The sequence below is a fragment of the Schistocerca gregaria genome, chromosome 3 (assembly GCF_023897955.1).
Source record: "Schistocerca gregaria isolate iqSchGreg1 chromosome 3, iqSchGreg1.2, whole genome shotgun sequence".
NCBI lineage: Eukaryota > Metazoa > Arthropoda > Insecta > Orthoptera > Acrididae > Schistocerca > Schistocerca gregaria.
Genome location: NC_064922.1, coordinates 322251987 through 322396165, shown reverse-complemented (window position 1 = coordinate 322396165; position 144179 = coordinate 322251987).

Genomic DNA, 144179 nt, shown 5'->3' with positions numbered 1-144179 from the left:
GCGGTCGCACGGTTCCAGGCTCTAGCGCACGAACCGCTCGGCCATCACGGCCGGCAGTAAGTAAATAACTGGTCCACCACCAACCCGATCCCGATCCATCGATTTTGCATCCCGGTAGCAGTCGTGGGGGAGAGATTCATCGAGCGAGAACAGGCTCCCCTGCAGCGCCTGGCTTCCCTGCAAGATCGACCGACGTCACCCAACTTCTCTGCAGTAGCTAATTCTGATGAAACTGAACAAGGAGATTGTAATTTAAATTCAGAAATTTCAGTCAAGTATAACATGAACAAAAAATGAAATGATCATGTGGCATCTTTGGCTGGGAGGAACCATCAGGGGAAGTTCGCCCGCCAAGTGCAAGTCTTATTTCTGTCGACGCCACATTGGGCGCCTTGCACACCGGTGATGACGCTGAAATGGTGATGAGCACAACACGATACCCAGTCCCTGAGAGGAGAAAATCTCCAACTCAGCCGGGCATCGAAACCGGACCCGCTTGCACGGGAGGCGAGCACGTTACCACCCAGCTAAGCACGCTGACATTATGATGAACAACACTTACTTGATGAAAAGATTCATGATCAGACCGATGTTTTATAGTGATACATACACAGTCCAGTCATGTTAATGTGACCACCACTTATGTACGATGACAACGTGCAATGACCACTCGCAGATGGTAGATGTTTGTTGTTGCGGTCTTCAGTCCTGATACAGTACCAGAAATGGAGGGTACATAAATTGAGTCGGGGGGGGGGGGGGGGGGGGGGACGCGGATAACAACCCTGTCGTTGTCATGCGGAAAAGGGGCGATTTATCTGACGTCCAAAACGCCATGATCAGTGGCTTTCGGGCCAAGGGTGGAAGCTTTTTCGAGACGGTTAAATCTGTAAACTTGCCACGTGCCGTCGTGGTTAAAGTATTCCGTGCACGGCAAAGCGGCGCTATACAAAAGCGGCGCCGAGGCAACTATGGTATGCCACGTGGCATAGATGAAAGGATGAACGATGGCTGCGGAGAAGTCTAAGGACGAACAGACGTGCAATTGTTGATTGCCTAGGTGAACCTAGGAACTACCAACACTGTCACCTCAACGACCATTCAACGAACGTCCCTGCTTTTGGGTCTCTGCAGCAGGCGCCTCATAGATACACCCATGTGGACAGTCGTTCATCAGCAAATGAAGGCTTGAATTAGCACGGCAGTAATGCAACTGGACGCCCACTGAATGGCGAAAAGTGGCCTTTATGTCCCCTGAGACAGATGGCCGTTGGCAATTTCGACGTGAACGTCTGAATCCAAACATACTGCGTCAGAAGGGCCAGGCCGGAGGGCGTTCCCTGGGTGATCTCATTGGCGCAACGGATCAAGACGACCACGTATCTGTCCTAGGGGACCATGTTCACCCCTACAAGCAGTTTGTTTTTCTTCGGAACGATGACCTCTACGGGCAGGATCATGCAACGTTTGATACAGCTCGCGTGGTTTGAAGAGCACCAAGATGAGTCTGGGGTATTCCCGTAGCCACCAGACTCCCCGGCTTCAAAAACAACCCAGAATCTGTGCGACACCTAGATCGGACTGTTCACGCCATGGATCCTCAACTGAGAAGCCTAACACTGCTGGTCACTGCGCTGGGTCCAGCAAGTCTCTACATCCCTGTTGGTACCTTCCAGAATTTCATCGACTCTCTTCTTGCACATCTCGCAGCGGTCCTCCCTGCAGATTGTGGTTATTCAGGCTTTTAACAAGTGGTCATATTAATGTGGCTGGAACAATGTGTATTAAAATGCTGGATGGAAACATAGCAACCAATGTGTGTTCTTCTGTCTTTAATGTTTTATTACAGCGCCAATTGTTTCATTCTTCGTACATAGGGGGCACTCTTATCACTTCTGGCCACAATTTGCGTCTATTTAAAGTACTGATCTCCACGGCGTATACAGAGTGGTCCATTGATAGTGACCGGGCCAAATATCTCACGAAATAAGCATCAAACGAAAAAACTACAAAGAACGAAACTTGTCTAGCTTGAAGGGGAAAACCAGATGACACTATGTTTGGCCCGCTAGATGGCGCTGCAGTAGGTCAAGCGTAAATCAACTGCGTTTATTTTAAATAGGAACCCCCATTTCTTATTACATATTTGTGTAGTACGCAAAGAAATATGAATGTTTTAGTTGGACCACTTACTTCGCTTTGTGGCAGATGGCGCTGAAATAGTCACAAACGTATAAGTACGTGTTATCACGCAACATTCCGCCAGTGCGGACGGTATTTGCTTCGTGATACATTACCCGTGTTAAAACGAACCGTTTACCAAGTGCGGAAAAGGTCGATATCGTGTTGATGTATGGCTATTGTGATCAAAATGCCCAAAGGCGTGTGCTATATGTGCTGCTCGGTATCCTGGACGACATCATCCAAGTTTCCGGACCGTTCGCCAGCTAGTTACGTTATTTAAGGAAACAGGAAGTGTTCAGCCACATGTGAAACGTCAACCACAACCTGCAACAAATGATGATGCCCAAGTAGGTGTTTTAGCTGCTGTCGCGGCTAATCCGCACATCAGTCGCAGACAAATTGCGCGGGAATCGGGAATCTCAGAAACGTCGGCGTTGACAATGCTACGTCAACATCGATTGCACCCGTACCATATTTCTATGCACCAGGAACTGCATGGCGACGACTTTGAACGTCGTGTACAGCTTTGCCACTGGGCACAAAAGAAATTACGGGACGATGACAGATTTTTTGAACGCATTGTATTTAGCGACGAAGCGTCACTGACCAACAGCGGTAACGTAAACCGGCATAATATGCACTACTGGGAAACAGAAAATCCACGATGGCTGCGACAAGTGGAACATCAGCGACCTTGGCGGGTTAATGTGTGGTGCGACATTATGGCCCCCATTTTACCGATGGCAATCTAAATGGTGCAATGTATACTGATTTCCTACGTAATGTTCTACCGATATTACTACAAGATGTTTCACTGCATTACAGAATGGCGATGTACTTTCAACATGATGGATGCCCGGCACATAGCTCGCGTGCGGTAGGAGCAGTATTGAATAGCATATTTCATGACACATGGATTGGTCGTCTAAGCACCATACCACGGCCCGCACGTTCACCGGATCTGACGTCCCCTGATTTCTTTCTGTGGAGAAAGGATATTTGCTATCGTGATCCACCGACAACGCCTGACAACATGCGTCAGCGCATTGTCAATGCATATGCGAAAATTACGGAAGGCGAACTGCTCGCTGTTGAGAGGAATGTCGTTACACATGCATTGGGGTTGACGGACATCATTTTGAGCATTTCTTGCATTAATGTGGTATTTACAGGTAATGGCGGGGTATAGCATGCGTTCTCAGAAACGATAAGTTCACAAAGGTACATGTACCACATTAGAACAACCGAAATAAATTGTTCAAACGCACCTACGTTCTGCATTTTAATTTAAAAAACCCACCTGTTACCAACTGTTTGTATAAAATTGTGAGCCATATGTTTGTGACTATTACAGCGCCATCTATCACAAAGCGAAAAAAATGGTCCAACTAAAACATTCATGTTTCTTTACGTACCACATGGGTATGTAATAAGAAATTGGGGTTCCTATTTTTAAAAAAAGCCGCAGTCGATATCCGTTTGACCTATGGCAGCGCTATCTAGCGGGCCAACCGTAGCGCCATCTGGTTTCCCTCTTCAAGCTAGAAAAGTTTCGCTCTTCGTAGTTTTTTGTTTGACGCTTATTTCGTGAGATATTTGGCCCGGTCAGTGGACCACACTGTAGAAATTCATATGAGCACGATATACAGTTTGCATGTGGTCTGAGCCACGGACTGTATCGGGAAGTCTCGGCTGTATAAAGTCCTTCTCAGAACTACAGCACGAGTTTTCATTTAGCAGTGCATTTGGTGCGGCATTTCGCGGTCGGCAGGACGTCCATCATTTACGCAGAATCGCCACGTCAGCGTTGATTAAATTTATTCATGGTGGAAAGAAAGTTCATAGATCCAGTGGTTGTTTGTAGAAACATGGCTGTTAATATACTTTCCGGGATGTGAGGTCGTGGTCCAAGAACTTTTCTGCTCCTTACGTTTCGTCCAGGACTGCGCTGGACTTGCTCAGAGGCGCTGCTCCGCTGAGTCTTGACGACTGACTGGACGGGTGTCTGAGAGCGACTTATATATTGTGGCGTGGTTCAGGTGACACGTGATGAGCAGTGATAATCCATAGCAAAGATAAGGTTGACTATCAATTACCACCTTGTCAAAGATAAAAATTGTTAGCAATTTTGTAGAGCCACTGTCCATATATCGCTAAGTTTCATAGCCTCCTCTTTCCTATTAAAATTATCGTGATGTTTATAAATTTCAATAGCTTCTCTGTACAGCCGTGGATAGTAATTTAAATTGTAGATAAAACTTCGGTATCCGAAAACTTAACTTGGTGGTTGCCTTGTTGAAGAGCATGTTCCGCTACAGCTGATTTTTCTATTTTTCCAAGTCGACAAGACTTTTATGCTCTTTCAGTCGCGTATTTACGCTTCTTTTGGTAGTACCAATATAAACTTTACCACAGGTACATGGAATTTTATACACACCACATGTCGACAGGGGAGTACTTGACTTATTTTCTTTATTGGTTTAAAGACCGTAAAATCTTACCGATCCGATCTGTTACTGTTTTAATAAAAGGGAGAACTACTGTATTTTTCTGTCGTTGTGGTTCATTCTTATCTTTTGGTCTTCTGTTCCTTGGACGCAAAATTCTATTTATCTCTTTTTTTGAGTAGCCGTTTTTTTCAAAAGCCTGCTTCAGATGTTTCACTTCAGCATCCAAATGTTCAGGTGTACATGTCCGTTCCGCTCGATCGACAAGACTTTTTATGACACCCCTTTTTTGTTGTGGATGATGATTAGAATTTTTATGTAAATTTGTAGAAACAGATGCAGTTCACCAATGTGTCATCCCTACTTTTAAAAATGTATGGAAATCACAGCAGGGCAGGATGAGAATTACCAATACCTATTATGCAGTCGTATAACCCACAGGTATGTGTTTGTTATGGAATGGCGTTACAGTATCACGCAGAAAGAATTTTAAGATATAGTTAATGATGAAACAGCAGAAAATTTAACGATCGACAATCGATATGTATGGGATTCAACCGATGCGTTGTCCCGTACGTCAAGAAGAACCTGATACTAAATTTAGCAAGCATCGAGCACTTCATGAAACTGGTGGAACGAATAATAAATTTTCCGAAGTCTCGCGCATAATTTGACCGTCGATAACATCAGTTTTTGATGAAACTGAACGAAGAGTGTGGTGACGATACACACTGAGGTGACAAAAGCCATGGGATGCACACATACACAGACGGCGGCAGTACCACATACACAAGGTACTGAAGGGCAGTGCATTGGTGGAGCTGTCATTTACACTCAGGTGGTCCATGTGAAAAGGCGTCCGATGTGATTATGGCCGCATGACGGGATGTACCAGACATAGAACGCAAAATTGTTGTTGGAGATAGACGCATGGGACATAATTTCGGAAATCGTAAGGGAATTTAATAGTCCGACGTCCACAAACCATCAGTGTGCCGAAGAAACCAAATGTGAGGCAGTATATTCACCACGGACAACGTGGTGGCCGATAGACTTCACTTAACGATCGACAGCAGCGGTGTTTGCGTAGAGTTGTCAGTGCCAACAGTCAAGCAACACTGCGTGAAATAGACGCAAAAATCAACGTGGGACGTGCGACGAACGTATCCGTAAGGACAGTGCAGCGAAATCTGGTGTTAACTGACTGTGGCAGCAGACAACCGACGCGAATGCTTCAGCTAACAGCACTACATCGCCTGCAGCGCCTCTCGTCGGCCCGTGACGATATGGGTTAGATCCTAAGATCCTACACAACTGGAGAACCGTGTTCTGGACACATGAATCCCGATTTCAGTTGGTAATAACTGATCACAGGGGTTCGAGTTTGGCGCAGACACCACGAAGCCATGAACCCAAGTTGTCAATGCTGTGGACTGTGGTTACATGGAATGGGGTGCGTCCTATGGTCCAACTGAATCAATCATAAACTGGATAAGGTTATGATCGTCTACTTGGGGAGCATCTGCAGCCATGCCTGGACTTCATGCTTCCAAACAACGATGATATGACAGGGGGCCACAGCTGTTCGCGACTCGTTTGAAGAACATTCTGGACAATTCGAGGAAAAGATATGGTCACCCATACAGCCGGACTTGAATCCCGTCGAACATTTATGGGTCATAATTGAGAAGTCAGCTCGTTTACAAGATTCTTCACCTGCAACACTTTCGCAATTATAAATATCAAGAATGGACGGAAAACCTCACACTTTAAATGGAATTCTCTGCTCACTACCTACGGTTATACGTTCCAAGGCGAGAAACAACTTATTTATGATTTGTTGGGAATGCATTTAAATACAAAGGTCTCAAAAATAGGACCATTTACCTGAGCTCACTGGCGTCAAAGAAAACGCAAATTTGTTTAATTCACCGTGGCGTTGAAAGAAGTGCAGGAATAGTTTTGTAAACTTTTTTGGGGCACTCCCAATCTTTGGTCTGTTTTCGAGCTGTTTCAGTTGGAAGAGCCCCTGTACATGTGCTGAAGGAACAAAACGATCTGTAGTGCGGTCCCCATTCAAAAGACAGTCTACGTTTCCTCAGGAAGAGTTTCCAAGACTCCATAACGAGGCTGAAAACATAATACAATGATTCAGTCAAGATACGTTGAGAGAACAGTTTTCCGATATTAAAGCAGATGATTCACGATTACGTGGTGACCCGAGTGACAAAATTCTGAGAAGTTGTCTGTATCCGTCCATATTCCGACAGTTTGTACAAGATATTAATTTAATGATGTCCGATTTTTTTTGTGACCTATGTTATTACGAAATATGAAATCAACCTGTAAGCAACACGTTAAGTGTTCCTTACGCGATTGTAGCGCCAACTAAATTTGGCGCGTTTGTAGTTTCCTTTTCTCTCCTTGTTCCTCTCAGACAGCGTGGCATTATAGCGGGAGAAATGTGCTTCCAAGTGACAGAACTCCGTACAGAAGCGAGAGTACTACATACATGCAGAATTCTTGACTGCCTCTGATTTAAAGCATAGAATTTAGTTTGAGAGATGGGGCAGAGTTTCTCAAACTTTTCCTCTGATGGAAAACTTCGAGAATTCTGGTACTTTGATAAAGCACCTCGTTTATTTTAAAGGTTAATATAGTTGTAATAAATGAAAACATGTTTCATTCAGTGGTTACATCAACGTTAAATCATAAATGAAAAAAATGATTGCTAGTTTGGCAGTTGATACAAGTCAGACTTTTAGAATACATTATGATGCATTCCAGTGGATGACGTCATTGCTGCACTTGGAGACATGGCCAAATGCGAATAAAATAAGGTGTGGGAGACTGAAGATCTGTACAAGGGCACCTGATGGAAACAAACGCACTCACCTTTACCGAGAGTGCAATGGCATGTTGAAAAATAGCCCAAAACATAAGTCAACTGGCATAGGGAACGAAAGGCATTTTCTAAGATTTCCAGGTTGAGCCGGCCGGAGTGGCCGAGCGGTTCTAGGCGCTACAGTCTGGAACCGCGCGACCACTACGGTCGCAGGTTCGAATCCTGCCTCGGCATGGGTGTGTTTGATGTCCTTAGGTTAGTTAGGTTTAAGTAGTTCTAAGTTCTAGGGGACTGATGACCTCAGAAGTTAAGTGCCATAGTGCTCAGAGGCATTTGAACCGGTTTTTTTTCAGGTTGAAATCCAGCTATGGCTGCTACCGTCAACACTTCCATAGCCGTTAAATCATACCATAGCCGTATTACGACTATGGGAAAATGCAGAATGTCAATCACATCTGTGCTGGCTGCCGTCGATACAGAGGGAAATCTGTCTGGCCGCTTACAAAGCTGGTCCAAAGGCATAAAGAATTCCCTTGGAATTTGTTTTCGCTCTTGATAATAATGAGTATAGACCTTTATAAATTACTTGTGGAAATCGTGTAAACAGTTGGGATTACAATGTAACGGTTAAGTTGTGTGTGTGTGTGTGTGTGTGTGTGTGTGTTTTATATCGCATTTACCTTATTATCATACACGTGTATTGAGGATACTGATAGTTTGGACAACAAGTAGAATAGTTTACAAGAGAAAAAGCATAATATCTGAAGAAAAACTTTACTTGTCTTTCAGTAGCGATCTGTGCCAGGGTTTCTTCCTTTGTTTCGCCGTATTCTATAGAAAGATTTGATTTTGCGCTCGTATCAACGATAGAAGCTATAACTTTGTGTCGGTGTTGTCCATCTTCTTTTAATTTTATTTGCTTGAAACACAGCGTGTAATCACCTAAAGAAACACTTCAAAAACACGACATTACAGAACTAGCTTCTGCCAACAAAGGACTTGAGTCATCCGAGAGAGCCCTGCCACGCTAAACAATCTGATGCCGCATCATAATTACTAAAACAAATAGATGTTTGGCAGTCAAAAATATCCAGTAATACCGACATATGACAAATATTTACACTGCTGGCCATTAAAATTGCTAGACCAAGAAGAAATGCAGATGATAAATGGGTATTCATTGGACAAATATATTATACTAGAACTGACATGTGTGTACATTTTCACGCAATTTGGGTCCATAGATCCTGAGAAATCAGTACCCAGAACAACCACCTCTGGCTGTAATAACGGCCTTGATACGCCTGGGCATTAAGTCAAACAGAGCTTGGATAGTGTGTACACGTAAGTTGCCCACGCAGCTTCAACACGATACCACAGTTCATCAAGAATAGTGACTCGCGTATTGTGACGAGCCAGTTGCTCGGCCACCATTTACCAGACGTTTTCAATTGGTGAGAAATCTGGAGAATGTGCTGGCCAGGACAGCAGTCGAACATTTTCTGTATCCAGAAAGGCCCGTACAGGACCTGCAACATGCGGCCGTGCATTATCCTGCTGAAATGTAGGGTTTCCCAGGGATCGAATGAAGGGTAGAGCCACGGGGCGTAACATCTACATCTACATCTACATGACTACTCTGCAATTCACATTTAAGTGCTTGGCAGAGGGTTCATCGAACCACAATCATACTATCTCTCTACTATTCCACTCCCGAACAGCGAGCGGGAAAAACGAACACCTAAACCTTTCTGTTCGAGCTCTGATTTCTCTTATTTTATTTTGATGATCATTCCTACCTATGTAGGTTGGGCTCAACAAAATATTTTCGCATTCGGAAGAGAAAGTTGGTGACTGAAATTTCGTAAAAAGGTCTCGCCGCGACGAAAAACGTCTATGCTGTAATGACTTCCATCCCAACTCGTGTATCATATCTGCCACACTCTCTCCCCTATAACGCGAAAATACAAAACGAGCTGCCCTTTTTTGCACCCTCTCGATGTCCTCCGTCAATCCCACCTGGTAAGGATCCCACACCGCGCAGAAATATTCTAACAGAGGACGAACGAGTGTAGTGTAAGCTGTCTCTTTAGTGGACTTGTTGCATCTTCTAAGTGTCCTGCCAATGAAACGCAACCTTTGGCTCGCCTTCCCGACAATATTATCTATGTGGTCCTTCCAACTGAAGTTGTTTGTAATTTTAACACCCAGGTACTTAGTTGAATTGACAGCCTTGAGAATTGTACTATTTATCGAGTAATCGAATTCCAACGGATTTCTTTTGGAACTCATGTGGATCATCTCACACTTTTCGTTATTTAGCGTCAACTGCCACCTGACACACCATACAGCAATCTTTTCTAAATCGCTTTGCAGCTGATACTGGTCTTCGGATGACCTTACTAGACGGTAAATTACAGCATCATCTGCGAACAACCTAAGAGAACTGCTCAGATTGTCACCCAGGTCATTTATATAGATCAGGAACAGTAGAGGTCCCAGGACGCTTCCCTGGGGAACACCTGATATCACTTCAGTTTTACTCGATGATTTGCCGTCTATTACTACGAACTGCGACCTTCCTGACAGGAAATCACGAATCCAGTCGCACAACTGAGACGATACCCCATAGCTCCGCAGCTTGATTAGAAGTCGCTTGTGAGGAACGGTGTCAAAAGCTTTCCGGAAATCTAGAAATACGGAATCAACTTGAGATCCCCTGTCGATAGCGGCCATTACTTCGTGCGAATAAAGAGCTAGCTGCGTTGCACAAGAGCGATGTTTTCTGAAGCCATGCTGATTACGTGTCAATAGATCGTTCCCTTCGAGGTGATTCATAATGTTTGAATACAGTATATGCTCCAAAACCCTACTGCAAACCGACGTCAATGATATAGGTCTGTAGTTAAATGGATTACTCCTACTACCCTTCTTGAACACTGGTGCGACCTGCGCAATTTTCCAATCTGTAGGTACAGATCTATCGGTGAGCGAGCGGTTGTATATGAGTGCTAAGTAGGGAGCTATAGTATCAGCGTAATCTGAAAGGAACCTAATCGGTATACAATCTGGACCTGAAGACTTGCCCGTATCAAGCGATTTGAGTTGCTTCGCAACCCCTAAGGTATCTACTTCTAAGAAACTCATGCTAGCAGATGCTAACACATCTGAAACGTCCTCTGTACAAAGTGCCGTCAATGCGAACAAGAGGTGACCGAGACGTGTAACCAATGGCACCCCATGCGATCACGCCGGGTAATATGCCAGTATGGCGAAGACGAATACACGCTTTTAATGTGCGTTCACCACGATGTCACCAAACACGGATGCGACCATCATGATTCTGTAAACAGAACCTGGATTCATCTGAAAAAATGACGTTTTGCAATACGTGCACCCAGGTTCGTCGTTGAGTACACCATCGCAGGCACTCCTCTTTGTGATGCATCGTCAAGGGTAATCGTAGCCATGGTCTCAGAGCAGATAGTCCGTGCTGCCGCAAACGTCGTAGAACTGTTCGTGCAGATGGATGTTGTCTTGCAAACGTCCCCATCTGTTGATCGAGACGTGGCTGCACGATCCGTTACAGCCATGCGGATAAGATGCCTGTCATCTCGACTGCTAGTGATATGAGGCCGTTGGGATACAGAACGGCGCTCCATATTACCCTCCTGAACCCACCGATTCCATACTGTGTTAACAGTCATTGGATCTCGACCAACTCGAGCAGCAATGTCGCGACACGATAAACCGCAATCTCGATAGGCTACAATCCGACCTTTATCAAAGTCGGAAACGTGATGGTCGAGGAGGCATCTTAACAAAGTTTCACCAGGCAACGCCAGTCAACTGCTGTTTGCGTATGACAAATCGGTTGGAAACTTTCCTCATGTCAGCACGTTGTAAGTGTCGCCACCGGCGCCAACCTTGTGTGGATGCTCTGAAAAGCTATCATTTCCATATGACAGCATCTTCTTCCTATCGGTTAAATTTCGCGTGTGTAGCACGTCATCTTCGTTGTGTAGCAATTTTAATGGCCAGTAGTATAATTTAAATAGGAAAATTAAGTCTGCCCAAAATTTACATGGTATCGGACACTTCCATTGACGCCCGAAAGATCGAAAATACTATATTTATTACTGTGTGTAATTCAAATGGTTCAAATGGCTTTGAGCACTATAGGACTTAACATCTATGGTCATCAGTCCACAAGAACTTAGAACTACTTAAACCTAACTACACCACACAACACCCAGTCATCACGAGGCAGAGAAAATCCCTGACACCGCCGGGAATCGAACCCGGGAACCCGGGCGTGGGAAGCGAGAACGAGCTGCGGACTGTGTGTAGTTATTCGATTCCTAAGACATCTGTTGGTTAATTTAAGAGGCCACTGTATTTGAGCTATTCATGTGTTATTAATCATGTCAAAAAATTTATTTTAAATTTCACTGTAATTGTAGGCACAATAGACTGATGCCTTCAAAACAAATGCAGCACTGCAAGTCTGCACTGCCAGTGTTGATGCACACAAAAGCCAAAAAATTAGTAACTAAAGAACTAATGCAATATGTAGACCCAGAAACTGCAGTGCTTCCCATTTCCGATCAAGGCAATGGATAATGTAACACTAATTGTAGATGATTTACGTGGTACCGTGTTCTCGAACAGCCAGAAATTGTGCTCTTCGGCGAGAGAGAAGCGCGCCGTAAGCGAGTGTGGGCGGCGCAGAAGGGTTAGCGGGGGTGGGGTGGGCAGCCTTGGGGGCGCGGCCAGGGTCGGCGAGTCGCGGCACGTGGCCTTGGCCGATCGATGGTAGCGCGGGGGCGGCGGAGGCGGCGGCGGCGGCGGAGGCGGGCGGCGACCTCGGGGCGCCACGCGAGGCTCGGCCACGTGCTCGCCGCCCTGCGCCACCTCCGCACGGCAGACTCCTCTTCCCTCTGCGGCTGCCGGGCCCCTAATTACTACACGCGCTACTTCCAAACGCGTGTCCGGATTACATTATTGGGCGCTCAGAGCCTCAGAAATCATTACGCCATTCTGTTACTTGTCCATGTGTTCAATCCGTCTGGCTTCAGAGCTGAAGAACAAAAGGCAATCATAGATAGAAAAGCAGCTGTATTAGACAGAGGAAAAAAAAATTGTACACCTGGAAAGACGCCGACGATTTTCATCCGATGATGGCGCGTGCCACCTTGGACATCTACATCGATACTCTACAAATCACATTTAAGTGCCTGGCAGAGGGTTCATCGAACTACCTTCACAATTTTCTAGTATTCCAATCTTGTATAGCTCGCGGAAAGAATGAACACCTATACCTTTGTGTACGAGCTCTGATCTCCCTTATTTTATCGTGGTGATCGTTCTGCCCTATGCAGGTCGGTGTCAACAAAATGTTGAGAAAGTTGGTGATTGGAATTTCGTGAGAAGATTCTGTCGCAACGAAAAACGCCTTTCTTTTAATGATTTCCAGCCCAAATCCTGTATCATTTCTGTGACACTCTCTCCCATATTTCGCGATAATACAAAACGTGCCGCCTTTCTTTGAACGGGGTTAGCCGAACGGCCTTGGGCGCTGCGGTCTTGGACTGTGCGGCTGGTCCCGGCGGAGGTTCAAGTCCTCCCTCGGGCATGGGTGTGTGTGTTTGTCCTTAGGATAATTTAGGTTAAGTAGTGTGTAAGCTTCGGGACTGATGACCATAGCAGTTAAGTCCCATAAGATTTTATATCCATTTTTTTTTTCTTTGAACTTTTTCGATGTACTCCGTCAGTCCTGCCTGCTAACGATCCCACACCGCGCACCAGTATTCTAAAAGAGGACGGACGAGCGTAGTGTAGGCAGTCTCCTTAGTAGGTCTGTTACATTTTCTAAGTGTCCTGCCAATAAAACGCAGCCGTTGGTTACCTTCTCCACAACATTTTCTATGTATTCTTTCCAATTTAAGTTGTTCGTAATTCTAATACCTAGGTATTTAGTTGAATTTACGGCTTTTAGATTAGACTGATTTATCGTGTAACCGAAGTTTAACGAGAAATAGCAGATGTACCGGTAATGGTTTCAACGTCGTCCAACAAGAAGATAGCGTAGTGCCGTAGCTGCTAGTGCACCATCTGTGTCTGCCCTTTAATATCGAATTCTCACAACCTGAAGGTTCTGTGTGGTGCAGTTGTATGAAGGGAGTAGACAACCATGTCCCAGACACAGCAGCGCTTCCTACAGTCAACTGAGCGAGCTTGGAAAGGATCAAATTGTGACCATCCAAATGGTTGAAATGGCTCTGAGCGCTATGGGACATCTGTGGTCATCAGTCCCCTAGAACTTAGAACTACTTAAACCTAACTAACCTAAGGACATGATACACATCCAAGCCCGAGGCAGGATTGGAATCTGCGACCGTGGCGGTCACGCGCTTCCAGACTGAAGCGCCTAGAACCGCTCGGCCACACTGGCCGGCTCTGGCCCTCCGAGCGGCGGTATGCTTCTTTCGGCGAATTGGCACCCAAGTTCGACACGCTGTGTCAGCTCTGCAACGATGCTGGTAGCACTGGTCACGCGAACACTCTCACAACCGTAGACGAGATTCTGGACGTCTAGGCACCACAGACATCAGCCAGGATCGTCATACACTCCTGGAAACGGAAAAAAGAACACATTGACACCGGTGTGTCAGACCCACTATACTTGCTCCGGACACTGCGAGAGGGCTGTACAAGCAATGATCACACGCATGGCACAGCGAACACACCAGGCACCGCGGTCTTGGCCGTCGAATGCCGCTAGCTGCGCAGCATTTGTGCACCGCCGCCGTCAGTGTCGGCCAGTTTGCCGTGGCATACAGAGCTCCATCGCAGTCTTTAACACTGGTAGCATGCCGCGACAGCGTGGACGTGAACCGTATGTGCAGTTGACGGATTTTGAGCGAGGGCGTATAGTGGGCATGCGGGAGGCCGGGTGGACGTACGGCCGAATTGCTCAACACGTGGGGCGTGAGGTCTCCACAGTACATCGATGTTGTCGCCAGTGGTCGGCGGAAGGTGCACGTGCCCGTCGACCTGGGACCGGACCGCAGCGACGCACGGATGCACGCCAAGACCGTAGGATCCTACGCAGTGCCGTAGGGGACCGCACCGCCACTTCCCAGCAAATTAGGGACACTGTTGCTCCTGGGGTATCGGCGAGGACCATTCGAAGCCGTCTCCATGAAGCTGGGCTACGGTCCCGCTCACCGTTAGGCCGTCTTCCGCTCACGCCCCAACATCGTGCAGAAGGCCTCCAGTGGTGTCGCGACAGGCGTGAATGGAGGGACGAATGGAGACGTGTCGTCTTCAGCGATGAGAGTCTCTTCTGCCTTGGTGCCAATGATGGTCGTATGCGTGTTAGGCGCCGTGCAGGTGAGCGCCACAATCAGAACTGCATACGACCGAGGCACACAGGGCCAACACCCGGCATCATGGTGTGGGGAGCGATCTCCTACACTGGCCGTACACCTCTGGTGATCGTCGAGGGGACACTGAATAGTGCACGGTACATCCAAACCGTCATCGAACCCATCGTTCTACCATTCCTAGACCGGCAAGGGAACTTGCTGTTCCAACAGGACAATGCACGTCCGCGTGTATCCCGTGCCACCCAATGTGCTCTAGAAGGTGTAAGTCAACTACCCTGGCCAGCAAGATCTCCGGATCTGTCCCCCATTGAGCATGTTTGGGACTGGATGAAGCGTCGTCTCACGCGGTCTGCACGTCCAGCACGAACGCTGGTCCATCTGAGGCGCCAGGTGGAATTGGCATGGCAAGCCGTTCCACAGGACTACATCCAGCATCTCTACGATCGTCTCCATGGGAGAATAGCAGCCTGCATTGCTGCGAAAGGTGGATATACACTGTACTAGTGGCGACATTGTGCATGCTCTGTTGCCTGTGTCTATGTGCCTGTGGTTCTGTCAGTGTGATCATGTGATGTATCTGACCCCAGGAACATGTCAATAAAGTTTCCCCTTCCTAGGACAATGAATTAACGGTGTTCTTATTTCAATTTCCAGGAGTGTATTTAAAGGCAGCAGGTGCAGATCGTGCGGCACAGACGCGTCAACACCAACTGGACCGAATCGCTTATTAACAAAGGGACTACGGACACGCACAGCTCTTAGCCGTCCTCCACTTACGCCACAGCATTACGGGGCACAGCTCGACTGGTCCCGCCTGAGGGCCCCTTGGAAGATGGAATGGGGGGCCGCCGTCTTCAGCGACGAAATCAGACTCTGCCTGATGGTCGCTTGCGCAGTCGACGTGGACCAGGTGAGCACTGTCTCGTAGAGTGCGTTCGTCCAAGACGCACTGCCCCACCCCAGGCCTCATGGCCTGGGGTGCGATAAGCTGCAACTCTCGCTCACCTTAGGTGTTACGCTAACCAGCTCTCAGTCGTGGATAATGTTGTTAGACCCGTTCTTTTACCATCCTTGCAAACAAGAAGGTGATGTGTTGTTCCAAAAGGATACTGCTCGCCCACACTTATCGTGCTCTGCAAGATGTGCACCCGCTTCTCTGGCCAAAACGACCTACATCTACATCTACATACATACTCCGCAGTCCATCATACGGTGCGTGACGGAGGGTACCGCGTACCACAACTAGCATCTTCTCTCCCTGTTCCACACCAAAACAGAACGAGGCAAAAATGACTACCTAAATGCCTCTGTACGAGCCCTAATCTCTCTTATCTTATATTTGTGGTCTTTCCGCGAAATATAAGTTGGCGGCAGTAAAATTGTACTGCAATCAGCCTCAAATGCTGGTTCTCTAAATTTCCTCAGTAGCGATTCACGTAAAGAACGCCTCCTTTCTTCCTCATTCCGACCTGATAGGGATCCCCAATGCTCGAGCAGTACTCAAGAATAGGTCGTACAAGCGTTTCATAAGCGGTCTCCTTTACAGATGAACCACATCTTCCCAAAATTCTACCAATGAACCGAAGACGACTATCCGCCTTCCCCACGACTGTCATTACATGCTTGTTCCACTTCATATCGCTCTGCAGTGCTATGCCCAAATTATTTAATCGACGTGACTGTGTCAGGCGCTGCGCTACTAATGGAGTATTCAAACATTACGGGCTTCTTTTTCCTATTCATCTGCATTAATTTACATTTATCTATTGTACTCGTACTACCTCTATTAAATAATACACAAATGATCCGGAAAAATCATGCACACCAAGTGTAAAGAGTAAATAAAATGCAAACCCAGTGATGATGGCACAGTGGTGCTGACACATGTTTGGGTACTGAGAAAAAACGGTGTTCTGCATAACTGGCGGATCTCATACCCTACAATTTTGTTATAAGAAGTCGTACCGAAAACGATGTGCTTTTCATTCATCTCGTATGAGCCGATGACTTGTAAATGTGTTCGTATTTTCATATCAGTCAAGTAGTTATGAAAAAAACCTCAAATTGAGTTTTAGAATGACGTAATTCCACATCTCCTCAGTCCTGTCTAAGACGCTCAATTGACATGTCTTTACTTCACGTTCCACAGCACGTTTAGAAAATCTGATGTGCTTCATCTTCCACTTCATATATGGAAATGCTTCACATTCTGTATACTTCACATTACAACGTCTAACTTTTTGTTCTGGCCATGGCTCCAAGATGCCAGGGCAAACACTCTAGGATCGTTTTTGAGCAGTTACGAAAGATCCAGTAAATCGCTGATTTTTAAAGAAATCTATCTCCCATGTATAAAACAACTCCAGACATCTGATTTCTTTACAAGTGAGGCAATGAGTTAATTATTGACTTTAAACTTTTAAGAGAGAAAAAGTTTACCAAAGGCTCGAAATTTTGCTTAAAGTCTGTTGGAAGTCGTTAAGTACTCGCATTATGAAACACTGGATGAATACAGTTCGGATAATTTGCATGACATTTTAAACAGAAGCTAGTATTTCACGTTTATACATGTTTATGAGGTCATATCTCTTGGAATACGTGTCGTGCAATGATATAATTTTGCAGATAAATTCAGTGGTACGTGTGGACACTACCTGCAAACTGCGTTGCGATTAGAGTTGTTAGTAAAACGTTATGCCTGATGCTGCACTCTCTCTGCGTGTACAGCGAAACTGCAGTAAGCGATAAACTGTTTTCCTTTCGTCATTTTGTGGGGAATGTCAGCAAGAAAAGTTTTTGTAGGGTTTGGAAATTATGTGTAAAGTCCGTTGCTAATCACTAAGTGCGCTCATTTCCAAGTACGGGATGAGTTGAGTCTGTGTATTTTCGCGCGGTCAGTTACGTTACCTGAAGACAACCACAAACCACACTGTTTCTAACTGTATTACATGTCTCATTGTGTTAAACTTTTGACAAAAGATTATACCTCTTAACGAGTATATTATGACCCCAGTGTACGTTTTTAAATTCGGTCAATAATTACTCGGAATATTGGAAGTCACTTTGTACACGTAAAACATGAACTTAAAACCCTGTGTGAGGCGATAACGTAGTTTATAAAGTAGCGTAAAACGGAGAAATACGCTGTATTTTTGTGTGTCAGTTATTACCGGAAGTGCTATTAGGAACACCATGTTTAAGCACTGGAGCACATGTGAAACTGTTGTGCACGTAAAATCCATTCTGAGGTGTAAAATTAATTTTGCGTTACTTCAATTTTATTAACCAAAATATCAAAATTTTAATCACCCATACAGCTCTAATCATACGAGGACCATTTAGAAAACTCCAGAACATTCGTAATTTCGCACCGAAGCTGTGTTGGACCGAAATGCGGTTGGCATCTCTGCACACGCCTGTGTTTAATATGTAACTACCTGAACCTGTACGTCTGTTAGTTATTGTCCAGTGCTGTACTGAGCAGAACGTTGCGTCGCACAGTTCACGAATTTCGAGATGGTAGATTTAGAACACCAACGCGTATGCATTAAATTTTGAGTGAAACTCAAGAAAACCTTTAAGAGACGCACCAAATGGTGCAGGAAGCCCACGGTGATGAGTGCTTAAGCCGTACTCGATGTTACGAATGGCACTTCAGTCCGGAACCGCGCTGATGGTACTGTCGCAGGTTCGAATCCTGCCTCGGGCGTGGATGTGTGTGATGTCCTTGGGTTAGTTAGTCAGTTCTACGGGACTGATGACCTCAGATGTTAAGACCCATAGTGCTTAGAGCCATTTGAACCATTTTTGTTACGAATGGTTCACGCGTTTTAAAAATGGCCAGACGAAAGTTACAGATGACCCTCCCTCCTTCGACGTCCACCGAAGACGCGCATGTTAGGAACGTCAACGAAATTGTGCCTGCCAATCGAAGGCTGACTGTTCGAGAGAGTGCAGAAGAACATAACATTTCAGTTCTATCATGTCATGAAATCCCGACCCAGCATCTTGGAATGCATCATGGTGCAGCCAACTCCGTCCCATGGCTTATGAGTGAAGACTAGAAGGACTTTTGCTTCGTAATCTAAATCTACATCTACGTGATTACTCTGCTATTCACAATAATGTGCTGGCAGAGGGTTCAATGAACCACCTTCAAGCTGTCTCTCTACCGGAGAGCAGGAAAAACGAGCACTTAAAATTTTCTGTGCGAGCCCTGATTTCTCTCATTTTATCGTGATGGTCATTTCTCCCTGTGTAGGTGGGTGCCAACAGAATGTTTTCGCAATCGGAGGAGAAAACTAGTGATTGAAATTTCGTGAGAAGATCCCGTCGCAACGAAAAACGCCTTTGTTTTAATGACTGCCACTCCAATTCACGTATCATGTCAGTGACACTATCTCCCCTATTTCGCGATAATTCAAAAAGAGCTGCCCTTCTTGGTACTTTCTTGATGTCAGCCGTCAGTCCCACCTGATGCGGATCCCACACCGCACAGCAGAATGGGGCGGTCAAGCGTGGTGTAAGCAGTCTCTTTAGTAGACTTGTTGCACCTTCTAAGTGTTCTGCCAATGAATCGCAGTCTTTGGTTTGCTCTACCCACAATATTATCTATGTGATGGTTCCAATTTAGGTTATTTGTAATTTTAATCCATAAATATTTAGCTGAATTTACAGCATTCAGATTTGTGTAATCGAAATTTAGCTGATTTCTTTTAGTACTCATGTGAATGACTTCACACTTTTCTTTATTCAGGATCAATCGCTACTTTTCGCAACATACAGATATCTTATCTAAATCATTTTGCAAGTCGTTCTGTGAAGAGCTTCTGGAACGCGTAAATGAGAACGAGATGTTCCTTAAGAAAATCATAATTGGTGATGAAACGTGGGTCTACGATTATTATGTTGAGACGAAAGGTCAATCTTCACAATGAATCGGGATAGGTTCTCCCAAACGAAAAAAAGCTCTTCAGGTCAGGTCAAATGTCAAATCCACGCCGAGAGTTTCAGGGAGAAATGGTTAGTCGATGGCAATACCGGGGAAGTTTGCGACGCCTGAGAGAAAATGTAAGAAGGAATTGTGGCGAGGTAATTCACCGCTCTTGCATGACGACATCGCACTTTCCCATTCATTCCTGTTGGTGTGTGACTATTGCACAAAATGCGAAATCGCTGTGCTATCTCATCCTCCATACTTTCAAGACCTGACCGTGTAGCCATTTTGTTATTTCCAAAGTTGAAAATCCCACTGAAAGGACGAAGGTTTGCAACGATAGACGAAGTAAATAAATGTTCGCAAACAGCGTTTCGAGCGATCCAGCAAGAGGTGTACCAAGACTGCTTCCGGAAGTGGAAACGGCGTTTGGAGCGGTGTGTCAGTTGTGGAGGAGAATACGTCGAAGTAGGCCATGCACAATAAGTAAAAGGCAAACTCAGTAGAATTTTGCGGACAAAGTTCCGGAAATGTTTTGAACAGACCAATTCCGTGGAGAAATGACAGTGACAAGCTATAGCTTATCGTCAAGCCAGGAGATTAGTTATCTGACTCATACGGGTGTCATACTTCGACTGCCGGCTGCTGTGGCCGAGCGGTTCTAAGCGCTTCAGTCTGGAACCGCGCTGCTGCTACGGTCGCAGTTTCGAATCCTGCCTCGGGCTTGGATGTGTGCGATGTCCTTAGGTTAGTTAGGTTTAAGTAGTTTTAAGTCTAGGGGACTGATGACCTCAGTTGTTAAGTCCCATAGTGCTTAGAGCTATTTGAACCATTTGAACATTTCTGCACTTGTCTCGCTTTCTACCGCCCATGGAATTTCGTCTGCTCACAAGTGATAAATTTTAGTTATTGTTGTAACTGCTTCATTTAAATCCACATAAAAATATACCGCTTTATTGCTCTTCGTCTGAACTATTTTTTCGGATTCATAGCTGTGTAAACTCATTTTATTGCACTTTTTGATGATGCTGTTTCCCCAGGAAATTCAGCAGATAGTCATAAATTATCAAGGCACCATATGTCTTCGATAACGAGCTAATTGTAAGAAATATCAGAATTGCTACTTACCGCAGATCCAGCCACACGAATTGATCAAACGCGACATTCGTTGTTTAAAGAAATGAACGAGAAACCGGTGACGTCATGCTGGTATTGCCTGCATTACCTACGATAAATGGCATGAGATTTTTATCGGATTGTTCTTCCAGGTGCTGAGGCGGGATACGCAGCTCCTTCGAACTGTTGAACTATGACAGCTTCCTAGAGTTTCACACAGAATAAGTTAATTTGACGAACGTACGCAGATGCCCTTGCGTCATAGCACATTTTTATCTCTCATTCCTTGTGGTCGTTAGCGATAAGAGAATATCATACTCTCCCAACGGAACGGTGAGGTAATGGCGCCTTATGACCTTCCCTGTTTGGAATTCCCGCCACCGCCCACCAGATGTATGCGCTAGAAACATACACCCCACCCTCCGTAACTCTTGTGCACGCCATTTATGACTAAAGAAATTCGTCTCTATGGTGTGGTGCATATTCTGAAAACGAACATGGACGGTCGGACAGTTTTGATTCGTTAACACTCTGTGAGAACCTCATGAATCGAAAATTGTGATGTCTCTTGGCATATATTCCGAATAAAAAACTGCTACATTGTGGTCATTGTCGATGAGGTGTTTTTGAAGTTGACGTCATTGGGCAATGTATCGCGAGGGGAAGATTCGTAATCCACAACTGTGAATAAAATAATGTTGGAAGTTGGAAACTGGAAAGATAAGTTGTAAATCTTCACAGTGTTGATGCTTGATTCTTTTCCTCATAGGTAAGCCATGTGGCGTATCGAAAATCGCTCAGATGAACTACCTTCTTTGACGTGCGAGTGCGAGCCGCTGTAGTACTCTGACTTTCGTTCCGAGCCCACATATGAGTGGCTGCACGAGGTGCCTTGTCACGCGTCTTCCAGCAGCTGGTTGAGTTCACACGGCTCGACGTACGGACCTGCAGAATGCACTTTATTGCAAATATCGCAGCACAAGCTGATTTACTTAGTTCATTTTGTTGTTCCTAAGTGATCATAACAGCCAGTTCTGTTTCATCAATGAAATGCGCCGAGAATGCCTGCTTATCCGTAAAGTAACAAATAACAATTTCACATGATTTGTGTTGAATACTGATATTTTTCTGGGTTTATTTTGACGCATTAGACACATTTCACGTCATATTTCTTGTAAGTAACAAACTAATCGTTCGAACTATGTATAAATATGGCTGCTTTGAAACTTTATGCTTACATCCCGTATAATTCATTCATAATGAATATATAACATATTTTTCAATTGTTATACATACTACACCGAAAAAAAATATTTCCTGTAAAATCAGATACCACTTATAGTGTAATAAGCTAATAATTATCAGTTTTCATGACCGAATGTTATCGACATTTAAATTTTTCTATTTTTCGGAAACTAGTATTCCAATCGACACTATACAAAGTTTAAAAAATTATATTTTTTTTAAAAAAATTGTACAACATAACGTCATTAATACTCATTTAATGTACATTAACTGCCATTAATACGATGTAGTTGATATGCTAATGTATTTATAAATTATTCTAGAGAATGTTGTTATTAGCACCACTTAACTATAATTTATTTCGTATTTGTTTAATGTCAAAAATGGTTCAAATGGCTCTGAGCACTATGGGACTCAACATCTGTGGTCATCAGTCCCCTAGAACTTAGAACTACTTAAACCTAACTAACCTAAGGACATCACACACATCCATGCCCGAGGCAGGATTCGAACCTGCGATCGCAGCAGTCGCGCGGTTCCTGACTGAGCGCCTAGAACCGCTAGACCACCGCGGTCGGCTGTTTAATGTCACTTACATTAAAATTGTCTAATTGTAACAAGGAAAATACTAACTTACATGGGCCAAATTAATCTAATAATTACCACTGGTAGGGAATTACGGAATATTTATGTTGTAACACTTTTAAAAACACGAAAAGTCCCATCGTTAGCCCTAGACACACGCAATATAATTACTTCTGCGTCGGTTTTATTCCTCACTACGTGGAGATAAGGCGCCTAGGTCATACTGTATATACAATAAAACTGTGCGAAATAGATAGTGTTGGCCGGACGTGGTGGCCGAGCCGTTCTAGGCGCTTCAGTCCGGAACCGCGCGACAACTACGGTGGCAGGTTCGAATCCTGGTCGGGCATAGATATGTGTGACGTCCGTAGGTTAGTTAGGTTTAAGTAGTTCTAAGTCTACGGGACTGATGACCTCATATGTTAAGTCCCATAGTGCTAAGAGCCATTTGAACCATTTTTAGACAGTGTTGAACGTTGCGGAAACTGTTTCAAGAGAAATAAAATTCGTACAAATACGACAAACCTGAAAAATTTCGATTATATGAAGAAGTTATAACGTAAGAACCATACTAATCTTTTGCATTGTCCCCTAGAACATGGGAACCGTGACAATAACAAGTTTAGACGTAAGAACCAGATTGGTAGATGATTAGAAGGTTTGTCTCTTACCTTGATTAAGGACTTACCATCTGTTTTTGATCACCCCCACCTCAATAATTCATAAACTTTCATTGCAAAAAGTCACAAGTGTTAATTACTGTCTTTATACACAAACGCACTTTTCTAGGCCTGGCAATGCTAATGCACTGGAGCTAAAGCATTTGAAAAAGGAGGTGACATAGTAATCATCTGCTTTTTGGCTCCTGCTTGAAAATGCGGCTCAGTGAAAATATTAATTGGCATTTACATAGTATGTCTCAGGTTTAAATTTCAAACAAGAATACTGTATGCTTAAGATGCGTACATCCGTAAATTAATTGCCTACGTAAGAAAAATAGCAATTTTCATGTTTACACACTATCTTCAGAATAACGGCACGAAACATTCCAGAAGTTAAATTTCACTTCAAAAGATTTACGAAAGCAAATTTTTTCATCAATGTGTAATTACACTCGCAATTTTCGGAAACCAGAATCGTTTGAAACTAGTTCCAGGTATAAAATCTTGAAATACAACCATTCAGCACAGCATTATGCTCCAACTACCAACTTCTGTTTCTACCCGATACAACGAACAGCTTACTACTACCCTTTACAGCATGCCTGTTCCTTTTGGCGCGCACACTTCACGAAAGATATTTTTACATAACAAATTAGTTACAAACTGCTCTCAAAAAGATAAATTTGAATTGTGATTTACACTGGATTTCATCACAATAAAAACTTATATATTACCGTAAAATGCGATTTGCATAATTCTTCAAAATAATGTTTTTATTCACTTTTGTTTATAACTTATGCAAAAAAGTAAGAATGACTACCTTATTATAATAAACCTTATTCTCAAATTTAAATAAATGATGAAACCGTAGTAGCCGCAAAGTACTTTATCATATCAAATTTTTCCAGAAAAATCAAGTATCATACAATTACGGGCGGACGTGGCATAGAAATATTCAAATGAAAAAGTAGTATCGACAGATCCAGTTTAGATTAAACAGACAAACGTTGGTTCATTACGCGGCACAACAAGGACATATGAGTAGCCTGGCCGAAGACTGAAATTACCGCCGGACGTCTCTCAGGCAATGCACACGTGAAATGGTCGTACGGGAAAATTCCCACCTCATCGCTACCTCGGAGATGTTCGTGGGCCCACTACAGCACCATGTTCAAACTCACTCAAATCTTGATAACCTGCGACTGTATCAGCAATAACCTAACTAACAACTGCGCCAGACACTTGTTTATTTTTTGTCTTATGTAGGCGCTGCCGACCACAGCGCCCAATTCTGCCTGTTTCTGTGTCTCTGCACTTGAATGCGCATATCTACATCAGTTTCTTTGGCGCTTCAATGTGCTTTGGCCTTCAATGATTTATATCATTTTATTATTTTAACGTATTTTTATATAGTTTAAATACGGTTAATCTAAAATGTATACGGTTCGGAGATAATGGCAGTCCAAATATTCAGTTACCATAGCTACCGGAAGCAGATGTGATTTTTCTTCTTTTGTTACAGACGAATGTTTCTCGTCCTGTAGAAAGAAATCGTTATCTCACAATGTCATATTGTAAGCAGCTGAATACTCGAGCCTGCCGGGGTGACCATGCGGATCTAGGCGCTACAGACTGGAACCGCGCGACCGCTACGGTCGCAGATTCGAATCCTCCCTCGGTTATGGATGTATGTGATGTTCTTAGGTAGTTAGGTTTCAGTAGTTCTAAGTTATAGGGGACTGAAGACCTCAGTAGTCAAGTCCCATAGTGCTCAGAGCCATTTTTGAATACTCGAGTTGCTGAAAATTAACCCAAATTGAAAAAAACGACATGAACTACAAAATGGTTCAGTAGGCTCTAAGCACTATGGGACTTAACATCTGAGTTCATCAGTCCCCTAGAACTTGGAACTACTTAAACCTAACTAACCTAGGGGGCATCACACACATCCATGACCGAGGCAGGATTCGAACCTGCGGCAATAGCGCACGCGTAGTTCCGGACTGAAGCGCCTAGGTCCGCTCGGCCACCGCGGCCGGCCATGGACTACAGTCTTGGAGGGAGAAGCCACCACGCATAATGAGCAAATGACTCATTTCGGATGCTCCTGGGAACGCTGCTCTCTGGCTAAACCTTTCGCTCTATAAATATCGGAATGAGAATTTAACACAACATTGTCTGAATCCATAGCTGCAGATAACAGCAACAAATGAAATTTTAGTTGGCGTACCGATAACATGTTTCTCCCATTCCAAAAATAGTTCAAATGGCTCTGAGCGCTATGCGACTTAACTTCTGAGGTCATCAGTCGCCTAGAACGTAGAACTAATTAAACCTACCTAACCTGAGGACATCACACACATCCATGCCCGAGGCAGGATTTGAACCTACGACCGTAGTGGTCGCTCGACTCGACTGTAGCGCTGAGAACCGCAAGGCCACTCCTCTCCCATTCCTCAGCAGAAAGTTATTTGTCGGTTTTCTCCATGGACGGGAATCACAGTATCGTGAGCACGCCTTAAACTTTCATAAAAATAACTCGATTTGCTGTAACTCTGCTGGCGGTAGCAGGTGTTCGTCAGGGGGGGGGGGGGGGGGGGGGAGGGCAAACTCCGCGGCCTCCCAATCCATCGCAACGGGAGCGCCACGCAGAGGTCGAACGCATTAAACCCTTCACTGAGGTCGGGCGAATTACTGTGCTAACCTCGCCAGCCAATTTCACGCTCCTTTCCCCTTTTCCTGTCCGCTTCCCCACGTTGTGAAATAAGGGTTACATATCTGTTCAGGCCGCTGTGTTGGAGGTTAACGTGGCGATGAAGTGAGCCGAAAGCAGGAAATGGGAACCCAGTTTTGTTTTACAGTCGTCTAATCGCCAACTTGGGCTGTCACACTCCGTCAATTACCTTCTTGTTGAAAGCTTGTCTGCTCGAAATATCTCTTAAATGAAAGTGGGTAACCAGGCATAGAACTGAATACGTTGGAAAGCAGTAAAAATTGTTGTTTACTAGACCATCGTCCGTCTTACAGTAGGGCGCAGTTTCGAGTACACTGTCCTCATTTATTCCTCAAATCATCCAAAACACACACACACACACACACACACACACACACACACACACACACGGACATACTGTAATATCACTTTCTTTGAAAGCGTAGATGCAGATTTCTCTGAAAGCATAGATTCAAAGCTGAAATCGAGTTTCACAGTTTCCCCTCGCTGTTCTAGTAGCTGTTAAAGGACGTAATATAATCCCCCCCCGTCTTACAAATAAGGTGAGAAAGTATAATATAAAATTCGTGACAAATTCCAAGCACTTTACCTCATATCTCAGTTCACACTCAGAAATTCAATATTTACTCTTCAGATAACATTTATTAGATTTATAGAAGTAAGTGTACATATTTTGATAATTCTAGTCTTCATAGATTCTGAGAAAGAGGCAGATGAACTTTAAAAATCATAATTTTCGGGAAACGCAATTTAAAGTTCAACCTAACATTTTTTCTTACGTCACTTCTTCAGAAGGCCCCAGATTTGTACTCAGGGTCCTCTTTCACTTCAAGGCTTCTGTTCTGTTTGCTTGCTCTCTGCCCTCAGTCCTTTAGCAGGTCCTGTACTGACTTTTCAGCTGCAAAGAGGCGCTGTGAATCTATTTTTCTCAAGATGTCAAGAGTGAAACTTTCTATGTTAAAGCCCATTCTGCCTAATATCTTCATCCTACCTACGTTCCTATCATTAAAAACAAGAACTGCATCTTCAGTTGCAATGCCGACAACTTATGAGAACAAAACGTGGTTGTAGGGTATCGTTTCGATGTAAGTGAATTTAGAGACTCATTTGGATCTCGATTTTACAGTGAACACAATTTTTTAGTAGGTCAGCATAGGCCAGAGACCTGTAAGTGGGCTTAGCAACATCCAGGATACAATTGTGAAGGCTCTACTTGTGAATATGGTGGTTATTATTCTTTTGAGACTGTAGATATTTACACCAGCTAATGTGGCGCAGATGATGAATGGGAAGTTTATCTGTTGACACCATTTGGAAATACATACCACATACGCGCTTTTCATGTCACTTACACTGGACAGATTTTGTTTGATAGCCTTGCCATAATGCACTTGAAGAGTTTATATCATTTTCATTGTGCTTATGTTGTGTCCACCAATGCTTTTTCCATCTTGCAAGGAACGGAGTCACAGATTATCTATAAAACCAAAGAGTACCCACCAGAACAATGACTCGTGGCGAGAGGCGAAGTCTCTCCGCAGTGTTCACACTGACGTCACCGTAGAATTTAAATACACTCTAAAGCTTATTGACTGTACCGTAATACGAAGCTTGAAGAGTCGAAAGAAAACGGCATAGTACATTAAAAAATGTAAATATCGTGCGCTAATTGATTTTCCATATTTGAAGGGAAACAGCGCTGTTACAATCCACGTTGAGCTGGTATAACTGTTTGGCAGCAATACACAGTCATGTGGCTCAGACGTTGTCAATGTGGCCAAGCGACTTCGAATGAGGAAGACTCAAGTAGCAGACCAACTCTCTGCGAAGATCTGGGAATGGCGAGAGAAGTGGTCACCCTGATGACCGAAAAGAGAGAGGAAATAGTCATGGAGCACTTTTCAACGTCTTGCATGGCAAATGTCACCGCCCTCTGGATTCCGCAGTTGCTCTTGGTAGTTTATGTTCGTGTGATTCAAAGTTGGAGATGAGGAAACTGGGCCCTGTATCGGACCTTCGTTAATTAATCACACCGCCCCAAGATAATGAATCAGGAATTAAATGATTACTAAATAAGACAACAATAACAATTAGTTGACTCATTCCATGAAAAGAAAAATACGAGGGGCGTTCAATACGTAATACAACACCTTTTTTCTAGAAGAAGCTTGGTTTTATTCAGTGTTACAAACCCCTACTTTTCAACGTTAGTTCCGTTCAATGTGCCGGCTTACGCTACCTTACTGGGAGGGACTGTATGTCCACAAGGTACCACTCTACATTTCGACGTCGGAGCAAACGCGTTGCTTCATTAATAACATCTTCATCATTCACGTACCCACACTGTGTATCTTCATCAGTCCAAACAGACGGAAAGTGCGAGAGGCCTTGCGTTGTCATGGAGAAGAAGAAGTTTGTTTGTCGTCGATCAGCTGGAATGAGAGTGTCCACACGTCTCAAAATAACACGAGTCACAGATGTGTTTGGCTGGCCGGCACGCGGGAGATCAGACATATTTGCGGCACCTTGTGGCGATGATGACAGAGGCCTTGCACAATGACTCACCGTGCTTTTGTTCACTGCCAGGTTTCTGTAGACATTCTGCAAATGCTTGTGAATAGCTGCAACGCTCTGATTTTCTGCCGAAAGAAACGCACTGACACCTCTCTGCTTGGAACGCACCTCGGATAAACACGCTAATTTGAAGGGTATGTATAGGGCCGCCACCTATGAGAACTTCATGAAACTAAAGGGCTGAAGCTGGAATATCCACGATGTCCCTCAACAAATTCGGCATTTTTCAACCGAAATCGGCCCAGAAGAAAATGTGTAGCATTACTTATTGAATGCATTTCGCATTATTCTAATAAAATATTAACACATATCATAAAAGGATCCGCGATAAGATTCTAATAATCGCGTCAATGAAACAACTGCAATCGCGAAGTGCTACAGTGATTGTCGTGATGTTAGCACTAAAAAAAGGAGTGCGTTGAACCTGTGATCGGATTTCAAACAAGCTGGTCAGTGAATGAGAGTACAAGTATTCAGAGTGACGCTCGAAGTAATGAAGCTGTATGGAATAGCTTTAATGTAGCTGTGCATATCTCGCAGTTTCGGCTCGATCTCATTCGAAAGTAATAACAAGCCTCTGTCGAAAGAAGACGTAAGACGAAGCAACTTCGTACTGAATGTTCATCAAGGAAGACTTGCATTTTCGCGTTTCTCTGTTTACTCTATTCAGACTGGTTGGACTACGGATCTTTCGTGGGCTGGCCGGTAAAAATGTTCCTTAGAAAACGTTGCTCCACATCCCTGACTCGTTCTTTAGGAGGTGTACGAATAATACACGCCCTGCTTTTTAACACTGAAAAAGGCATCTCAGTCTCTTTCGATCGCTCTCTATGACCAGTGAGCTCCGTCATCATTGGCACAGTCAAATTACTCTCTCTAACCTCCAGTTAACTCATATTAGCAAATCCTGGCGTTGCATAAGCATTTGGTTTTTGTGAAGTGAATCTGGAGCGGCATCTCATGCCTTCACAGCGTCCCAAAACTGGGGTACCCACTCCTCTTTCGAGACAGCGTCTGTAGCACCCGGCACTTACCGGAGAAAGCACAGCTTTCTACGTTTTGTGCGCAAAAGTCTGTTCCTGGACTTCACTACAAACAGAGTTGCTTGTTATTCCACTTCTAGATTGTAAAAGCACTCACAGTGGGGGCCTTACACCACAGGAGTTCTTAACCGTGTTTATCTGCGATGCTTCGAGTACCTAACGGTGGCGTTACAAAAGATTGTCCGGTGGCCAGCAATCCTCTGACCTGTGGGCCTCCCCTCTTTCCCTTCCGAAAAAGTTTCCAAGGGTGGTGGCCTAGATGACTCTGCAGCTCTCTCGCCTCAACTTAATCTGATTTCGACGTCCTCTTATTTATTTAAGGCATGCAAATTCGAGTAAAACGGTAAACTAAGAGTAAATTAGATTAGTCACCTACTGAGAGTCAGTAGTTCTGTTGCGTACGTACGATGCTGGGGAACAGTGTAAATGCAAAGGCAATAATAGAAACCAGTACAAAGGACGTTACAAATATGTGTAGTACAGGAAAGACATATGGCTGTAACTATTTCTCCTGCAATTAATGATGATCAGTATAAATAGAGGCTTGTCTCATAACATACACAGGTCAAACTAAAGGTTGAAAGGCTGAATTGCCGCTCCCCCCCCCCCTCCACCCCCCCCGGCTAGCCGGGCGGAATGGCGAGCCGGATTAGTGTCGAGGTCCTGTGTGCCGGCCAGCCTGTGGATGGTTTTTAAGGCGGTTTTACATCTGCCTCTGCGAATGCGGTCAGGTTCCCCTTATTCTGCTTCAGTTACATTATGTCGGCGATTGCTGCGCAAACACTTTCCCCACGTACGCCTACACAAAAAATGGCTCTGAGCACTATGGGACTCAACTGCTGTGGTCATCAGTCCCCTAGAACTTAGAACTACTTAAACCTAACTAACCTAAGGACATCACACACATCCATGCCCGAGGCCGGATTCGAACCTGCGACCGTAGCAGTCGCACGGTTCCGGACTGCGCGCCTAGAACCGCGAGACCACCGCGGCCGGCTACGCCTACACAATAATTACTCTACCAAGAAAGTATTGGGGCTACACTCGTCTGGTGTGAGACGTTCCCAGGGTCGTCCACTGGGGGCCGAACAGAACAGTAACCCTGGGTTCGGTGTGGGGCGGCGGTGGGGTGAGTGGACTGCTGTGACCTGTTATGGGGTTGTGAACTACTGACGGCTACGGCTTGGACGAAGCCTCTCCGTTGTTTCTAGGTCGCCAGTTCAGTACAATGCAATACTATTATGTACCACATTCCTCGGTGTCAGTTAATTATTCCGATCCAATGGGTATTCGCATCATAATTTTACATAAGTGATAGGACTGTTGGAAATAAATTTTATTTTGAGACATACGAGTCTCAACTTTATCTATGATAATGATAGAAGTTGAAGAAATGAATTAAACTTTGTGCCATGGCCGGCACTTGAAGCTAGGTCCCTTGGTTATTACACAGAGGTGCTAGCTACTACAGCGCCGTAGCGGTATAATTAACACCACTGCACGGAGTGCTCTAGCCCGGTGCCCTCTCAAACACAAACATCAGTACACGCGTTCAGCCTGTTTTAAAAAGGGGAAAATAGGCTAAAAGCGGACTTGAAGGACATTGGCCTAGGGCAGTGGTTCCCAACAGGTGGTCCGTGGAACCCTTGGGGTCCGCAAGATGCTATTACAATAAAAAATATATTAAATATATTTCGTATGATAACAGATTTTTTTGTTTTGGCCGCTTCTTGCATGAGCAGAGGTTTAGCGAACTCTATCTTCTGCGTCTAGCGTCTTCCTAGAGCCAACGGACACTAGCACACTCTAGCGCAAAACTAGAATTAGATAGAGGCAAATAGCTCTGCTGTATGCCTTAGACTGCGCTCACTGCCTCTTTGCAGCTGACAACTGACAGTCACTTTACACAGAATTTCACATTTCAGGCGACAATCGACCATTATTTTTTTAAGGACTTCGTTATACTAAACACCCAGATTTGAAGGCAAAGATTTTGAGCAGTAATCAAAAATTTTAACAATAACAATGATGGCTAAATTGAAAAAGTTTTAAACTCAATATTTTTTCAGTAACGAATGTCAACATTTTTTCTAAGTACCAAAAATAGAAAACGTATAAAAAGACTCCTAATTTGGCTTTTTTAGGTACTTGATACTGTAATATGATATGGTACCAATCATGTTCGATGAGGGGGTCGTCGAGAAAATTTTGTTGTGAACCCCTGGACTAGGGTATCCGTACAGCACTGCTTACCTATTCTATTATGGTGGTGTAGTGGCTAGCACATCCGTCTGGTAAGTAGGGGACCTAGCTACAAGCCCGGCCACAGCACATATTTTAATTCATTTCTTCAACTTCTATCACTAGGGACTGATATAAAAAAAAAAGGTCTCGTAACATTGTCAAAAGTTCCAAAAATTTCGCGAACAAGCACAGAAGCAGAACTGTTACACTGACTTCTTTAACCTCCTAACCGCAGTGGAGGTGTCCTGGGCGTATCACTGTGACCGTAAGGCAAAGGCCCAAAGCAATCCAAGGAAATATGTGGATTCACCACTGTCAAAAATGCGAAGATCCAACCATCATGGGAAGGATGATGTCGAGTGTTTTTGGAACTTCCATCGTATGGTGCAGTCACATTATGCACTTAAGAGACAAACTATCAAGGGATCATATTATTGAAATTACCTGCTGAAGTTACTGGGAGACTGTTAAGAACGATGCATCGTGGGAAGCTGTCAGAGGGGTTGTTTCCCCTCCATGGCAATGCCCCAGGTCACTCTGCACAAGACGCAGTCATACATGCTGCTCCTCTGAGGCACCAAATTTTTTCTCCTCCCTGTATTTTCTCCTTACATGACACCAAAGGATTTTCTCCTCTCTTCCTGGATGAAGCAACCATTTCGAGGCAGGCATTTCCAGAACGATGACGAAGTCATTTTCTATGTGAGACGCTCCTTGAACAGCTGCAGTGCAGACTTCTACAATAAAGGTGTCCATCATGTCATCCACCACATTGAAAGGCAAATATGTAAAGATGTAATAGAATCGATCTCCACTGCCGTAGCTTGACTTTTTAAGAACTTTATGTCGATATCGACGACATGTTTTGTTCCTGTCAACACAACAGAAACTGTATTACTATGCACAGCCCTCATTATAGTCATTGAACTCTTAATGTTAAAAATCGTACTGAATATTTAGGCAAGTTGATGACGGACACCCCAGTAGGAAGGATTGGAACAGGAAATGAGGCGCAGAGAATGGTAAGTAATTAAGTACAGCTCTTTGTACAGGTCATAAGTGATAACTATCTGGGTGTAAAAATAAGGGTCACTTCAAAACCGACACACTCAGCCTTGAGTTGTCAAGAGCACTCGAGCGATATTTGCTTCAAGTGGACATAATTAGTTCGGTGTTACCAGTACTCCAGTACTTGACAGATTTTGCGTGTGGCATTTATCAAGGGTATATTCTCAAAAAGGTCAGTCGGCTTATCTGGAAGGAGATACTGAGCTAACACCACACCAGTAGCTCAGTGAATCTTTTCGTTAAGATCTGTTGCCAGTAGCTGCACCTATAATCGGCCGAAATGACCGGATGTTAGGGATAACTCTGTTGTCAGAAGTGGAAGTGAGAGGCAGAACACGAATCGTAATGGGCCTAGTTATGGAAGGCAAGGAGGCCGAGGAATGAGCTAATATTCCCTCGTTTTATAAGGAATTACCCCGGTCATAAATTCCGCAGAGAAAGGAAAACGAGCGAGCACAATCCCATACCACCGAAAACGTGCTTCTCAACACCAGGGAGCTGCGGAAGGCGAGGGATGCTTGGAATTTAATGTCCCGTCCACATGGTGGTCATTACAAAAAGAATGAAGATTGAGGTTTAACGTCCGGTCAACAAGGTTTATGTCTACATCTACATAGTTCGCTAGCTACTCTGTTCAGCGTATGGCGGAGAGTACCTTTACCAGTAATTCCTTTTTCTGTTTCAGTCGCTAACGGAGTAACAGAAAACTGACTGAGTTTAACAACTGTAAAAAAATCTTTGTCTTTAGACCGTTACGGAAGATGAGTGTTGGAGGCAGAAGAATCACTCTGAAGTCTGTCGTAAGTGCTGTTTCTCTACATTTCCTCAACATTGTGGTTGAATAAGATCGTCTTCTTCCCTTCAAGGATTTCCTTGTGAACCCACGGAGCATTTCCGTAAAACCTGCACTGATCGAACTGACCACTAATAAATCTAGCAGCACATCTCTTAAATGCTTCGATGTCTTCCTTCAACTTTACTTGCTGAGATGCCAAACACTCGAGTATTGCTCAAGAACGAGTCGCGTGCTCCCCGGAGTCTTCTTTATAGGTCTGCTACACTTTCCTAGGTCTTCCCAGCAAACACAACTACGCCATCCCCCTTCCTTACAGTTAATCAAATGCATCTGCTTCATTTCTCGATTCGCAACGATGTGATTGGATGTTTAACCGATGTGACTGTGTCGAGTAACAGCACGTTAACACTACGATAAGGTTCTTCCATCCACCCGTATTAACATTTAAAAGAAGCTGTCATTCACTGCGGCAAACACAGATTCTATCCAAGACATCTTGAGGCTCTCTATAGTCACTCATTACAGCTGGAACACAAATTCGGACTGGACAAGGATGACGAAAGAAATCGCTCGCGAAATCATTCACATGAAACTATTTTAAGAAGCCATTATAAATCTAAATCCAGATTACTTGGTGGGTATTTGAACACCGCTGCTGTTGACTGCACCTCCGTGCTCGATAGGTCATTAGCAGGTTCCGGATTTGAAAGTTTTAACCTTATAGAGCCTAAAAATGGCTAAATGTCACTTAAAGGACTAAAAGGGTGTAAATAGGACTTCAGAATAAAGAAGGGTTTAAAGTGGACCTTTTCAGCAGCACACTGTTTTTTTAAACAGATTTTCTGAATTAATACAGAGGATAATCAGTAATGTGGATTTTCATGTTTTAAGAAAGGACGTGCTTCAGTCCGGAACCGTTGCTGCTACGGTCACAGGTTCGAGTCCTGCCTCGGGCATGGATGTGTGTGATGTCCTTAGATTAGTTAGGTTTAAGTAGTTCTAAGTCTAGGGCACTGATGACCTCAGATGTTAAGTCCCTTAGCGCTTTGAGGCCACTTGAATCATCTGAAGAAAGGACTTAATAAATAAATTTATTCACAGCACTGAAATCAAGACAGTGTTAGGTACAACGTTGCTTGTCTTATAACCATTATGTGTCAGCATACTGCTGCATCGGTCAAACTTGAGGCTACTAATATTGTAGTTCGGAAGATGTAAGAGTGTAGTTCATGGTGTGGGTTCCTGTAGTCATGTCCTAGTTCATGAACCACGGGCAAAGTATGAGGGGCCAAGTAAGTGGTCCCGACAGTCGGGATACCAGTTACTTTGGAATAAGGCTGGGCATCTCGGACATACACTCCTGGAAATGGAAAAAAGAACACATTGACACCGGTGTGTCAGACCCACCTTACTTGCTCCGGACACTGCGAAAGGGCTGTACAAGCAATGATCACACGCACGGCACAGCGGACACACCAGGAACCGCGGTGTTGGCCGTCGAATGGCGCTAGCTGCGCAGCATTTGTGCACCGCCGCCGTCAGTGTCAGCCAGTTTGCCGTGGCATACGGAGCTCCATCGCAGTCTTTAACACTGGTAGCATGCCGCGACAGCGTGGACGTGAACCGTATGTGCAGTTGACGGACTTTGAGCGAGGGCGTATAGTGGGCATGCGGGAGGCCGGGTGGACGTACCGCCGAATTGCTCAACACGTGGGGCGTGAGGTCTCCACAGTACATCGATGTTGTCGCCAGTGGTCGGCGGAAGGTGCACGTGCCCGTCGACCTGGGACCGGACCGCAGCGCCGCACGGATGCACGCCAAGACCGTAGGATCCTACGCAGTGCCGTAGGGGACCGCACCGCCACTTCCCAGCAAATTAGGGACACTGTTGCTCCTGGGGTATCGGCGAGGACCATTCGCAACCGTCTCCATGAAGCTGGGCTACGGTCCCGCACGCCGTTAGGCCGTCTTCCGCTCACGCCCCAACATCGTGCAGCCCGCCTCCAGTGGTATCGCGACAGGCGTGAATGGAGGGACGAATGGAGACGTGTCGTCTTCAGCGATGAGAGTCTCTTCTGCCTTGGTGCCAATGATGGTCGTATGCGTGTTTGGCGCCGTGCAGGTGAGCGCCACAATCAGGACTGCATACCACCGAGGCACACAGGCCCAACACCCTGCATCATGGTGTGGGGAGCGATCTCCTACACTGGCCGTACACCTCTGGTGATCGTCGAGGGGATACTGAATAGTGCACGGTACATCCAAACCGTCATCGAACCCATCGTTCTACCATTCCAAGACCGGCAAGGGAACTTGTTGTTCCAACAGGACAATGCACGTCCGCATGTATCCCGTGCCACCCAACGTGCTCTAGAAGGTGTAAGTCAACTACCCTGGCCAGCAAGATCTCCGGATCTGTCCCCCATTGAGCATGTTTGGGACTGGATGAAGCGTCGTCTCACGCGGTCTGCACGTCCAGCACGAACGCTGGTCCAACTGAGGCGCCAGGTGGAAATGGCATGGCAAGCCGTTCCACAGGACTACATCCAGCATCTCTACGATCGTCTCCATGGGAGAATAGCAGCCTGCATTGCTGCGAAAGGTGGATATACACTGTACTAGTGCCGACATTGTGCATGCTATGTTGCCTGTGTCTATGTGCCTGTGGTTCTGTCAGTGTGATCATGTGATGTATCTGTCCCCAGGAATGTGTCAATAAAGTTTCCCCTTCCTGGGACAATGAATTCACGGTGTTCTTATTTCAGTTTCCAGGAGTGTATTCTGAGTTGTGGCCACCTTTGTGCTCATACGGCAAAGACTACCAAATCCACAGGTTAGTCCCTCAACCGTTAGGGGTAAAACTCAATGGGACTCGGGGCAAGTAAGGCTAGCAACCTGCTTCCCCGATATTTTAAATATGATGCTGGCAACAATCAGAGCAAAATGCCTCGGACCTTTGGAGGTGACGGAATCCCACCTCTAACTGACAAACCAGGGATTCCTAAGATACGACTTGGTAAACAAATGGTAATGAGATGGGGAGCTATTAATATCAATGGGGTCTACCCTGGGAAGAAGGTAGAGCTGGCAGAGGCTGCTAGTAAGATGGGGCTGGACGTTTTAGCTGTTAGTGACATTCGGGTAAGGGGTGAGAAAGAAGAGAAAGTGGGAGAATACAAGGTCTACCTGCAGGAATAGCACAATGGGGTGTAGGGCTTTACATCAGGAAAGAAATGGAACCCAGCGTAGATGCAGTAAGGTATGTAAACGAAAGACTGATGTGGATAGATTTGACAGTGTCTAGCAAGAAAATTAGGATTGTGTCAGTATATTCGCATAAGGAAGGGAGAGATCAAGATAAGATGGATAGTTTTTATGAGGCACTCAGTGATGCAGTTGTTAGAGTAAAGAACAACGACAGTGTTCTGCTCATGGGTGATTTTAATGCCAGGATTGGAAATCGAACAGAAGGGTATGAAAAGGTTATGGGTAAATTTGGAGAGGATATGGAGGCCAACAGGAACGGGAAACAACTCTTGGATTTCTGTGCCAGTATGGGCTTAGTAATCACGAACTCCTTTTTTAAACATAAGAACATTCACCGGTATACTTGGGAAGGCAGGGGAACCAGATCTGTCATTGACTATATAATAACAGATCAGGAATTCAGGAAGACTGTGAGGGACACACGTGTATTCAGGGGATTCTTTGATGACACTGATCATTATTTAATCTGCAGTGAAATTGGGATTGTGAGGCCGAAAGAGCAGGAGGACAGGTCCATATGTAGTCTTAAATGATGATGATGGTGAGGAAGATGTAAGAAATACAGCCCACACTAAAATCAGCACTATGTACCACGCATTGCTAGCACACTGTTGCTTTGAGAATATGTCCATACAACGCTGCGTTGGGACATACCCGGCCAGCTTTTACTTAGACGCCATCCGACAACGGAAAGCTGTATTAAAGAAACAAATTAGTGGTGCTTGAGTTTATTTATTTTTGTAGTTATGAAGCAAAGTTGTGAGTTGCGTTGACTCGCACCGAGCCCGTATCTCGTGGTCGTGCGGTAGCGTTCTCGCTTCCCACGCCCGGGTTCGATTCCCGGCGGGGTCAGGGATTTTCTCTGCCTCGTGATGGCTGGGTGTTGTGTGATGTCCTTAGGTTAGTTAGGTTTAAGTAGTTCTAAGTTCCAGGGGACTGATGACCATAGATGTTAAGTCCCGTAGTGCTCTGAGCCATTTGAACCATTTGAACTCGCACCGAGTAGGGCACTTTGAGTGTAATGCTGTCATGCCTAAACAGAAATCCTCAAAAATTTTTCTTCTCCAGCAACAGATTGGTGACGACTCCAGTTTCACAACTAACAACCGAGTAATGTTTTGTCAAGCCTATCTAAAACAAGTAAGTAAACACGGGTTATTTTTATCATTAATTTTATCTACCAGTCTTCTTGGTTGTGTTCTCCAACCGGAAGAGAGTATCAGCGGTCGCGGAATACCAGGCAAGACGACATTACGCAAAATTATTTGAATCAGGTGCATAAAAAAACTACCGTGATATTAAAACAGATGTTGGTGACCACTACATTTGGCTTCCAATCGACGAGGCCCCTAACATCGTGGCAGATTTATAGCTAATGTCTTGGTGCGGAAATTACATTCCACACCACCAGGAAAACTCCACCTACTCCTGTGTAAAGAACTGGAGAAGACAAATCACAGTGTTGTAGCCCGCACTGTCAGGTATTCCCTCCGCATTCTTCGGCCAGGAGAAGACATGGAGCTGGCCGCGGTGGTCTCGCGGTTCTAGGCGCGCAGTCCGGAACCGTGCGACTGCTACGGTCGAGGGTTCGAATGCTGCCTCGGACATGGATGTGTGTGATGTCCTTAGATTAGTTAGGTTTAAGTAGTTCTAAGTTCTAGGGGACTGATGACCACTGCAGTTGAGTCCCATGGTGCTCAGAGCCATTTGAACCATTTTTTTGAAGACATGGAAGATAAATTTTTCCTGTTGGTGACTGACAGTGCTGTCTATGTGTTAAAATCACGAGAAACATAAAGAATTCTATCCCAGTATGATGTATTGCGTGTAGAAAAAAAATTAAAAATAAAAGTTCAATCTGTTTACTTGTACCTTTGACACCCAAAAAGATCGCAGATACAGAAGGGATCGCAATTCATAACTTTTATGGGAGTATCGTATAGGAGTGTTACTGAATTATTAAGTTAGTATTCGATCGGTGCTGTGGATCAGAACTTAGTATGACCGAGTTGTTAGACTTGTTTAGCAGAGTTATCTGCTACAGTTTATATTGTTCCGTGAAAGAAAGTAGGGTACGTTAAAGTAATTGATTCGAGTTTATTTTGGGCCGTGCGCTGGAGAGATTTTTGTTACTATCGTATAAGTGGAGGAACTGGTTAATTGACGCTAGAATCGCGTGGATGAAGTTTGTTAGCGATCACGTTGTGTTGGAAGTAACGGCCTAGCGTGCTGTTTTAAAGTTACGCTCTAATTTTGGTGAAACTGTGTACCGCATTTGGAGAAGTTGATGTTTGAAAATGTTAGTCAGGCATTGGACTGGACGTAGAGTCTGATTCGTGGTATTCCTGGTGCTCAAAAGACTCTAGAAGTATGGTTTAAGTTAAGTAGGTGGGTGATGTATTCAAGCACGCTCTAAGGTAAATGAGCTGTCACGGTATTTGCATGATTTTGGTCGCCCACTCTAAGTAGCTGAGTGTTGAGCGGTTTTTGCTGGTGTATATTTTGAGTACGTACTACAGGGTTAGTGGCATAATAATTGTGTTTTTGTGTACTATTGAGTTTAAGTCCCGGCTGGTGTTTTGTAAAGCCAGAAAGCAGAATCTGCACGACATAGGACACAGTTATTGTTGCCCGTAAATTTTGTGACCCTAATATTTGAAGACAGACTTCGTATCCGAGCGGAACCAATTAATGTTATTCGACAGTATTCAATTCCATTGCTCGGTAGCAAATTTAACTTGGGGACTGTTAGAGGGAACTCGATTTCCAACACCTGAAGTTGATAAGCCATGATTAGTGTATCAAAATCAGTACAAAAGTGGTGGTGGTACATAATACGTATGTTTGTGTTTCTGTTTTGTCTGTCTTATCCCGATTTGAGTGGGACTTAGATTTTTCGAATGTCACTCGTTCACATAAAAGTTGTATATGAAATACTAATTTGATTCCAACAAACAAAAGTCAAATTTAAATCTGAGTTTAGAGTCTAACTTACACAGTGGGCAAAGTTGAATCCACACAAAAAGATACGCAAGTGTCGTAAATAATAAAGAGCTGCACTGACGCAAAGTAGTTAAAAGCCAGTTCTCACAAAGATAAGTCAGTTTTTCCAGGTTTCCAAGAGCCAGACTCAAAGAATTAATGTCTTATTGAGGTTTTTTATTACGAGTTAAAATCTGTGATTAGAGAAAAGGGATTTAATTAGATTCCATTTAAGAAAAGGCAAAGTATTAACTTCTCTATTCACTCAACGGCTAATTCTAGGATATAAAGAGAAAGAAATAAGGAAAAGAGACAATAAGAAATAACGTTTACAGATCCTAAGAGAGTTAATAGTATCAGAGAGATAGCTATCGCTCTGTCGCTGGTTTGCAATTAAATTATAACTCTGGTTGCTTGCTTCGGAACTATCGTAATAAGAGGTGGTCTATTAAATTTAACCGAACAATGGAGTACAAAATTGAGATTCATCATAAGTAAATGAAACACTGGTCATGGTAAGTATTTATTCCACGTTTTTAGGTGATTTTGCTGTGTAGTAGAGAGCGAAAGATTTTCGGGTAGTAAACTATACAAATCGTTAGCGTGAGTAACGTAAATAACCAGCGACAGCTATAGCTTTACCAGGTTATGAAGTTTTTTGCTGTCATTTAGAGGTTTTAATCATTTAAATTGTGAATAATAACCCCATAGTCAGCACAAGGTACGGGGTAAACGAATGCAATTTAACTGAGAGTTGTTTAACTGTTGTTATCAATGGCAACCAACGTTACGGTTCACTGAACGAGCGTATTTATGCTTCAGAGAACGTGCATGCCGCGCGGGATTAGCCGATCTGCCTTTGGCGCTACAGTCATGGACTGAGCGGCTGGTCCCGGCGGAGGTTCGAGTCCTCCCTCGGGCATGGGTGTGTGTGTTTGTACTTAGGATAATTTAGGTTAAGTAGTGTGTAAGCTTAGGGACTGGTGAGCTTAGCAGTTAAGTCGCATAAGATTTGTCACACATTTGAACAGAACGTGCAACGAGCACAAGATATAATAAAATCCTAATTACTATAATGAGAAATTCCAATACTAAAGTGTGTTGACAATTCACCACTTCAACGCATTAGAATACTATTAACGATTGTAGTATTCACAGTGTGTACGATGTAATAGGAGCATCTAACCTGCGTACTTCTCTTTTAATCGGATGAGTAGTTTGTGCTCATTTCCTTTTAGAGTCACGCGATTAAACATCTTGGACCAAAATTTAACAATTTATATTAGTACTGGGCCGAGGTGTGTCTAATCTTGAATGCAGGTCTATTGTCAGTGTGCAGATTAGAGAAACGTCTCGCCCCGGCACTTTACATAGGTCAAAAGTGTCACAACACAGTACATATTTTACAGTGGCGACCCTGTGGTCCAGGATGTGTTTAATTCCAAATACATTCTGTGAATCAAGTAGACTACAAAGACATAGAGAGATTCTTATTGTCATTGTTCAATGAAGTGGTGAAATTTTCCATAGAGTATAATTGAATTAGATCTGGTATATAATTATCTATTAGCGTAAAGTGCTGAGCAATAGTTAAGCTCAAGGAATTTTAGAATCATAGTTAGACAAGAGGAACGCATTTACGTAAATTAATGTAGTAATATGTTGGTTAAGAGTAGATAAAGGTGTGTCCAGGTGATGACGGTTCTCAACCAGTAGTGATAATCACGAGAGAGAGCAAACGGAGACGCAGCATGGGAGCGTTACCAGCAGTCTTGGCAGTGCCTCCAGCAGTAGCTTCAGCAGCGACATAAGCTTCGTCGTCTCGACGAACCAGGAGGAGCCCGTCTGAAGATGAACCTATCCGTTCGAAACCGGTAACGGCGCTAATTGAGGAAACAAACAGCGTTTCTGACAGCGGCTGGCTTCTGTTTTCTTCTTTGCAAGAATATATAAACCATGAATGATGGTGGCTTTACATCAGCAAAACCCGTCTGTTTAACCATGTCAGTGCTTCATACGCCGAGCAATGTTCGTCGTGGCCAGACATGTTGTTGACTACTTTACCGGCTCTTCAATGTGGATGCAACACAGTACTTCGCATCAGGCATTAAGGAGGTTTTCGGGTCTCCAGGTTTCAAAAATTGTTTTTGTATATATTTTGACTGCTTATAGTTTTATGAATTTGTGATAAAAAGGGTTGTATTGGTAAATTATTCCTTATACCTGAAGTTCGCGTTCCGGCAGAATCGCTCATACCTCGACCCTAGCCGCTGTCGGCGCACGGGTGGTTTGCGACGGCAATCAATATCTCCTTCTCTGTGAATCAATGATAACATTCCTTAGGTACAATGAAATATCATTATAGGTATTGCACTTGCCGATCAATGTCTCAAATGCATGCTTTCGATAAAAGTGAAACGAAAAAAGCGTTTGTGGCGGCACTTTATTATAGGAGTTCAGCGAATTGCAACGCGCAGCGCGTTTACTGTTCTGAAAGTTGGTGTAAATGCAAGCGAGCTCTGATGAACGGGGTAGTGGGTACTTTTGACCGTGAGCTCCCACTGACGAGTGAGATTATTAAAGGAATTTTTGATGTATAAAAACATCTGACTGGCGACAATTTGATGGGGAGATACCTGGGAGCTTATACGCGGAATAACGATGAAGCAATGAATTCATTAATTTGGACTTACTCTCCATAACACATGTTTTCGAGTGTAAAAGTCGTCCAGTATGCTAACAGTCGGCCATGCGCCATTTTTAACGACGGATTTAAGGGTGTTCTGCATAAAATGAAAGCCAAGGGAGTCGTTATCGGCACCACGGCTTACTCGTTCGCCACGGAAAGGGCAGAGAAACGCCCCAAGAGTTCGTACCAGCGCTCGTTCCAGAGCAGGATCGAAGCTAGAGAGTCTCTCGTTTTCTCCTTCTAAGAGGAGGAAGGTTTACTGTATGGCCCAGGACTAGCAGATGAGTGGTAAGATGAAAAATCTTAAAGTTACGTACACAAAAATCGAAGTCAAAACTTTAAACGTGTGTTTATCGAAATAACGTTTTTTAAATTGATTTTCGAGGTTCAGAAAACTACTCGGTAAAACTGGATGCCGTTTTGTATTTAATAAAATAAACACTTGTAATTTTCACCTGAACCTCAAGAAACAATATATTTTCCATAATGTTTATATTTATTTGCATTTAACAGCAATAAACTGATCGGATTTCAGTACCTACGTTTTCAGGAGGATGTCATTTTGAAATGTATTTCAGAATTTTTGAGACTCACGCCACAGAGAATTTAATTCTGATAGTGTACGTATGTTTAATTTTGATTACGAACTTACACTTCACGCTAAATCGCGAGAACCGTTTAGTTGCGCAATCCGGGCAGAGGTATTTTGGCCGCAGTATTCTGCTGCATTAGCTCATCGATTTACCGACCAAAATTGTTTACATTGTATTTACGACATGTACTTTTGTTTATCAATAAAGATTTAACAGAAAAAATAATTTCTGGCACGAAGAAGTGTTGAACTTGAATATAAAGCAAGGCTCCGAGACTAAAAAAACACTCTTAAGTACTCCCTCTCTGTTGCTTCCATCCACCTCTGGAACAAACTACGCTGCGCTCTGCGCACATTTCTATTTCCTGGCGTTTTCAGAAAGAACCTGAAGCACTTCCTACTGTCAGCTTCGTAATGCTTCCCCTCTTTCAACCTTCCTCTCACAGCTCTCATAGTTTAGATCTACCTGTTTGTAAATTGTCTTTGTTGCTGTACTTCTCATGAATGAGTGTAAACTGTGTTTTTCATTTTGCACTACTGTAATTTCAAATGTTACATAACAGTTATGTACAACATGCTAGTTGCGACGAATGTAATGTGAAATTTGTAGAATGCCTGGTTAGATGCAAGGGAGACCCTCCTACTCCTACACTGAGATGACGAAAATCATGGGATAGCGATATGCACACATACAGATGGGGGTAGTATGATGTTCACAAGGTAAAGGGTCGGTGCATTGGCGGAGCTGTATTTTATACTCAGGTGATTCATGTGAAAAGGTTTCCGACGTGATAATGGCCGCACAAGTGGAATTAACAGACTCTGAACGAGGAATGGTAGTTGGAGCTAGAAGCATGGGGCATTCCATTTCGAAAATTGTTACGTAATTCTGTATTCCGAGATCCAAAGTGTGAATAATACTACATTTCAGACATTACTTCTCACTACGGACGACGCACTGACCGACGGCCTTCACTTAACGACCGAGAGCAGCGGCGTTTGCGTAGAGTTGTCAGTGGTAAGAAATCAGCAACACTGCGTCAGATAACAGCAGAAATCAATGTGGGACACTTGACGAACGTATGCGTTAAGACAGTGCGGCGAAATGTGGCGTTAATGGGCTACGGCAGCAAACTACGGAATCTGGAGGCTTGTGTAAAGACACGACATTGCCTGCAGCGCCTCTCCTGTGCTAGAAAACCTTGGCCTAGTCAGTTAAGTCCAGATATCAGTTGGTAAGACCAGATGGTTGGGTTGGAGTATGGCGCAGACCCCACGAAGCCATGGACCCAAGCTGTCAAGAAGGCGCTGTGCAAGTTGGCGGTAGGTCCATAATGGTAGGGTGAGTGGTTACTTGGAATGGGCTGGGTCTTGTGGTCCAACTGAACGGTTCAAATGGTTATGCTGGGTTGCATGGAGATCATTTGCAGCCATTCATTGACTTCATGTTCCCAAACGACGATGGAATTGTAACCGGTCGGCATTGTTCGTGATTGATTTGCAGAACATTTTGGACAATTCGAGTGAACGATTTGGCCATCCAGATCGCCCGACATCCATCCCATCGAACATTCCTGGGCTGTAATCGAGAGGTCAGTTCGTGCACAAACACTTTCGCAATTATGGACGGCTATAGAGACAGCATGGCTGGATATTTCTCAGGGGACTTCCAACGACTTGTTGAGTACATATCACGTCCAGCTACTGCGTTACGCTGGCCAAAATGATGTCCGGCACTATATTAAGAGGTTCCCCATAACTTTTGTCACTTTATCGCAATCTTTCCAGGTTCAGTAAGTCTATCAAATAACTAAATAACTTTCAGTGCTCCTCATTCCCTTTCACCATTTCAGTCATACCTTTGTGGAACAAGCTACCCAGTAACATGCGTCAAAATCAAACTTAGTTAAGGAGGAAATTAAAGTTTTTCTTGTTATAGTTCCCGTAACTACTTTTTTTATAGACGCCAGCTGTCTTCCTACTGTGTCGTATAGCCATTACAGATTTCAAGCCGATAGATTCATCATCACACAAATACTGAAGGCGGGAATTCCGTGTAGCTTAGGTGTCAGGGTGTGTGGTGTTCCACACTGTCTGTTTTTCCAAAGTTCGGAGGAGTGTTGAATTCTGGATTATAAATCCACGGAATAAGAATCTGTCCCAAACCTTCAACAACACCGCAAAATGACACAAGATTTACGATAACATCATCATCCCATGAAACATTCATCACAACCGCAAGGAGTCAATATGTTGTGTTCAGTATACAGCCCAAATGAATTTACAGTGTGTTAGTTATATAGAAATAACCTTTAATTACGAAAAAGTTAAATAACTTACAGAAATATTTGATACAGCACTAAATGCGGTACATCTTCAAGCCTTATTTACAACTGTTCATTATAGCTACCTTTTTTTTTTTTACAGGACAAATGTCTGTAATCAGTTTCCTGCCAAATACTTTTTTGAAAGCCATGATGAATGGTGGCAACTGCTTGTGTTATCCGTTCTCGCAGCTCGCCGACGTTTCATGGAAGATGGAAGATGAGAAACAAACACTCTGACTTTATTGTAACTCCCTACACAGAAGTCCAGCGGGGTTACGTTGTGTGATCGTGACGGCCAGGCTGTTGTTTCAAGATGTGTTAAAAATGACGAAATTCCTCCAGCTGTATTAAGGTGTTGGTTTTATTGGCAACTAGTTGCCAATAAAACCAATACCTTAATACAGCTGGAGGAATTTCGTCATTTTTAACATATATTATATTAGCTGACGTTCCCAGTCGTCTGTTTCAATTATGGATGTACGAAGATTGTTTCAAGACGTCCAGTCCAATTCGGTACATCCCTACGGAGATACGCAACAGCTCATCATCATCATTATCATCATCATTGGCGCAACAGCCCTCTGTGAACCTTAGCATCATGTAAAAGATTGTTCCATCTTTCCCTGTTTGGGGCTGAGCTCTTTCAATTTGGAATTCCAGTCTTTCTTATTTCCTCTCCGACACCTTCCGCCCACCTTAGCTATGGTCTTGCTACTCTCCTCCTTGCTTCAGGCACTGCGCTGAATATTTCCAGACTCGTTCTCTCGTTTGCTCTCAGAACCTGTCCTGCCCACTCCAGGCTTTTAATTTTAATTCAGCTGTCAGTGACTGGTTCAGTAAACAGATTATATACAGTAATTCATAGTTGAATCTCCTTCCATAGACACCATTTTCTTCCACTGGCCAAAAATTTGTCTCAAGATCTTTCTTTTAAATATGCCCATTTGCCTTTCATCAAATATTTTTAATGTCCTTGGTTCATTACCGTATGTTAATAGTGGCCTTACTAAAGCTTCACATAACTTTAGTTTCCCTGAACAATAACTTTAGATTTCAAATATTTTCTGAGGCCACTGTAGCATTTGTTGGCGGACAATATTCGTTTCAGACCTGACATTGTTCATACAGTTTACTTCTGATCCATGGTAAGTGAAACTGCGTACCACATCAAACTTACATGGGGGCTCATTTGGATAATCTTAGTTACAAGAAAATGTTTGGTTTTTCCTTCATTTATCTATAGTTTCATCTTTATAGCAGCTCTTTCAAGACTTGCAAAGGCATCTTTCATTGCTCTTGGCATTCTTGCGTTTATATCAGTATCATCAGCATATGCCAGCACTTGAACTGGTACGAGATTGTCCCTCTTGCATTGAAGCCCGCATCTCTTATTACCTTTCCCAAGGCTATATATTAAATAGAAGGCAGGGTAATGTGTCTCCCTTTCTTACGTGATTTTTGTGGTCACAGCACTTACTCGGTATTTTGACTAGGGGTGTGTTCCATGGTAGCTTTCACAGAATATGTTATCAAATGCTGCGGTACGCGACAATTTCAAAATGATAACGTGGTGGCCGCCACCTTGCTGGAAAATAAATGAAGTGCCCATGTTCTGTTGTTACTGAGGCGTAAGATAATGTTCAAGTAAGTCCAGCTTTGCTATGCCGGCTACAGCACAACACAAAAAACATTTAGCTTAGGCCAGTCCAGTGCATGTTCGACTATGTGACGTAGTTTCTGCTCATCCTTCATCTGAACATTATGACGACTCACTCTACCGCAGGTACGGAAGGTGGCTTCGTCACTGAATAGAGTTTTATCAAGAAAATCATCTTCAGTCTGCATTTTCTTAAACATTTCTACACAAAACTCAGTTCGATTTCGTCACTTTCTCTTAGAACTTGCAGTAGTTCCACTTTGTAGCGTTTGAATGAAAGGCGTCTCCATAATATCTTCCACACTCTAACACTACGCATATTCAGTTCTAAGCTGGTAGGTTAATTTTCCCAGACTACGAATGTAAGACTGCCGAACATGTTTAGTTGCTGTGTCAGAAATTGCTGCCCGAAGCTGACACGGGGTCCTGTGTAATACACAGTCAGTTTCGGTGAAACGATTCTTCCAACTACACTGAAGCGCCAAGGAAACCGTTAGAGGCATGCGTATTCAAATACAGAGATATGTAAACAGGAAGAATACAGCGCTGCGGTCGGCAACGACTATATAAGACAACAAGTGTCAGTTGTTAGATCGGTTGCTGGTGTTAAAATGTCAAATTATCAAGATTGAAGAGAGTTTGAACGTGGTGTTATCGTTGGCGCACGAGCGATGGGACACACCATCTCCGAGGCAGCGATGAGGTTTGGATTTTCCCGTACGACCATTTCACTAGCGTATCGTGAATATCAGGAATCCGGTAAAACATAAAACTCTCCTACAACGCTGCGGTCGGAAAAAAAAGTCCTGCGAAAAAGGGATCATCGACGACTGAAGAGAATCGTCAACGTGACAGAGGCGCAACCCTTCCGCAGATTGCTGAAGATTTCAGTTTCTGGGCCATCAAAAAGTCTCAGCGTGTGAACCATTCAATGAAACATCATCGATATGGGCTTTCGGAGCTGAAGACCCACTCGTGTACCCTTGATGACTGCACGACACAAAGCTTTAGCCTCCCCCGGGTCCGTCAACACCGACTTTGGACTGTTGATGTTGCCTAGTCGGACGAGTGTCGTTTCACATTCTATCGAGCGGATGGACGTGTACGGGTATGGATGATGATGATGATGTGTAGTTTGTGGGGCCCTTAACTGCACGGTCATCAGCGCACGTACAAATACCCAATCTGTACACAGTCCAATCTAGCCATTTTAACGAATGATGATGGAATGACGACAACACAAACACCCAGTCCCCGAGCAGAGAAAATTCCCAACCGGGCCGGGAATCGATGCAGGACCCCGTGATCCAGAGGTAACAACGGAGACAATCTCATGAACGCATGGACCCTGCATGTCAGCAGAGGACTGTTCAAGCTGGTGGAGGATCTGTAATGGTTGGGGCGTGTGCAGTAGGAGTGATATGGAACCCCTGACACGTCTAAATACGACTTTGACAGATGACATGTACGTAAGGATCCTGTCTAATCACCCGCATCCGGCCACACAGGAAGATGATCTATGGCCGATCTCTCCCTACTGTATCACGATCTTGATTGTTCCAGGAATGTAGCAGCTGCAGCAACTGGGACACATCGCCAGCGCTTTCACGGTAATGATGCATGATACCTATACTAACAAATCCAACCTTGCATGAACTATCGCAGCTAGTAAGTCACTACTGCTCTTACTACCCATCCCACTGTCGCAGAGGTTTTTTTTCCCACGGCACGAGCCATGGCACTTTTTCCCTCTGCTCTTCAAATCGCTACCCTCACTCGCGTTTCGTCCACTATCTATCACCTGATGGACCGTGTTAATGCGTAGTCGTACCCAGATGCACGGACAACATCGCAGCCCAACATCCTGTGATCCACTTACTAGATAACTAACATGTTTACGGAGGTGACAGTAGAACTTTTGGTTTGGTCACCACGTTGGTGCGGGCCTGGAGGGGCCCCATCTCTATACCCGCATCCATTCATGTCCATTGTGCATTCCGAAGGGCTTGGGCAATTCCAGCAGGACAATGCTGGATCCGACATGTCCAGAATTGCTACAGAGTGGCTCCAGGAACACTCTTCTCAGTTTAAGCACTTTGCTAGCCACCAAACTCGCCAGACATGAACATTATTGAGCATATCTGGGGTACCTTGCAACGTACTGTTCAGAAGAGATCTCCACCCCCTCGTACTCTTACGGATTTATGGACTGCCCAGCAGGATTCATTGTGTCAGTTTTCTCCAGCACTACTTCAGACATTAGTCGAGTCCATGCCACGTCGAGTTGCAGCATTTCTGCGTGCTCGTGGGAGCCCTACACGATATTGCGCAGGTGCAGTAGTTTCTTTGGCTCTTCTGTGTATAACACTTCGATGAGGTGGCTTATGATACTTAGCCCTGAGTTGTCTCTGAGTTGTATTACTGGGTTTGGCTTCATGAAACGTAAACAATACTTTGCACGCTTTCCATCGTTATACAAGTCCATGATGACCGTTGGCATAACTCATTCACGCATCCCACGTACAGGCAAATTCGGGAACTAACAGTGTTGGGCGGGAATGAAAGGTGAAGATATACTGCATTCAGAGCTGTCTCAAACATTTCTGTAAGTTATTTACCCTTTTCGCAATTACAAGTTACTTTCGTATAACCAATTTATAAACAACCTGTATACACGTGAACGTGTCTGAGGATGAACCAGTCGGTACGTAAACTGCAATGGCGCTATGTATTTTTAATGAATAGCATTGTTAACAACTCTTGGTGTTGTATTGTTTTTATTTTTTACATATAACCTGTATCTCGACATGGCTACGGAAGCATCACGCGAAATTTCGGAAAATAGCAAACATTCACTGTCGAACTGGGTTCTTTATAATACATACATATTATTTAATAAAACGGAGTTTTATTGCCTCCATACGGCCAAAAATATGCTACAGATTAATCAGTGACTTTTTCTTATAAAAGTTCTGCTGCATTTACTGATGATAATTACTGTTATGTTCAAAGCGGCAGTACTATAAAAGAAAATAGTCATATGTTGTCTTTTTGTTTTAAAGATTCTCTTCCTCAATCACAGTTTTGTAAGTAACATGGGAGTTGCGCTTCTTTTGCTATTGTATAAGACTAAACAAAATTAAAAGCTAACAAATGCACAAGTACATAATTGCTAATGGGCCAGTTAATTCCAAAGCGGATGATATACTGTCTATTACTTACTTATCAGAGTACAGCAGCCGCTACACTTACCATACACATTAGTGTCCCGCGTGCTCTAACTTTGGAATACGTTTCCAGCTGCACCGCGTTTCACTCTCCTACTGTGACGCACCTGCCATCTCTACCGTAGCAGATCTGGGTCTGGAGGAAACCTCGAACATGTACCCTCTTCTGACAATGTGCCACTCTTATTGCGGAGTGCTCACAGCGCGGTAAGACACGTGTAACCCACTTCCAAAAGTTCCTATATATCTTGGCGTTACCATTCCGCATCAAGTACCATTCAATAATTATTTACAAGGATCGTCATTTTAGTGGCTGACAGCCGTTTCACAGTGTATCTTACCACACAGCTATGCTTCCCCTTTATATAATTCCCTGAGGAAATAGCTCTAGCGGTACATCGTGGAATGTTCTGACGTCACGTGAGAACCAGAGCGAATGGACCTCCCCTCACATAGTTGAGGGATCCTCGCTTTCGCCGACCTTATCTTGCCACAGCTACGGTAGTTAACGGGATGCTGTGTCTTCTTATAGACACCCCTCTGTCACACGGGACTTTCTCGCGTGCCAAAGGCTGTAGCTCCAACAGAGCAGGAACATCGAAGACTTTTGCCGCAGACAAGCATTACTAACCTCTTCTGCCTGCCAGCGGAAGAAGGTACAGAGGTTGCACAGTATATTGCGCAATATAACACCCAAAGTAGGCCGTGTCTTATGACTGTCATTTCACATCACTGGGACGCACAGAAAAAACGTGTGTAAACTGTCAGTGAATAGTGAATGATTTTTTTTTCCCTACATAGTGGGCACTAAAACAAGAAACTTATCGAAGGGCGTGGCATTTTCCACTTGTGCTGTATTGGCACACGACTGGTTTCTGCTCTTTAGGACATTTCCAACAGATATTCTGTGTAAAAGAGGGACTACATTACCTAGCGATAACATTAGAAGGGTCTTTGCAGCACATGTCTTAAACAAAAACGTGCCTCCAAGGACGTTGACGAAAAGCTCCAAATTGTGCATTGCGCTAAGAAAGGGAAGTAATTCAAAATCTCAGAAATACCGAAGTTTTCAGTCGTTTGAAAAGTCAGCCAGACATACTTATTAACGAACAAACAGACCTACAAAACAGGAAGTTTCTCGGTAACCTCACTCACATTCTGCTAATGACCAGTCAAAAATCATCTATACAATGAATTAAATAATTTAGTTTTATCCCACCATATATTTTAATATTTTTTACTTTCAATGTTATTATTAAACGCTTTTGCCCTTACGACAGTGTTTGAACTTGAATATTACATGATTATTCAGTTTCTTCTTCTCCTTTTTCTTTTCCCAAAATCTCTTCATGTTTTGACTGTGTTTCTGCTTTCCTAATCTGTTAATATTTTCCCTGTTTTCTTCCATCATTTTATTTCATATTTCATGTTCATAATTTTGTTTTCTGAATTTGTCTCTTCCAGTTATCGTTTCTCTGCTGATTCTTGCTTGTTTTAGGTCTTCTGCTGTTTCTTGAAGCCAATTAGTACTTTTTTTTCATTGAGCTGTTTCAGCATAAAAAATTATGTCTGTTATTTCATTCTATGTATGTTTCCATAGAATCTTACTCGGTATTTTCTGGTCGTGTCTGCGAGTCTGCATGTGTGTTAGTTTAATTCTGTGGTTAGTCTCTTCATCCATGTGCCGTCACTGCGTATTGCTCCAAACACTTTTGTTGAGAATTTTACGTTTTAGTTTTTCTGTCTGTGTGGTGCCTGGTGCTCCGATTGTGGTTCTTTTCGCTGGGTAGAGTGCTTTGGTGGTACAACTGTATTTTAGTGCATGAGCTTGGTCTGTCTTAATTTGTTTCTTTTATCTGTAGTGCATGCACTTGAGTTTGTGCGCATTCTGAAGAGTTTTTGTTCATTCCATGTTGGTCGCCTTGTTTGATCCTCCTATTTATACGTACTCCCCTAGCTATATGAATGTTTCTGCTATGTTTATCTTTCCGTATTTTGTGTATATGACTTGTGAGTTGTTGTTCTTTCTTTCCCTGTACTGCCTTTTCTCATACGATATCTGTAGAGCTGTTTTGGTAGCGACTTCACGTTAGTATTCCAATATTTCTCGTGCTTCTTGCTTATTGTTGCTGAATATTCCCTGGTTATCTACAAATGCTAGGATTTTATGATTGCCGTGCTCGCAAGCGTTTTTCCTTCCCACATCCGTCTTACTTTTACGTCCCACTGTTTGATAATTTTGTCCAATACCATGCTGAATAGAAACGGTGAGAGACCATCTCCTAGACTGACCACTGTATGTACACTGTGTGATCAAAAGCATCCGGACACCAGGCTGAAAATGACTTACAAGTTCGTGGCGACCTCCATCAGTAATGCTGGAATTCAGTATGGTGTTGACCCACCCTTTGCCGTGATGACAGCTTCCACTCTTGCAGGCACACATTCAGTCAGGTGCTAGGAGGTTTCTTCGGGAATGGCAGCCCATTCTTCACGGATTGCTACACTGAGGAGAGGTATCAATGTCGTTCAGTGAGGCCTGGCACGAAATCGGCGTTCCAAATCATCCCAAAGGTGTTCTATAGAACTCTGTGCAGGCCAGTCCATTACAGGGATGTTATTGTCGTGGGACCATTCCGCCACAGGACTTGCATTAAGAAAAGGTGCTCGATCGTGTTGAAAGATGCGATCGACATCCCTGAATTGCCGTTCAACAGCGGGAAGCAAGAAGATGCTTAAAACATTAACGTAGGCCCGTTCTGTCATAGTGACAAGCAAAACAAGAGGGGGTACAAGCCCCCTCCATGAAAAACACAACCAAACCATAACACCACGACCTCCGAATTTTACAGTTAGCACTACACACGCTGGCAGATGACGTTCACCAGGCGTTCGCCATACGCACACCCTGACATCGGATCGCCACATTGTGTACCGTGATTCGTCATTCCACAAAACGTTTTTCCACTGTTCAATCGCCCAATGTTTACGCTCCTTACACCAAGCGAGGCGTCGTTGGGCATTTACCGGCGTTATGCGTGGCTTATGAGCAGCCGCTCCACTATGAAATCCTAGTTTTCTCACTTCATGCCTAACTGTCAGAGTACTTGCAGTAGATCCTGATGCAGTTTGGAATACCTGTGTGATGGTGTGGATAGATGCCTGCTATTACACATTACGACTTTCTTCAACTGTCGGCGGTCTCTGTCGGTCAACAGACGAGGCCGGCCTGTGCGCTTTTGTGCTGTATGTGTCCCTTCACGTTTCCACATCATTACCACACCTAAAACAGTGGACCTAGGGATGTTTAGGAGAGTGAAAATCTCGCCTACAGACGTATGCCACAAGTGACACCCAATCACCTGACCACGTTCGAAGTGCGTGAGTTCCGCGGAGCGCCCCAATCTGCTCTCTCACGATGTCTAATGACTACTGAGGTAGCTGATATTACCTGGAAGTAGGTGGCAGCACAATGCACCTAATATGAAAAACTTATGTTTTTGGGGGTGTCCGGATACTTCTAATCACATAATGTACATCGAGTGGTTCCGAGATTTCTCTCGCACATTTTGTGAGCGTCTGTTATACGATTGTCCTATATTTTTTGTTTATTTCATACTGTTCTAGTGTGCCAAAGAGTGTTTGAAGTCGTAGCTCTTCTTAAAGTCCAGCGGAGTGACTAGGGTATTGTTCGTCTGTCTGATCTTTTAGGTGTGTCTGCAGGTTCAAAATCTGTCCAACAAAGATTTTCCTTTTCCGAAGCCTGATTTGTATTCATCTGTTTTTGTATCAGTTTGTGTTTCTAGTCCGTTGAGTAATGTCTCGGAGAGAATTTTGCATGTTACCGGTAATAATGAGATATCTCTGTAATTATTAGGGTATGTCTTGTCGACCTTTATTGTGGAGTATGTGAATCAACGCGCATTTCCATTCCTGCGGAGTTTTCTCTGTAATCCATATTTCTACGTATCTCTAGAATCATTCAGTGGGGTTCTGAAGAATTTTGGTCATGTTTGCAGTGGGTACCGATTATCACGAGATGTGTAGTAGTTATGTGCTCTTGTTCATTTGAAGAGTTGTATTTCAAAGTAACGATGATGAACAAGTGTTTATAGTTCTTAGGGTATGCATTTTAGAGCACACGTTTGCAGCATGTTAGAGCACGTGTTTGCTGGACGATTTGCTTCATCTCATCATTCCTGTCATATCACTGAATAATGACTATCACTTCTGAAACATCCTGTACAAAAGAAAGTATCGCTTGAACGAGTCCACATACTAATGAAACGTTATTTTGTTTTTTTAGATTTTAAAATACAGCCACAGTGAGTAGTGCACCGGTAAATGACACAAGCTGTCATTTTAAATCAAAGAACTTCCACCAGAAGCTAACGTTTTGGGTAACTAACATGGCGGACGCCTTTTTGAAATTTTTGACGTCATGACAACTCTGTCCTCGGTTCTACGCTGCTGAACCTAAATGAGTGACATCGCGGGTCATCTAGCACAAATATATAACCGTCTGCACGACTAAACACAACAGAGGTTGCCCTAAAGGGTCAATATTAGTCCCGTTACTCCCGACGTCGTACATCACAGATATTCCTGATACATTTTATGAAATAACTGGTGTAATACAATACACCAAAGTGCTACACATATAAGCGGATAGTACATCACTGGAGGGATGTACCTAAAGGTTAACAATACCATTCAATGCATTACACAGCAGAATGAATGCAATGGTGTCACGAGAGCAGCAAACTAATCAACTGGACACTCAATACACGATATTTGTGTAGAAAATTACAGACTGTTGATCAATATCTGCTTGAAGTACTTGAGATTATGAATCGACAATGAACTTAAATGAAGCTGATATTTAAAAGAAATACTGGAGAGGCATTAGAAAGAGATGAATATTATTCGATTAATATCTAGGTTGAAATGACGAGTGGACCACACATGGACAAGGGTGTTTACGCTACGAATCGGCATCAAAAACCTCATTATCACAAATAGGTAACACAAAATGCAAGTATACACTGGGAATAAAGAGATGTGCCTTAAAAATACACTTTTGATGGACGGGTTACACACGTGACCAACTGACTAAAAGTCCGCACGCAGTCTAGGCAAAATAGCAGTCCCATACTAGACAAAGAAGTAATTACCGGCAATAGTGCAAAAATATATTGAAACGTAACACCACACTGATAACCCCAATACCAAGGTAAATCTGGAGTGCTACTAAATAGAACTGATAGATAAGACTTGAGATTTGTGATTTTGATATACATGATGTATTCTGGCGTAACCAGAAGCGCCGGAACGAAAATGCAGTACGCAGGATCAGAGGAGGCGGTGAGGAAACGTCGGCCAATCGTGCGATGAATTGGACCGCGCCGCGCCAAAAACGACACCTCTTAGAGGTGAATATAAGCACCGCTCCTGCTAGCCTAGGCGGCTCAGATTGTCTCAGAGTACTGACATTAGTGGAACGTATTTGCGGAGCGTGCTACAAGAACAACTAATTGTGATCCGTTATCAAGTGCTTACTTGGACTTGGTGTATAGCAAGAACTTTACTGTTTTCATGTCGCCACTCTCTACTGACATTTGCTTTGCCCAAAGTTAAGCATTGTCAATTTGCTTTCTATAAATAAAACTACTAATCTTATTTGTCTGAATTGTTGTATAACATTCCGCGAACGCAGCATCCTTTAGGCACCCTATTAGCAACGAGTGGACCAGTCCCCACATGATGACCTCTCTCATCTCATCCTTGTAGTACACAAACATTATATATAAACCTGCGAGGAAGTACAGTATAATGACATTGTTATGAAATGTATCAAAAGTCGGCCGGGGTGGCCTAGCGGTTCTAGGTGCTACAGTCTGGAACCGCACGACCGCTACGGTAGCAGGTTCGAATCCTGCCTCGGGCATGGATGTGTGTGATGTCCTTAGGTTAGTTAGGTTTAAGTAGTTCTAAGTTCTATGGGACTAATGACCTCAGATGTTAAGTCCCATAGTGCTCAGAGCCATGTTAACCATTTTATTCCTGTTGAGGAACAGAAAAAACAAATACAGTACATCGAGTTGAATGCGTTTTAGCTATAAAGTATGCAGCGACATGAACAAAATGTGCATTGCAAGCGACTGTAAAATGACCGATAAAAATAAACTGTAAAAAGAGCAAATAAAAAGATTAATAAAGTTATGTAACGTCCCCTTAGAAAAATTAATTAATGACTGTGCTGGTAAACCCCTTACATTATTGATTTTCAAACAGCTCAGCAAAACTGAACGTACTCAGACATTTCTCTTTTTACCTATTCTGATCAACACTAAACTGACTCACAATATTTTTAGCGCAACGCAATCTGACTTTCAAAAAATCCCTACAAAAGAATGGCCTTGACTAACAATAACCTATACCTTTCGTGAATCACTTACCTCACAAAAATCTTCGTTACTCGAACTACTGCAATACAGCGAGCGCCACTACTGCCAGCTAAATAAAAGATTCAAACTACTGAAGACACTAACTACTGATAGGCATAGTTAGCAAATGAAAGATATTGATAGAGAACAAACAATGTATTTACCTTAATAGTGTTCAAAAGTCATAATATATATAGCAGTTCATGACATCCACTCTTACAAATGTACTGTTTGTGATGTACACACGTCCAGATCATCCGCTCTCAAAACTCCGCCGTTTCTCTCCCCACATCCACCACTGCTGGCGGCTCACCTCCAACTGCGCAACTCTACGCGATGTTAACAGCCAACAGCCCAACACTACAATAGCGAGTATTACAACAATGCCACCCAGCCACAGACTGCACACAGCACAGCCAGTGATTTTCATACAGAGCGCTACGTGGCGTTGCCAATATAAAGACCTAAACAGCCTACTTACAAAGTGAATCGTAAGATGAGCAGCTGTATGAACATTAAAAATAGCAATAAAAAGCATTTATCTGAGGCAACTAACATGACGGACGTCAGTTTCAAGTTAATGGCGTCATGACGACTCCCCTTATCATTTAGTTTCGTGTGTCTGTGACCGCCAGAGGGACTCACCTTTGCCAAAACAGGGAACTGCTGGTTTATTTTGCCGCTAGGCCAAAAGCTTTGTCTGGAGCTGCCGAAGTGTACGGTAGACGGCATCGGTCCCATCTCGCCTTGGAGCACAAGGCCCTTTCGACTTCCCCTCGCTGAAGCAACCTGTTATTTCACATGTTTATTCCGTATTTAACATGGACGCATTCGACCGGCAGTCTCCGGTGTAATGGTGAGATGCAGCAAGCTGCTTGCTGTTCAGTTGCATTCGTACGATTGGGTTACATGATAGTATACAGTGTAGTAAGCAATAGTTTGAAAAGCTTGTAAGGGCTTGCAGGGCAGGTTGTGCTGAGGAATAACTGAGGAGCGCCGGAACAAAAACCGATAAATCCACATTTGCTCTTAAGACAGAAAGTAACAAATAGTGATCTCCAAATGGCTCCACAAGCTATGAAAATAAGAAACACACCATAAAACACTTGATGTCGCGTTGTGCTGAAAATTATTTTGTGGCAGCATGTATTACTCCCGTATCTCCCCCCTACAGCTCAAACACGCGAATACAGCAAATGTGGATACATCGGGTATTGTTCCGGCGCTCCTCAACTGTGAAAAAAAGAAATTAGATATGTTTCGCCATTTCTGAGTTACTTAACACTGAAGTTAGTTAATCAGGGCGTTGTCTGCGCAAATCAAGCACTTACACGCGCTAAAAAGCGGTAGCGCACAGACGTCCGTGGTTCTGTGATTTGCGACTTGTTGAAATGCTCGTTACCAGTTAAAACGTGCAGTTTCCGGAAGTGAAAAAAATTAAGGTAGGCGAGCAAAAGCTACGTTTCTTCAGTTTAAGGAAACCAAACGAAGAACACGTTTGAGGACACAGCCCCTAGCAGGCTGTTTGAATGTACGAGCGACTATAATGCTAAACAGTTCGGAAAGGGGGTAAAGTATCGACTTTTCTTACTAAATATATCTCAGCACAACCCTCCGGCCACATTCTTACAAGCTTTTCGCATTGTTTCTGACCACCCTATATAAGTCAGGCGAAATCGTGTCGTTTCGCGTTGTCTTTTACGTGTGGATTTCCTGTGCGGAATACTGTGTCTCTGTTCGTGTTGTCAATTTCTTCATAAGACGCGCTGATCCGAAATCACCTCTGTGCCAGGAATCTGCAAATTCGAGTGACTTACAAGCAGCTTTTCCTGCCTGTGGCTATGTTTTCATGAGATTTCTAATGTTATTTCTTTTGTGATTCTGAGGGATGTTAGATACTCCGAGTCCATTTTTACTCGAAGGAACCATGGTGAAACTGCATACATAACCTGCTTCTAAATCATATTCTTTCTGTAACACAATTCGACTTAGCGTATTCATTAACTCACACCTTTTTCTTGGAACTAGTAAACTCCGCCACGTGTAATTGCCTCTATGCTGGAATCTTTAAACGTAATTTCATGGGGTAGAGTGTTTCTTACTTGTGTGTTGCATTGTGTCATGGTTCAGAGAGCACATGAGTGTTCCGATAATATTTTTGGTTTTGTAACAGATTTTCAGCAGTTCAGGTAAGCTGACGTTGCAGTTCTCCGAGGCATCCTGCCGCTGAGATAACGTAACTGCAGTTTGAACACTCACCACACGAGCTCCGTGTTTTGAGGTTATTGGGCAAAGTAGCCAGCAGACGACAGAAGTATTTGGCCTTGCACAAAATGGACCTGAAAGGTGCTATTTTCCGTACTCTGAGGCCGCGTAGTGTGTTATTAACGGGTCATATTCTCTGTCTGGGGCTGTATATCATGGCGTAAACCGTGCTCATACTCCTGTCTGATGACTGACGTGTAGTTTCAGAAGGAATGGCAGCTCACAATCGCTGATCCGAGCTACCTGTAGGACACCACTGACACTATTCTCTGTTCATCATGAGGTGATGCAAACATTACACAACGTATTCTTCTGTGTTTGCTTGAATCTCATTTGATTTCGTTTAACGTTGGGCGGAAGACAAGCTGTGTAGAGTACACCCAAGCAACATCATAAGTATACGGTTTATGTTGTTCTACAAGCACACAGACTGAACGATAATGTGGTACAACAGCTTTTCCGACGCATTAGCTTGGACAGCACTACCCAGCCAGCTGCTCCAGCTAACCTATAATGTGGCACTTGCAATTGCAGTTGCAGTTAAGACGTAAAAAGAGACGAGCAGAGAAAATATATAGCTTCTACTGTCATTTGATTTTTAAAGACAATAAAGCAGTATTGGGGAAAACTCCAGCACTACCGCACGCTTCTTTGGTGTCCAGACAGAAAGCATACAATGCTCTTGTTCTCAACTAACATTGTACTCTAATTACAAAGAGAGTGATGGAAATTTCTAACTTTAACACAGGGTAATTTTTCTGGGCGAGCTATGTGTGATTCAAAAGCACACTGCAGGGATTTCACAGTATTGTTGTATACTGAAGCCACTGAAGGTACTAACTACAGTCAGTCGACTTGTAATCTCTTAGCTCCTTCCTTATCCGAATGCGAAAAATATGTTTCAGTTCTGGAACTTTCATCTCCTCTTCTGTACAGCAGGTGCCATTCTATATCCCACCAGCGTTCGGCAGTAACATGTGAAAAAGCTGCGTGCGTTAGTTCCAGCACGTCTGGCAACTTAAACAGTCTCGTTATTTCTCGCGACAAATCCCTTAACCTGACTCTAGATCAGTTCTGCTGGGTTCATGTTGTAATGGTACTGTAGCAGATGTAGAAATGCACTTTTTGTATGGTGTCCTCGGTGCTGTGAAAATGATTGTTTTTCATGTTTCCACGTCACTTATCATCTGGTTCGTGTGAGAGTACATCTGTGGTGTAAAGCAGTGGACAGTGTCTAAATAATAAAATATTTGGTTTTTCATTTTTGTCCTAAGAAACTGATTTGTTATGTTTTAACTTTTAATGTAAGCAACCTTTATTAACATTCTTTTATAAAACATCGATAATCAAGAATTCGTATTTGAAATGAAAACAGAAATTTCACTTGCAATATATAATTGGGAACAAGAAGACCCGCTTTATTCACAAAAATTATGGTGAATTTTACAATTACGAGATGTGATATTTCGAACTGAGCGAAAGAAAATAGATTCGCAGGGCTTGACTTGAACCAACGACCCACGAGATGCACTAGATCAATCTATTCCGCTACCAGTTCCTCTATACATCTCGTGTGCATTTGTATCTCTGCTATATCAAATATAATCCCTCGGAAAACTTCAAAGCAGATTTTTTTTAATTTGTGAAAAACATTAAGAACATCCTATTTCTCGTCACTTTTAACCGTGTTCCACTACGGAGCAGGAAGCAGCCTGAGCCATTTTCATAATGTGTACTAATAGCGCGCCAGACACTGTACTGTGCACGATTTTTGAAATAAAAACTACGTTGCTAAAGCGTGATTAATACAAACGTTGACGGCTGCTAATACTTTAGCGTAACTCAAGGTTTCATTTAACGTAACTTCGGAATAAGATATCTAATACATGAGAAGGATCTACTTCCAAGAGCTTAACAACACCTGTGTACGTGTGCCACGCTTTCTGACCGATCATTGCGTTTATGATTTGGTTACATCAGGTTTATTTTTATGATGAACGAAGTACAGCCATGAGTTTTCTGTTGGTGCCGAAACGTTTTAAGGATTTGTAAAGATCACAGCCTTATACTTCTGAACAGATCGATTCCGTATTTCTGGATTTCCGGAAGGCTTTTGACACTGTGCCACACTAGCGGCTCGTAGTGAAATTGCGTGCTAATGGAATATAGACTCAGTTATGTGATTGGATTTGTGATTTCCTGTCAGAGAGGTCGCAGTTCGTAGTAATTGACGGAAAGTCACCGAGTAAAACAGAAGTGATTTCTGGCGTTTCCCAAGTTAGTGTTATAGTCCCTTTGCTGTTTTTTATCTATATAAACGATTTAGAAGGTAATCTGAGCAGCCGTTTTCGGTTATTTGCAGATGACGCTGTTCATTCTTTCCACGCGCTATGTGAGATTGGAATAATAGAGAATTGTCAAGGTGGCTCGATGAACCCTCTGCCAGGCACTTAAATATGATTTGTAGAGTATCCATGTAGATGTAGATATAGATGTAGACAGCAGCTACTTGCTGGTCCACCTACCATGCTGATATTGTTTCCCGGCGTTATTGCACTTTACCACAGTTTTTTCTATAGCACAGAAGTCCACCCGACCAAGACTGTGAAGGAGTCATCAGAACGTGATAAGCAAACGAACTTAGTCTCGATTGCTGTGAGCAAACTTTGGAATTTTTTTGTGCACTTCAGCAGGCATCGTTTTCTTTTGTGCGCAGTACACTGAACGAAGAGCGTGACTTGGTGTTCCACAACTTGCGTAATTTAGAGGCTCTGTCGAGAGCAGATTTGTATATAGATGACGTGCATTAATGGTCCACGTCGTCGCGCTTGTCATAATGCCAGAGTAACGTCCCACAATGCGTGATAGAACGGGAAGCTTACGGTCGCCAACTCTTACGCGTGTGCACATTCAGAGGGTGGCTCGATCGAAACCGTTAGTTGTTCCGAGTCGGCCCTCCGTTGTTATTGTTAATCGGACGCTGAAGTTTCCAAAGTCAGCGACTTACGATCGTGTGAATGCTGTAAACAGTGATATTTGTCTTTAAGAAGATATTTCCAGGTTGCTAAAGCAGAAAGACCCATACCTTTATTGGTGCTCTAGTGATTTTCTCGAGTTATAACAGTCATGAGGAATGGGACAGCCATTTCGTGAGCTGCTTTCATATTTTAACTCGCTCAGTACTGATCAGTTTATTTATCCCACTTGCTTTTCAGTTTTGTGGTTTTCTGTTCTGTAACGCGGAAGATCAATTATTTGTTGTTGCTCTTCTTCTTCTACTACTACTTCTTTACTTTTCATACTAAAGGTCAGTCGTTTTCTCCTTCCAGTAGTTTCGGTTAATCCTGTCGAAAGCGTTTAACCCGTCCTCATCCAGTACTCTAGCGATAAAGAATTCCCGTGACAAAGATGGCCGTTCCATTTCAGTTCTCCACGGAACCCTCATTAGTACCTTCTAAGGCCACCTATCACAGTTCATTATTTTAACACATGTCTAAATCACTAAAGACCTTTATTCTGCAGCTTGTTCGTTACGGACTGCTTCACGTCCATTTTTAGCATAATTTAGTTGTTTTGATGTTGTTTTCACGGTTGCCTGCAGACATACTCTCATAAAATCTAATTCATTCGCTCAATAAGTAATACAACACATTTTTTTTTTCTCGGCCAGTTTCGCTTGAAAAAATAAATTGTTGTGGGACATCGTGGGATATTCCCGCTACAGCCCCTATAGTTTCATGAAGTTCAAATAGACGTAGCCGTCCAAATGGCGTCTGTAACAGAAGAACGTCCCAAACAGAAGGCTGCCACTGATCTTCTTTTGGCAGAAAACCAGAGCATCGCAGATACTCATAGGCTCTTGCTGAATGTTTACAGAGACCTGGCAGTGAACAAAAGCACCGCGAGTCATTGGGCGAGGTATCTGTTATTACCGCAACAAGGTCGCGTATACCTGTCCGATAACCCACTTGCCGGCAACTGCCCTGCAATGTTGGCGAATTCGAAGTGAAAGACTGATCATAAACACCTTCCTGCACAACTGGACGTTTCTGTTGGTAATGCTGACGCACTCGTCCACAAGATGGGGTACTCAAAGTTGTGTGTTCGATGGTTTCCACATCGCCTAACAGAAGTACGTAAAAGGGCAACGAAGGATCATCTGCACTGAACTGTTTGCGCGTTATGAGGTTGATAATGACAATTTTCTGCCGAAAATCGTCACTGGCGATGAAACATGAGTTCATCTTTTCGAATCGGAAGCAATCCGTGGAGCGGCTCCAATCCATCTCTCCTCCGAAGAACATGTTTGAAGCCACACCTTCAGCTGATAAAATAAGGACGACGGTCTTGTGGGACTGTGAACGGGTTATTTTGTTTGATGGTCTCCATCATGGTGCAACGATCAAATCTGAAGTGTATTCCGCTACCCTGAGGAAACTGGAGAAACGACTTCAACTTGTTCGTCAAACGAACTTCTCCTTCTCTATGACAACGCAAGGCCTCACACGAGCCTGCACACCCAAGAAGGGCTCACAAAAGTTCATTGTACTGTTCTTACTCGTACACCATACCAGCCCGGATCTCGCAGCTTCTGACTTCCTTCTGTTGTCCCCCTGAAGGATGCACTCTGCGGGAGGCACTACTTGGATGATGGCGTGAGACTGTTATATTGAACGGAGATTATTTGGGAAAATAGCGTTTTCTAGCCAAAAGAGTGGGGAATAATATGGTGTATTCAAATCTTGAATAAAGGGAACCTGTTTTCAGAAAAAAATTGTTGCATTAATTATTGAACTGCCCTCGCAGCCATAAATAATTCCATTGTCCTGATCTTGCCCCTTTAGTTATATGAAAGTGGCCAAATTTTTGCATCTTATGTAACGATGGAACATCCTTTTCATAGTCTTTTGACTGATACTGTTGTTCCAAATCAGTCCACATAGGGACACTTCATCGCTCGTTTACCGATCACCACTTTGGTCTCACTATCTTTGTGGCAGATATCGTCAGTAAATATAACAGAACACAAATATTTAAAATTTTTCCGCTTTTGAATTTTGTCATATTCTAGGACTAAATCCGTTCCTTGTTTGCCAATAATCTGTACACCGTCTTTTCAAAATTAATTTTTAGACCCGATCTTGGGTATTCCTTGTGCAATTTATTCAGTGTGTGTTCCATATTTTGTCAGCTGTTTGCACAAATTATTTGGTTACCTGCAAAAAATAGAGAATGCGTTCTGACCTGTCCAACTAATATATCCATTCCTGAACATTTTTTGTACCACACCACCAGCATTTAGTCTAAGTGTATTTTAAAAAGTAATGGGAATTAACTGCAACTTCATTAAGGCCTTTGGTTGTTTTAGAGCTTTCTGTTATTCTGCTTCCCCATCTTTACCTTTACTTCTGTTACTTTCTAAATTCTCATAACTATATTAATCTATTTATGCCGTAGTTTGTCTGTTTACAGAAGGCGTAATCTCAGATCTTAGGATGCTTTCGTATGCTTTTTCTGAATCGGCAAAACTCATGGGCATTTTCCCGTTACTAGTTCTGTTCGTTTTTACTGTTGATCTAAGACAGTGGGTGTTATCCAAAGATGATCTATCAGCCCTAAAGCCACTTTGTTTCTCAGAGAAATATCTCATATTCTGTTCAGTCTTTCCGTTAAGGATACTAAAAAAAGTTTTGCTACTGGTGTTATTACTTCAGTTCCCCTGAAATTTGATCAAGGCTTCCTGTCCCCCTTTTATAGATGTTGCTAATAAAAAAGATGTTCTATTCTTTAGGTATATCCTCCATATCCTTCCTGTGTTCTATTTTGTTAAAAATTACACGCAAATAATCTACTATCTTCTCACCCCCACATTTGAAGAGTTCCATTTTAACATTTCCTGGATGAGGGGCCTTATTACTTTTTGACCTCTTTAGAGCCATCTTCTCATCTTCCCTTATTTCCTGTTCTGTCTTTTCGCATTTTAAAACCACCTCGTTCGTCACAAACTGATGTGTCAATTCTCACGTTTTTCCAATAGTGTTCTTCCTCCTTTTGGCCATCGTTTTGACACTATTACTTAACATAACGTAATTTTTTCTAGAGTGAACAATCTTATTTGATTATGTTTGACGTAAACTTTTTTTCTTTTCTATAATCCACTGTTCCAAGACTTCACTCTGTTTTCCCTCATACACACCTCTACGAAAATTTGGAATATCGTAAGTTTCCTACAGTGCCATTTTACTGTACACTCACTGACGTTTGTAGAATACCTTATCAACTAAACATAATTCCTTCTGAAAACGAGAGCACTTTTGGTTGGTTACAAAAAATCGCTACAAAACAAAGCAAACTCTCCTAAGTATACATCTCGAAACAAAAACGGAGTAAATCTTTACCTCATGATGATAATTATCAGCCTTTAGTAACGAGCATGTCCTCCCCGCACACGGATGAGCTCTTCCACTCTGCGAGGCATCCTCTGGATGAGGCCATAAAGCTCATCATGGAGTATCAAGTTCCAATCCTCAATGGCAGCTTCAGTGGGGTTCTGCAGATTATCAGGTGGATTCGGCCGCTGCTCATTGGCCAGCTCCAACAGGTCCCACGCACGCACAGTTGGTTCCATGTCTGGAGATTGTGCTACCCAATGCATTCGGTTGATGTTGTTCTTTGAAGATACAGACGCACCGCTGTCTCGCATTTTCATGGACCAGGATGAAATTCTCACCGACTTTTCGCTGTAGTGCCTTACAGTCGTCTGTAGGACCTCTTAGGGGTATCGGGGACCACTCAAATTGACGTAGTAGGAATTAGAGTAGACCGCCACCCCATCCTTATTGCCGCTAAAAACATTACATTTCCACATGCAAACGGATGGACTTCCTGAATATGTCGGCGTTCCTGGTGTCTTATAGCGCTTCTTCAAGTTCTAAGTCGTCTAGCGTCAGACAACAAACCAATCCTAATATTGTCAGCAAACACGTAATTACTCCATTTTGCAATGGTCCAATGTTGATGCGCAAGGGCCCAGGTCCTGTGATCACGTCGGTTCCGTTCAGTGCGAAACTTGTAATTGGTCTTCTGGAATGAAGACCACCCTGTTGCGATCATCTACCCACTGCTTGGTCTGAGATAAGAATCCCGGATGCCCGGGAGAAGTCATTTCCAATATTTCCGACAGCTGATGTTAGGCGCCTGCTAGCCGACAGTCGGAGGAAACGATCCTGCATTGGTGTTGTGATGCGACGACGACCACTGCGAGGTCCATCGTTCGCATTTCCCGTCTCTCTTTACTTACTCAACGCCTTGGACGCACCACTATGAGCGAGGTATAGCCGATCTGCAACATCTTGCTGTGTATAACCTGCTGACAAGGCTGCTATCCTGTCTATCAAAATGTTGTCCGCCTCTACGTGGCGTGTTACTGCAGTGCTGAACACAAACTGAATGAAGGTATTGTTGGTACTAGACTGCTCGCGGTGTGCCGCTGCGCCGGTGGTATGTTTCCAGGACTGGGAGACAGCAACAAATGTAAGTAGGCTGTTTAGGTTTTTTTTTTATTGGTAACGCCACGTAGCGCTCTGTGTGAAAATCACTGGCTGCGCTGTGTGCAGTCTGTGGCTGGTTTGCATTGTTGTTTGCTATTGTAGTGTTGGGCAGCTGGGTGTGAACAGCGCGTAGCGTTGCGCAGTTGGAGGTGAGCCGCCAGCAGTGGTCGATGTGGGGGAGAGAGATGGCGGAGTTTTGTAAGACTGGATGTCATGGACTGATATATATACACTCCTGGAAATGGAAAAAAGAACACATTGACACCGGTGTGTCAGACCCACCATACTTGCTCCGGACACTGCGAGAGGGCTGTACAAGCAATGATCACACGCACGGCACAGCGGACACACCAGGAACCGCGGTGTTGGCCGTCGAATGGCGCTAGCTGCGCAGCATTTGTGCACCGCCGCCGTCAGTGTCAGCCAGTTTGCCGTGGCATACGGAGCTCCATCGCAGTCTTTAACACTGGTAGCATGCCGCGACAGCGTGGACGTGAACCGTATGTGCAGTTGACGGACTTTGAGCGAGGGCGTATAGTGGGCATGCGGGAGGCCGGGTGGACGTACCGCCGAATTGCTCAACACGTGGGGCGTGAGGTCTCCACAGTACATCGATGTTGTCGCCAGTGGTCGGCGGAAGGTGCACGTGCCCGTCGACCTGGGACCGGACCGCAACGACGCACAGATGCACGCCAAGACCGTAGAATCCTACGCAGTGCCGTAGGGGACCGCACCGCCACTTCCCAGCAAATTAGGGACACTGTTGCTCCTGGGGTATCGGGAGGTCCATTCGCAACCGTCTCCATGAAGCTGGGCTACGGTCCCACACACCGTTAGGCCGTCTTCAGCTCACGCCCCAACATCGTGCAGCCCGCCTCCAGTGGTGTCGCGACAGGCGTTAATGGAGGGACGAATGCAGACGTGTCGTCTTCAGCGATGAGAGTCGCTTCTGCCTTGGTGCCAATGATGGTCGTATGCGTGTTTGGCGCCGTGCAGGTGAGCGCCACAATCAGGACTGCATACGACCGAGGCACACAGGGCCAACACCCGGCATCATGGTGTGGGGAGCGATCTCCTACACTGGCCGTACACCTCTGGTGATCGTCGAGGGGACACTGAATAGTGCACGGTACATCCAAACCGTCATCGAACCCATCGTTCTACCATTCCTAGACCGACAAGGGAACTTGCTGTTCCAACAGGACAATGCACGTCCGCGTGTATCCCGTGCCACCCAACGTGCTCTAGAAGGTGTAAGATAACAACCCTGGCCAGCAAGATCTCCGGATCTGTCCCCCATTGAGCATGTTTGGGACTGGATGACGCGTCGTCTCACGCGGTCTGCAAGTCCAGCACGAACGCTGGTCCAACTGAGGCGCCAGGTGGAAATGGCATGGCAAGCCGTTCCACAGGACTACATCCAGCATCACTACGATCGTCTCCATGGGAGAATAGCAGCCTGCATTGCTGCGAAAGGTGGATATACACTGTACTGGTGCCGACATTGTGCATGCTCTGTTGCCTGTGTCTATGTGCCTGTGGTTCTGTCAGTGTAATCATGTGATGTATCTGACCGCAGGAATGTGTCAATAAAGTTTCGCCTTCCTGGGACAATGAATTCACGGTGTTCTTATTTCAATTTCCAGAAGTGTATATATATATAATGACTTTTTAACACTATTAAGGTAAATACATTGTTTGTTCTCTATCAAAATCTTTCACTTGCTAACTACGCCTATCAGTAGTTAGTGCTTTCAGTAGTTTGAATCTTTTATTTAGCTGGCATTAGTGGTGCTTGCTGTATTGCAGGAGTTTGAGTAACGAAGATTTTTTTTTGAGGTAAGTGATTCATGAAAGGTATAGATTATTTTTAGTCAGGGCCATTATTTTGTAGGGATTTCTCAAAGTCAGATTGCGTTGCGCTAAAAATATTGTGTGTCAGTTTAGTGTTGAGCAGAATAGGTAAAGAACTAAATGTCTGAGTACGTTCAGTTCTGCTCAGCTGTTTGAAAATCAATTAACGTAAGGGGTTTCCCAGCACAGTCATTCATTAATTTTTCTAAGGGGACGTTTCGCAAAGCATGCCAGTAGTAAACACCGTCCAGTGTGTGGGCTCTAATCAGATAATGCATGAAGTGGCTAGGTCGATGAGACCCCTATTATCGTGGACTACACTTTATCATAGTACTCCCGAGCTTTGGTCGAGCACTGTATTAGTTCCCTGTTTACTGAAGCCCCAAAGCTTCTGCGGCCACTTGGGAGACACTACTCTTCAAGTGATCGTATAGCTGTTGTGGTGTACTCATCCTGTCGAGAAATAACTTGCTCTGTAGTCCATTTTGGTATATGACATCTTAACACTATATAGTCTCATCGCGTCTTTTTTAAAGTTGCGTTTCTGCAGTATTGTTTCATTTTTGTGGTTTCAAACAGTAGTAGTATTCCTTATTACCATATAGTGGTTTCTTGCAAATTGAGATCATTTGAATACTCCTGTACCTCTCACATAGAATTTTCTGTTTCTGCGAACTATCAGCAAGTCAGTGATAGATCCAATATCTCCCGCTGGGTTCTCCAAGTGAACATGTGTATTTTCTAGTGTTTAAATAAGCTATTTGTAATTACTTATTCATATTCCCTACATACATGTATTAGTCAGTGACCATTGTTATTTACTGTTCCCATTGCATCTGTGTCTTCATAGCCAACCATATAGTTTAAATCTCCAAATAACATTACCTCGATGTGGTTTATGCATGGCTCATAATACCTCGTCACTGAAGTTTTCGTTACGCCAACTCTTGAATACAACAATTATCAGGCTTTTCCACGCCTGCAATCTGATTTAGAACTCTGATTGCGCGGTTTTGCGTAAGGTGATTCTGCCTTTGTTGCTCGATACTGATTTGGGTTCATTACTTGCAGTCGTAAGGTTTTTCTCAATGGCAGTTTCAGTCGGCGATTAGCGCCGTTTTTGGCGTCCGCACCCTACATGTTTCGTTAACAGTTACCTGCCTAGTTAGTGCCAGGCTACGTATCATCGCGAAATAGGAGAGAGAGTGTAAGAAATAGGATAAGGGAGTTGCGGTGGCAGTCACGAAAACAAAGCCGTTTCTCGTTGCGGAGAGATCTTTTCACGAAACTAGGACCGCCAACTTTCTTCTCCGAATGCCAAAGCTTTTTGTTGCCTCACCCTATACCGGGAGAAATGACCATATGACATGGTTCGAGAATCAGAGCTCGCATGGAAAGATTTAGGTGCTGAAATTTGCCATATGCTCTTGTAATGTGGAACGGTTGCGAGATAGTCCGAATGTGGTTCTATGAAACCTCTGCCCATCACTTAAATGTGAAATGTAGTGTAATCACGTAGATGCAGAAATAGACGACACAAAACTGACCTCCAAGAAAAAGTGATCCCTGTGCTCACAGTGTCATACTTCACACAAAAGAACCTCCCTAACGCTACCACATGTTTAGTGAATTAGTAATTGTACGTTGGAAACAGTTGCACCCAAATTTCATTAATGCAAAAATATTTGGGTATCCAATGAATAACATTGTCTTATTTCCATCAGAAATGATATCATGTAGCACTTTAAGCTGCCCTTCAGATCTTTCTCATTATGTGGTAGCACAGAGCCTGTAGCGATAAGTATAGGTCAAAAACCATTATCCACCAACTGTTGTGTAGACTTCAAGTCATCAATACAGGAAAATTTCAGGTAAAAAGGATTTTTGAAAATTATAGTAAAAATACAGGAAATACAGATGTTTATTAGCAACAAGAATTACATACACACATCAAAAACACAATGTCAAAACATAATGTTTGTAAACAATATTTAGTAATGCAGCGATGGATGCATGGAGTGTCAGTGTAAGTAACTGTTCCTCTTGATAAAGATGTGTCAGTATTGCTTGTATTTTCACTACAATTTACAAACATCATTTTCACCTGACATTTTCCTGCATTCGTTTGTGGACAACGATCTTTAAGCGAAACTGGTCGCACAATCGATACTCAAATTGTAAAGGGGAAAATAATTCTGTCTGCTTCGATTCGACGGCTATATTTCTGAACAGATATCATGACATTTTGTATGAACGTAGCTCGAACACTAAGGAAGAACATAGGCTAATTTATAAAGTTTAAAAATAAAAAAGAAAAAATTCGGCCCTAAGATATTGAAATAGGGAGTTGAACACCTTTTTAATGTCAGAGTACGTAAACTATGTTAAAAAGTTGTTCAATCTGCTGTATGACGCATACCTGCGTAGTATATAGCTACTTCTATACCACAGTACATGGATGAATATCTCCACACGCAACACTTGGCAGCGGCGCTGCTTATGCCACGTCGTTGGCATTGTTGCAATTGTCGGGCAGACACGTGAGAGTGGCCGATGTGATCGCATTTATCAATTAATTTCATTTCTTCGTGTTTTTAACGTTATTTAATAATTTTAGAAACTCCACATTTCATTTTAGTGCCCAACTTGATACCTTGAAGTAAGCATACATTTTGTCCATGTCTACGTAACTAAACAGCCATATTACAGTCTTAAAATAAATAAATAAAGGACCAAGAAGGAATGATGCGAATGGGACGGAAATTGGTAGTTCTGATGCACATTTACAGAAAGATAAATGATTATAATTTGAGAAAGGGGTTCAGAAACTGATCAAACCAACAGCGCGTTGATCCGCTCCTGGCCCTTACGCAAGCAGGTATTCGGCTAGGCGTTGACTAACAGAGTTTCAAGATGTCCTCCTGAGGGATAGTGCTCCAGTCAAAGAGATTCCGGGCCAAAGACGTGTCTGGAGACATTACATTTCAGCAAGATAACGCCTGCCCGCACATGACGAGATTTTCTACTGCTCGTCCTCGTACCTACCAAATCCCACATTGTTCAGCGAGGTCGCCGTATCTCTCCCCAGTTAAGAACGTTCGGAGAGTCACTGGGAGAGCCTTCCAACCATGTTGGGATTTTGTCGATATAACGTGCCAATTGGACAGCACTTGGGACGATATGCCTTAGGAGGGCTTCCAACAACTCTATCAATCAACGCCAAGCCAAATAACTGCTTGCATAAGGCCTGAGGTGGACCAGCGTGTAACTAAGTTGCTCAGATATGGAATCCTTTCTCGTGCATAAATCATCAAATTTTTCTGGAATTTTAATCACTTGTTTGCTGTGCACGAACATCACATCTACCGATTTTCATCCCATTCGGACAATTCCTTCTTGGTATCTTTCTTTTTTCCTTAGAATGTATGTATAAATTACTAACTTATTTACTCGCCGTCACTCATCATAACAACACCACTGATGTGCGAACATAATTGTGTGGAACAGCTAATAAAGAATAAATTTAAGAAGAGATTAACGTGTTACAAGGGCGACGCAGTTGAGGACAATATTATGGAAATGGAATAGGATGTAGATGAAGATGAAATGGGAGATATGATACTGTGTGAAGAGTTTGACAGAGCACTGAAAGACCTGCGTCGAAACAAGGCCCCGGGAGTAGACAACATTCTATTGGAACTACTGACGCTGTTGGGAGAGCCAGTCCTAACAAAACTCTACCATCTGGTGAGCAAGATGCATGAGACAGGCGAAATACCCTCAAACTTCAAGAAGAATATAATAATTCCAATCCCAAAGAAAGCAAATTACCGAACTGTCAGTTTAATAAGTCACGGCTGCAAAATACTAACGCGAATTCTTTACATACCAATGGAAAAACTAGTAGAAGCCGACCTCGGGGAAAATCAGTTTTGTTTCCGTAGAAATATCGGAACACGTGAGGCAATACTGACCCTACGGCTTATCTTAGAAGCTAGATTAAGAAAAGGCAAACCTACGTTTCTAGCATTTGTAGACTTACAGAAAGCTTTTGACAATGTTGACTGGAATACTCTCTTTCAAATTCTGAAGGTGGCAGGGGTAAAATACAGGGAGCGAAAGACTATTTACAATTCGTATAGAAACCAAATGGCAGTTGTAAGAGTAGAGGGGCATGAAAGGGAAGCAGTGGCTGGGGAGGGAGTGAGACAGGGTTGTAGCCTCTCCCCGATGTTATTCAATCTGTATATTGAGCAAGCAGTGAAGGTAACAAAAGAAAAATTCGGAGTAGGTATTAAAAACCATGGAGAAGAAATAAAAACTTTGAGGTTCGCCTATGACATTGTAATTCTGTCAGAGACAGCAAAGGACTTGGAAGAGCAGTTGAAAGAAATGGATAGTGTCTTGAAGGGAGGATATAACATGAACATCAACAAAAGCAAAAGGAGGATAATGGAATGTTGTTGTTGTTGTCTTCAGTCCTGAGACTGGTTTGATGCAGCTCTCCATGCTACTCTATCCTGTGCAAGCTGCTTCATCTCCCAGTACCTACTGCAACCTACATCCTTCTGAATCTGCTTAGTGTACTCATCTCTCGGTCTCCCTCTACGATTTTTACCCTCCACGCTGCCCTCCAATGCTAAATTTGTGATCCCTTGATGCCTCAAAACCTGTCCTACCAACCGATCCCTTCTTCTAGTCAAGATGTGCCACAAACTTCTCTTCTCCCCAATCCTATTCAATCCTATTCAATACCTCTTCATTAGTTACGTGATCTGTCCACCTTATCTTCAGTATTCTTCTGTAGCACCACATTTCGAAAGCTTGTATTCTCTTCTTGTCCAAACTAGTTATCGTCCATGTTTCACTTCCATACATGGCTACACACACAACTTGACTAGAATGGAATGTAGTCGAATTAAGTCGGGTGACGCTTAGGGAATAGATTAGGAAACGAGTTTTGCTATTTGGGGAGCAAAAGAACTGATTACGGTCGGAGTAGAGAGGATATAAAATGTAGAATGGCAATGGCAAGGAAAGCGTTTCTGAAGAAGAGAAATTTGTTAACATCGAGTATAGATTTAAGTGTCAGTAACTCGTTTCCGAAAGTATTTGTATGGAGTGTAGCCATGTATGGAAGTGAAACATGGACGACAACCAGTTTAGACAAGACGTGAATAGAAGCTTTCGAAGTGTGGTGCTACAGAAGAATGCTGAAGATTGGATGGGAAGATCAAATAACTAATGAGGAGGTGTTGAATAGGATTGGGGAGAAGAGAAGTTTGTGGCACAACTTGACTAGAATCGGTTGGTAGTAAATGTTCTGAGGCATCAAGGGATCACCAATTTAGTACTGGAGGGCAGCGTGGAGGGTAAAAATCGTAGAGGGAGACCAAGAGATGAGTACACCAAGCAGATTCAGAAGGATGTAGGTTGCAGTAGGTACTGGGAGATGAAGAAACTTGCGCAGGGTAGAGTAGCATGGAGAGGTGCATCAAAACAGTCTCAGGACTGAAGACCGCAACAAACAAAACGTGCTGCATGATGTCACCGTTATGTAAGTTTTATCCTTTATTAATAACTTGTCTCTGAAATAGGAACTCAGATAAGAGGAGGTGCAGTAGGGGTCGGTGTAGTGAAAGAAGGCCTGAAAACAGCTGGAATAACACAAGTTGGTACAGAAAGCAAAAATGGTTCAAATGGGTCTAAGCACAATGGGACTTAACATCTGAGGTCATCACTCCCCTAAACTTAGAACTACGTAAACCTAAATACCTGCAGGACGTCACACACATCTATACCCGAGGCAGGACTCGAGCCTGCGACCGTAGCAGCAGCGCGGTTCCAGACTGAAGCGCCTAGAACTGCTCGGTCACAGCGGCCGGCTATAGAAAGCAGTTTAGTATTTAGGCGGAAAATGAATGACTGGACAGTTGACCTGGCAGAAAAACGCGAGAAGACCGGAACAGATTGGGATAACGAGCTGTAAAGAGCCCTTTCTCAGAGAATTACACTACGAAGGCAAGGTGAGTCAAAGCTCTGGAAATACCCCATATCCTACATCGCTTGGCCAAATACGGCCAAACGTGACTAACAAAACTAATTATACTGAGTGCCCTTCATTTTAGCGACCTAATAGCAAGAAGCGAAAATCGTTGTGAAACCTCTGACAGTGGAATACATGAACCAATACTATTGTTGCTGTTTGCCTCTGTGGCTGAACGGTCAGTGCGGCTGACGCATTCGTAGGACTGTGTTCGTTTCCTGGCACTGCGAAGGACTGGTGTGGGCTGCACTTGGCCTCGGAAGGCCAACTGAATAGCTACTAGACCGATTTGTATCGGTTCCAAGATCAAGAAACCCGACGGGGACCGAGAAAGCAATGTGCTGACCACATGCCCCTCCACACCGCATCCAATGACGCCATTAGCAGAGGATGACATGGCGGTTGGTGCTATGACTGTAGGGTAGGCAACTTCTAGAGGTAGTAGAATGAACCAAAACAAGTAAGAAATGTAAGTAAATCTGGCTCAAAAATGCATACCTTAAGACCTGTAAACACTTGTACATCTCCGATACGTATCTTCTACTAAACGTATCTTCCACTAAACAATTATTCACAGCTCAAAGATATATTGTGTGGAGCCCATATTTACTGCGGATTTTTTTCTTGTTTTGGTCGGTACTAGTTTCTCCAGAAATATGGAAACCAGAGAGCTTGCAATAGAAGAGATATATTACACAGTATCGAGGATGAAAAAGTGCCCATAGCTCTGAACGTATGCATCTTAGAGCCCATGTTAGCGCAGACGTTTTCCTTGTTTTGGCTCATACTGTCGCCTCTGAAAGCTAAATATCCTAAAACCTTAACAACAAACAGTATCGATAGATGTATTACACTATCAGAAGTATTAGAGCCATTTTCGGTTATAGTTTTCGTCTCAGTCGTTTGCGGACCAGGATGCCTTACGCAAAATTGACACATTTACCTCTCTCCACCACCACTGAACATTTATAACTTCATCGACGAGTCACCATGTATAATGGTGTCCAGATCTCCACCTCTTTGGGTGTCACACTACAACATGACCACATCCATAGATGGTGGACGTTTTAATCTCCTTAACGTTTCAGTTTCAGTTGCAAAATTATACATGGTGTTACAAAAAGGTACGGCCAAACTTTCAGGAAACATTCCTCACACACAAATAAAGAAAGTATGTTGTGTGGACATGTGTCCGGAAACGCTTACTTTCCATGTTAGAGCTCATTTTATTACTTCTCTTCAAATAACATTAATCATGGAATGGAAACACACAGCAACAGATTGTACCAGCGTGACTTCAAACACGTTGTTACAGGAAATGTTCAAAATGTCCTCCGTTGGCGAGGATACATGCATCCACCCTCCGTCGCATGGAATCCCTGATGCGCTGATGCAGCCCTGGAGAATGGCGTATTGTATCACAGCCGTCCACAATATGAGCACGAAGAGTCTCTACATTTGGTACCGGGGTTGCATAGACAAGAGCTTTCAAATGCCCCCATAAATGAAAGTCAAAAGGGTTGAGGTCAGGAGAGCGTGGAGGCCATGGAATTGGTCCGCCTCTACAAATCCATCGGTCACCGAATCTGTTGTTGACAAGCGTACGAACACTTCGACTGAAATGTGCAGGAGCTCCATCGTGCATGAACCACATGTTGTGTCGTACTTGTAACGGCACATGTTCTAGCAGAACAGGTAGATTATCCCGTATGAAATCATGATAACGTGCTCCATTGAGCGTAGGTGGAAGAACGTGGGGCCCAATCAAGACATCACAACAATGCCTGCCCAAACGTTCACAGAAAATCTGTGTTGATGACATTATTGCACAATTGCGTGCGGATTCTCGTCAGCCCACACATGTTGATTGTGAAAATTTACAATTTGATCACGTTGGAATGAAGCCTCATCTGTAAAGAAAACATTTGCACTGAAATGAGGATTGACACATTGTTGGATGAACCACTCGCAGAAGTGTACCCATGGGGGCCAATCAGCTGCTGATAGTGACTGCACACGCTATACATGGTACGGAAACAACTGGTTCTCCCGTAGCACTCTTCATAGAGTGACGTGGTCAACGTTACCTTGTACAGCAGCAACTTCTCTTACGCTGACATTAGTGTTATCGTCAACTGCGCGAAGAGTTGCCTCGTCCATTGCAGGTGTCCTCGTCGTTCTAGGTCTTCCCCAGTCGCGAGTCATAGGCTGGAATGTTCCGTGCTCCCTAAGACGCCGATTAATTGCTTCGAAAGTCTTCCTGTCGGGACACCTTCGTTCTGGAAATCTGTCTCGATACAAACGTACCGCACCACGGCTATAGGCCGGCCGGTGTAGCCGTGCGGTTCTAGGCGCTTCAGTCTGTGACCGCTACGGTCGCAGGTTCGAATCCTTCCTCGGCATGGATGCGTGTGATATCCTTAGGTTAGTTAGGTTTAATTAGTTCTAAGTTCTAGGCGACTGATGACCTTAGAAGTTCAGTCGCATAGTGCTCAGAGCCATTTGAACCATTTTTGAACCACGGCTATTATCCCGTGCTAATCCATACATCAAATTGGCATCTGCCAACTCCGCATTTGTAAACATTGCACTGACTGAAAAACCACGTTCGTGATGAACACTAACCTGTTGATGCTACGTACTGATGTGCTTGATGCTAGTACTGTAGAGCAATGAGTCGCATGTCAACACAAGCACCGAAGTCAACATTACCTTCCTTCAGTTGGGCCAATTGAATCGAGGAAGTACAGTACATACTAACGAAACTAAAATGAGCTCTAAAATGGAAATTAAGCGTTTCCGGACACATGTCCACATAACACCTTTTCTTTATTTGTGTGTGAGGAATGTTTCCTGAAAGTTTGGCTGTACCTTTTTGTAACACCCTGTATGAAGTATGCGGTCGAAGGCTGACTATTCATATGGCAAAGGGACACAAACATCTACAGAGGTAGGTAAGTTGGTGTGGGGACACGCAGACTGAGAGTCCGTGAGGCAAACAAGGATGAGAGAGTGGTGGAGGGCGGGGAAGGGGAGGGGGACAGGGCAAAAGAGGCAGAGCGAGCTCCTGAAGGATGGGACCCGGCGGCCCGCTTTGTGCCCTAAGTGTGTCACGGACGGCTCCTCTGCCCTGCTCTGCCTAGCCTTCGTCCTCACCGCCTTCCGGCCGGCGCACGCGTCTCCACGCGGTGCAGATATGGGCCAGCGGCCCAAACCGTTACCATGAGCTCATTCTACACTTGACTCGAGCCGCAGTGTTTGTGTCTGTCAGTAGTGGTTTATCTTGTAGTGAAGTCGAAGTAGATACTCCGTGCGAATTGGTGTGGGTGGAGGTTATACTTAACAGCCGAATTAAGTTAATAATTAGCTCCTTCTACCGACCCCCAGACTCCGATGATACAGTTGCGGAACAGTTCAGAGAAAGTTTGAGTCTCGTAACAAATAAATACCCCACTCATACGGTTATAGTTGGTGGGGACTTCAACCTACCCTCGGTATGTTGGCAAAAATACTTGTTCAAAACCGGTGGTAGGCAGAAAACGTCTTCCGAGATTGTCCTAAATGCTTTTTCCGAAAATTATTTCGAGCAGTTAGTCCACGAACCCACGCGAATTTTAAATGGTTGCGAAAACACACTTGACCTCTTAGCCACAAACAATCCAGAGCTGATAGAGAGCATCATGACTGATACAGGGATTAGTGATCACAAGGTCATTGTAGCTAGGCTCAATACCATTTCTTCCAAATCCATCAGAAGCAAACGCAAAATAATTTTATTTAAAAAAAGCGGATAAAGTGCCACTAGAAGCCTTCCTAAAAGACAATTTCCATTCCTTCCGAACTGACTATGCGAATGTAGACGAGATGTGGCTCAAATTCAAAGATATAGTAGCAACAGCAATTGAGATATTCATACCTCATAAATTGGTAAGAGATGGAACGGATCCCCCGTGGTGCACAAAAAAGGTCCGAACACTGTTGCAGGGGCAACGGAAAAAGCATGCGAAGTTCAGAAGAACGCGAAATCCCGAAGACGGGCTAAAATTTACAGACGCGCGAAATTTGGCACGTACTTCGATGCGAGATGCCTTTAATAGTTTCCACAACGAAACATTGTTTCGAAATTTGGTAGAAAATCCGAAGAAATTCTGGTCGTATGTAAAGTACACAAGCGGCAAGACGCAGCCAATACCTTCGCTGCGCAGTGCCGATGGTACTGTTATCGACGACTGTGCCGCTAAAGCGGAGTTATTGAACGCAGTTTTCCGAAATTCCTTCACCAGGGAAGACGAATGGAATATTCCAGAATTTGAAACACGAACATCTGCTAGCATGAGTCTCTTAGAAGTAGATACCTTAGGGGTTGCGAAGCAACTCAAATCGCTTGATACGGGCAAGTCTTCAGGTCCAGATTGTATACCGATTAGGTTCCTTTCAGATTACGCTGATACTATAGCTCCCTACTTAGCACTCATACAACCGCTCGCTCACCGATAGATCTGTACCTACAGATTGGAAAATTGCGCAGGTCGCACCAGAGTTCAAGAAGGGTAGTAGGAGTAATCCATTTAACTACAGACCTATATCATTGACGTCGGTTTGCAGTAGGGTTTTGGAGCATATACTGTATTCAAACATTATGAATCACCTCGAAGGGAACGATCTATTGACACGTAATCAGCATGGCTTCAGAAAACATCGCTCTTGTGCAACGCAGCTAGCTCTTTATTCGCACGAAGTAATGGCCGCTATCGACAGGGGATCTCAAGTTGATTCCGTATTTCTAGATTTCCGGAAAGCTTTTGACACCGTTCCTCACAAGCGACTTCTAATCAAGCTGCGGAGCTATGGGGTATCGTCTCAGTTGTGCGACTGGATTCGTGATTTCCTGTCAGGAAGGTCGCAGTTCGCAGTAATAGACGGCAAATCATCGAGTAAAACTGAAGTGATATCAGGTGTTCCCCAGGGAAGCGTCCTGGGACCTCTACTGTTCCTGATCTATATAAATGACCTGGGTGACAATCTGAGCAGTTCTCTTAGGTTGTTCGCAGATGATGCTGTAATTTACCGTCTAGTTGGAAGGACCACATAGATAATATTGTCGGGAAGGCGAGCCAAAGGTTGTGTTTCATTGGCAGGACACTTAGAAGATGCAACAAGTCCACTAAAGAGACAGCTTACACTACACTCGTTCGTCCTCTGTTAGAATATTGCTGCGCGGTGTGGGATCCTTACCAGTTGGGATTGACGGAGGACATCGAAAGGGTGCAAAAAAGGGCAGCTCGTTTTGTATTATCACGTTATAGGGGAGAGAGTGTGGCAGATATGATACACGAGTTGGGATGGAAGTCATTAAAGCATAGACGTTTTTCGTCGCGGCGAGACCTTTTTACGAAATTTCAGTCACCAACTTTCTCTTCCGAATGCGAAAGTATTTTGTTGAGCCCAACCTACATAGGTAGGAATGATCATCAAAATAAAATAAGAGAAATCAGAGCTCGAACAGAAAGGTTTAGGTGTTCGTTTTTCCCGCTCGCTGTTCGGGAGTAGAATAGTAGAGAGATAGTATGATTGTGGTTCGATGAACCCTCTGGCAAGCACTTAAATGTGAATTGCAGAGTAGTCATGTAGATGTAGAGCTCCTCGTCTCTATAATTTGTTCACTAAAGCAGCAGTCTGACACACACAGTCGTGAAACTCAATGTTATAAAAGTTGTTACTGTCTGACGGTTCACCGAGCTAGGTTGCGCAGTGGTTAGCACACTGGACTCGCATTCGGGAGGACGACTGTTCAAACCCGCGTCCGGCCATCCTGATTTCGGTTTTCCGTGATTTCCCTAAATCGCTTCAGGCAAATGTCAGAGTTGTTCCATCGGAAGACCACGAACGACTTTCCTCCCCATCCTCCCCTAAACCGATGTGACCGCTGACCTCGCTGTTTGGTCCCCTCCCCCAAATCCACGAACCAACCATTCGACAGTTCGAGCGTCAGTGGCAACCCAAGCGGCTAGAAAGCCAGGCTCAAGATTAATGTTATTTTTAATCTTTTTCTACTTTACATACTAAATATTTGTATCAGATACAGACTGTAGTAATTTATCTATAAATTTGACATGTAGGGTGTTTCTGCTGCCGCTACCGACGTCGTTTTATGCGGCGTGCTATGTTATATCTAGCCTTCAAAAAAAATACATGAGATTTTCACATTCTCAACTCCAACTAGTAAGCAACTAAATGAAATTAGTGTTTTTTTTTTTTATACCATATGCGTTTCGCATCTTTCATTTGAGGCATCTTCTGTGGCCTTTGATGCATATTTCTTTGTATACACATAACAAATGTCTTATGTAGTAGTTTCTGTATGCTGCTATGTTACAGTTTGTCATGGTTTTCTTTTGTTTTTCAGATTAGAAAAATCTTTTGTAGCTCAAATATCTTGATGTAACACCAAATGAAAATTTAACATCACGATATTTGTGCTAAAAAAGTTCTTTTTCCGGTAAGAAACAATATTTTCAGCAAAAATATTCTGATGTAACGCCAAACTATAATTTAATATCACGATATCTGTGCTCCAAAAGGTATTTCTAATCTGAAAAACAAGACAATAACATGACAAAATGTGACATAACAGCACACTGTAATTACTACATAATACATTTACTATACGTATAAAAAACGTGTATTACAGGCCACTGAAGATGCTTCACAAATAAAGCAGAACGCGTACGGCAAAAAAAAACTGTTTTTCATTTAGTTGAACAGACGGAACACACCTCTATGAAACGAAATTTACTGCACAACTTGACTAAAAGAAAGATATCAAGGGAATTGTCGTTTTGACAATGGAGAGAAGTGTGTTATGGTGTAGTGGCGGAGGTATCGTTTAGAGAGATCGACGCTTTAATGCAATAAGGAAATTCGGACAGATGTAGCTTGCGTTAGCTACAGAGAAATGAAGTGTCTTACACAGCTCTACATCGCACCAGTATTCGGACTGAAGACCATAACAACAACAACAATACACGAGTCATGTCTTCTACTTTCAACTAACAAGTTTTTGTTCTTAAAAGGACCACATTCTTCAGTTTGCAGTTTACAAGAAAATAGTAAATAAACTGCCTTGTACTATTCTGTGCATACTCATTATGGTCCATATGAAATTAAAGAAAGACAAATGTCATCTTTTGTTGCTGCTGATAGTTGTTGCACTATATACGTTCCGTTCTGGAAAAACTCTGTTACAAATCTATATAAATGATACTATTCGCACTCATCGGGCATCATATTAAAAGCGTGGCTTACTGCCCGCATGGAGCGCTGTTGTCGCAGTGTATGAAAAATGCGTGATACTACTGTATGTGTTATTGTGTTAAAGTCGCTTTCACAGATGCAACTACAGTGGCGCCAATGCTCGCGGCGTACTGCCGTGGCAGACAGTTAAATATGAGTACACCCAGTTTTCTGTGGCGTCGCTGCAGAGATACCATTTTCTGCCATGTCACTAAAAGTTAATGCCGGTTGTACTAGCGGCACCATTAGACTGTCTCACCGCTAAAAAGCACCGTTCGACAGATCCCTAATGGTTTTGTTTCGAAAGACCAGCATTCTGTCCTAGTTTTCGTGGTATAATTGCTGCTATAGCAATGAAAAAATTAAATGTGAAAAGTGTCTCCGGAAGCTACAGTTTCTCAGTTTTTGGAACAACTCGATGATTACCCGGTATATCTATTAAATTTTTGGTAGCAGTAAAGACGTGGGTTGTGGGAAAGATTTTCTGCGTGAATTAAGAAATAACCTAAAAAAATAAAAAAAAGCAAGTCGTATAATGATTAGGCCTATGACTTGAGCACTAAGCACTGTAGAACGCGATATGACAGTTGCGAAAGTAAAAATTAGGGGTGTCTCAAAACCGTGCATTAAAGAATACAGTAAAATCCTAAAAGTCTCTGAAGTGTGGTGCATCCGCAAACGATATTTACAAGTCAACTGTTGGTTTCTTTTTCAGATGTGTGTTTGTTGCCCCCGTTTTATTCCAATGGGTAATCCATTTTCAGATTCAGCATCTGGCATTCTTTTTCCTACATTCTTGCATCAGCTGTAATGCCTTAACATGCACTATAATGTTAATGCACGTACACATGACTTCACCTGAGGCCATACTGAAAATATTGTTAGTATGTAGAATTTGTGGCATCCTGTCCATGATCAGTGGCGCCACTTAAGCTGCGTGCTCTCAGCGATTGTTAGTCGGCTGCGGTGCAATACTAGCTTTCTGATTTCCGAAATTATGGTTCAAATGGCTCTGATCTTTATGGGACTTAACTTCTGAGGTCAGCAGTCCCCTAGACTTAGAACTACTTAAACCTAACTAACCTAAGGACATCACACACATCTATGCCCGAGGCAGGATTCGAACCTCCGACCGCAGTGGTCGCGCGGTTCCAGACTGTAGCGCCTAGAACCGCTCGGCCATTCCGGCCGGCCGCGAAATTTTGATCAGTGATTGGTGTTGAGATGGGTGTTAAGACCGTAGCACTAGCATTGTGCCGGCCGCGGTGGTCTCGCGGTTCTAGGCGCGCAGTCCGGAACCGTGCGACTGTTACGGTCGCCGGTTCGAATCCTGCCTCGGGCATGGGTGTGTGTGATGTCCTTAGGTTAGTTAGGTTTAAGTAGTTCTAAGTTCTAGGGGACTGATGACCACAGCAGTTGAGTCCCATAGTGCTCAGAGCCATTTTTGAACTAGCATTGTACATTATTTCCTCGCAGGAAATATAAACAAAAAAAACTGTTGTGTACATTAGGGTTAACAGAAACGAGGTTGCTTTGGTTTCTAACAAATTGATTGCATATTTGAGGATTGCAAACTCCAATCCCCATCCGGGCATCATGACTTAGGTTTTCAGTGGTTTTCCTAAATTATTTCAGTCAGTTGCTGGGATGGTTTCTAATATAAGACCACAGCCGATTTCTTGGCCCATCCCTGTGAATCCAAGCCTGTGAGTAAGTAAACACCTTCGTATGTCTTTAACAGTTGGCAGCTTTGCTATGTGGGAGGTACTGGCTTGTTCTGTAGCCTCTTCTCTACAGCTCTAGTTGGCGGGAAGCCTTAGCACTGAATGGTAGTGTTGTTACGGTGTTAAGTATGGAATTCTGCGCAGGCGGTCGGTCAATGCGATTTCAGCAACTTGCAGTCATTGAATTTTTGACAGCAGCAGCTCTCACCCCAAAGGAGGTTCATCAGAGAATGATAGCAGTTTATGGAGATTGTATTGATGTGAGTACTGTGCGTCCTAGGGCGAGAATGTTTGAAGATGTTGAGGCGGGAACATCTGACTTGCGTGATAAACAAAGAGTTGGACGTCCTGTGACACCAACAACCGAGTTTCACAAGCAGAATGTTGACAGATTAATTCAGGACGATCGTCGTATCACTCAGAGAGAAATTGCAAGCACAATCGGAATTTCACAAGAACGTGTGGGTCACACTACTGCTTTGCTTGGCTATCGGAAGATCTGTGCACGATGGGTATCCCGGATGTTGACTCCTGAAATGAAAGCGCACAGACTTGAAATTTGCCAGGAATTCCTCTCGCGTTACGAGAATGAAGGTGACGCCGATAATGAAATACTCTCTGCGGGGACATCATTATGCTTCTGATTAAGACGTCTAGAGAACTGTGAGACCGTGGTTACGGAAACGGAGTGTCGACTTCTTCCGTGACGGCTTCAGAAATCTTGTTCATCGTTGGCAGAAATGTATCCAATTGACTGGTGATTATGTTAAAAAGTGAATATTGGTAATTAAAGATCACATTCTAAGCATTATTTCTGCATTTGATTTACTGAAATATTTCCATCCCAAGCCAATTAACGAAGGTGGAGGCGTTGCTTTCCATTCAGCCCTCGCACCATGACACGCCCAGCTGTGTTGCAATAGAGATCCACAGATGAATACAACTGCTACCGCTACTGCCACCACTGCTACTGCCGTTGCTGCAGTGTAATACTACTGGGAACAGGTCCTACTTACTACGGTAATTACTACTTCGCTGTTACTCTACTTTACTCCAACATCTCTTCGCCTTACTTTCGATTCCACGTGCGGAAAAGAAGCTAGACGTGGAGTTGAGATTACTTAGCATCACTGATACGCCCTCAGCAACTGACATAGGAATTATCTCCTCATCGCATGTTTTTGTAACAATGGCAAATTTCTTTCACAATTTTTCCCTTTCTATTGTTTTGTCCACTTTCTTCCGATGTTATTCTATTATTGGACTGTTTCCTATTATAATATTAGGTAAATTAGTGATATTACACTAAATACTATGTTTTCTTAGAAGAAACAAGCACAGAGCAGCGCATATTGCTGTCACGTTGCTTTAAGGAACAACAATAAAAAGATTTTTGTTCCTTGTACGACGTGTTTCAAAAATATAAAGCCAATCAATACAGACCATGAAACTTCCTGGCAGATTAAAACTGTGTGCCCGACCGAGACTCGAACTCGGGACCTTTGCCTTTCGCGGGCAAGTGCTCTACCAACTGAGCTACCGAAGCACGACTCACGGCCGGTACTCACAGCTTTACTTCTGCCAATACCTCGTCTCCTACCTTCCAAACTTAACAGAAGCTCTCCTGCGAGACATGAAGAACTAGCACTCCTGAAAGAAAGGATATTGCAGAGACATGGCTTAGCCACAGCCTGGGGGATGTTTCCAGAGTGAGATTTTCACTCTGCAGCGGAGTGTGCGCTGATATGAAACTTCCTAGCAGATTAAAACTGTGTGCCCGACCGAGACTCGAACTCGGGACCTTGGTAGAGAAGTTGCCCGCGAAAGGCAAAGGTCCCGAGTTCGAGTCTCGGTCGGGCACACAGTTTTAATCTGCCAGGAAGTTTCACATCAGCGCACACTCCGCTGCAGAGTGAAAATCTCATTCTGGAATACAGACAATGTTTGTTACCAGACGATAGACCACTCTTTCTGTCTTCTTTCCTTCCCTTCCTGGGTTTATCGCGTATGTTCACGCAATCGGCATGTTAACCTGGGTTTTTCTTTGTGTCTTTTTTTTGGTCCCTTTTTTTCCTTTTTAGTCATCTGCATCTACATCTACATGACTACTCTGCAATCCACATTTAAGTGCTACGCAGAGGGTTCATCGAAAACCAGAATCATACTATCTCTCTACCATTCCACTCCCGAACAGCGCGCGGGAAAAAAGAACACCTAAACCTTTGTGTTCGAGCTCTGATTTCTCTTATTTTATTTTGATGATCATTCCTACCTAAGTAGGTTGGGCTGAACAAAATATTTTCGCATTCGGAAGAGAAAGTTGGTGACTGAAATTTCGTAAATGGATCTCGCCGCGACGAAAAACGTCATCGGTCTTTTGGCTGGTTTGATACGAGCCGCCACGAATTCCTCTCCTGTGCCAACCTTTCGTCTCGGAGTAGCACTTGCAACCTATGTCCTCAGTTATTTGCTGGGTGCATTCCAATCTCTGTCTTCTTATACAGTTTTTTACCCTCTACAGCTCCCTGGAAGTTGTTCCCTGTTGTCTTAACAGATGTTCTATCATCCTTTCCCTTCTTTGTGTCAGTGTTTTCCATATACTGTTTCCCTGTTCGATTCTACGGAGAACCTCCTCGTTCATTTCCTTATCAATCCACCTAATTTTCATCATTGTTTTGCAGCACCGCAACACAAATGTCTCTGTTCTCTTCTGTTCCAGTTTTCCCACTGTCTGTGTCTCACTGCCAAAGAATGCTGTGCTGAAAATGTACATTGTCAGAAATTTGTTTCTCGAATTAAGACCTACGTTTTATACTAGTAGACTTCTCTTGGCAAGAAATGCCCTTTTTGCCAGCGATAGTCTCCTTTTTGTAGCCTCCTTGCTCCGTCAGCGATATGTTATTTTGCTGCGTAGGCAGCAGAATTCCTTAACTTAATCTTCTTCGTGATCACCAATCCTGATGTCAAATTTGTTGCTGTTCTTATTTCTGCTGCTTCTCATTATTTTCGTCTTTCTTCGATTTCCTCTCAGTCCACATTCTTTACTCATTAGACTCTTCACTCCATTCAGCAAATCCTTTAATTTTTCTTCAGTTTCACTGAACATAAAAATGTCATTAGCGAATCTTAACATGGTATCTTTTCACATTGAATTTTAAGCTACTCCTGAATCTTTCTTTTAGTTCCGCGATTGCTTGTTCGATGTATTCATTGAACAGCGAGGGTGAAAGACTACACCGTTGCCCTACACAGTTTTTAATCCGTGTCCTTCATTTTTGGTCTTCCATTTTTATTGTTCGCTCTTGGTTCTTGTATGTATTGTATATTACCCGTCTTTCCTTATAGTTTTCCCCTGTTTTTTCCAGGTATTTGAACATCTTTAGTCAGGTCAACAAATTCTATGAACGTTTCTTGATTTTTCGTCAGCCTTGCTTCCATTATCAGCCGCAACGTCAGAACTGCCTGTCAGTATCTTTACCTTTCCTATAGCCAAACTGATCGTCGTCAAACAGATCTTCAATTTTTTACCGTGTCATAGGCCATATTGCTACACTCCTGGAAATTGAAATAAGAACACCGTGAATTCATTGTCCCAGGAAGGGGAAACTTTATTGACACATTCCTGGGGTCAGATACATCACATGATCACACTGACAGAACCACAGGCACATAGACACAGGCAACAGAACATGCACAATGTCGGCACTAGTACAGTGTACATCCACCTTTCGCAGCAATGCAGGCTGCTATTCTCCCATAGAGACGATCGTAGAGTTGCTGGATGTAGTCCTGTGGAACGGCTTGCCATGCCATTTCCACCTGGCGCCTCAGTTGGACCAGCGTTCGTGCTGGACGTGCAGACCGCGTGAGACGACGCTTCATCCAGTCCCAAACATGCTCAATGGGGGACAGATCCGGAGATCTTGCTGGCCAGGGTAGTTGACTTACACCTTCTAGAGCACGTTGGGTGGCACGGGATACATGCGGACGTGCATTGTCCTGTTGGAACAGCAAGTTCCCTTGCCGGTCTAGGAATGGTAGAACGATGGGTTCGATGACGGTTTGGATGTACCGTGCACTATTCAGTGTCCCCTTGACGATCACCAGAGGTGTACGGCCAGTGTAGGAGATCGCTCCCCACACCATGATGCAGGGTGTTGGCCCTGTGTGCCTCGGTCGTATGCAGTCCTGATTGTGGCGCTCACCTGCACGGCGCCAAACACGACCATCATTGGCACCAAGGCAGAAGCGACTCTCATCGCTGAAGACGACACGTCTCCATTCGACCCTCCATTCACGCCTGTCGCGACACCACTGGAGGCGGGCTGCACGATGTTGGGGCGTGAGCGGAAGACGGCCTAACGGTGTGCGGGACCGTAGCCCAGCTTCATGGAGACGGTTGCGAATGGTCCTCGCCGATACCCCAGGAGCAACAGTGTCGATAATTTGCTGGGAAGTGGCGGTGCGGTCCCCTACGGCACTGCGTAGGATCCTACGGTCTTGGCGTGCATCCGTGCGTCGCTGCGGTCCGGTCCCAGGTCGACGGGCACGTGCACCTTCCGCCGACCACTGGCGACAACATCGATGTACTGTGGAGACCTCACGCCCCACGTGTTGAGCAATTCGGCGGTACGTCCACCCGGCCTCCCGCATGCCCACTATACGCCCTCGCTCAAAGTCCGTCAACTGCACATACGGTTCACGTCCACGCTGTAGCGGCATGCTACCAGTGTTAAAGACTGCGATGGAGCTCCGTATGCCACGGCAAACCGGCTGACACTGACGGCGGCTGTGCACAAATGCTGCGCAGCTAGCGCCATTCGACGGCCAACACCGCGGTTCCTGGTGTTTCCGCTGTGCCGTGCGTGTGATCATTGCTTGTACAGCCCTCTCGCAGTGTCCGGAGCAAGTATGGTGGGTCTGACACACCGGTGTCAATGTGTTCTTTTTTTCGTTTCCAGGAGTGTATGATAGACCTTCCCTGAGTAACTTTAACTGCGTGACAACTGTAACAGACAGTCGATTGTGTTTCATGAGGGTCAAGCACCAACCACAAAACTGCTAACACAGGAGGTGTAACTTATCTTTTTAGTCCGACACGATAATGTATTTCCTACACTGTGTCAACATGTTTAACACAGTAGTATTACACAAAAAGAAGCTGCAGGGTGTCGTGAGTATGGTTTGATAATCAACGTCCTTTAAAGTGTAGGTAAATAAGCAAAAATTCAAAGAAAGAAAAACATGGTACTCCACGAAACTGAAATCCGAATCAAAAAACTGTTAACATCAATACGAGTACGTAGTACACTGAACAAAATCGCCGTGTGCGGCAGAAGAAAAGCGGAAGACGCCATTAAAACTGACGTGTACAACTGCAGCCTGCCTCGGTTGTTGTAGAGCAGAGAAGGATTTGATACCTGTTGCTGCGCTCTTTTAAGACAATATCTTGTACTCTCAGAAATCAGATCTAATTTGATACAATTTCCCTGCTCATTTTCTAGTCAGTAATGTGATACATCCGCAAATAAATGAGAGTTACCTTTTTTTTTCTCTGTGGTTTATCGTCGGTCATCTACAGATAATTTGTCTGTACTTAGGTCAAGTGACCTGCTGGGTACAGAATGATAGCCTGATCTCGAAAATGAACAGCGACACATATGGAGATGTTAATGATTTGTAACTCATTAGTTACAGTTGTGCAAAGCCATTTAGATGAAAAGATAACAAAAAAGACAAAGCTTACAGTTAACTGAGAAGAATTCAGGAGTCGATAACAGCAAAGGAGATAATTAATCTCGTAGCTGAATTAATTCCAGAGTAAAAGTTCTTTATTAAGGAAAGAGTTGAATGCAGAATTGGGGTCCATGACGGCTGAAAGGACATGGTCGTCACCAAAGCAAATTTTAAAAATGAGCTGAGAGTCGACACTTTGATGAATTATGAATTTTAAGAAAAACTTACAACCTTGTGTTCTCAGTGAGTGAAAGAAAAGACCGACAGAAAATCACTGTAGTAAGGTGCAGAATATGGTGATATACTTCCTACACAGTATCGTATAACGGAAGGGCGACAGGAGGAAAGGTAAGCACATACCCGCAGACACAAACGTATCATAGGGACGCTTCAATCACTAGCATGGTCATTCACGTAGCGGATATGATTATGCAGACGGAAAGTGGCATTTGGCCGAAACGTTTACGAGGAAAGTAGACTTAAAGATTCTTAGACTGAAACAGGAAGAAAGCCTTCACGGTGTCCTAAGTTGCCATCTTACTTGTTCAGTGGGAGGACGGATCAACTATTAGGCATCCCCTCGGAATAAAATTTCAGTGCAGCGAAACATCATAATTTAAAGAAATTGTACGAACCAAAAATCTTAACCAGAGGATCCTGCGCCAAGGTCACTATGTCTCGTGTATCTTGATAACCTACTACCATTCACTTGACAGAAAGACGTTTATAGTTATGTATATCTTAATGTTATACAGTCACGGGCAGTAACACAACTACTTGAATGCACTAACTTCTACTTTAAAAAACCAGGTGTTTGATGCCATGTGCTTCTAATTATCACTGTAAGAAGTAAAAGTGCCCGCTAGGGTGGCAATTTACTAAAATCATCAGGAGCAGTGGGACTATATGGATTGAACCCAGAGTTCAAGCCTACCGTTGGATTATCCAGAACACTGTTTTAGTACCAAAACTTCTAAATTTTTATTGTTTACAGGCGAAAAAAGATTACATGCCAAATAACTGAAATTCCCCTGAAATATAGCAAGATACCCAAAATTAGATTATAAAAGAAATATACTATTAGGAAGGAACTGAAAATATGTCATATAAAGGAAGAAATTGAAGAATATAGGCAGAAATGGATAGCTTTCCTGTTGCGAATGGAAGAGTCAAGATCATTATTATATTTTTTGGCAAATTATTCCACAAAGTAAGATGCACTGGAAGACCAGCAAAAAGAACAAAGGATAGAATGTTGCTGCAACAGGCCGAGCAAGGCCAAAAAATGACAGAAGAATAAGAAGAAGGAGATGATGATGATGAAGCCTCTTTCGATCAAGATGTTTTCAACTGCCGCAGTAGCTACACTCCTGGAAATGGAAAAAAGAATACATTGACACCGCTGTGTCAGACCCACCATACTTGCTCCGGACACTGCGAGAGGGTTGTACAAGCAATGATCACACGCACGGCACAGCGGACACAACAGGAACCGCGGTGTTGGCCGTCGAATGTCGCTAGCTGCGCAGCATTTGTGCACCGCCGCCGTCAGTGTCAGCCAGTTTGCCGTGGCATACGGAGCTCCATCGCAGTCTTTAGCACTGGTAGCATGCCGCGACAGCGTGGACGTGAACCGTATGAGCAGTTGACGGACTTTGAGCGAGGGCGTATAGTGGGCATGCGGGAGACCGGGTGGACGTACCGCCGAATTGCTCAACACGTGGGGCGTGAGGTCTCCACAGTACATCGATGTTGTCGCCAGTGGTCGGCGGAAGGTGCACGTGCCCGTCGACCTGGGACCGGACCGCAGCGACGCACGAATACACGCCAAGACCGTAGGATCCTACGCAGTGCCGTAGGGGACCGCACCGCCACTTCCCAGCAAATTAGGGACACTGTTGCTCCTGGGGTATCGGCGAGGACCATTCGCAACCGTCTCCATGAAGCTGGGCTACGGTCCCGCACACCGTTAGATCGTCTTCCGCTCACGCCCCAACATCGTGCAGCCCGCCTCCAGTGGTGTCGCGACAGGCGTGAATGGAGGGACGAATGGAGACGTGTCGTCTTCAGCTGCCTTGGTGCCAATGATGGTCGTCTGCGTGTTTGGTGCCGTGCAGGTGAGCGCCACAATCAGGACTGCATACGACCGAGGCACACAGGGCCAACACCCTGCATCATGGTGTGGGGAGCGATCTCCTACACTGGCCGTACACCTCTGGTGATCGTCAAGGGGACACTGAATAGTGCACGGTACATCCAAACCGTCATCGAACCCATCGTTCTACCATTCCTAGACCGGCAAGGGAACTTGCTGTTCCAACAGGACAATGCACGTCCGCATGTATCCCGTGCCACTCAACGTGCTCTAGAAGGTGTAAGTCATCTACCCTGGCCAGCAAGATCTCCGGATCTGTCCCCCATTGAGCATGTTTGGGACTGGATGAAGCGTCGTCTCACGCGGTCTGTACGTCCAGCACGAACGCTGGTCCAACTGAGGCGCCAGGTGGAAATGGCATGGCAAGCCGTTCCACAGGACTACATCCAGCATCTCTACGATCGTCTCCATGGGAGAATAGCAGCCTGCATTGCTGCGAAAGGTGGATATACACTGTACTAGTGCCGACATTGTGCATGCTCTGTTGCCTGTGTCTATGTGCCTGTGGTTCTGTCAGTGTGATGTATCTGACCCCAGGAATGTGTCAATAAAGTTTCCCCTTCCTGGGACAATGAATTCACGGTGTTCTTATTTCAATTTCCAGGAGTGTATATCCATTGCTGGCCGCAAAAAGATGTGGTCTCAACACGACGGTGAACCACTTCGCATTGACATTAATGCATTCAGCATCTGTGTAACTTGTACCCTCATAGTTGGAGTGGAAGGAACTGTTCCTGTGACCATCGACATCGCCGAAGTCCACTCCTATTGATTTCCTCCCATGGGATCAACACGAAGTCGTTGGCGTGTGAAAATACAATAGAAATAGAAGAGGGACTGGCTGGTGAGGTCTTCAGTTCCTGTCTAACTTTGCGACAGACAAAAGGGATCACTGACAAAGTGGTGCAAAAATTGTGGTTTTGGATTTGAGATCGACGATGGGCTCTTTGAACTGCCACTACTAGATTAAATGGTTGCGATCAGTTACTTATCCCAAAGTACGGAATTTAGAATCCTTTCACCTTCTTCATAATCAGTTTTCCTTTCTCTTCTTCAGTTGCTCTGTTGTGGTTTACAAGCACTCTACACTTGCGACTGTCCAATTACCATTCTTCTCTCAGGACTGTATACCAGCTGTCTCCTCTTGTTCCTATATACTCCTTACTTGGTTCCGCCACCTTTCCCTTGGCCTTCCCTATCCTTCCCATTCCCATTCGTTTGACACTGCTCTAGTCACTTTTTCTTTCAAGGATATGTACACCCGAAGTTCTTTCCTTACTTTTCCATTTATTACCGTATCCTGACCATAGTTCTTAAGAACTTCGTTTCTGCTGCTTGCAGTTTTTTGTTGACTCGTTTGATTTTTTTGTAGGTTTCTAGAGCATATGGGGATAAAGTACACTATGTGATAAAAAGTATCCGGACACCCCCAAAAACGTACATTATCCATATTAAGTGCATTGTGCTGCCACCTACTGTCAGGTACTCCATATCAGCGACCCCAGTATTTATTAGACATCGTGAGAGAGCAGAATGGGGAGCTCCGCGAAACTCACAGACTTCGAATGTGGTCAGGTGATTGGGTGTCACTTGTTTCATACGTCTGTACGCGAGTTTTCCACACTTCTAAACATCCCTAGATCCATTCTTTCCGATGTGATAGTGAATTGGAAACGCGAATGGACAAGTACAGCACAAAATCGTACAGGCCGACCTCGTCTGTTGACTGAGAGAGACCACCAACAGTTGAAGAGGGTCGTAATATGTAATACGCAGACATCTATCAAGACCATCACACAGGAATTCCAAACTGCATCACGATCCAACGTAAGTACTATGACAGTTGGGAGGCGAGAAAACTTGGATTTCATGGTCGAGCGGCTGCTCATAAGCCACACATCACGCCGGTAAATGCACGTCCTGTGGCGGAGTGGTTACACGACATAACACCCCTATAATGGACTTTCCTGCACAAACACCTGACCTGAATCCTATAGAACACCTTTGGGATGTTTTGGAACGCCAACGTCGTGTCTGGCCTCACCGACCGACATCGGTACCTCTCCTCAGTGCAACACTCCGAGAAGAATGGGCTACCATTCTCCAAGAAACCTTCCAGGACCTGGTTGACCGTAAGCCTGCGAGAGTGGAAGCTGTCATCACGGCTAAGTGTGGGCTATCACAATATTGAATTCCAGCATTGCCGATGGGGGGAGGGGGGGGGGCGCCACGAACTTATAAGTCATTTTCAGCCAGGTGTCCGGATACTTTTGATCACATAGTGTATGATGGAAGGAGACTCTATTTTGATCTCAACTGGACTTTTAGTATATATGCAGACTGAAGCGAGAATCGAAAATTTGTACCAGGCCCGAGATTTGAACCCGAATCGCCTGCTCAACAGACACTTGCCGGACTACGTATCACACCTCGCTACTCAGTCCAAATTTCCGTTCACGCCTCGGCCCACTTTCATTTGAGTAAAGAGTCTAGCTTGTTCCAGAGTACATTCCGAACTTGGCGGTAGAACTGAGCTGATCTTTGAGTTCTGTTTTTTATCTCATGCTATGCCCTCTTATCGCGTGAAATGATGCAGGGTTTCTGTTGACTGACGTTGCATTCGGTTTTAATTTACATTGCAAGACAACAAAAGGCGCATAGCAGTCATGAAAATTGGTCACAAATCGATAAGAATACAGGTATCGACGGAAAATGCAAAATTGTAAAGATTGGCCTGCGATGGATGAACGGGTGTCACTGCAATGCAGTTTCATTGGGCAGTCAGCATGGATGGTTATCAGGGGACATATCGAGACCAATGTTTAAAGTCTTGACGAAATTGACTGCATATAATCAGTTGGACGGACACATGAACAATGCTTGCAGATGCATTTGAGCCAGGACGTGTAGTTGGGATGAAAGAAGTCTGTTAGAGTAAACGGCGAATCTCTCGGCATTTGCAAAGTAGCGGTACCACTATTCGATTATGTTTTCAGGAGTGGGTGAACAGTGGCCGAAGATGGCGTCAAGTAGGAAGCGGTCGATGTACAGAGGCGACAGAAGGTGAGGACCGAGCGACCGTTAGAGAGGCACTCGCAACCTCGGGGTTCATAATTATCGCCGATCCAACGTGCAGCTGGTCCCTCGGTGACCACGAGGTCCATTAATAGGCGGCTCACAGAATGCGGTCCGAGCTCACGCCGCTCTTGCGCCGACTACCGTTGACCACTGCACAACAACAGCCCTGTTTATAGTGGTGTCGGGCACATTCGGCATGGACCTTATTGATCGGAGTAGAATTGTCTTCAGTGAAGAGCCCCGCTTAGGAATGAGGCGCGATGACCACGGAAGACGTGTCTGGAGACAAGCCGGACAGCAGTGTATGTCGACCTGACTGTCTCTCGCCATACAGCCCGATAACCAGGAGTGATGGTCCCGCATGCAATTTCACTTCATATCAGGACCCCCTCGGTGTCACCAGCGGCACCCTTACAGCACAACGGTACGATATTCTGCGACCCAATTGGTTGCCCCTCAGGACAAGCCATCCTGGGCTTACATTTCAGCAAGATAATGCCCGCCCTCACAATGCGAGGGTTTCTACTGCTTGTCTTCGTACTCGCAAAACCCTACCTTCGTCAGCAAGGTCTTTGGATTTCTCTCCAGTTGAGAACGTTTGGCGCATTATGGGAGAGTCTCTGTAACCACCTCAGGATTTTGACGATCTAACGCTTCAATTGGATAGAACTTGGCATGACATCCTTCTGGAGGACAGCCAGCAACTGTATCAATCAGTACTAAGCCGAACAACTGCTCAGTTAAGGCCTAGAAATGGACCAACACGTTATTGACTTGCTGATTTTCTGAAGCTCTTTCTCTTACATATACTATCCATTTTTTTACGAAATTGTAATCACTTGTTTGTCTATACATGCGGGCGTTCAAAACGTTCTGTACAGTCATCCCTAATTTTTTAAATATTTTTTGCAGGAGGAGAATGAATTTTTTTGTGAACATACTTGGAACTTTTAGCTATAAGTTGGTATATAAAAATATTTTCTTTTATTTTCAGGTGAGTCATAATGGACCGTGAAGTCGATGTCAGTTTACGACAACGGTCGGTGATGGGAGTTCCTCTTCAAGACCGGCGACCACTCTGCCACATCGACTCACAGGAAGTTGCTCCCTGTTTATGGGGAGGACACAGTAGATCGCAACAGTTCAAATGTTCAAATGTGTGTGGTGAAATCTTATGGGACTTAACTGCTAAGGTCGTCAGTCCCTAAGCTTACACACTACTTAACCTAAATTATCTTAAGGATAAACACACACACACCCATGCCCGAGGGAGAACTCGAACCTCTGCCGGGATCAGCCGCACAGTCCATGACTGCAGCACCTTAGACCGCTCGGCTAATGCCGTGCGGCTCGCAACAGTATCGAGCGGTGATTGCAGAGGTTTCAAGAAGGTGATATCTCTCTACTGGACAATCCACGATGCGTTAGGCCATTGATCCAAAATGACAGATGTGTGACGACTCGACAGCTTGCTGAAATGACTCGTTTGTCATTGGGTAGTGTGGTATCGTACAGTCAGTAGGGTACACAAAAATCTGTGCATGTTGGGTGCAGGACAAAATCAGGAAAATGAATTGGAAAATTGTTCCTCATCCTCCCTACAGCCCGGACTTGGCTCCGTATCATTTTTGCCTCTTTGGTCGTCTGAAGGCCCACCTGCGTGGTAAAACATTTGATAGTGCGAAAGACCTAATTTCCTGTGAGAAGCGATGGTGTAAAAGTCAGTCCCTAGAATTCTACTAAAGTGCATTTACATCATGGAAAGGACGTTGGGCCAGATGCGTCATAGCTGATGGAGGCTACATTGTGTAGACTCAATGTATAGCTAAATGTTCCGTGTATGTTCACAAAAAATATCAGTCTGCTCCTACATAAAATAAAAAAATTAGAGATGACTGGCAAAACTATTTGAACGCCCTTTTTATAACATACCTACTGATTTCCGTTACATTCGCATAATTCCGTCATGGTACGTCGTTTTCTTTCTTTCTTCCTTCCTTTCTTTTTTTCTCCTTAGATGCACTTATTTTTAATCTGTGTACTTTTAGATGATACTTCCGCGTGGCCAGTCTCTCCTGGACTTCTTTCTTTGTTTTACCCCAAATTAGTAAGCCGATCTATAAATACAAATGCATTTATGTCCTTGTGTTGTTTTGCTTCATTCCTTTCATAATTCCAGCCATGACTGTAATAAGATCTACATCTGCATCCATGCTCCGCAAGCCACCTGACGGTGTGTGGCGGAGGATACCTTGAGTACCTCTATCGGTTCTCCCTGCTATTCCAGTCTCGTATCGTTCGTGGAAAGAAGGATTCTCGGTATGCCTCTGTGTGGGCTCTAATCTCTCTGATTTTATCCTCATGGTCACTTCGAGTGATATTCGTAGGAGGGAGCAATATACTGCTTGACTCCTTGGTGAAGATATGTTTCCGAAACTTCAACAAAAGCCCGTACCGAGCTACTGAGCGTCTCTCCTGCAAAGTCTGCCACTGGCGCTTATCTATCATCTCCGTAACGCTTTCGCGATTACTAAATGATCCTGTAACGAAGCGCGCTGCTCTCCGTTGGATCTTCTCTATCTTTTCTATCAACCCTATCTGGTACAGATCCCACACTGCTGAGCAGTACTCAAGCAGTGGGCGAACAATCGTACTGTAACCTACTTCCTTCGTTTTCGGATTGCATTTCCTTAGGATTCTTCCAATGAATCTCAGTCTGGCACCTGCTTTACCAACGATCAATTTTATATGATCATTCCATTTTAAATCACTCCTAATGCGTACTCCCAGATAATTTATGGAATTAACTGCTTCCAGTTGCTGCCCTGCTATTTTGTAGCTAAATGATAAGGGATCTTTCTTCCTATGTATTCGCAGCAGATTACACCTATCGACATTGAGATTCAATTGCCATTCCCTGCACCATGCGTCAATTCGCTGCAGATACTCCTGCATTTCAGTTCAATTTTCCATTGTTAAAACCTCTCGATATACCACAGCATCATCCGCAAAAGCCCCAGTGAACTTCCGATGTCATCCACCAGGTCATTTATGTATATTGTGAATAGCAACGATGCTACGCCACTCCCTTGCGGCACACCTGAAATCACTCTTGCTTCGGAAGACTTCTCTCCATTGAGAATGACATGCTGGGTTCTGTTATCTAGGAACTCCTCAATCCAATCACACAATTGGTCTGATAGTCCATATGCTCTTACTTTGTTCATTAAACGACTGTGGGGAACTGTACGAAATGCCTTGCGGAAGTCAAGAAAGACGGCATCTACCTGAGTCTCGTAGGCGAATAACGCGAGCTTGGTTTCACACGATCGTCTTTTTCGAAACCCATGCTGATTCCTACAGAGTAGTCTCCAGAAAAGTCATTATACTCGAACATAATACGTTCCAAAATTCCACAACTGATAGACCTTAGAGATAAAGGTCTATAGTTTTGCACATCTGTTCGACGTCCCTTCTTGAAAACGGGGATGGCCTGTGCCCTTTTCCAGTCCCTTGGAACGCTCCGCTTCTCTAGATAGCTATGGAGAAAAGACCCTGTCTTTTCAACTGCTATAATTGTCTTACCGTCTATACGACTTTAATAATAAAGGCCTTGAAGACCTCGCCTGAGACAACAGACTTTGCTCAAGATTCTAATTCTATGGAGGGTAGCAATGCTGCAGGCAGTGGGGACGACATATAAGGAATGTGCGTCTCTGGTGCCTGCAGCAGGTACTGGGGACCCAGCTACAGGCAAGGTCGCAGTCCGAAGGTCATCAGGTTGCGCGGTGTCCCGCACGTAACACACTTAACACCTGGCATGCGAACGAAGCGGTCGATATTTCGTCGGAGCACGCATATAGTCTAAATGCGCAAGATCTATAAAAAGCTCTGCACTGTAGACGTGTAGTGATAACAATGTACTGATGTGTTTATTTCGAGCAGAATAATACCTGTTTGCGGCTATCTCTCTGTGTCCTCTAGACGAGCGCACTGACAGACGCTAAATCTCCGGATGATGATAATATTCGGTTTGCGAGGCGACCAACTGTGCGGTTATGAGCGTCCCTAAGAATTCCCAATATTTTCACAGTCCAGTCACGCCACTTTTCACAAATGATGCTGAAATGAGGGAGACAACATAATCATACCGTCCGCGAACGGAGAAATTCTCCGACCAGGCCGGGAATCGAAGTCGGGACACGGTGATCAAGAGGCAGCAATGCTAGCCACTAGACCACGAGCTGCGGACAAAACCACTGGAGTTCCATGCGTGTATCTGTGATGCCGTCGAGCTTACTAAACATAGTTCTGACGAAACGTCATGTTTTTCTTTAGATTTTGTCTATGAGGGCTGTTCAATTTGTAATGCAAGACTTTTTTCTGAAACCGCGTTGGTTTTATTCAAAATTCCTATACAACATATTATTTCCCACTTTTTTGGTTACAAAACTCTATTTTTCAACATAATCTGCACTCAAGGCGACTCCCTTACTCCACCTTGTGAGAGGGCCTGCACAGTACCACTCAAATGGGCAACGTCAGAGCCAACGTTTTGCTGCATCAATAACATCCCCGTCCGGGCCGTAGGGTGGATAGGGAAGAACAATCTAGCGAAGTTTTGTGAGCTCAACTAGCCTGCGCAGACTTGTGTGCGGTCAAGGTTGGTTCAAATGGCTCTGAGCACTGTGGGACTTAACTGCTGAGGTCATCAGTCCCCTAGAACTTAGAACTACTTAAACCTAAGGACATCACACACATTAATGTCCCAGGCAGGAGTCGAACCTGCGAGCGTAGCGGTCGCGCGGTTCCAGACTGTAGCGCCTAGAACCACTCGACCACCCCGGCCGGCTTTGTTAAGGAGAAGGAAAGATTGTTTGCATTTTAGTGGCGACAAACACGCTTCTTCAGTTTCCTGAGGGCAAGCACAATGCACTTCACAGCTGAGCGTCTCATTACGAGGGAGGACATCAAACACAATAACCAATAACCCCTTCAGAGTCCCAGAAGACCGTTGTAAGACGTGTATATTTCTATTTTCTGTTGTCAAACCACAATTTATGAAAGATGTGTATATTTTGTTAATAGAATTAAGTAGGGATAATTGATATTTGTCATTTTGGAAATAACTGTGGTAGCAGGGAATGTCTGCACCAAAGTATTGTTGGCGAGAGAGACCGCACGTTGATATAAAGAGCGGGAAAGACCGCGCATTGATACATTTTGTAATGGTAGCAGGGATTGTCTACACCACAAAGCATTGTTGGCGGGAGAGACCGCGTTTTAGCGTTCGTAAGAAGTCAGTAGTAAGCGAGATGTGAAACGAGTCGGTAGCAGGTCTGAAGCGAGAGGTTGAGAGGATCGGTGTGCCTGCCAGCCACCAGCTATGATTTAAATGAGACTATAAACGGATGTACAGAGACGTCAGCTAACTATTATCATAAGAGGAACTAATATTATTGAATTTTTTTTTTTGAGAAACTCAAAACTACAGAAGGTATGTTCACAATGCTAGTTGTAAGATTATTGTCCCATTTGAACGTTTGTAAAATCATTTCATTACCAATAGTAAATATCTGAAGAATAGTTTTCAGAATATAATTAATTTTTGCCAGCAATATTGCATTACTGATTATAATCCATCCCAAAAACCATCAACATAAAACTTTGCAGAATTCTATTGTTGTCAAGAAAAAGTTTAACTATGAATTACGTAACTTCAGTCAAATTAATTAAAGAATAACGTAAGATTTGGTAATAAATACAGCCACTTACTGTGACAGCGCACCAGCAGCTAATAGAGTATAATAACACGGAGTAAGTATATTCATATTGCACCTCGATGTAGCAACAGTAAAAACGGTAAGGAACAGTTTTGGGTTATTGCAGGTAACGACTGAGGGCCACAACGACGAAAAATTCTAAGGGAAGGTTTCATAGGTTATTGTAGAAGCGAAGGTTTCATAACAAAAGAGATATACAGGAGACGGGAAGGTTTCACCTCCGCCATAACTACCAGCTGAGAGTGCGGTTTTGAACTTTTCTTCGGAGTAGAGATGGTGTGGCGCCACTTCATGAATTGCCGTTTGAAACCATGTTTCACTGACAAAAAAATTGGCGCAATCAGTCTCGTAGTGTGCAAGCAGTTCCGTGCAGAAGATCTTTCGTTGCTGTTTATAGTCTTCTGATAGGCGGTGAGGAACCGAGCGGGTACATATTTTTAAGTAACCCAGCTAGTGGACGAGTGTGTCAGCACTGCCAACACAGACGTCCATTTGTGCAGCGCAGTGTCTGATTATGATCCGTGGGTGAGACTGTCTGCACGTTCCAACACTGCAGGACACACAGCTGTGTACGGCCGGTCGGCACGCGGGCGATCGAACAAGTTTGCCCGACCTTGTACCGATGATGACAGACGTCTCTCCCAACGACTCACCGTGCTTTTGTTCACTGCCGGGTCCCAGTAGATATTCTTCCAGCGTCTATGAATAGCTGCGATGCTCTGGTTTTTTGCCAAGCGAAAGTCAATGACCATGTTTGTTATACATCTGCCTTGAAGACGCCATTTTGAAAGACATATATAGCTCTGGCAGCTTTGAGAACTTGATGAAACTACAGGGCCTTAAAAATCGATATACCACGATATCCCACAGCAAATTCAACATTTTTAAACCGAAATCAGCCGAAAAAACAACTGTTTCGTTACTTACCGAACACCCCTCGTATGTGGCCTAAAATAATTAGCAATTTTGCAGATAATTTAGTGACGTAATCTAGATATCTGTATTTGCACGCAGTCAGTTACAATACCTAAAGACAAACACACATTTTCCAGCTGTGGCAGTTGTCTTTATTGTGTCAAACTTTTAATATATGATAATATCTCTTAATGAGTAGATTATAACAGAATTTAAATTTTTCTATCCGGCCGATAATTACGTGAAATACTGAAATACGAATTTTTGTTGCCCCTACGCTGCAACTAGTACGTGGTTCGGGGATACGGTTTTAGTGAAATAGCCCTATAACAGCCCCTTGAAGTACGCCAGAAATTAGTCGCACATATGATGATTTCGTCTCGTTAGGACAAGGTGATGAGATCTTTGTACTAGGAAGTCCGGAATTTATTCGCGAAGGTGGCCTGATCTTTTGGCCACTCGTACAATCGTTTACGAGGTGACAATGCGGAAATATCTGGGACGCCTTGCAGAGGTCAAATAACAGCCATCAACCTGAGTGCTGTTGTCTGCTGCCATCTACGTGCCAAGTAAATATGCTGGGAGCCATGCGCGGCAAGTCTGCTTCAGATGTACATACAACACGTGACTCCACTGCAGAGGGACGTCCACTGGACCTGACTGGATACCAATTCGATTCTACACAGAGTACGCGAAAGACCTTGCCCCCCTTCTAACAGCCGTGTACCGCAAGTCTCTAGAGGAACGGAAGGTTCCAAATGATTGGAAAAGAACACAGGTAGTCCCAGTCTTCAAGAAGGGTCGTCGAGCAGATGCGCAAAACTATAGACCTACATCTCTGACGTCGATCTGTTGTAGAATTTTAGAACATGTTTCTTGCTCTAGTATCATGTCGTTTTTGGAAACCCAGAATCTACTCTGTAGCAATCAACATGGATTCCGGAAACAGCGATCGTGTGAGACCCAACTCGCTTTATTTGTTCATGAGACCCAGAAAATATTAGATACAGGCTCTTAGGTAGATGCTATTTTTCTTGTCTTCCGGATGGCGTTCGACACAGTTCCGCACTGTCGCCTGATAAACAAAGTAAGAGCCTACGGAATATCAGACCAGCTGTGTGGATGGATTGAAGAGTTTTTAGCAAACAGAACACAGCATGTTGTTCTCAATGGAGAGACGTCTACAGACGTTAAAGTAACCTCTGACGTGCCACAGGGGTTGTTATGGGACCATTGCTTTTCACAATGTATATAAATGACCTAGTAGATAGTGTCGGAAGTTCCATGCGGCTTTTCGCGGATGATGCTGTAGTGTACAGAGAAGTTGCAGCTTTAGAAAATTTTGCGAAATGCAGGAAGATCTGCAGCGGATAGGCACTTGGTGCAGGGAGTGGCAACTAACCCTTAATATAGACAAATGTAATGTATTGCGAATACATAGAAAGAAGGATCCTTTATTGTATGATTATATGATAGCGGAACAAACACTGGTAGCAGATACTTCTGTAAAATATCTGGGAGTATGCGTGCGGAACGATTTTAAGTGGAATGATGATATAAAATTAATTGTTGGTAAGGCGGGTACCAGGCTGAGATTCATTGGGAGAGTCCTTAGAAAATGTATTCCATCAACAAAGGAGGTGGCTTACAGAACACTCGTTCTACCTATACTTGAGTATTGCTCATCAGTGAGGGATGCGTGCCAGATCGGGTTGACGGAGGAGATAGAGAAGATCCAAAGAAGAGCGGCGCGTTTCGTCACAGGGTTATTTGGTAACCGTGATAGCGTTACGGAGATGTTTAACAAACTCAAGTGGCAGACTCTGCAAGAGAGGTGCTCTGCATCGCGGTGTAGCTTGCTTGCCAGGTTTCGAGAGGGTGCATTTCTGGATGAGGTATCGAATATATTGCTTCCCCCTACTTATACCTCCCGAGGGGATCACGAATGTAAAATTAGAGAGATTAGAGCGCGCATGGAGGCTTTCAGACAGTCGTTCTTCCCGCGAACCATACGCGACTGGAACAGAAAAGGGAGGTAATGACAGTGGCACGTAAAGTGCCCTCCGAAACACACCGTTGGGTGGCTTGCGGAGTATAAATGTAGATGTAGACGTAGATGCAGAGTAGTAATAAGGGCAAATAAGGTACTCTTTGGCAAGGTCTTCTGTGAGAAATGTAATCTCTGGATAAACGTACGTCAAATATACAGCATCGCGTTCTAGCTGAGTGTCGGCACGGGTCTCGAGTCAGAAGAGCGGTTATTCCCCCTACGTCGCATCTGACCTTGGTCGCCGTCTGGAATGTAGCAGCTGCCACCCCTAGTGCTTTCTCAAGGTCACTCGCGAGAAAAGGCAGCATGCTGAGCTTTAGACGACATCACAGGTATCCAGAGCCGAAGACGTACACATCCAGACGCGAAAAAACCCATGAGAATCCTTATTCGACTGTGCTGCATCGAATATTAAAAATATGAAGTGTACATGGACAATTTAATCAATTCACGATATATAAAGAGAGAAACTAAAACAGAAGGATATAGTGTACAACACAGAACGTAGATGGATAAAATCAGATTTTATTCCGGATGCAATATTGTCACCAGTATTTGGCTACATTGCCTTTAGCCAGTGCCTGTTCCAACCCCGTGTACAAATAAGGACAAAGGCGAAATTTCATTAGATGTTCCTCCCCACTTTTCCACAGTGAGTATCCATGTTGCATGACGCCCCATTTCTTGATGGTGCCTTGGTATCTGTGATGTGTGTGAGCAGTCTGTTTAAGAACTTCCATGTACACAACCCACTTCGTAATCAGGTGGCAATTCTCCTTCAAAGTTCGATACGTTCAGGTTGATCAGGCTTTCTCTGTTTGCTTCATCCTTAATCTGTGGTACGATGGCATCTCCAAAACAGATTTCGTGTCACTGACAGGTGGTACATACAAGAGTATAGGGCCTTATTGATATAAATCCACCTGATGATGGAGTTATGTTGCTCCGAAATACGTAATCTCAAATACAAAAAAGTGCCTGGATATTGTAATTTGTTGCTTCAGTTGACAACCGGCCCAGATAGCCGTTCGTGTTAAGGCGCCGCTTCCAGGACGGGGCGCTGCTCCGATTCAGGATCAAATTCGCTATGCGGATAACCGACGAGGTTCGCTGTGCGGTCTAGCCTGGATGTGGTTTTTGGGCGGTTTCCACATTCCACTAGTTGAATACCAGGCTGGTACTCTTTTACACGATCGGCAGTTTTTCGATAACTTTCGCTCACTTTCTATGAATTATAGTTCACACAGACAATTAGGATACATATATTCCGTCCCAGTGCGTATTTATGTGTTTGTCTGCCTTCCTGCGTGTGTGTGTGTGTGGGGGGGGGGGGGGGAGGTGGTAGGAGAGGGAGGTGGTGACATTAACAGCGCGTACTCAGTACTGAAGCGAGACAAAGACACATGTAAACGAGGAAGAACTGATATTCACAAAGTCGCAGACGAGTCTAACATTAACGTTTGCATTCTCTGCACACATTCTGAACAGGAGCTCCACCAACAAAATTTCTGACGGGATATTTCTTGAGTGCTTTGGTATAATTCCGAGTGATTTATTCGGTTCGTTGCCCAAATTGCCTTTGCTTCCGTGAAATCAGTTTCCCAATAGTGAAAACGCCTAGGATATGGAATCACTTAAGTGTATAGCACACTGTAATGCAGCAATCCTTAGACACACGCAAAAAACTGTTGTGGTAGTCGCACAGCGGGAAGAGCTCAACATAGCGTCGCTTTGCTCGTACAGTGTGTACGTTGCGCTCATTGCGTCGGCTAACTCTCCTTCTGTAGACCTATCCACACTGTTGCACACTCAGGTAACCAAACGTCATGGGATACAGATATGCAGTTCGCAGCGGTATCGCGTATACAAGGTATAAAAGAACAGTGGACTGGCTGAGCTGTCACATGTACTCAGATGATTCATGTGGAAAGGTTTCCGATGTGATTATGAGCGCGCGGGGCAAGTAACTGAATTCGAACGGGGAAATGGTATTTGGAGCTAGACGCATGGGACATTCCATTTCGAAAGCCGTTAGGGAATTCAATACTCCAAGATCCACGGCCTCAAGAATGTGCCGAAAACACCAGATTTCAGGCAGTACCTCTCACCATTGACAACGCAGTGGCCGATGGCCTTCACTTAACGACCGAGAGCAGCGGCGTTTGCGTAGTGTTGTCAGCACTAACAAAGAAGTAACACTGCCTGTGAAGTAACCGCAGAAATCGAGGAAGAACGTACGACCACGTGTCCGGTCGGACAGTGCGACAAAATTAGGGTTTGATGGCTATGGCAGCATACGACCGACGCGAGTGTTTTTGATGCCAGCACAACATCGCCTGCAGCGCCTCTCTTGGGTTCGTGACCAAATTGGACGCTAGACGACTGGAAAACCGTGGCCTCGTCAGATGAGCCTCTATTTTTGTTGATAAAAGCAGATGGCAGGGTTCGGGGGTGGTGCAGGGCTCCCGAAGCCATGGACTCAAGTTGTCAACAAGGCACTGTGCAAGCTGTTGGTGGCTCCATAATGGTGTGAGCTGTGTTTACGTCCAATGGACTGGATCCTGTGGTACTACTGACTCGATCATTCTACATTTACATCTACATCTGTACTCTGCAAACCACTGTGAAGTGTGTGGCAAAGTGTATGTCCCATTGTACCAGCTATTAGGGTTTCTTCACTTTACACTCACGTATGGAGCGCGCAAAGAACGACTTTTTGAATGTTTCTGTGCGTGCTATAATTATTCTAATCTTGCCCTCACGATCCCTATGCGAGCGATACGTAATGAGTTGTAGGATATTCCTAGAGTCATCATTTAAAGCTTTGTTTGTAGACTTTCTCGAGACAGTCAGCTCAGTTTCGTTAATATCCCTGTACTACTTTCCCACGGATTAAACAAACCTGTGGTTATTCATACTGCTCTCCTCCGTATACGATCAGTATACACCGTTAGCCCTGTTTAGTACAGGTCTCACACACTTGAGCAATTTCTAGAACCGGTCGCACGGGTAATTTGTAAGAAATCTCCTTCGTAGACTGATTGCACTTCCCCAGTGTTCTACCAAGAAACAGAAGTCTGCCACTTGCTTTACCTACGACTGAGCCAACATTTCATATCCCTACACCCGGGCATTTGCACGAGTTAGCGGATCTCAACAGTGACTTACTGTTATTAGTCACACTATACTAGGTTCTTTCGTTTTGTGCACAATTTCACATATTTGAACATTTAAAGAAAGTTGCCAATCTTTGCACCACTTTGAAATGTTATCAAGATCTGACTGGATATTTTTGCAGCTTCTTTCAAGCAATACTTCATTACAGATAACTGCTTCATCTGCGAAAAGCCTGATTTTACTATTAATATTGTCTACAAGGCCATTAATACACAAGATGAACAGCAAGGGCCCCAACACTCTACCCTGGGACACACCTAAAGTTACTTCTACGTCTGACGATGACTCTACAGCCAACATAACATGCTGCGTCCCCCTTACCAAAAAGTCCTCAGTGCCGTCATTTCACCTGATACACCATATGCTCGTATTTTTGGCAGTAATCGTAGGTGTGTTACCGAGTCAAATGCTTTTCAGAAATCAATAAATATTACATGTAACTGACTGCCTCCATTCAAAGATTTCAGCATGTCATGTGCTCGAAATGGTTATGTTTGGCTACTGGGAGACCGTTATCAAGCAGACAACGATTTTTGTGGATGACAAATTGTCGTGTTGTCGGGCCACAATAGTTGGCCACTGGCGTAATGAACATTCTGGACAATTAGAGCTGATATTTGGCTACGCAAATCGCTCAACATGTATCTCATCGAACATTCATGGGACATAATCGAGAGGCCAGTTCGTGAAAAAATTCATGCACCAACTGTAGAGGCAACAAGGCTCAGTATTTCTGAAGGGGACTTCCAACGACTTGTTGTGTCCATTCCACGTTGGAAATCCCACACGATATGAGAACGTATATCATGACTTTGTGACATCAGAGAGTATCGCTGTTATGGTGTAACTGACCCGGCGTGATGGTATGCTGTGCCATTGGTTACACATCTCGGTCACCTCTTGTTCGCAATGACGACACTTTGAACACTGGACGTTACATTTCAGATGTGTTACGACCCGTGGCTCTACCCTTCAATCGATCCCTGCGAAACCCTACATTTCAGCAGGATAATGCACGACCCCGGGTTGCAGTTCCTGTACGGGACTTCCTGGATACAGAAAATGTTCGACTGCTGCCCTGGCCAGCACATTTTTCCAGATCTCTCACCAACTGAAAACGTCTGGTCAATTGTGGCCGAGCAAGTGGCTCGTCACAATACGCCAGTCACTACTCTTGATGAACTCTGGTATCGTGTTGAAGCTGCATGGGCAGCTGTACCTGTACACGCCATCCAAGCTCTGTTTGACTCAATGCCCAGGCGTATCAAGGCCGTTATTACGGCCAGATGTGGTTGTTCTGGGTACTGATTTCTCAGAATCTGTGCACCCAATTTGCGTGAAAATTTAATCACATGTCTGTTCTAGTATAATATATTTGTCCAATGAATACCCGTTTATCAACTGCATTTCTTCTTGGTGTAGCAATTTTAATGGCCACTAGAGTATATGTTCCGAAACGTTTGAATGACACTTTTCCTACTCTTTCAGTTCTCGGGAATGGAGGGCTTTTACCACACGACCTTTGCCAAAAGCTTCCACTAGAATCCAAAGATGTTTCTCATGCTTCTCCATTCAGATTTTTTTTTTTTTTGTAGCATTTAACCCTTAACTACAGTCATGCGGTCCCTGGGACGGCGCTACTTTTCACACCCCCGCTTCAAGGAAAGCTATTGACCTTGAAGAGCTAGGCGGCTCAGTAGCTTCCTTATTCTGAGTCTGCTGCGTGTTGCCACGGCAGTCATTGTTGGAATTGGTGTGTTTGCTTCTGTTTCGTTGAAACGACTTCCATGGGACCGCACGACTGTGTTAGTTTATGTCAGAGACTGACTGAACATTTTTCCTTTTCGTTGTGGTTGTTTTGTTCTTTGCATCTGTCGGTGACAATAAATTTTGGAACTACGGGAGGTAACCCTGGTCCTTCGTTTGTGAGAACAGACGATCCAAATTTTGAAGAAAAACTTTCAAGAATTATTGATGAAGTGGAGAACGACATATCCGATTTTGACTTTCCTGATGTGGAGGATGGTGATTTTATACACAGTGAACATGACTCGGAGTCCAGTGTGTCTGGCCAGAGTGAAAGTGACGAGGAAAGGTCTGAAGGAGAATCAGATAGCGATCAATATGAGGAACGTGCTAGGAAATACTTCTGTGGCAGAAATAGATTCAAGTCGTCGGCAGTAGAACCAAACAACCCAGTCAGAATTCAGCTCATAATATACTGAAAATATCAGCAGTGATGATATGCTGAACGAAATAATCACATGGACAAATGAGAAAATTGAAAAAATTCAAGTTTCTCATTTGTCCATGTGATTATTTCGTTCAGCATATCATCACTGCTGGTACACACGAATACGGAGAGAACAGAAGTCAGACCTTGTACAATATCTGACATGAAGAGTTTCATCGGCCTTGTTATATACACTGAAGTATTCAAATCGAATAACGAAGACATACATTCTCTCTTTTATGCTGATGGGACTGGCCATGATATTTTCCGTATCACTGTCATCAGCAAAATTTGCTGTAATTATCAACTGCCTGAGATTTGACAACCCTGATGACAGGGAGTTACACAAGGTTTCTGATCCAGCACCTGCTACAATAAACATTCTACATAAATTGAACGAAAATTCGCAGCGATCCTATATTCTTGGGGCTAATGCTACAGTTGATGAAATGCTAATCGGTTTCGGAGGACGCTGTAAATTCAAAATGTATATTCCCTCTAAACCGGCAAAGTACGGCCTGAAGCTTCAATGCCTCGCCGACACCAGGGCTAACTATTCAACACCTATGTCTACTGACGAAAAGGTACTGATGGAGCAGGACTTTCCCCAGACGAGAAGAAATACGCTGTTCCCATTCCCCCTCAGATTGTGCAAGCCAATAGAATACACTAGCCGAAACGTTACTACTGATGACTGGTATGTGTCAATCGAACTTACAGGCGTGCTACGGAAAAATGGTTTGACCACAGTGAGAACAATGTGGAAGAACCGAAATGAAATTCCGGCATCTTTCTTGACTTCCCGTAGACATGAAGTTGGAACAACGCTGTATTGATTTACCAAACACATCACGCTCATTTCACATGTACCTAAGAAAGGAAGAGCAGTAATTCTTATATCAACAACGCATCACTCCATAGAAGATGACGTGGAAAGTAAAAAACCTGTAATAATAGCCCACTATAGTAACATAAAGCGTGGTGTTGATACTGTAGACGAAAAGTGTGCCAAATATTGTTCAAGTCGCCGCAGACAACGCTGGACCATGGCCGTGTTTTTCCCTATACTTGACATGAGTGTTGTCAATGCATATATTGTTCATCGGTCATTCAAGGAAAGCACTGTGCCTACTAGGATGAACTTGATGAAAGCCCTAGAGAAACAACTTATCGAACCTTCACTGTGCGAAAGGATGATAAATAAACGCCTCCGACGAGAATTGAGATTTTCTATCGGTCAGGTTCTAGGAACTGAAGTACATCTCCATGAAGAGCTGGAAAAGGATGACAAACTACCTAGGGATGGAAGGAAGACATGTCGCATTTGTCCACCAAAAAAGAAGAGAAAGACAAGTTATTTGTGTCGCAAGTTCAAGGTCCCAATTTGTTTGGAACGCTCTTGTAAGGTGTGTCCGCAGTGCGTGTAAGGTGGTGCGAAATGTGGCCGCCGACCGTGGTGGCCACGCGGTTCTAGGCGCTGCAGTCCGGAACGGCGCGACTGCTACTGTCGCAGGTTCGAATCATGCCTCGGGCATGGATGTGTGTGATGTCCTTAGGGGACTGGTGACCTCAGATGTTAAGTCCCATAGTGCTCAGAGCCATTTGAACCACTTGAAATGTCGCCACTTTCAGTAGTGCAGATTTTTTCTGTTTAATTCGCTGTCAAGTACACTCGTTAAATTTAACACTGATGGTTCTTGATCAACATTAACCTGCAACAACCAAGTTTCAAGTAACCAACTACTCTTAGATATTTCGATATTTGTCCATCACTGTAAATTTCAATGAGAATTTAAAGTGCACTATGAATAGTCTTTTTCACAGCACTGAAACAATATTTTGTGCATATGTTACCATTTATGTATAACTGAAGAATAAATATGCAGTACTAAATTCAAAAAGTAGCGCTAGGTTGGTGATTTTTTCGTATTTTTCCTGCCTTCTCAACGCGGTCTACAGGACCGCACGACTGTAGTTGCGTGAGAATTATTCGCGACTGTGATTAAGAGTTAAGATTATGTCCCATACAGCAACATGTACGGAATATTGGACAATGTTATTGACAGTCTAGTGGCCGCTTAAGGAAAAATATGCTATGACCAAAGAGTGTCCACTAGTTGGGGGACAGAACTGATACGAAGGGCCTCGAGCAAACGGCGTAGGCAGAGCGGAGCAGCGCTCACGGCAGGACGCGTATTGGGGCCGAGGCCGGCGGCCGGAAGGTACGTGACCCCGGGCCAGCGCTCCCAGCGCCGCGCCGCGGCGGTTCAAGGCCGCGCGGTCACTCACCACGTGGCGGGCGCGCGCAGCGGCAGCGGCAGCTGCAGAGGCCGCAGTCAAATGGCGCGAGCGCGCGGGGGCTGCAGGCAGGCGCGCCCGCCGAGGATACTGCTGACGTCACCGGCAGAGGCCGCTCGGAGGCAAACTGGTGGCTGGTTGCTGGTGAGGCTTCGGGTGTCTACAACGCGGAACTGGCGGCTGCAAGCTTTCGCGGGACAATCCCGCTTGCTACCTGTCTACATCTAGGATCCGCAAGCCACCTTGCGAAGGGTCGTTTTTGTACCGCTGTTACTTCCCAATTTCCTCTCCCTTTCGCGTGTGCCGACCGTTGTGTCCTACCGGTTCTAGGCGCTTCAGTCTGGAACCGAGCTACCGCTACTGTCGCAGGTTCGCATCCTACATCTACATTTATACTCCGCAAGCCACCCAATTGTGTGTGGCGGAGAGCATATTACGTGCCACTGTCATTACCTCCCTTTCCTGCACCAGTCGCGTATGGTTCGCGGGAAGCCTCCTGCGCGCTCGAATCTCTCTAATTTTACATTCGTGATCTCCTCGGGAGGTATAAGTAGGGGGAAGCAATATATTCGATACATCATCCAGAAACGAACCCTCTCGAACCCGGACAGGAAGCTACACCGCGATGCAGAGCGCCTCTCTTGCAGAGTCTGCCACTTGAGTTTGCTAAACATCTCCGTAACGCTATCACGCTTACCAAACAACCCTGTGACGAAACGCGTCGCTCTTCTATGGATCTTCTCTATCTCCTCTGTCAATCCGACCTGGTACGGATCCCACACTGATGAGCAATACTCAAGTATGCTATGCCTCGGGAATGGATGTGTGTGATGTTCTTAGGTTAGTTAGGTTTAAGTAGTTCTAAATTCTAGGGGACTGATGATCTCAGATGCTTAGTCCCATAGTACAAAGAGCCATTTGAACCATTTGAACCTTTCGCGTATGGTTCGCGGGAAGAACGATTACTGGTAAGCCTACTTGTGGGCTCCAGTCTAACACGGCCTTTTCGATAGCTGTATGTAAGAAGAAGCAATACATTGATTGACAATAGACGATACCGTAGTCCAGGAAGCTCCTTTCGCAGCATCTACCACAGGAGATGACTGAGCGTCTGCGTAACACTTCCGCGGTTACTATATGAAGCTGCTCTTATCTGGAACTTGTCCATCCTATCAGTACCTGGTGCGGATTCCAAACTGACGAACAGCATTGAAATCTTGGTCGAATGAGTATTTTGTAAGGTAGTTCCTTTGCTAATGGACTACGTTTCCTGAGAATTCTTCCATTGAATCTCAGTCTGGTATTGAGGTCATTCCACGCATACTCCCAGATATTTTACGGAGCTCACTGCTTCTAGTGATTGTTCTACAATCGTGTAATCATGTAACAGAGGGTCTCTTTATGCATTCGAAATAGGTTACTTTTGTTCATGTCGAGGGCCAGTTGCAACTGCCGCCCTCAAGCGTCGACGCTGTGCAGTATTCCCGTAGTTCGCTACAGTTTTGAAACGTTGCGACGGCTCTGTATGCAACAGCATGATCCGCGGACAGCCTCATGGCCTTTCCGACGTTATATATTATCGTACATCATTTACATGTTATACTAAAATGTAGACTTTCACGGCCGGAAATCTCATGTCCATTATAGTTATCCGGGCTGTTATGCCGTGGTCGGTTGATGAATTCTGTGTCAATTCCCAAAGTTTCGTCCCCGTATGCGGAGGACATCTTCAAGGGAGTCTGTAGCTCGATGGAAGGTCCAACACACCCACTGGCTCGCTACTGGCTGCGGCTAAATTCCGTGTCCGCGCGCTCCCGCGCCAAGGCGTGACGTCACGTGTTTTGAAAACGTCAGTGTAATTGGCCTCTGTCCGCTGCCGTCGGTCGCCGTTGCCATCACCCAGTGGTGGACGGGTGGTACACATCTTCTTCAACACCGGCATCCATATACCGTTTAATTCACACCGTCCTCCTTTCGACTGAAATTATTAAGGTGTTTGTCGATTTCGGTTGCCTCCCTGTTGAGCCTTTCGTAATATCCGCTTGTGGCCGCTAGTACTTGCGTCTCCTCGAAACGAATATGGTGGTTACCCGGCTGGAAAGCATGCTCCGCAACAGCTGATCGTTCCGTTTCTCCTCTTCTACAATTGCCCTTGTGCTCTTCCAAACGTTTTGAAACAGTTCTTTTAGTGGTACACATAAACATCCCCACATCTGCATGGGATCCTATACACTCCAGCTTTTTCCAATGGTTTGCGAGCGTCCTTGGTAGGCTTTAGGTATTGCTGTATCTCCCTGGTGGGCTTGTAAATTACGGTAATATTCTGCTTCGTCAATATCCTCCCTATTCTTTCCGTTACATTTTTAACAAACGGCAGGAAAACCTTAGATGTTGCAGTAGCCTGTACGTCACTATGGTTTCTGCGTGGAGATGGAACATCTCCACAATGACCTAATAAAGAACGGATATTCGTCCGCCGAAATAAAACGTGCGTTGAAACAGCCACTGTCACTGCTGCTAGAAGAGGGGCATGTTCTTTGGCATACGCTGTGTAGAATCGATTCAGTATCCTTTGAGGTCCGGTAGCCTTTCCTCCTTTGAACGATTTCAGTTTCTTTTCTATCCCTTGGTCACTTATTTCAATAACTGTCATTTCGTCGTTTGTGCGAAGATGAAAAGCAGAAACCAGAGTGCGATCTTCTGTGAAACAGATTCGGGATAAAGAAGTATAGTATTTTGGACTTTCTATCCTCTGTTTCAAAGCCATTATGGTCACAGGGTGTACTGGCAGGTGGCTTCGATCCGTTTACTGATTTACCTGAAGAGCAAGACGTCTTAGGATTTGGTGTCAAGTCGGTAGGCAGACGATATCCCTGGTAACAGATGAATTATTCGCTGTCTTACACGTCAAACTGTGTGTAGCAGAGCTGCTAGTCCGTTGGGTCCTCATTATTTTACATTTTCATGCCCGAAAAATTATTTTTAATATTTCAGCCCAATATCGGGCTATGTCGGATGTTCCATGTCCTAGACTTCATCGTAGCCACACTTTTATCTGCTTCGTTTTTGAGGCTCTGTTTGATTATATTTATTTTGACTGGCTCTACTCCGGTTCTGATGAATTCAATCTTCTCCAAATCTTCCCGTTTGATTTAATGTTGCTGGACACCTCTAGCGAGGCAGCGTTGTCTGTCGAGGACTATTCAGCCCATCTGCATCTTATGCACCAGACGGAGACAACAATATGCACGTACGGGGAAGAAGGATCCCCTGAGCCTGTGGTTCTACAATGTACCAAATATAGGGACACAAGACAGGCGAACGACATCAGTGTACGTGCAGATGAAGGATTATACAATATAGTCATGAAGACTGAACAACATTAAACACACTGACAGATAAATTGGCACTTGATGAATTTCGACGACGACGTAGACCAATGAGGAATGAATGGAATAGATACCACAAAATGCAGAATAATATGAAATGAAGGACTCTGCTATTGTGACTCAAACTGCGCATCTATTACTGCGGATGCTATCATTATAGCGGTCTTAAGGTGCTGCAGTCATGGACTGTGTGGCTGGTCCCGGCGAGGTTCGAGTCCTCCCTCGGACATGGGTGTGTGTGTTTGTCCTTAGGATAATTTAGGTTAAGTAGTGTGTAAGATTAGGGACTGATGACCTTAGCAGTTAAGACCCATAAGATTTCACACACATTTGAACATTTTTTAATTTTTTTTTCTACCATTATAAATGTTCATTTGCTACTGAATGCGGGATAATATAAAATGAAATTTCATAATATGAAATATTCCCTACCGATCTCTATAATAAAATGTACATATCTATCACATATGTCGCTAAGAAATGTACATTTTTAGATTAAATTTAGGGTAGCTATCGTAAACATGTTGATATGAAAAGCTATAACTAACATTACTTGTAAAGCAATAAGACATTGTATCTCTGTCTGTCTGTAAACATTAAGAAATAATAGTAAACCATGTCTGTATGAACAACATGTCTATCAACGAAATTGTAATGAAATTCAAAGACTGTGATAACATTAAGCTTATGAATGGTTCAAATGGCTCTGAGCACTGTGGGACTTAACATCTGAGGTCATCAGTCCCCTAGAACTTAGAACTACTTAAACCTGACTAACCTAAGGACATCACACAACACCCAGTCATCACGAGGCAGAGAAAATCCCTGACCCCGCCGGGAATCGAACCCGGGAAACCTGGCGCGGGAAGCGAGAACGCTACCGCACGACCACGAGCTGCGGACTGTTATTAGTATAGTTGGTCTATCTTCTTCCTACTGACTCGCTATTTTCCTCAAGATATTGCTTTTGGCGCACCACCTAGTAGTGATAAGTGTTAACCGTATATCAGTAATCTGTTCAGCACAACAATCAGGTATGCCGTTTTCTCTCTCTCTCTCTCTGTCTGTCTGTCTCTCTCTCTCTCTCTCTCTCTCTCTCTCTCTCACACACACACACACACACACACTTTTTTTCTTAAGTTGAGGGAGTTCTCTTGGTAAGATTCAGACACGTGTCTTCATATGTAAAGATCACATGACCACTCTCTCGTCCCCTGCAAGAACAGATTCGGGGAATTAGTTCGTATGTTTTCCCGAAGCTACTCACACAGCGCGAATAAATTCGCCATGTAAATGGTCCTTCCTTACCTGCCTATCTTTCATGGTGGACATCATTCTATACACGTCCGACAATGTGAGTGAAGTTTGCTTGCCTCCCTACGCATGAACCACCTTCTCCTCCCATTCTCAAGAGAACCTCGTTCAGTAGTCTGTAAGTGTGTTCAGAATAAAGTTTTTCATGGCAGCATTTGTAAGATGTGCTTGCAAGAACATATGGACTATGCACGTAGTTATCTAGGCTATGATGATTCTTTTGCATTACAAAAGGAATTCCTGGTTTTTCCCTTTTTTCTTCTTTTTTTACGTTGCGTGGAATAATTGGATAAAAATACCCAAGACTTCTGAACCAGCTGAATGAAAATTAAAAAAAGAAATGAGTAAGGAACAAGAACCGAAAATGTAAAAAAAATCTATCTTCAAGAAAATGCTACAGTCCACAAATATGGTTATTCACAGGGAAACATGAAGTCTTTTAAGTGCTGGAGGATTTACCGATTCATCGGATTTGGCGTCATCTGACAGAAAACGATATGAGTCCAATGAAGACAGGTGGCAGCTGTTAATGGGCGTCTTACACATTCAGACCACCTGTTCAAGGATGGAATTTGGAATTCTGTGGTAAGTTCCTATGGAACCAAACTGCTGAGGTCATCGGTCCCTGGGCTTACACACTACTTAATTTAACTTAAACTAACTTACGCTAAGGACAACACACACCCATGCCCGAGGGTGGACTCGAACCTACGACGGGGGGAGCCGCGCGAACCATGGCAAGGCGCCCGAGACCGCACGGCTACCCGGCGCAGCAAGGATGAAAAGTAATGATAAAAATATATTGATTTAAATTCTCAATCGTAAATCTGAAGTTTATTTTGGTCTAAGAAAACCGTCGTCTTTCACTCCTAGACCGATAATTTCTCAGCTTGTCTTATTACAAACACCTTTATGATATGCAAGTCAGTACCACTACAAGCGACAAATATGTTGCGAAGAGTGGTGTATGTTGTCGCGGCTTCAGGGCACCACTGTTGACTCATAGAATCGCAGCGGCTCGTCGCACGCTCACGTACTTCCGTCACTAAAATGCGTACACATTTGTGAGCGGATCAGCTCCTGATCCACTCGTGAGAACGTTGCTCGTGAACCATAAGGCGTGCGCACATGCTGCTGATTTTTCCGGCGATCACAAACGGGCGCTGAGACACAACGCGGATGGTACTGTTGCGTGCTTTGAAGCACCTACGCGCTCGCGCGCAGTGTGGTTCACAGCATGCTCAGACTTTCCAGTAGAGACTGACGAACCGCTCGCCAGTATGTTACAAGTGTACACTGATGAGGAAGAAAATAACCATCTACATCTACATACATACTCCGCAATCCATCATACGGTGCGTGGCGGAGGGTACCTCGTACCACAACTAGCATCTTCTCTCCGTGTTCCACTCCCAAACAGAACGAGAGAAAAATGACTGCCTATATGCCTTTGTAGGAGCCCTAATCTCTCTTATCTTTGTGGTCTTTCCGCGAAATGTAAGTTGGCGGCAGTAAAATTGTACTGCAGTCAGTCTCAAATGCTGGTTCTCTAAATTTCCTCAGTAGCGATGCACGAAAACGCCTCCTTTCCTCTAGAGACTCCCACCCGAGTTCCTGAAGCATTTCGGTAAGACCTACCAGTAACAAATCTAGCAGCCCGTCTCCGAATTGCTCCTATGTCCTCCCTCAATCCGACCTGAGAGGGATCCCAAACGCTCGAGCAGTACTCCAGAACAGGTCGTATTAGTGTTTTATAAGCGGTCTCCTTTACAAATGAACCAAATCTTCCCAAAATTCTACCAATGAACCGAAGACGACTATCCGCTTTCACCACAACTGTCATTACATGCTTGTCCCACTTCATATCGCTCTGCAATTTTACGTCCAAATATTTAATCGACGTGACTGTGTCAAACGCTACACCACTAATGGAGTATTCCAACATTACGGGATTCTTTCTCCTATTCATCTGCATTACTTTACATTTATCTATATTTAGAGTTAGCTGCCTTTCTTTACACCAATCACAAATCCTGCCCAAGTCATCTTGTATCCTCCTACAGTCACTCAACGACGACATCTTCCCGCACACCACCATCATCAGCAAACAGCCGCACATTGCTATCCACCCTATCCAAAAGATCATTTATGTAGATAGAAAACAACAGCGGGCCTACCACACTTTCCTGGAGCATTCCAGATGATACCCTCACCTCCGATGAACACTCACTGTCGAGGACAACGTACTGGGTTCTATTAATTAAGAAGTCTTCGAGCCACTCACATATTTGGGAACTGATCCCATATGCTCGTACCTTAGGAGTCTGCAGTGGGAAACCGAGTCAAACGCTTTCCGGAAGTCAAGGAATATGGCATCAGTCTGATACCCTTCATCCAGCTGCTTAACAAGTTGTCAGTCCGTCTTTGGAACGAAATACATCACTGATTGTGGGTATCACGGATCCGACAGTTCGTTGGTAGGTTTGTGGTGGTATTTGGCATTAGATGTCCAGGCATAGATCATGTGATTCGCGTAAATAACGGGCCGCTGATTTGCGTACACGGTGATGGCGCTCGATAGCGAAACGGATGAGTTCCATACGAGTTAGATGAGGAGAATGTGTTCACCGAGACGTCAACGTGAGTTCACTACAATGCTTCTCAAACCACGGTTCTGGTTCCGGGACACGGACAATTATACTGCTGAAAGATGACGTCGCCGTCGGGAAAGACATCAAGCATGGAGGGATGCAGGCGGTTTACAGCTGTTAGCGTGTCTTGGATTTCTACCACAGATCCCACGCAAGCACAGGAGAATGTCTCCCACAGTACAATACTGCTCCACCCAGCCTGCGTCCGTGGCGCGCTGCACGTTTCGAGCCGCCGTTCCCCTAGGTGACGGCGTTTGTGGAGACGACCATAGGCCTAGTGTAGCAAAAGGGTGATTCACCCGAAGAACCGACACGTTTTCATTGAGCGACGGTTGAATCCCGATGATCCCGTGTCCATTGCAATCTTAAGTGACGACATCGTTGGTCTGCTGCTGAGCTCAATGTTCAACAATGTACGATGAACGGTTTTATTCGAAACACTTGTGCATGCACCAGCATTGCGCTCTTCCAGCGGAGACGCCACAGATCACCATCTATCCTACTTCACAGGGCAGACAGGCCTCCGGAACCCAAGTTCTGTGAAGATGTAACGCCGAAAATGCAGGCAGATGAGAGTCTGGCTGGAGTAGGGCGGTGGAGCAGGTGTGTTGAGTGACGCTCCCGCGAGTTGCCGCGCTTTCGGGGTTTGGCAGCATGTAATTGCGCTCGACTTGCTATGATAGTTTCTGGCACAGTGTCGCGGACGGGAAACATTAGCTGGCACACATCAAGAGCCCGTTTCGCCTGGTGATCGTGTCCAGAAGAAGGCGCGCCGACATCCAGCTTCTGCAACAACTATGGCCGACAATAAGTGATTGTCGCCACCTCCTCGATCGACGACTTCAAACCTTCAATCAACCAACAAGGAAGACTGAAAGCACGTACTGTTTTAGAACTGTATGGCAGACCTCAGCTTTTCAAACCCATTCGCACCACAAAAATATAGCAACTTAGCATGCACCTTTGTTGCTCATTGTCCCAATTGCACTACCAAGCAGGATCCCTTCCTTCTCTGGAATGAACCCAAGTGTCGTTGAAATTCAACCGCCAGCATTAAAGTAACATCATTTGATTTCACTGCTTTAATTTCAAAGTTGTTACGGTATTCATAGCTGGCTACAAAATTTAGCTTACATGAGCACAAATTAAAAGAGCGAGTTTTGTTACCATATTTTAGCTTACCTGTGACTGCATCTCAGCTTGGTACGTAATACATTTTACTATTGTTAATTGTTCAGAATCATTTAATTCAAGTTCAAAGTTAAATCTCTTATTTCTAAATTGCGTAGATTCAGGTAGCTTCTGAAATGATTGTTGAAGTAGCGCAAGACTCAGTCACTAAATTAACTTTCACTTTTCCAGTTTTATTAATTATTTTGCTAAATTAAGTCAGAGTGTAGCGAAATTTATTACTTCTGACAAACTTTCAGTTTTTACACAGCACGTGTCAACCTTCAGTTGCCACGCTTTTAGTGCTAATTATATGTGCATTAATCTTTCATTTTCAGTTATTATAGTAGTTGTCCATGAAACTGGCGACCGTAATTTTCCCCAAATCTCAAATATCTAATTAACGCCAGTTTATTGTTAATGTAACTTTACCCCTTTTTAAATTAATTTCCACCAGTTTCATTTGTATTTTTCTTTTCATTTAAATGTAACCCTTTTCTCCCTCTTTACCGACAGATTAACTTCGGTGACGATTGCTTTTCCCAAATTTCCATTAGGTACACGCGGTTTAAATATTCACTGTTATTAAAGTCGATAAGTAAGGGGGAAGTTACAAAGACACGAGGAAGTCCAACCATTTAGCTTTTCACTGTCCTTCAACTTCTTTCCGTAGGTGCCCACGACATCAGCACGTGAACATTCTACCAGCTTCTGCTACGGTCGCAGGTTCGAATCCTGCCTCGGGCATGGATGTGTGTGATGTCCTTAGGTTAGTTAGGTTTAAGTAGTTCTAAGTTCTAGGGGACTGATGACCACAGAAGTTGAGTCCCATAGTGCTCAGAGCCATTTGAACCATTTTCACTACAGTTAATCCTCCGTCCTTCTCTGCTCCGCTTGCTTACTTTTGTTACCCGCAACGCCACAAGGCGGCATCCAGTGTCGCTGTGGACAATGATGGTAATGTTTTGGCAGAGAGTTCCAACAGTTGAAGATCGTAAAAATATATAATAGAAAGACAGCTACCCAAACCACCACACAGGAATTCCAAACTGCATCAGGACCCACTGCAAGTACTACGACAGTTAGGTGGGAGATGGAAAAACTTGGATTTCATGGTCGAACGGCTGCTCATAAGCCACACATCACACCGGTTAATGCCAAGCGACGCCTCGCATTGCGTAAGCAGCGTATACACTGGACGATTGAACAGTGAAAAAATTTGTGTGGAGTGACGAATCACGGCGCACAATGTGGTGATCCGATGGCAGGATGTGGGTATGGCGAATGCCCTGTGAACGTCATCTGACAACAGTAAAATTCGGAGGCGGTGGTGTTATGGTGCGGTTGTGTTTTTCATGCAAACTGCTTGCACCGCTTGTTGTTTTGCGTTGCACTAACACTGCACAGGCCCACATTGATGTTTTATGTACTTTCTCGTTTCCCACTGTTGAAGAACAATTCGGGGATGGCGATTGCACCTTTCAACACGATCGAACACCTGTTCATAATACATGGGCTGTGTCGCAGTGGTTATCCGACAATAACATCCCTGTAATGGATTGGCCAGCACAGAGTCTTGACCTGGGTCCTATAGAATACCTTTGGGATGTTTTTCAACGCCAATTTCGTGCCAGGCCTCACCGACCGACATCGATACCTCTCCTCATTGCAGCACTCCGTGAAGAATGGGCTGGCATTCCCCAAGAAACCTGATTGAACGTATGTGAGATGCTCTGCTAAACCCGCAGGACAGGACAAGTAGTAGGAATTGTAGAAGGGGGCCAGAATGAGCGGCTGTCAGTTACACTCCAAGCATAACAATTTATTTAGTTGTCCAAACATTATACTGCAACTTCTAAACTTGGCTGTCTACAGAAAATGTCTTTAATTCTAAAACGGCTGAATTAAATACAACTGCTAACTTATATATATTCAGACAGAATAACCTTAAATAGTATTTAAGGCCAAGCGATGTAAGACTTGTCTAGTCAGATAGATTAAGTTTTTAGAAGCGGTTGAAGGCCCATAAATCTAAAACAATATAACTACAATAACCTTTCAATAGGCAGAATGACCAAGCTTTATGACCAATAAGGAACTTTGCCAATTTTCCAAGGCAGGAAGCCCAAAGCTTTTAACCTTAAATAGGATTTAATCCCAAGTGATGTAAGACTTGATAAGTAAGAATCCAAAATTTTAAAGCAGCTGAAGGCCCGTCATTTTAAGAACAACACAACTACAATAAATTTTCAACAGGCAGAAGGCCCACAGCTTTATCTTGAAAGAAAGTAATACTTGATAAATAAGAACCTTAAAATCTAAAGTAGCTGAAGGCCCATGCCTTTTAAAAACGATACAATGACAATAAATTTTCAACAGGCAGAGAGCCCACAGCTTTATGCTCAAATGTGTAATACTTGATAAGTAGGATCCTTAAAATTTAAAGCGGCTAAAGGTCGATGCATTTAAGAACAATACACTAAAATAAATTTTCAACAGGCAGAAGGCCCAGGCTTTATCTTCAGACAACGTAAGAATTGCTCAATTTAGAAAAACTTACTTTTAAAACGGCTGAAGGCCTTTGTTTTTTAAAAACGCAGTTATAAGCATATAAATTCCAACCATAGGTTATGATCCATTAAAAATAGATAATTAAACGCTAATAAGAAGGCAGTGTAGGCAACGGCGCTCAGAAGTTTCCAGGGTGCTTCGTCTCTCCTTGAAATCTTAACGTTCGCTTAGGTGAGACAAGAAGTCGGCGCAACTATACTCGATCCGCCAGTAACACAACCAAGAGACAGTGATAGACCCACCGACAAGACGACTTGCTAACCACCGACCAGTATACGAGAATTCCAAAGCGAAAACGTTACAGACACAGCCTCCCACAACCAAATATACATTAAGCTATTAAAAACTACACACCATGTTGGACAGTGATAACTGGTGAGGAAAGGAGATTGCCTGAATTTACGCCAGCGACCAGAGCCGGTGACCGGAACACTAACGGCCACAAGGCAGAAAATTCCGATGGTGCACTTGAATTTCAAACCGACTAATATAGCTAATTCCACCACACGGCGGCTAAATCTTCACCAGCTCGAACACTCGCTGTTGCTCCCAGGGATACTGCCAACAGCGAAGCACCAACCAAGGGCACAAAGTGACAGACGTAGCTTCGGTAATAAAATCGCCACTCAACTTTCATGTCCTGGGTCAGTAAGGAACGAACCTCGTATCACTCGGAACAGCCCCCACACGCTCCGACACTGCGTAGAGTCCGCCAGCGGGCCCGGCCGACTGATCCGCGCGGAGACTCGATTGCTGATCTGCTCCAACCGACCGACTTACTGCCAGAACGCCGACAACATTTAAAACAAGTTTTCAGTGGAAACGACACACACTACACCCACAGTTTGACAAACACTTGCACGAAGACTTGAACGACACTCAGCAGTGGCTGTGCGATCACGAAGACAAATCGTGAGTCGATACACACACACAGCCAACCCATAAGCGATAGGCGAGCCAATTCACGTCGTCCAGTAGGACGATCGACCGGCGATCCACGAAGACCGTCCCCGGCTCAAGGGATGCGTGGCGGCAACGGTCGGGCGAGCCATGGACATCCAGGCCTCGCTGCTGCTCCAACTCGGCTGAACTAGTGCCGCGTTCCAACTTCACGACTGGTAGGTCCGAACTGCCCTCCTGGCACGTTCCAACCGACTCCACGACAGACGACAACCGGGAAGTAATACACTCCTGGAAATTGAAATAAGAACACCGTGAATTCATTGTCCCAGGAAGGGGAAACTTTATTGACACATTCCTGGGGTCAGATACATCACATGATCACACTGACAGAACCACGGGCACATAGACACAGGCAACAGAGCATGCACAATGTCGGCACTAGTACAGTGTATATCCACCTTTCGCAGCAATGCACGCTGCTATTCTCCCATGGAGACGATCGTAGAGTTGCTGGATGTAGTCCTGTGGAACGGCTTGCCATGCCATTTCCACCTGGCGCCTCAGTTGGACCAGCGTTCGTGCTGGACGTGCAGACCGCGTGAGACGACGCTTCATCCAGTCCCAAACATGCCCAAAGGGGGACAGATCCGGAGATCTTGCTGGCCAGGGTAGTTGACTTACACCTTCTAGAGCACGTTGGGTGGCACGGGATACATGCGGACGTGCATTGTCCTGTTGGAACAGCAAGTTCCCTTGCCGGTCTAGGAATGGTAGAACGATGGGTTCGATGACGGTTTGGATGTACTGTGCACTATTCAGTGTCCCCTCGACGATCACCAGAGGTGTACCGCCAGTGTAGGAGATCGGTCCCCACACCATGATGCCGGGTGCTGGCCCTGTGTGCCTCGGTCGTATGCAGTCCTGATTGTGGCGCTCACCTGCACGGCACCAAACACGCATACGACTATCATTGGCACCAAGGCAGAAGCGACTCTCATCGCTGAAGACGACACGTCTCCATTCGTCCCTCCATTCACGCCTATCGCGACACCACTGGAGGCGGGCTGCACGATGTTGGGGCGTGAGCGGAAGACGGCCTAACGGTGTGCGGGACCGTAGCCCAGCTTCATGGAGACGGTAGCGAATGGTCCTCGCCGATACCCCAGGAGCAACAGTGTCCCTAATTTGCTGGGAAGTGGCGGTGCGGCCCCCTACGGCACTGCGTAGGATCCTACGGTCTTGGCGTGCATCCGTGCGTCGCTGCGGTCCGGTCCCAGGTCGACGGGCAAGTGCACCTTCCGCCGACCACTGGCGACAACATCGATGTACTGTGGAGACCTCACGCCCCACGTGTTGAGCAATTCGGCGGTACGTCCACCCGGCCTCCCGCATGCCCACTATACGCCCTCGCTCAAAGTCCGTCAACTGCACATACGGTTCACGTCCACGCTGTCGCGGCATGCTACCGGTGTTAAAGACTGCGATGGAGCTCCGTATGCCACGGCAAACTGGCTGACACTGACGGCGGCGGTTCACAAATGCTGCGCAGCTAGCGCCATTCGACGGCCAACACCGCGGTTCCTGGTGGGTCCGCTGTGCCGTGCGTGTGATCGTTGCTTGTACAGCCCTCTCGCAGTGTCCGGAGCAAGTATGGTGGGTCTGACACACCTGTGTCAATGTGTTCTTTTTTCCATTTCCAGGAGTGTAGTAGTGCAGCAAAGATAAAATGTGAAGGCTATATCGATAGGCGCTGCTGCTGCCGCTGACGGGCAGATAAAGCAGCAACTCAGTGACAACATAAATTGAAACTAACATAACGAGGTGGCAACACGAAAAAAATCAGGATGTAAAATAAGAGATGGCACAAGCGCGAACCACGCACAGCTCAGTAAGCTTGCGAGAGTGGAAGCTGTCATCAAGGCTAAGGGTAGGGCAACACTATATTGAATTCCAGCATTACCGATGGAGGGCGCCACGAACTTGTAAGTCATTTTGAGCCAGGTGTAGATACTTTTGGTCACATAGTGTATACTCTCTCCCAAGCGTAATGAGGACTAGGCTATACTTCCTTGAGTATTACACTAAAGTGTAGGTGAGTTCAGATTAATGAGGAATAAAGGTACTGTATCATGTTATTTAACATAATAAAACGGCTAGAATAACCTTAAAAATAATAGAGTATCATTTCGCAATTAAAAAAAGACAAATAATTTCTACAGTAGGCAAGGAAAAAGTTTCTGAAGAATAGAAATTTGTTAACATCGAGTATAGATGTGTCAGGAAGTCATTTCTGAAAGTATTTCTATGGAGTGTAGCCATGTATGGAAGTGAAACATAGTTTGGGCAAGAAGAGAATAGAACCTTTCAAAATGTGGTGCTATAGAAGAATGCTGAAGATTAGGTGGGTAGATCACATAATTAATGAGGAGGTATGGAATAGAAATAGGGAGAAGAGGATTTTGTGGCACAAATTGACAAGAAGGGACCCGTTGGTAGGATATGTACTGAGGCATCAAGAGATCACAAATTTAGTATTGGCGGCCAGCGTGGAGGCTAAAAATCGTAGATGGAGACCAAGAGATGAATACACAAATCAGATTCAGAAGGATGTAGGCTGCAGTAGATACTGGGAGATGAAGAAGCTTGCACAGGATAGGGTAGCATGGAGAGCTGCATCAAACCAGTCTCAGGACTGGAGACCACAACAACAAACAACAGGAGATACGTGGTTTGCTTTAGTAGCTGTATCTACTCGAACGGTCTATAAACATGGGCAGCAGGCCGAGCACAGTCATATGAAGAAGCACAGGATTATGAACAGCCAAAACTAAATTCTAGGCCAAATCTTCAGTGACAAGGATTCAGTTGACGAAGACCATCCAATCTGACTGAGACAATGGAGACGTAATGAGTGTGGCATGTAAGAGAGGACTGAGGCAAGCAAACACTGAGGAATACGTCCGACAGATCACTTTTTGATATGACAGGTTTGGCGGAGGCTACTAAGTATCACAGGCGTCGACGATGAGCTGAGAAATGGAGATAACGTACAAGAAGAGTATAAACTGAGGATGTGTACAAATTACGACACATAACCGACACTCGAAACGGCTTTGAGAGAAGACGATATAGGAATCACGTTCGATGGTATACGTTTTAAACGCATGTCTTTGCTCATCAGCAACCAAAGGAAAGATAATGCACTTACCATCTTAAACAGGGAGACTCTCCAGAGATGCCGGCTTCGGTGGCTGAGTGGTTCTAGGCGCTTCAGTCCGGAACCGCGTGACTGCTACGGTCGCAGCTTCGAATCCTGCTTCAGGCATGGGTGTGTGTGATGTCCTTAGGTTAGTTAAGTTTATGTAGTTCTAAGTTCTGGAGGACTGATGGCTTCAGATGTTGTCCCATAGTGCTCAGAGCCATTTGAACACTCCAGAGATCAAAACATTCTACACCCCTTTTTGGTGCCCTTCATGGCAAGCCATCCTGGGCTTACATTTCAGCAACATGAAGCTCGCCCGCACACGTCAAAAGTTTCTACCACTTCGTCTCCCCAAACTGTGGCTCAGCCAGCAAGGTCGCCGGATCTCTCCCCAATTGAACATCTGGAGCATTTCGGACAGAGCCCTCCGACAAGCTCGGGATTTTGACGATCTAATGAGCCAATTACACAAAACGTGGCACCATATTCCTCTAGAGGCCACGCAACAACTATATCAGTCACCCTAAGCCGAATAACTGCTTGCATAAGAGCCAGTGGTGGTCCAACGCGTTACTGACTTTTCAGCTTGTCAGCTTGTGGAACACTTTCTGTTTTGAATAAATTGCACAATTTTGCTGAATTTTAATCCTTTCTTTGTCTGTATGTGTGAGTCACATCTACCGATTTCAGTCCCATTCGCATAATTTTTTTGTGGTGTGTCGTTCTTTTCGTCGTAGAGTGTATGTATAGAAGTCCACGGCCGCGTTGTTCTATCTGCACATGAAGACTAATCTACGGAATTTCTGTAGGGATTTTGATACTATTTTCCCATATATAAAGACTGATTCACGAGGAATGTTTGTGTACATAATTTATAAACTTTTCATGGAAACTGGCTGAAATGTGATGCTGTTTGTCGAATACGTCGCCTCTCCTGAGAACTTTCGTGGTGTACACTGCAGAAATCGTTCAACATATACGAAAGAGATACGGAGTAATTGTTCCTCTGAAGTAGATATAAACAAAAGTCTGCGACACTATATGTCTACCTATTAAGACAAAACTGGCAGTAACAAACTGAATAGCTTGCAAGATATACGACGAAAAACTTCCAATCAAGTATTTTAGGTAACAAAATACGAATCTTTATTATCAAAATAAAAATTATCGCCACGTTACTTAATCTAGTCAAGCCGGCCGCGGTGGCCGAGCGGTTCTAGGCGCTTCAGTCTGGAACCGCGCGACTGCAACGGCCGCAGGTTCGAATCCCGTCTGGGGCATGGATGATGTCCTTAAGTTAGTTAGGTTTAAGTAGTTCTAAGTTCTAGGGGACTGATGACCTCAGATGTTAAGTTCCATAGTGCTCAGAGCCATTTGAACAGATGTGATAGACACTCTGGATCTTCCCATAGTCGTAATAGGGCTGTGGTATGATGTAACGTCAATGCAACTGTTGACGGAAGCAGCCATAGTTGAAATTCAGCCTGGAAATCTTATAAAATGCCTTTCGTTCCCTGTGCCAGTAGACTTACGTTTCATGTGCCAATTTCCATCATGCCATTGCCCTCTCGGTAGCCAAGACCTCCGGCGCTGGACTCTTAGTGCTACCCGTGCGAAGCTGGAATTGTTCACTAGTAAGATATAAGTGTAATATAAGAATTGAAGCAAGCTGCATGTAAATTTTTATACGAGCTTGAAAAACGTGTTCGGGAAAACAAATACCTGTTCAACTGCTGACATACATACGCTCGGCGTCTGAAATATGGTTCTCAGGGCCTCGCCTTCGAACAGATTAAGCGCATATGGGATGATGATGTACCACTGAATACTAGAAACATGGACTGGTCATAAGACCTATGACTACTTCACCAAGATGTTTAAGTCCTGAAGTCATTAATATAGTGAAACGAAGAAATGTAACATATTTACGCCACATCTTTCGAAGCTGGAAGTACACAGTCGTGCGGATTCTTATCGATGGCCGCAGAATCTCTGGAAGTGCATTGACGCTAAGGACACGTCGCATAATGGGGACGAATATAGTTAAAATTGTTCCACGTGGTTGCCGAACTCCTGTGAGGAGATGGCAGACCGTGTAGAGAGGCAGGAATGTAGGATCGGATGCTTGGGACGATGACATCGGCAGTCGATCTCAAGTGTGACGCCAGAGCGGCGTCGACGTCACGGCAACGGTGACGCAGACGATGACTAGCAGGCGACGGCGGCGACCTTGCCTGGAACGACGCCCGCGCCGATCGCTGGAGGAACCGGTTCCGTTCCCGCGCCGCCGCCGTCAATGGAGCAGCGGAGCCACGCACCATTCAGGCAGAGGCTGCGAGCCAACGGCCGTCGGCGGCGCATGCGCAGACGGAAGCGGCTGCTGGGCGCAGCGCCAGTCACTGCCAAGGTCTGGGCCGACTCACTAGCCAATACCGACCCCCCCCCCCCCCTCTCCCCCTACTCGCCCAACTCAGCTACTTTAGACACAGGGTTATCTGGTCGACAAATGTTCGTTAAAATCGGAAATCCGTTCTTATCTCTATATAAGGGGTATATCAAAAAGAATCGTCTGATTTAAAAAAAAACTCATAAGCATAATGTTATTTGAGACACGTACGTGAACAACGTACTTTTGGAAAAAACAAACTCTCTGTTTCCCGCTAGATAGGACCACTGTGCGCCCACATCAGTTATACACCACTGGCCATGAAAATTGCTACACCACGAAGTCGACGTGCTACAGACGCGAAATTTAACCGACAGGAAGAAGATGCTGTGATATGCAAATGACTAGCTTTTCAGAGCATTCACACAAGGTTGGCGCCGGTGGCGACACCTACAACATCCTGACGTGAGGAAAGTTTCCAAACGATTTCTCATACACAAACAGCATTTGACCGGCGTTGCCTGGTGAAACGTTGTTGTGATGCGTCGTGTAAGGAGGAGAAATGCGTACCATCACGTTTCCGACATCGATAAAGGTCGGATTGAAGCCTATCGCGATTGTGGTTTATCGTATCGCGACATTGCTGCTCGCGTTGGTCGAGATCGAATGACTGTTAACAGAATATGGAATCGGTGGGTTCAGGAGGGTAATACGGAATGACGTGGTCAATCCCAACGGTCTCGTATCACTAGCAGTCGAGATGACAGGCATCTTATCCGCATGGCTGTAACGAAACGTGCACCCACGTCTCGATCCCTGAAGCAATAGATGGGGACCTTTGCAATACAACAATCACCTGCACGAACAATTCGTTGACGTTTGCAGCAGCATGGACTATCAGCTCGGAGACCATGGCTGCGGTTACCCTTGACGCTGCATCACAGACAGGAGCGCCTGCGATGGTGTACTCAACGACGAACCTGGGTGCACGCATGGCAAATGTCATTTTTTTCGGATGAATCCAGGTTCTGTTTACAGCATCATGATGGTCGCATCCGTGTTTGGCGACATCGCTGTGAACGCACATTGAAAGCGTGTATTCGTCATCGCCATACTCGCGTATCACCCGGTGTGATAGTATGGGGTGCCATTGTTTACACATCTCGGCCACCTCTTGTTCGCATTGACGGCACTTTGAACAGTGGACGTTACATTACAGATGTATTACGACCCGTGGCTCTACCCCTCATTCGATCCCTGCGAAACCCTACATTTCAGCAGGATAGTGCACAAGCGCGTGTTGCAGGTCCTGTACGGGCATTTCTGGACACAGAAAATGTTCGACTGCTGCCCTGGCCAGCACATTCTCCAGATCTCTCACCAACTGAAAACGTCTGGTCAATGGTGGCCGAGCAACTGGCTCTTCTCAATATGCCAGTCACTACTCTTGATGAGCTGTGGTATCGTGTTTAAGCTGCATGGCCAGCTGTACCTGTACATGCCATCCAAACTCTGTTTGACTCAATGCCCAGGCTTATCAAGGCCTTTATTACGGCCAGAGGTGGTTGTTCTGGGTACTGATTTCTCAGGATCTATGCACCCAAATTGCGTGAAAATGTAATCACATGTCAGTTCTAATATATTTGTCCAATTAAAACCCGTTTATCATCTGCATTTCTTCTTGATGTAGCAATTTTAATGGCCAGTAGTGTAGTAAAAATGGTGTCGGGACAACAAAATGGTTTAAATGGGTCTACGCACTATGGGATTTAACATCTGAGGTCATCAGTTCCCTAGACTTAGAACTACTTAAACCAAACTAACCTAAGGACATCACATACATCCATGCCCGAGACGGGATTCGAACCTGCGACCGTAGCAGCCACATGGTTTCGGACTGAAGCGCCTAGAACCGCTTGACCACAGCGGACGGCTCGGGACAACAGAAATCGTTTTGTGTTCTACGCTTTGCGCAGTGCAGGGCAGTAACAACTGTTCATCGTGACTCCCGTACCAGATATTAAACGCTGGCATGAACAATTCCGAGAAAGAGGTTGTCTGTATATAGGCTAATCGCCGGGCCGTCCCCGAGTGTCAGACATAGACATCGAACGCATCCGCCATAGTTTCACATGGAGTCCGCAGAAATCCGCTCGCCGTGCAGCTCGACAGCTCAACTTGCCCCCGACGTCCGTCTGGCCTGAGTTGCGCCGATGATTACACATGAAACCATACCATATTCAGCTACTGCAAGTTCTTCGTGAAGCTGACAAACAACAACATGTGGAGATCTGTAATTTCGTTCTTGGAAAGATGGAGGATGACAGTTTTCTTCCACGTTTAGTGTTTAGTGACGAGGCAACAATCCATTTAAATGGAAAGGTGAACCGTCATAATGTGAGAATATGGAGTACGGAACAACCACATGAAGTTCTTCGGATGGGTGGGTGTTGTGTGATGTCCTTGGGTTAGTTAGGTTGAAGTAGTTCTAAGTTCTAGGGGACTGATGACCTAAGATGTTAAGTCCCATAGTGCTCAGAGCCATTTTTTCAAGTTCTTCGGCATGAGAGGGACCCTCCAAAATTTAAAGTGATTTGTGCAGTTTCATGGGAAAAGGTGTATGGGCCATTTTTCTTTGCCGGGAACATTGTTACAGGAAGCACATTATCTCGATACGCTTGAGAACGTTCTTTTGCTACAGTTGGAGACTGATTCGAACGACTTCATTTCCCAACAGGAAATGGTCGAGCGGTTCTAGGCGCTTCAGTCCGGAACCAGGCAGCTGGTACGGTCGTAGGTTCGAATCCTGTTTCGGGCATGGATATGTGTGATGCCCTCATGTTAGTTAGGTGGACTGATGACCTCAGTGGCTTTTTTTTTCTTTTTTTATGGGGCACCGCCACAATGACATCTGGAAATGCGGGAATTTTTAAATCAAATTAATACTGAACGATGGATCGTTCGCTCCGGACCAAATGATTCAGCCTTAGATTACTGGCCTTCAAGTCAACCGCACCTAACTGAATGTGATTATTTCTTGTGGGAATTTATAAAAGACTGTTTATATGCATCTGTTACCAACAACAATGAATGTACAAAGACATCGCATAACAGCAGCTGTGGAAGCTGTAACCCAAGACTTGCTCACTGCAGTGTAAGAACAATCTGAATACGGCGTTGACATACACCTTGCATCTCAAAGGGGATAAATTGAGCATCTATGAAAAAAGCTTCTTAAGTTTCCCGTTCATCAAAAAACAAAATTTACTATATATATTTATTAGTTTCAGAAAAATATAGACGAGTCAAATCGGATGGCTCTTCTTGACACACCCTATATTATTTTGAGAAACTTCTTATCGTTGTCTTGTAACTCTTGATTGTGGAAATGAAGCGACACAGCAGAGGGGGAGTATAACACGTTCTTCTGGTATCTACACTCTTCGATACTGCTCGAGTACTTGAAATTCTCACCGCTTTGAAATCTACGTTTATGGCTCTACTGTGCGAGCTACTCTATGGCTTGCGGCGGAGAGTATATTATGTAGCAGAATCATTTTCCCCACCACCGGCTCCATCCGCGGAAGGTACACGGTTAAGTCATACTCACAAGGGACGTAAAAGCATTCGTAAAGGAGGACCTGGTCGAATTTTGTGACATCACAACATGGAAATGACGTTCCACAGCACACCGCAGCGTGAAAGACTGAATATGGAAAGTCAGGTTTTTGCTTCTGTGGAAAGGAATGTGGTCATTGAGATGCAAGATCGTATTTTACATAACAAGCAGAACTTAAGAGACGCCATACTGGATTTCGTCGCACCCAGTTTAAGCTTGTATTTGGTGATTTTTGTATTATGCCTCTTGTCCTGTGAATATACGCACCAGCACAGATCTCTCTAAAGCTCGTCTATGTTGGCCTAATTTGCTGTTATAAAATGAGTGGAAACGTCGTATCGCTGGTTAAAGAACTTTTATTTTTGTATTATCATAAGAGTGTTATAAAAGCATGCCACGTCAAAGCAACGAAGCTTTTAAGATTTATCAAAAACAAGTCGTTCTGTGTACGATTTATTATAATTTAATGTCAAAGACGATTTAACAGCCATTGTAGACATCAGGATAGCATAACATCAAAGACATAGTGGATGTTAACACCAGGTCTCTGATTCGTGTCCTATTGGCTCAGTTCGAAGCGGGACTCATCAGTGGTGACAGGACGGAAGGGAAAATCGTTTTCAAACGTCTGGCAGTGGAATATATGTGCTAATACTGTTTTTGGCGATGCTGTACGACATGCAACTATCAGGGATGTAGCGTTCTAACTGCGAATATTTCTTTATTCACTTTCGCGTTTTCTCAAAGATCCTAGGACTGCCTCATCAATTTAATATAAGTACTGTAATATTCTAGGCTATGTATCTACAAGAGTGGTCTCTCTCAAAACTAAGTTTGTTCGATTTTGTGAATAAGGCTAGCATCATGGACCAGTAAATTGAAAGAATACTTTCTAAATCACCACCTAACGGTGTGCACAAAACACCTGTACATGTATGTATGTATGTATGCACACACACACACACAATCTTATACGTAAGGTATTGAACATGGCTGCACTTTAGCAACTGAGCTTTGATGGATTGGGAATAACAGCCAACTAGTTTGAAATATACGTTTATTAAACCTTGACTATGGTTTCGACTCTTTTAAAATTGTCTTCTTCAGAAGGTATTGTACATATAACCACATTATCGATTCCAATGTGGGATATACATAATGTACTTCCACATGCAATACCTTCTGAAGAAGAAAGATTTAAAACAGTCGAAACCATTGTCAAGGTTTAGTAAACCTGTTTTTTGCAACTAGTTGGCCGTTATTGTCAAACCACTGAAAATATTATACGTACTACATAAAATTTAACACAAAGATTGCACTAAATAAATATGTTGTATTGCATATATTCCAGTAATTCGGCTACTGAATGGAGGCAGTGATCTAGCACGAAAGACTTTATTGTTTAGTTGAATGTGTGGAAGACAAAATAATTTTTATTTATGTGGAAGATTATTGTAAACTGCATTACACTACCTGTAACGGAAGTTTTACAGCCTAGATATGGAACATATTTTTTGCCTGGTTTGTGTTATGGATAATGAAGTTTTATTTATGTGTACTACAGACCGAAAAACATGGCTAGCATTTGTATAAGGCACGAAATCAGCGTTTCAGTGGAGGCAACGTGGCAACTTCTCGTACGTCGGTTTTGTGAACAACCCGTGTGGTTTGTGGGCCTGATACAGGTGACAACCGGTGTTGGAGAGTGCTGCAGTCGTAGATCATGAGAGCGTGTTCCTTATGATGCACAAGCCCATTTCCAAGAGTGCACCAACCATGATGGAAACCATGTCCGATGGGAAAACATTCTCTGTGAGGCCGGCTCAAGAAGAATTGGGTACCTTTCTGAAAAAATTAGAGTTAATATGTTGCCTTCTTGCTCATTACACAAGATGCATTACACAAGCGGTTCTAGGCGCTACAGTCTGGAACCGCACGACCGCTCCGGTCGCAGGTTCGAATCATGCCACGGGCATGGACGTGTGTGATGTCCTTAGATTGGGGTCATCGTACATCCCTCGTGGTTGTTGAGGCAGTCTTACTGCTCTACAGAACAGACTGCAGATTCTGCAACCAATAGTGGGGCCTTATCGCCAACTTCTTTGGGACAGTCTCATCTTGTATATGAAGGAGGAGGTTACTGTCTAACATCCCATCGACAACAAAATCATTAAAGATGGAGCATGAGCTCAGTTTAGGAAAGATTGAAACAGAAATCGGTCGCTCCCTTTCAAAGGAACCATCCCAACCTTTGCCTGAAGCGATTTAGAGAAACGTGGACGCCCGAGGATTGGCGTCTGGCACGGTTTACGGTAAAAACTCGTATTTGATTATACGCTGACAATCGCAGATAACGTGTGTGAGGACAACTCAATAACATCGAATGGCTCATACACTGGCCGGCCGGTGTGACCGAGCGGTTCTAGGCGCTACAGTCTGGAACCGCACGACCGCTCCGGTCGCAGGTTCGAATCATGCCACGGGCATGGACGTGTGTGATGTCCTTAGATTGGGGTCATCGTACATCCCTCGTGGTTGTTGAGGCAGTCTTACTGCTCTACAGAACAGACTGCAGATTCTGCAACCAATAGTGGGGCCTTATCGCCAACTTCTTTGGGACAGTCTCATCTTGTATATGAAGGAGGAGGTTACTGTCTAACATCCCATCGACAACAAAATCATTAAAGATGGAGCATGAGCTCAGTTTAGGAAAGATTGAAACAGAAATCGGTCGCTCCCTTTCAAAGGAACCATCCCAACCTTTGCCTGAAGCGATTTAGAGAAACGTGGACGCCCGAGGATTGGCGTCTGGCACGGTTTACGGTAAAAACTCGTGTTTGATTATACGCTGACAATCGCAGATAACGTGTGTGAGGACAACTCAATAACATCGAATGGCTCATACACTGGCCGGCCGGTGTGACCGAGCGGTTCTAGGCGCTACAGTCTGGAACCGCACGACCGCTCCGGTCGCAGGTTCGAATCATGCCACGGGCATGGACGTGTGTGATGTCCTTAGATTGGGGTCATCGTACATCCCTCGTGGTTGTTGAGGCAGTCTTACTGCTCTACAGAACAGACTGCAGATTCTGCAACCAATAGTGGGGCCTTATCGCCAACTTCTTTGGGACAGTCTCATCTTGTATATGAAGGAGGAGGTTACTGTCTAACATCCCATCGACAACAAAATCATTAAAGATGGAGCATGAGCTCAGTTTAGGAAAGATTGAAACAGAAATCGGTCGCTCCCTTTCAAAGGAACCATCCCAACCTTTGCCTGAAGCGATTTAGAGAAACGTGGACGCCCGAGGATTGGCGTCTGGCACGGTTTACGGTAAAAACTCGTGTTTGATTATACGCTGACAATCGCAGATAACGTGTGTGAGGACAACTCAATAACATCGAATGGCTCATACACTGGCCGGCCGGTGTGACCGAGCGGTTCTAGGCGCTACAGTCTGGAACCGCACGACCGCTCCGGTCGCAGGTTCGAATCATGCCACGGGCATGGACGTGTGTGATGTCCTTAGATTGGGGTCATCGTACATCCCTCGTGGTTGTTGAGGCAGTCTTACTGCTCTACAGAACAGACTGCAGATTCTGCAACCAATAGTGGGGCCTTATCGCCAACTTCTTTGGGACAGTCTCATCTTGATGGATGACAACTCGCGCGACCATCGTTCTGTCTTCATGAAGACGCTCCTTCAGAATATTAGGATAACCAAAATGGAGTGGCGTGCCTATTTCCCGGAAGTGAATCCAATCGAAAATGTGCCGGATCGATTGGAACGAACTGTTTTTGGACATGGACAATGTTCTCTACTCGAATCACGCTGAATCGCCATTGAAGAATAGGACAGTTTGCACCAAGCTTGACTTGATGATCGGAGCGATGGTATCCCATGACGGATTCAACCGTGCTTTCGAGCAATGGACGTTCCACCACGTACTTAAGTTGTTCGAGTTCTGTGGAAAAACATCCAAGGTAAACAGACGATTCTGTCGCGACACAAATGACTTTTTTTTTTTAATATTGTGATCTGTACATATTAGATGTGAACAAATACGCATGCCTCAAAGACAAGTTTTGTTGTCTGCAGCATGAATTTCGAAATACAATGTGTGAACATGTACGTATACACTTCACACACTACTGTTCACAGCAGCGCAGAATGTACTTCGTCCTAATACTAGCAATTTTCTGACCCATTCCATACACGTATTTAGCGTGGAAGAAAGGTATGCCTATATGACCCTGCATGTGCCGTAGTATCTTAGTCACAGGATCCATACATTTGGTATACGACGGTGGTAACGTAAGGGCCACAAGATCCTCTTCCATTATGGATTCTCTAAATTTACTCAACAGGATAAACAAAACCTAATTACGTCAACTTTATTCCACGGATTCACATTTAATAACTTCCTCGGGCACTTTTGTTACGCTTGGTTTATGTCGACCTATTACTATCCTTGCAGCGCGTCACTCAATATGTTCTACGTGTGTTGTCATGCCTCTTTGATAAGTACTCCATACTCTGGAACGGTATTCTAGAATTGGTGGCACTAGCGTATTGTGTGCGATTTCCTTTAGAGATGTGCGGCACTGCTTCCAACCCCGGTCGTGTTTTCCCACCGAGCGAGGTGACGCAATGGTTAGCTCACTGGACCCGCAGCCGGGAAGACGACCATTCAAATCGCCGTCCGGTCACACAGATTTAGATATTGACTTCTCTAAATCGCTCGAGGCAAATGCTGGGGTAGTTCCTCTGAAGGTAAGGCCCATTCCCCGCCCCATCCTTTCGTAATGAGGGATTGTTCTCCGCCTGTAATGACCTCGCTGCCAACGTGACACTACACTCTAATCTACCTTTCGTAATTTATGGTAGTCACGTGCTCAAAAATTGCCGGAGAGTATTAACCACAGCAGTACTACGTATTTTCCATAACGAGTACTACCAAGGGGGAGGGGGGAGGGGGGAGGGGTGGCGGTGGGGTGCTTTATCCCCACCACAAGAAACTTTAGAAAAAAAATTATTTCGTTAATTGTAGATATCTTTTATCAACAACACACTTTTTAAATAGGTACGGCCGCGTAATTGCGGTCCAAAACCTGAAAATATGTTTTAGAATTGTCTCAGTAACACCAGCGCATTTTCCACAATCAAAAGGGAGACACATAACGAATATCACAAAATAATTTTAAAAACACTAATTTCGTTAACTGTTGTTGAATTATATTTGAATAATACTTTTTAATGGTATGTTGATATGTAAAAGGGTCCCGAACGCGAAAATTTGAATATGAAAAGCCACAGCCACTATTAAGACTTTTTTTGGCTGAAGTTTCCCTGAAAAATGTAAAACAAATCCGGAATATATATCATTACAAACAATAACTTCTTTTTAATTTTAAAATATGGCTACATGACTAGCTAACAATATTTCGAGAAGGTGGACACAAAGTAATACCCCTCCACCTTGATTAAGATGATTAAGTCTGTGTAATTCATCTGCGTCACATTTAGGATCGATATGTAGCAAAGTAGCACACTTTTCATCTTGACGTCTAATGGAATATTCGATGTGAATTGCAGTATCCCCGAATCTTCCTAGAACTGCGCGACCGCTACGGTCGCAGGTTCGACCCTGCCTCGGGCATGGATGTGTGTGATGTCCTTAGGGTAGTTAGGTTTAAGTAGTTCTAAGTTCTGGGGGACTGATGACCTCAGAAATTCAGTGCCGTAGTGCTCAGAGTCATATGAACTATTTTGAGCCGTACCTTCCGAAATAGTGGTGTTAGCTTTAAAATTTAGAGTAGAGAGAATTTCATGTAAGATGAAAAAGTCAAATAAAATGCTAGATAAGAGAACTGCGTAGTGGATTTCACTTTTAGTGTTAGTTCTATTACGGATAGCGTATCATAATAAAAAGAAATTGGTGACAACGCTTTACCGATGTATTTTCATAAACCGTATTGAAAAGTCAGTAGCACGACACAAAATCGCTACTTAACGGTATTACACGGTGAAGAACACAGTTCTCCGTCCCATCTGGATAACCAAAATCAATGCCACACAGTGAGAAATAGAATACTATTTTCCTCCAAAAAAGCACCAGGGGATCCGCGTAAAACTTACGCACTTTTATAATTTTAAATAATGACAGTATTTGGAATTAGCGTGGATGGTGGGATAAGGGTAGTTGTGAGGATGAAGAGAAAACATCTTTAAACACGAACTGAACGACGAGAAATAATCAGAAATGTATAATACATCCTTTTATACACATTTTCAGCTGTCCCAAAATGTGTTTTGCAGTCGGGAAGTTTGTCCCATCTTGTACGAAGGGCAGAGATCAACATGTGTCACTAGGGTAGCATAACCTGTAGTAAGCCGAAAAAAATTTTCAGTTAGTAAGCACATCAGGCCGTTATCTATAAGTAAATCACCATTCAAAGCGACAATGATAAATATGTTTTTCGTTTCGGAACGTATGGGCTATTCGTGTAGAAAAGTCAACTTGTACGACGGGCAGAGATAATGGACTACCGCAGTGGCCACTTATTATGTATGACAACGCTGTAAAGAAATTATCCAGATAACAATTATTTTAATACAAATAAAGTGGCATTTATGATAATATAGAAAGGGAGTCTTTCATTCGTGAACAATAAGTTAGCTTCGTAAAATATAGGTATGAAACTGTGCGTCTAGGAAGCCCTTTTGTTTGAGTATAATAGTAAAAGTCTCTTTTACGTTAAAATTTTCCACAAACAGTAAATTGTAGCGCAAAATCCGTATGCAAGGTCAGAACCTGTTAAAAACCTTTGCTAGTGATACCACATTCAACCCTGTACGATTCGCTCAGTTTAAGAAAAAGGGATGTTGACTTGAGAAATTGTACATATGATTATATAGGGTGTCATAAAGATACAGGCTGAAAATTATACCGATTATCTGTAAAATGGAAAACATGGCAACTATATCAGTATATCTGGATGGAGATACAACAGCAAATTGCCTCAGCACGAAGAAAAGGGCAAATGAGTTGGAAAAAAAGGAACTTTTAATATGTATTGAACAAAAGTTAATGTTTATTGTGCTACCGGAATAGCTGCAGTTTGTTACTGCACGTCGAGATGCCTAAATGTCTTGAGAATGTTTGTGTAAACTTACCATTACTGTGTATTACAAGAGCATACCTAATGTGGCGTTTCTGGCAATTGCATCTGCGGACACGGTACTAGGCTCACATTTCACGAGAACAGTTTGGAGAATGGTAGTGGCCTTAACAGCTGTCGTGCAGTTCTGTCCACTAAACTGTGTAGCGTTTCCTGCTGTCAGCGTTATTACAGTCATCAGCTCTAAACACCTGTGCGACCGTGTTGGCGACTGTGGAAGTCACGTTGAGTCACTGGTGACTCATAATGTCGCTGACACCGCTCCAAATGTGACCCAGATTCCAGAGCGCTGGAGTCCCTCGACGCAGTGGGTGTCTCATTTAACAGTTCACTGCGTTGTTTTCACCAGGACTAAGTAGTTTACTAGTCTGAAGTATTTCTGGCATTAATATTTTCTTTTGTGCAGATAAGCGTTCAAACTTCACATAAACTACATTTACTGAGCATATCTGCTGCATTCAAAGAGATGTTCTGAGGTATTAGAATTTTTGACTCTCACATTCAAATGTCAAAAAGACATGTGATTTATATCAGAGACAATCTAGTTAAAACATATCAGTTACCATGAAGTATTACGCAAGGCGATCACATTAGTCAAAATAATTAGTCGATCAGGCGAGCTACGATGCATTATAAAAGATAAACTGGTAATTCACTCTGATATCACACATCATAATCATCTTCATTCCAGCGTTAGGCTAATTAGCCTGTTCCCTTGATCACTGTTTCATTTACTTTCCCAAGCATCACCTGTCGACTGGGAGGTATTTCCCTTCATTTCTCACAGGCGGCTGGCTCGACATCATAATTGAATACATTTATTTTTTTTACTACGTCTTCGTTCTATATGTTATGTTCCCCAGTGTCCCCCCCCCCTTAATAGCTCTAAGAATTCTAGTAAATGAAATTTTATTCTAAACTCACTGTAAAAAATTCTCCAAGGTCGTGTGGTACGAATGTGAAAGCAGTATCCTTGTAACATCATGTGGTACTTCTGAAAATAAAAATTTTGCAGTCTTATGTGTAAGTTAAAATTTTCCTCATATTCTGATTTTCAGTAATGTAGAAGATCCTGTAGACAGCCATGGAAAATCGCATGAATCCTAGTGAAGAAGCACTACAGGACCTGTTTAATACAATACGAATAGAGGGTAGCAGAAGAAAGGCGAAAGTTGTGAGGAATGGCCAAAATGAGATTTACGGTAAACACCAAAGTTGGGAATAAAAAAGCGGACGAAGATAAGGAATTCTTTTGCTATGGAAGCGAAGTAATACGTGATGGACAAACCAAGGAAAGCAAAGTAGCGGAGGCAAAGAGAAGTGTCCTAGTATCAAACATCGGCCTGTAGCTGAGAAAGAAATTTCTGACAGTGTTCTTTTGGGGTATACGATTTTATGGTAGTAAATCAAGAACTGTGGAAACATCGAAAAAGAAGTGAATCAAAGCTTTTGAAACGTGGTGCTACAGGAGTATGTTGAAAATTAGTTTGAATGATAATATAAGGAATAAGGACCTTCTCCACAGAATCGCCACTGAAAGGAAAATTTGGAAAACACTGATAAGAAGAAGCGACAGAGTGATAGCACATAAGACAGTAAGAAATAACTTCACTGTGCTAGAGGGAGCTGTAGGAGGTAAAACCTGTAGAAGAGGACGGAGATTCTAATACATAATTTGGAACTAAGTTACAAGTGCTGTTCTGAGATGAAGAGGTTGGGACAACAGAGGAATTTGCGGCTGGTCGAAGCGAACCATCCAGAAGACTGATGATTTCAAATAATAATCGCTATTTTTGAAACACCATATACTATGGAATAGGAACAAAAAATAAGAGGAACACGCGGAAGCATCTGCAAATCTTACTGCAATCCGTTAACATTTCTTACCTTAAGAAATCCTTGTATACGACAACAGCACCCGGGAGTAGTTTCGCTGTGTTTCCGACGATGTTCTCCAGATAGTTTACAATGTGGTAAGAACGAGTCAAGCTGGAATTGCTCCCTTTGCCAACAATATTAAGCTAATTAGCATGGTTATGCTGAACTGGGGGTAGTTGGTTTTTAATAGTTCTCCAGTGGTCTGGATATCAGCCGTTGGACTGGAATGTGTATTCAAATACATTCTCATTCTGTAAGGTGGAAGTTCCCGAATATTGACGAGGCAAATAATAATGTGATACGTCTCGCCAAGTGGCAGCACCCCAGAGAGCGTTGGGATTCGTAAAATAGTGACCCTATCCAAAGAGAATGGCTGTCACTGAAGCAAAAGCTTATCAAACGTTAGCTACAGCGTTGTTCGGTTGAAAGTAAGAAACTCACAATATTTCGTGGCGTCACGCTGCTCTGGGTATATAAGGGAGTAAAGCACGGGATTATCGCGCGATGAATTTGTGAAATTTTTCGCCGTCTTTCAGGTTCGAAGCACTGATTAGACAGTTCTGTCGGTTTTAAAGTTAATAGTGCTGTTCAAGCAGGATCAGTGGACCTGAGATCCAAAATCCGCAAGAGGAGCGTGAAGTTGTAGCTATGATTCTTTCCACAGGCAGCTGAGGTGTCGCAGCAGCTGTAGAGTTTTGGCTGTGTTTAATATAATTTTCAGAAACTTCCCGGTTTCAGAAATGAAAGGGTTTGTTGACATTCAGTAAACGAGATCATGGCCCAAAAATCACAGATCTCTGTAGCTCCCGTGGAAACTAAGCAGTTGGATATACCACGAAGATTTCTGTCTTATACACTGAGGAGACAAAAGACATAGGACACCTCCGAATACCTTTTTGCCCGACGCAGTGCAGAAATTCGACGTGGTAAGGACTCAACAAGTCGGAAGTCTGCTGTCTCTATATCCGTCCATAACTGCGGGAGTGTTGTCGGTGCAGGATGTTCTCCACGGACTGACCCCTCCAACGATGTTCGATGGGCCTCACGTCGGGCGACCTAGGTGGCCAAGTCATTCGCTCGAATTGTGGCCTGATGACATGACGCATCGTTGTTTGAGAACATGAAGTGCACGAATTGCTGCATTTTGTCTCCAAGTAATCCAAGTAACGGGACACAACCATTTCCAGTCAATGATCGGTTCAATTGGACCACAAATCCCAGTCCATTCCACGTAAACACAGCCCACAGAATTATGGAACCACACCTCCTTGCACTGTACCTTGTTGATAACTTGAGCCCATGGCTTCGTGGGGTCTGGGCCACACTCAAACCCTACCATCAGCTCGTACCAAATGAAATCGGGACTCATCTGACCACGTCACTAGTAGAGGCGCTTCAGGCGATGTCGTGCTGTTACCAAACTGAGCAGACGTCGGTTTTACAGGCGTCTAGGGTCCAATCGATATGGTCAGAAGCCCAGGAGAGGCCTAGTAGCTGATGTCGTGCTGTTACCAAAGGCACTCGGCATCTGTCGTCTACTGCCATAGCCCACTAACACCAAATTTAGTCGCACTGTACTAACGGATACGTTCCTCTTACGTCCCACATTTATTTCTGCGTTTATTTCATGAGTGTTGTTTGTGTGTTAGCACTGACGACTGTATGCAAACGCCACAGCTCCTAGTCGTTTAAGTGAAGTCGGTCGGCCATTGCACTGTCTGTGCTGGGAGGTAATGCCTGATATTTGGTATTCTCGCCATACTCTTGACACTGTGGATCTCGGAATACTGACTGTCCTAACGATTTCCGAAATGGAATGTCCCATTCGTCTAGCTTCAACTGCCATTCCGCATTCAAATTCTATTAATACTCCTCGTGCGTCCATAATCACATCTGAAATCTGAGTACAAATGACAACTCCGCCAAGTCACTGTCCTTGTATACCTTGTGCACCGTCAACTCAGTACGTGCATATCGCTATCCCATGACACTTGTCACCTCAGTGTATTTTTATCCAAGATCCAGAGAGTTTCCTCCCAAGCGTTCCAGGGTCTTTTTGTGACACAATAGTAGACTGATTAATAGCGACAGCAAGCGGCATTTTATCATAGGGTTCGGTAATAGGATCTACGCTGTTTTCTAGCAACAAGTTAATACAGTTAGCAGGTATACTGGACATCACAAAACGTCCACATATTTTGAACTTTTAGTTTGTTGTATATAGGCTGTGTGTAGCGAATAATCCATGTTTTTGACCTCGAGGGGAGAGCATGAAAACTGCAAAATTTTTGCTGTTTCACAGTTTTTTTCTGTGTGTTTATTTCCTTGCGTCCTCCAACAAAAAGTACTCTGGCATCTTTTGCAGAGCATAAAATCTGCTACAATTTTCTCTGGTCAAATGTACTTTTACACCATGTACGTGACAAGTACAGAGTCTCAAATGCACAGCAAAATTCGCAAATTATCAAAATACTGCAAAATGCCAGATTTTATAATTTTAATTTTAACGCCTAACATAAAGAACCGTCCTGTCCCCATGACTGTACTCAATGGAACACTAACTTCTACTTTAAAAAACCAGGTGTTTGATGGCACGTGCTTCTAATTATCACTGTTTAACAGCTCCAAATTCCCACCCACTCCTAATACAATGTCATTTCTTATCAGCTCCATGTATATTTTTTTAAAAATGAGAATTA